We start from the raw sequence: 144,179 nt of genomic DNA on the forward strand, positions 1-144,179 counted from the left end.
GATGTAATTCCAACACCTGGGAGACTGAGTCAAAAGATCACAAAATCTAGGTAAGCCAGAGGTGTACAATGAGTTATAGGATAACAGAGTCTACATAGTGAGTCCTCTGTCTCAAGAAACCAGAGATCAACAAACAAAGAAGCCAAGGCCAACTAGACTGTTGGGCTCAAAACAGTAGAAAGTGATTAAACAAACAAAAAAACCTTAAAAGATAGACATTTACTAGTTATAAATTACTGGAACAGATGTAATAATGTTTAAAAGTAGATAGAGGAGACTATAAGTTTGAACATTATAAAAATATCAATTTATTTCACTTTTATTTCATGTATATGAGTACTTGGCTTGCATATAGGTATAATATCATTTGCATGTCTTACTTCTGTCTAAGTTAAGGTTTCATTGCTATGAAAACACACTATGACCAATTCAACTCTTCAAAAGAACATTTAATTTGGGCTGGCTTACAGGCTCGGCGGTTCAGTCCATTATCGTCATGGAAGGAAGTATGGCAGCCTGAAGGCAGACATGATACTGGAGTAGCCAAGAGTTCTTCATCTTGATCTGAAGGCATCCCGGAGGAGACTGTGCATATGTCTCAAAGGTGTAGCCTGAGCATCTAAGACCTCAAAGCCAGCCTTCATGGTGACTCACTTTTCTTTTCTTTTTTTTCTTTTTCTTTTTTTTTTTTTCCGGAGCTGGGGACTGAACCCAGGGCCTTGCACTTGCTAGGTAAGCGCTCTACCACTGAGCTAAATCCCCAACCGGTGACTCACTTTTCTAATAAGGGTACACTTCCTCCAATCAGGCAACACCTCCTAAGAGTGCTACTCCCTATGGCCAAGCACTCAAGCACTTGAATCTATGGGGGCCAAAACTATTCAAACAACCACAAGTGCCAATAGCAAAAGGCAACAAATCCCTGGGAACTAGAATTCCAGATGACTCAAAGCTGCCACAGGGGTGCTGAAACCAAGCCAGAGTCCTCTTCAAGATAAGCAACTCCTCTTAACTACTGAGCCATCACTTCAGCCCCAGGTATAAGCACTTGAACAAAGAGATCAAAATTCACTACCACTAAGTACACTAACCATATGTATATAAAGGGATCACGTCCCTAAAAGCAGTTGACAAAAAAATATTTGAAATTCCTTAAAGTTGAAAAGGTGGTATGCTTTCAGTGGCTTCACACAAGAGGATTAACTCTTAAGGTTGCCTCTCTCTCTCTCTCTCTCTCTCTCTCTCTCTCTCTCTCTCTCTCTCTCTCTCTCTCTCTCTCTCTTTCCTCTTTGAACCCACAGCTTTATTTAGGTACAATTTCAAGCCATATAAAGATTTTAAGAATGCAGACACTTTATTATAGTTAACGGAGACACACTCCTGCCCTAGAGATAGTCCCAAATTTTCCTTGCCGAGTCCCAGGCATCTGCATCTTTGCTGTCCTTGTGCATTTTGGCAGCTCTGCATGGGATCCGATGACCAGGAGTCTGACAGTGCTAAATTTGCAGATAGAGCACAACACATTTTTCTCTTCAAGTTTTGTGTTACATGCTCAATCCCCAATTCTCCACCCTGCTACCACGTGCAGTAGGAGAGGTTGATAATTAATCTGTGGCTCTCTAGATACATGCTGCCTGAGAAACCCCAAGAAGACAGCATGTGCATTTTACAAAGATGAGCTACTATCCTGGGTGGCCTTAGAAGGAAATGGCAGATGAAGGGCTGACTTCAAACACCACAGGGAGCACAGTCTCAAGTTCTCCAAAGATGGTGCTTGAAAGGCAAAGACTGAATATGATCAGTGTGGCAGAACCAGTCTGAATGGACTACAGGTGTTTCTACTTAAGGGAGGGAGAAGGAATGAAAGGGCAGAACTTGCTAAATTGACATCCTTATGGTAAGTGTTTAGTCTCCTGTGGCTAAAAGCCTGGAAATAAATGTGACTATTAATGCCTAATCTTTAAGCAAGATTAGTAAATGGATAGCTGCATTAAGGCTAAATCATATCATAAAAAATATCTTTGAACACAAATGAAATAAAATTGAAAGGCAACTGAAATGACCAGTCATCCAGTATATGAAAACAATTATGCAAAAGCTCTTACAGATATAGCAAAAACAAAAACTTCAAAATCAAATTACGTGAGCCATTTGGAACCTACAGAGATTTATTCATGGTTAAAGGAGTACAAGCAGTTTATATAGCTATAGAAAAACATGACAAATATTACTCGAAAGTATTAGTAGCTATTCTGATAGAAGGCAGTGGCTATGATGCAAAATACTAGTTTTTAATGGCCAACGAAATGAAGAAAATCACTCCTGGAGATTATACCTGGACTGCCTGTTGATGCAATTTGGTCAACCTACAACAATGTCTGTTTCATCAGCTTACCACAATTACGACGATGTTAAAAACTAAAGTGTAGCTGTTTAATAATATGATTATTTGATACTTTTAACTTAAGTATAGTATTGGAGTTAATCATAAATGCATCATTTAGCATAAAGCATGCTACAATATTAGATGTGACAGATATTATAAAGACATATTAATTTTTATTTATTATTTTTAGACTTAGTACTGTTGCTATAGCAATTAGATAAAAGAAACATGTAAAATGGATGATGTAAAGGGAAAAAGCTAAACTATGCCTGCCTGCTGATGACAAGACACTTTCCTTAAGAGACCCTCATCAGTCTACAAGACTATTTGAAACCTAAATACAAACCTACAGTAAATTTTAAGAATACAAAATTAATATTTTATAGCAGTGGCCTTCATTTTATACAGTCTACTCTTAAAGAAAGAAATTAGAAAAATGTTCTATTAAAAATAAATTCCCTCCAAAATTAAGTATTTAACAATGTGTCTATCCAAAGAAGTAAAGGACCTGTATCACAAAATGTTTAAATATTGAAAAATAAAAGATGATACTAGATGATGAAAAATATTCAATGTTCCTGGATAGGCAGAATTTATAATGTGAAATATCTATAGTCCAAAAATTTTTTTACAGAATTAATGTGATATTTATCAAAATCCCCATTTCATATTCCAAAGATTAAAGAAAAAACAATAATTCACATGAAACCACAAAATAGAACAAATATTCAAAGCAATCCTAAGGAGTATGTATGACCCTGGAGATATGCGATTCACAGCCACAAATTACCCTAAAGATCTCCAGTGGTGAAGAGAGGCTGGAGCTGCAAAAACAGACTTCAGACAGAGGCCAAGACAGAGGCTAAAATACCTAGGTTTCTATCTTTAGCAAGACAAAATCAGGCTCATATCTTTTACCTTATACAAAAGTCACTCCAAATGTATTGAAGATCCTAACTTTCATAATGTAATAATTTAAGTAAATAGTTATTTAAGGGTCTTAGGTTTTAATTTGTACATTGAAAACTCAAAAAAATGATTATTTATGTTAAAACATGGCCTGAGGAATAGAAGACAAATTCTTTTTCCCAGAAACAGTCCGTGACTGCTTAAATGAGTGGGGACTGTAATCTCTATGCCATTTCTATACTCTAGATTGGTTGTTATCTGGTGATTTGAGAGAACTTATGACTTGGGCCTGTGCAACTGAAGTTCTCACTGGACTTTTGAGAGAGATGATGATTGGATAGTCTTTTAACATATGTCAGTCACAAAACTGAAGCCATTCATTAACTCACTTAAGTATCTCCTATTCTTACCCACATTTGAAACTATGATGATAAAATTCAAAGTTGTACAACTGAAATGACTTTAAATCTCCATTCTATTTTGCTTTTCTAATTTGAAAAAACTACATGTAAATATAATATGAATTGAAATATCAAATTATTTCATCATTTTACATGTATCTATTTACTTGCAGGGATGCTAGGGATGTCCTCTAGGAACTGCGTTTCTTCTCCTACCCTATGAGTTAGAGCTCAGGTCATCAAGTTTAATAGTGAGAGCCTTTACCTGCTCAGCAATGTTGCAGACCCTGGAATTAAACTTGAAAACTTGGATTTAACTGCAACTTAAACAGAAATAAGGTCGCTTAGTCCCTGTGGATACTAACACTGTTTCCACAGCAAATTTTGGTTTGGGGGATTTGTGCTGTGAAAATAATAGTTTCTGTAATTCCCATACAGATTCGTATTATGCCAAATGGTATACCAAATTGCTACATGTAGAACTGTGCATACGACTATGGACTGATTTTTCAACTTGCTAAGCCTCGGCTAGGAAATTTCAAATGCCTTCACCTAGTTAAAAATTATCCTTAACTACAACTGTAAGATCACCGTAATGTAGATGTGCAAAGATATGTTGATGGTCTAAGAATGAACGGGGAAAAAGAACACAATCTGTGTGGAACAGTGTGGGAAGGGGACAGAAATGGGGTTGGGGACCAAAAGACTCACACACTGATGCTTCCTCAGCCAAAGAAATTCATAAGTTACTGAGAGTGACTGAAGTGTGACCAGATGAATGGAAGGGAAGGTATGGCCTACAAAATAAGCCAGTTAGGAAATTAGGCTCTCAAGCTTGCCCAGTGTTGCAAAGCAGTTTGTGAAAAAGTCTTACCGAGAGGGATGTATTCATTTAGTTTGACTTTTCACCATTTCTAGGCAGCGAGAATTTTAAAAGCAGTAGAAGAATATTTGCAAACTCTTTTTCTAATGGATCAAAGCAAGATAATCTAATTTTTGAAGTATTTGGCATGGAATATTCTATATACTACCATACAGCCATCGTATTTCTCTCATAAAAGATTAAAATATGTTACGGGAATTGTAATGATGCATAATACATATTTAAGTGCTTAATAATTTACATTTTGTTAATTATTTTGACTGATTTGGGGTAAAGATTGTTACAACACATAAGCAGACCATCTGTTGCTGTTCAAATTATTAATAAATACTCCCTGAACTAAATATTTTAATTAAAAATAAAATGCTGCATGCATTAAGGCCCATCTTAAGTGGCATGCTCCGAAAGGAATTGACAGACACACAGCTGCCAATCTCTAAATAGTTTGAAAATATTACAAACTTTTATTCATGAGAAATTGCCTAGATCTGGATGATTAGGGAGCAATCTGCTGACTGTTCCAGGGCCTTCTGCTGTTGGGTATCCAAGACTATAAAAATCAATAAAAATTGCATTCCCTGTTCTCTTTTATTTCACAAGATTACCATGAGGTTAAAGCAGCACGAAATTATCATCTCCTGAACTGACTCCATCTACCCCTTATCTATGTAAGAAGTGGGTGTACACAAATCATCTGATATTTCTGTCACCATGAGGAATACCAATTCATGAGAGTGAAAAGGGGTGGGCAACTCAGTTTTGATCACTATGTCCTTATTTTCTAACAGTGTGGCTCTGAAAGTCCTCTGTGCTTCAGTAAGTTAGGGATGACAGCCGAGTTCTTTCATTGGGGTTTTCTGCGAATGACCACTTAAGGTCTAAAGGAGCTGGTAGATACTGCAGAGATGGGTTAATGCTTAATCTAAGCTCTTAGAATTGTTGCTTACCGTGGAGCCAGTACTCAAAGCACTTTCTCAGCTTTTTGAAGATTGCCTTTGAAAAAATGAGGCACAGTCCTGTGCATTTTCTTGGGAATGTTACTACTTCAGTATTTGAAGTTTGAACTCATTTCTTTCCCCCTTTGAAATATAACGTCAATTGGGGAAAAGAGAATGAGGAAAGAAAACAAATGGGGAACAGAGTTTAAGTCAAAACAGAAAACATAAATGGTACATCTTCTAAACTTTAAAAAATGCTACATGGAAGCAGGAGTTTCGGTCTTCCTGTGGGTGTTAGTTTGAATGAGAGCAGTATCAGTAGGCCCACATATCTCAGTGCTTAGTCATCATTTGGCAGACTACCAGGGAAGGACTTGGAGATGCGAAAGAAAGGGTGTCACTGGGAGTGGGCTCTCAGCTACTGCTTCATTGCCATTGTGTCTGCTTCCTGCCTTGATAATAGACTTACTTTCTAAAACTGTAAGGAAGTTTCCCCTTTCCTTCCAGTTAAATGCTTTCTTTTATAAGACTTACCTAGGTCATGGTAGCTTTTCTCAGTAAAGGAATAATAAAAAAGTCAGTGTTGATTTGCTTTCTACTATGATAGACCCATGAACAGAAGTCAGTTGGGGAGGAAGGGGTTAACTTCAATTGATAGTGTATGTTCCATCACCAAAGAAAGTATGTGCAGGAACTGAAAACAAGAGCCTAGAAGCATCAACAGAAGGAGAGATCATGAAGGACATCATTCGAAGTCACCTTCCTTTCTTACATAAGCTAGTGACACCTCCTACAATGGATAGGGATTGTCATTAATCATGAAAATAACCTCCTGAACCAGTTTTGCTTGCAAACCACTGTGATACATCTTTCACAACTGAGTTCCCTCTTCATTCGATGATGCTAATTTATGTCACCCTGACAAAAATAAATAAATTCATGAATAAAGTAAATATATAACCATAACAAGTCCACTATTCAGGACCCCTTTTCTCTTTATTATTGATTATTTCTTTATTTATATTTCATGTTATCCCCTTTCCCCTATCCAACCAGCTACCCGTTCCCACATCCCTGCCCTGACATTCCCCTACACTGGTGGATCCAGCTTTGGCTGGTGCCCAGCAAGGCCATCCTCTGCTACATATGTAGCTTCAGCCATAGGTCTGTCCATGTGTACTTTTTGGATGGTGGTTTAGTCGCTGGGAGCTCTGGTTGTTTGGTATTTTTGTTCTTATGGGGTTGCAAACCCCCCCTCAGTTCCTTCGATCCTTTCTCTAACTTCTTCAATGGGGACTCATTCTCAGTTCAATGATTGGCTGTAGGCATTCTCCTCTGTATTTGTCATACTCTGACAAAGACTCTCAGGAGACAGCTTTATCAAGCTCCTCTCAACATGCACTTCTTGGCATCAGCAATATTGTCTTGGTTTGGTGGCTGTATTTATATGGGTTGGATCCCCAGGTGGAGCAGGCTTTTAATGGCCATTCCTTCAGTCTCTGCTGCAAACTTTGTCTCCATATCTCCTCCTATGAATATTTTCCTTCCCCCTTCTAGGAAGGACTGAAGCATCTGCACTTTAGTCGTCCTTCTTCTTGAGCTTCATGTGGTCAGGACCCCTTTTCAAGCACACATTTAGCAAATACAGTGAGGACCAGCTAGTAAGACAAAACAGATATAAAGTAAATGTGGAAACGTGAGACTGTAGTGGGCTAGAGAAGGGAAGGGAGTTGAGAAAACAGAGAAACAAAAGAAAACCACTTAAAAATGTACGTTATGTGTAGCCCAGACTAGCCTCGAGATCCTCCTGCCTCTGCCTCCTTCAGGAAATCCTACCGGCGTGTGCCACCACAACCGGTAGCAATGAATAGCCTAGTAAGAGCACCAGTGGAAGGGGAAACCCTTGGTCCTGCCAAGACTGGAGCCCCAGTGGGATTGTTGGGGGGAGGGCGGTAATGGGGGGAGGATGGGTAGGGGAACACCTATAGATAAGGGGAGGTGGAGGGGTTAGGGGGATGTTTGCTTGGAAACCAGGAAAGGTAATAACAATTGAAAAGTAAATGAGAAATAACCAATTTAATAAAGATGGGAAAAAGAAAAAAATCAACAAAAAAATGTACGTTATGTGAAAAAGAAGTCTAAAATTCTGAAGAGACCCCAGGGAGTTTAGCAGTCTGGTGGGATGGGTGGGGTGGGGACATCCTCATGGAGATAGGGAGGAGGATGGTAAGGGGGTATGGGATGTGGAACAGTCGGAAGGTGGACCTGGAGGCAAATAAAATCTGGAGCGTAAAAGTAAATAAATAAATTCTAAGTAATTAAAAATATTTTTAAAAAAGAGAGAAGTCTTTTGCTCTCTGTTTAAAAAAAAGTTAGGCCTGTTAAACCAGGGGCTTGGGCTGTTCCCGATGCCTGACAATATGACAGCTATGTGCTAGTTCCAGACTTTTACATAGGCCAGCAATTTCCTCCACATGATCAACATGTCAGGAGTAGGAGATGGTGCTCATCCTCCACTTAGGGCATTCATGTACCAAGAAAACATCGGGGTCTAGTGACCTTGAACATTCATCTTTATTTACACGCCTGAAACGCTCAGGTCTAAGTGAACTCAGGTCTAGTGAACTTGAACATTCAAACACCAACTTGAGGCAAGAAGGCTTCTACAGATTTTCCTGAGGCCAGTGATGAGAGCCCAGGAGATCCTTTCCGGTGGGAGGTTTTCTTTCCTTATGAAATCTGTCCATCCTTAAAACCATACAAGTCTCACTTACTACATGACTGATTACATCTCCTACAAGGGCCTTTGTTATCCCACTTTCGTGAACTACAAAACTGAGCAAAATTAACTCATATGGATCTCTTTGGCTCACAGAGCCAGACAGGGTCACAGTTACAAACAACACAGTATTCTAAACTAGCAGTTTCCCCTGTCAGCTCCATTGGTGCTTCCCACCATAAGAGATAGTACTTCTGTGTTTTTGTGAAGACTAAAAGAATAACAGACAGTTAAAAAGAAAAATAGCACAAATATGTGCCATTACCTACATAGCTTTGTACTTGACTGGACTGAAAAATGAAGGATAATGAAGAAAATTATAGGCAGATATACTGAAGAGCTGGTTGCGATGGTCCTTGCACTCTGAGCAGCCAGGAAACCGAGCAAATTCATACACACAGCAACTGGAGAAGGCAGAATAGCTAACCTGAGTAAGAGATCTCTATAGGGAAGCAATCTCCATTTGCAGTCATCCAAAAGGAGAAGGCTGGACTTTATACTTTCTGTACACACTAGTCTTAGCCAAAGGTCAACCATGTGCAAACATCAGTACTCAGGTCAGGGAAGGCGATGTCATTCCCATGAGTCTGAGGCACTGGTGTCCTTGACATAACTGTGCTCATGTCAAAAATACACATTCACTCAGGACTTCATCTGTTCCCCATAGACGCACTAACAGGAAAGGGAAAGCTCACACAGAACCAAATAATCATCCCTGAAATAATATACATTCAAGGAACATTATACAGAAGGAGTGAGTATACTGCATTTATATATTTCTATCAAGAACTAAAGGCAATGAGATCATGAATCTTGGGGGTGGGGTACATGGTAGCCGTTAGAGTGAGGAAAGAAAGGGAGGAAATGATGTAATTATATTTTAATTTTAGAAAATTAAAAAAAGAATAATTGTTAGAAATGTATCCATCCACCACCCCTTCCGCTTTATGTTCTTTCCTCCTGCCTCCACACTCAACTCGGAGCAGAACTACACAAGAAATCGGTTTCAGCAAAACCATCTTACGGTTATGTTTGTACCAAAGAAATTACTAAGACAGTAGTAGATAAGTAACATCTACCTGATTCTTTCCTATTTTCTGCTGTACACGATAGATTCCACTGAAGCCTGTCTGCACTCCCTGCGTTCTGTGATGTGAACTGACCTGATTGTGCTACACAAAAATCACCACCTTGGGGAGTTTAGTATAGATGCCACTGCTCAAGCCTGACCAGTAGACTGTTAACTGGGTCTGAGAGACGATCCAGTGCCTGCATGCAAATCTGCAAACTGCCTGTCACATCCAATTAGAAAACAAGATGAAAACAAAAATTAGCTGAACCAAAACTTTCCAGGTTTTCCATTCAGTCTAGCTGCTTTCAGCATAGAGCCTTATGTTGGTGCTTTATGGTTTGTCTAGGATACTTGGTTGTTCTAAATACTACAGAACTTCCCTCTGACAATTGGCATTCAGATCCACACCAGAAGATGCTCCAACATATAATGAAGACACATACTCCACTCCGTTCATAGCAGCGTTATTTACGATAGCCAGAAGCTGGAAAGAACCTTCTGTCTTTTTAATATCCAAGATTATTTGTCTCCCTTCTCTACCATGACTGGCAGCATCAAAAGTCTCATCCTATTACAGAATTCCTAAACCGAGAGAAATCTTCTCTACCCATACATGAATACATACAAATATATTCAAAGAGGTTGGAGTGATGCCCTGGTGTATAGGGTGTATATATAAAGCATGGGTTTTTAAAAGGGACAGGCTTTGTCTCCAAAGAATGTAGTGTGTGCTCAGATAAAGGATAATGGATGTTTGGCAGGCATTGAAAAGATATCCATGGTATCCAGGCTAAGCATGTGCCACCGCTTCGCGCTGATCTTCAACCATTTACTCAACAGACTTCTACTCAGAGTTGTAGCTTGGAAGCTAGAGAGATGTCAATTATTCAAGCCCCCCCAAAAATTACTCTCACTAACACCTTATCCACACCCACCTTCACAACTAAGCATAAATCTTATCACATCTACCTCTGTACTTTAAATAACCAGTCTGCATCCAATTCTAATTATTACCACCTTTTCCTCTCTCATTTAGAGTATTACTACTAAGCCTTATAACTTTCCAATACTAAGAATCAAATTCATGAATATGGACAGTACTGAGCAAGTACATTACTACACGCTACATCCCAAGCTGTAAATTCTTTCTTTTTAGTTCTTTTTTTTTTTTTTTTCGGAGCTGGGGACCGAACACAGGGCCTTGCGCTTCCTAGGCAAGCGCTCTATCACTGAGCTAAATCCCCAACCCCTCCAAGCTGTAAATTCTTATCATTTATTATTCTAGTTTCTTTTTACTATTACCAAATTTTCCTTCATTCCTTCCATACATTCTTCAAATTCAGATAGATAGATAAATAGACATACTTCAAATTTATTTATATTTATATATAAATTCTTCAAACTAATATATATTCTTCAAATTTATATATACTTCAAATTTTTATATATTGTCTCAATTATATATTTGTTATGTACATATACACACATGTACACATGTTGTATATGTTATATATGTATATATGTTATATACATATAGATATATAGATATACAATATAGTAAAATCTTCCAGGAAAATTCCTGTATTCTTCTATACTATATACAATTCTCTATACTTTGACTGGCTAAGAAGACAACCAATCTACCAACATTCAATTCCCGTGGGATTTCAGTATCAAAATATTTCAAGCTCGTCTGGTTCCACATGCATTTTGAACACCTTTATGGCTAAAAACAAAAAGGCAGAAGGCCGTCTTATTTACTATTTCTATTATTGTTATTTATAGGCTTAATTATTGTAAATAAATTAAATTGTTGCTGTAGTGCACTATTATTCTTCCTTCAGGCAGTGGAATACATATGCCATATTTCTACCCAAAAGCTCTAAAAGTATTTTTATCACATTGCCTTGTGCTTTGAACAGGACACATCTCCTATAGACTTTTGTTTGTGAACACTTGGCTGTCAACTCAAATCACATCTGAACTTTCTGGTTAATGCATACACATGGTGCACATACATATTTGCAGGCAAAACTTATACACATAGGTAAGATTTAAAAAAGAAGATAGTGTATTTAATGCTTGTGTTGTGTATACCATCTTTGAAATGAGACAATAGGAAAAAATGCAAACATATGTATCAGAGAGAACCCCACTAAAATAAAGAGGTAAGAGTCAGAAATAATAAATTCCTCTAAACTGAAGCTGAATGTATATATGAGAAAACAACAAAAGAATAAAGTATGTTAAACTACATCCTAGATATATTCTACTCTAAATAATCCTTCAACACCGTTTGAAATTATGGATAAAGTAACAAATAAAGCTTATTCTCAGTTTGTTCCAAGGACCTTGAACAAAAGAATAAACATATTTTTATAAATGTCTGTATCTTTTGTCTTTGTTTTTATCACAACAGAATGAACAGCCTGTAGTATACTTGGGGATGATTTTACAGTTCTTTCTTTTTATAATTATCTTTATCCACAGGGTTTTCTGGAATATTATTGGTGCTTATAAACAAAATTTGTATGTCAAAAACAGTATCTCCTTTTAGAAAGCATGTTTGCCTCCTAATTGAAAAATTATATTGCTTTTGGCATGAACTGAAAAGTCATCAAATAAGGTGTAGATAGTGTTAAATGACTAAGGATTATAAAAAGCTTTCATAACCTGGAATCCCAAGTTACACACTAGCTAGAATGAATTCAAAGAAATATGGTGCTCTGTCTGAAAGTGTGTGGAAATGGTACTGAATTAAAGCAATTTATTTTCATATTTTTTGTTCTGCAGTCATCTGTGAAAGATGCAAGACAATACACTACAGGTAGCAGATGGCTGTTAAATAAGTAGGAATGTCAAAGCTAAACTCTCCACTTATGCAAAATACCTTTAGGTAAAAGAAAAGGCCTATTGTCAGTGACAAAAATGTAAAAGTCATTAATATTTACCACAAGATTATGTTTTAATCTTTGAAAAATGTAGAAGCAATAACCTCTTATTTTCTAATATTCTTTTGCAAGAAAGAGTCCCTAAAAGTATGAAGATAAAATATGGAAACACATTTTTAACTAAGATGTATTATGAATACAAGGCCTTAGTATCTCAAGCTATTTCCCAGATTAACACTCTAGGATAATAATAATAGTTATTCCCCAAGAATTTTTTTTCAGAATAGACCCTCTACTAAGAAAGTAATATGAATTATTTCTGTTCATTTTGAGAAAACCTCAAGGTCATCCTGAGGATAGTCTCAAAAGAGCAGTCTTCAATTTCCTTTCCCTGAACGGATATGCCGCCCCCTACTTTAAGAGCTAGAATTGAGTGCCTATCTCAACCCATCAGAGAAGAGTGTATTTTCTGTAGATGGTGATTAACCAGAGACCCACACCTGAGTTCTGTACAGAGAATAAATGACAAATGCTCAGGGGTTATCTACATCACACTCACTCATCCCAAAGCTCAGGGAGGACTGCAGAAGAGGAAGCATAAAGAGTGTCAGAGCCAGAGGTGGTTGCCTGTGAGCAAAAGTGTCTAGTGGGCACAGTGGCGAAGCTACACATAGAAGCCCACAGCAGTGTGATTACCAGACCTATGCAAGTGCAAGCCAGAAAAATCCCAGCCAGGAGAGGGGTGTGGGCATGAATTGTCATCCCTACCTGAGATGCTTTCAGCAACTGATAGCTTCTGAGAGAGAAGGGGTTGGTTTGCATAAAGAGCATATTTCTGGTATGTCATCCTCTCTAGTGGAAAGCAACACATTCAAGAATCTATAGGCAGCGCAAATAGAACTTGGTAGAATAGAGACGTGGGCAGAAAACAAAAAGACACAGAAATAGTACACAGTTTGGTAGGTAGGCAACTTTGGAAAGGTAGATCTGTAAGGAGTTTGAAAGAGTGAATAGGATCAAAATATATCGCATGGGAAATTCTACAAGAACTATTATAAAGAGAGAGAAGGGAGGGAGAAATGGCATCTAATTCTCTTTCCCTGTAACCTGCATGGCTTTCTGACACCTTTTTGATAAATCTAATTCTAGGTTTTAAGAAGGTTTTGCACATCTTCCAGGACCTTTCAACATATTTACTCTTGTGGTACATCTCAGAAGACAGAGAGTAACTCTGAGAGTTCCACGACCAAAATACAGTCTGAGACTTGTGCTGTTACTCTTCGGAAGTTCAAGACAAGAGATGATCCTTTCATTTCAGACTGTTCGGATCCTGTTAATGATGTAGCCAATTTTTCTCCATCAGAGAGAGGAGGAAAACTCAGGATCTTACCTTACCAACAAATCTTGTAAGTGAGCTACCAGGGAAACTCAGTCACTTGAGTGGTTAGTTGACAGAAATCCCTGTCAATATCTGACAACATATCTAAGAGAGACTGTATGAAAATTGACTAAGTGATCTTGAAAATTACCCATAGCAAAAAGAAAGAACACTATGTTTGCCCCGGTAGAATTGACACGTTTCTTAACCAACATCAGGTGACTATCATAAGTATTTTCGTTAACGCATTTTTCGCTCAATGTAGTTATGAAGTAATATGTAGTCTTATTACATGTTCTATAATCTGCTGTAGAATTATCCCCCCACATTTTGTGAACATAATTAAAAGATAGAAGGCAGTGAGTCTAATTTTGATGGTAACTGAAAATACAAATCTATATGTGCCTATAATTGTAGATATTGCATAATGGAGTATGAAGACTATGAGTTCAAACCACCTTGGGAAAATCAGGAGGTTATAGAGAAAGAGAGAGAAACACAATGAATAGACTATGCGTTAGATTCTTATTCTTTACTATGTGTGTTCAGCATACCAAATTATGTTAGTTTTTCTTTGAAGTATATTTTCTATTTGTTTCCTTAGAGATCTTTTTTTCTAGGTTTTCACTTTGCAGATTTTATTTATATGCAATTTCAAGTTAGGACTGAAGATTGTATCTTCTTGTACCTCCGCTATTCCCCAAGAAGCTTCTAAACATTAGTAAATTTAGATATCCCCCATTTCAAGGATAGCCAATGATGCTAACAGTAGTGAACCATTCTTTTTCGTTGATGGATGCTCAACTTTTATGACTATGTACTCCTCTGTCCCCTTGCAAAGTCATCATTAGTTCCTAATTGCTCCAAATGATTTTCCCACATATACACACCCACGAGGCCCGGGTGAGGGGAATTCATTTCTCAAAAGGGAATTTAAGACCAAGTCTCAGATGTAAAAAACTGATGAACCAGGTAGTTGACCTGAATCAGCTAATTAAGCGATAGGGAGCCACCAGGGAAAGAGAAAACATGTCATTAGGTTCACTTTGCTGCAAAGTAAAAATCTGAGGGTTTCTGAGAAAACAGATCCAGACCTGAAAAAGAACTTTTTGAATCCATCTCCTCTTTGGCTCTGATTCAGCTTTTCCGCTTTCAATGTAAGCCTAAAGCACTTGAGTGAGACACCTAATAAACTGATTCTTTATTGAAACTGTTAATTAACTGTAGCTCTGAAAATGAATTCTGAATTGTTCTTTTGTTTGGGTTTAATTGTTTTAAATTCACTTGAATTGATATTAAGGAGGAGAAAAAAAGTTAAAATATAATTTGACTTTTTTACCAAACTTTTTTGGACGATTTAATTTGTGCTTGAAATTTATTTAAATTAAAATACACAATAAAATTTATGTCTGACCATAGAACAATAAAAAAAACTATAATAGTAACACTTTGTTTATCTTGTTTTGTCAAGAAAGTCTCACCCAAACCTGTCTGAAAGTTTCAATGTAACCAAAGGACCTTGAATGCCTAATCCTCTTGCCTCTCTTTCCTTAATGCTAATATTACAGGCATTCACCGTGATGCTTAATTTGTATATGTTGCTGGGTATTGAACCATGTTGTCATGCACGCTAAGCAAACACAGCTGAGCTACATCCAAGACCCTATTATACCTACATCTATTTAAAAGTGAAAACGGTGTCTGATATCATGGTTACTATGAGAAAGAAAAGTAAACATAGAAGGGACATAGGCAGAATGTACATCAGGATGCATACTTGCTCGTGATTAGATGATGGCAGAAAGAATGTAGCCTTGTGGGTTTTGCCTTTGTAATGACGGCATTAATGTAACTCATGTCCATTCTCTGGGAGTGCCAAGTATGGACCTGGTCAATGTCTACCATCTTGGCCAGTACTTAATAAAACTTACTTCAAATTTGGCTCATTAATAAAGAAAAAAATCAGCTTCTATCATAGCAATATATAATTTTTATGTAGGAGGTAAATATGAATTATTTAGCCATAAGGCAAAATATTTCTTGTAAAACACATTATCTGACTGAGGATGAGCTCAGTGGTAGAGAACTTGCCAGGTGTGATTGAGACCATGGTTTCAGTCGTCCTTTACAAAGACACATTACAGAATAATCCACTAGGGATTCTTTTATCCAACTATCCTTTTACAAAAATTAAAATACCCCATCAAATCTTCTAGTTCACATTCTGTTTCCCTTGAATAAACATGTACACAAAAATAAAAAGATGAGATAGTAACTTCTTTCTCATGTTATGTTATTAAGTGCTGAAAGTTTTTAATTCATTTTTTGATGCTTTAGAGCTACTAAGTCAATGTGTTAATCAAAGGTCTGTAAACTAGAGGATGATGACAGGCTGAAGACTTTTGCAGTGATAAAGGAACTCTGGGTATTTTGGCACTTGTTTTATTCAACACAAGAACACCCTGAAGTGTTTGCAGTTATGTAGATGATCCATGAGAAAGTACATGTTGAGTGGGTGAGCTAATGACCCCATAGATTACAAATTACAATCAGAGCTACCGCTCCCCTTAATTTCACAGGCACACAAAGGAAGTTGCAGCTGTTACTTCTTTAAGCAACAGGGAGAAATGAACACTTAGAGAAAAGGACCTTTTAGAGACATCTTAGAGATAGCCCAGAGCAATTTTATATTGTAAAAGTATAACGTAAAATTATGTAAGTGACTTAAGGTGTGAGAACTATGTTCTGGTGACCCCAATAGTCTCACTTAGGATAACACTAGACTGGAGTTAACTTTTTTTTAAATGGCTTGTGACCATTCAGTTTCATAATCTGGTAGTAACAGTTTAATCATAAGCTATACGCTAATTGTCATTTGTACCATTTCCTCTCTCATTTTTATTCAAACACCTTTATATTGGAACATACAAAATGAAGTGATAGAATTTTTTTTCTTGGAATCATTTGAGTCTAAAGTCATTTCCCTTGAAAGCCCTGTGCTACATTGTCTGTTTTGAGGCTTGGAATGAAATAGAGTCAACCAGAGTTCATTCGTGAACTTTATTGATAGGAACAGAAAGTCCAGTGTTAGGAAAGGAAGAAAAATAAATGAAACCCAGAGGAAATCCCAAATTATTAGGGTTGAGTTGAGAAAGCCTAACACAGGGGGAAACTGGAGGATGCGGGCAGAATTGAGTAGTTTCAGAACTTTTATTGCATAGATCAGATTTTCTAGGAACCGAAAGAACTCAGGTTCATTTATCATAGTGAACCAAACCAAGAATACCCACTGAGAGGTGGGGTCCAGACCCATCCTTTCCTACAGTATTTATAGGCTGTACACTGTTATCCTTTTATCTTTTCTGTTAAAGGTGGCTCCGTATTTACCCCACACATCTGAGATCAATGAATGAGAGTGCTTCCATGGTGATACTCAGAAAAGTAGAGCCCATAAGGTTAGAATGGCCATTTTTCAAGTTTCTGTTCCGCAAGATAATGAAAACAGTTTTCTTTTTCTTTTTTCTGTTATTTAAAACCAGCTATTCTTCATTAGAAGTGAACCAATCACTGATGGACAGTTTTCTTGGTATACGAATTTTACATTGAGTGTTACATCCTTTCTCTCAACAGAGATTAATAATTCAGAAATAAATGGAAATAGTATTACCTTTAAAAAGTTTTTTCTAAGAACATAAAATTCAAAATTTAGCATAAGCTCTACAGTTAATCTCTTTATTACAATGTTCACATAGCAAGGAAACTGAAGTACAGTTCTTTTTTTAATAGTTGATGATGGTTTTTATTTTCAAAACTATAATTAAATGTTATAAAACTATGTGAATAAAGTTTCTGAAATATCTTTTTTTGTGTGCTCCCCTACCCCCCCACCTACTTCTGCCTCCCTGCCCTGACATTCCCCTAACCTGGGACATTGAGCCTTCAGAGGACCAAGGCCCTCTCCTCCCATTTATGCTCCCAACTCAGCAATATGCTGAGCCTTCTGTCTGGACTCAAGAAGTCATAGTGATATCTGAAGACTTAAACATTTCATTGATAATGTTGACTGGCCCATGTTAATAGGAACTAGTTGGACTTAGAAAAGTGGTAAAGAGTAACATTCATGCCATATTTCTACTAAGTTATTCTACTGTATTCACAGCATTTTTTTTACAATAAGTAAATATTGCCTTAGGGAACTAGTGTCAAAAAGCTTCTAGCCTTTTATAAATTATATTAGATGTAAAATGTGAAATTCCTATCTATCAGTTTTAGAGGAAAAATATTCCTTGATAGGACTTTATGTCGTGCATGGGGATGGCTTGGAAACTTAGAAATTATTTTTGGTGACAGTTTCCTGTTCATTTATAATGTGACCAGGGGTAGGCCTATGCAATGATGGAACAGAAGGGAACATTACTAACTTCTCAAAATTCTTATAAACATACAGAGTGATAAGTTATAAAGTGCCTCAAATAGCAGATAAGTATTAAATTTTTGTTACTATCTGGGTTTTGCTTTTTATTTGTTACCATTATGCAACACTATTTTTCTGATGGTACCAAATCAGTTTGCTGGCAGCCAATATTTACAATGATAGCAAAGAAACTGCTAGAAGTTATGAGAACTGCATATTTTACCTATAACTCTGTTTTTGGAAGAACAAGCTCACTAGCTCCTCTTCATCCATCTCATATCCAATTCTTTAAATGAAATTTTTTAGATATTTTCACAATCTTTCTTCAAAGAATCCTCAGCATGAGTTTTAATAACTTGAATTAACTTCTCAGTTTGTATGCATTCTGCTGATTACATATCTGCCACGTCCTACTTTCTCATTTTAGTTATTTTGTGAACTAACACTGGATTCTTATCTCATAAAACTGTCATTAATATTTTCATTTTTAACTTTTTTCCCTCATCCCTCATATAAAAAATAAAATCAGCAAAGCGTGAAAGTAATGTATAGCAAAAACAAAATCCCGCTCATTTGGTTCATTTCAACTCTCAGTGCTTGCTACTTCCATTTCTGAAATTATTTCTCAATAACTCTGTTGCTCATTATTTGAATTCCTCAATAAATATCAAAAGCACAATCCCTTCTCCTCTTGTTCTATAAACCTCCCAAATTAAAAAGTGAGTCATTTTTCTAATTCATTATTAAACGTGTTAAATATGATCACTAATTTGTTTTTCCAATTCCCCATCAGTGTTTGCCTCCTACGATTTTCATCAACAGAGCTGGATGCCAATGTTCGACTAGCACTGTGTTATTTGTGAGTGAAAGGATAGGAGGGAATGACCTGTTCGTCCTCTGCTAAAAAGTTACACACATGCTTCTCATGACCAAGTAACTCATAAGGTTAATTCTGTGAGAACAGAAATTGTGTTGGGAACCTCCCAGAACTACTGCAGACCTAATACTTTTTCTACCCAAGAGTTTGATAGAAACTATTTTGAATTTTTGAGAAATTGACACTTGAAAATCCTACAGGCACATGCTGTTTTGGTTTGTATTTGATGACCAGATCACAGATCAAGTTCCTTGATAGAAGACAATTAGCTCTTCAAGTTTCACCAGTTCATTAGCTTTCTCAGACAAATCTGTTTGGAAAGGCTTCAGAGTTTAGGCATTTTTTTAACCAATATAGAGAATAGATTATTAATTTAATCAATATAGAGAATAGATTATTAATTTTGTGTAATTTTGCCTAAAGGCAATGGCACCTATTTTAGTAAAATTCAGCTTCATTAAAGAATTTTAGAACTATCAACTTAAATAATTACTTAAATGATCCTAGTAGTTGAATGATATGCCCTCCCCCCAATTTTGAAATCTTAAAACCATTCACTCAAGGGAGTCCTTGTTAAAAATATGGTCTTTGAAGCTGGAATCAGGGACAGTCCTTAATATCTTAGATCATTATTGCATGCAATGGGTGTCCTTATATAAAGAGAAAACTTGGGGTCAGGGTAAATGACTCTGAAACTAGTAGCTTGCTTTGCAAGTGTGAAGACTTGACTTTAAATCCTGAGCACCCACAAAAATCTGAGCCTGGTTCTATATGTTTGCAATCCCAGTTCTACTGTGACAAGACAGGAGACAGACAGGAGGAGTCCTAGAAGCTCGTTAGCCAGCTAGCCTGATACATTTAGGGTAATGGCAAGCAAACAAACAACAGTAAGAGCTGCCTCTAGGCAGCTGACTTTCCTTTAGTTCCACAAGCACAACTCCCCAGAGACACATGCACACACATATACGTGCGAACGTCTCTCTGTCTCTCTGTCTCTCTCTGTGTCTCTCCCTGTCTCTCTCTCGTATGTCTCTGTCTCTCTCACACACACACACACAAACACACACAAACACACACACACGTGTGCACACGCACACACTAGCATACACAGAAAAGAAGATGATAACTTGGCCACAGACATAGAAAAATACTATATAGCAAGCCATAAGGAGAAAGGTGGATGGATGTTGCAGTAAAAATAAAAAGGAATGGAACCAGTTCCGCACATACCCTGGTAGTAGCAGGCAATCGACAGTTAGTGCTCTAAGCGGCCATTGGAAATAGCATTAATTTATCTCAGCGGCTCCACACTGCCCCCAATGCACTCTCTAACCCTAGTGGGTCTCTGCCATGTCAGTTTCATACAGACCACCCATCTTTAGACTCTCTTATTGTGGACTCTGCTTACATTCCCAGTTTCTACGCTCTGGTCCCCGTGGTTACCCTCTCATAACTTTCTGCCACTGCTCTGTTTACATTTCCAACATCCTCACTCTAATAATTATGGTATAAACTCCCAAAAACTGTTAAAATCAAAACTCAGCAAACTACAACCCAGCAATCAGATTTATATGTTAAATTCTCAATCCACAATACACCCACGTAATAAACTCACAACCAACTGTGAGGATGTAAACCGCTCACCTAGATAAGATAAATTTGCCTACAGAAATCCGTCCCAACTACCGTGGCAACTCAAGACCACCCTGATCTGGGTCATCTTTCTCCGTCTCCATCTTGATTCTCCTCCTTCCTCTTGTCTCCCATCTTACAAAAGCTTTGTCCCCGCCTTATTTTTTTACTGTCCAATCACGGCCTTGACCTAACTAGTGGCAGCCCTCACCTGCGTATCACCCTGTAGTTGGTTACTGGACTCAGGCTGCCATGCGCAAAGAGCCATCTAATGAAACCAAAAGGAGCAATGTAGCTTTCTCTTTTCTCAGCGAGAAGGAATTCCAGCTTACAAAAATGTGAGAAGCCACGTAACTGTTTCTAAGTCATCCAGTTTTAAGTCCTTTATCGTGGAAACCCTAGAAAAAGGAAGATAAGTGAAAAGCCAACAATCACTTTACTTGCCTGTGAGTATAACAAAAACTCTGGCGATGCAAAGTAGCTTTATAGGTCTACTTTAACTGAATCAGTCCTTTACCATCACAAATCTTATTATTTCGGTAATATAGTCAGTGAACATTGATTGGACATTTCTATGTATTTACCACATTCATCACTATTAATATTAAAATTAAAATATTGCTACCTTTATTTGTCTTAATTAATTTTATTTACATGATTATACTTTGAAATTATATTCCCTATTTTTAAGCACAAATAAAAGGAACTTATCAATGAAGTCATTAATTCAAAGACTACTTGAAGTGACCATGTTTCTCTATGAGTACATATTGGGAGGCATTAGTTCTGTTTGTTTCTGTGAAACTAGGTCATATACTGCAGCTCAAACTGTCTTGAAATTCTCAGTGGTCCTCCTGACTCAGCTGCTCAAAGCTTGGCATAAGAGCCGAGAGCCTCCATACCCAACTTAATTATGACTTGGATGCTCCACCACAGGCCCATGTCTCACTCTCTGATATTCCACAAGACTATGGTCTTTGACTACATATCTTACTACTGAATATTGTTCAGCGTGTCAACTTTCCAAGTCCAAAGCCAGAATCAAGGCGTTCCACCTGTCTAGTAACTTGTGCAACAACCTTCTATGAACAATAGACCTATCACCATTAGACAGGATGTTTGAAGGTCCCTGTAATCTGTTTCGATGTCTTTAGATAGTTGAAAGAAAGAAATCATATTAGTAAGGTTAGAGAACAGTAGGAAAGTAGAAATACCATAACTTACTTTTTTGATTTTGTCTCCTTCCTCTTCATAAATGGTCCTTCATGTAGATTCATATCAGATATTCAGCTATATAAATTTAATATCTGTATGTTAACAAAAAGTTGAGATATTTGTCTTTCTGAAACATCACAATCTTGATCTAGATAATGCTTATTTGTCTGATTTTGTTTGTTCTTCCTCTTCCTTTTCCTTTCGTGTAGATTTTTTATGTTTTGTTTGTTGGTTTTGTGTCAGGATATCTATCATATTATAGATGAGGCTACCTTGAAACTCACTGTATACTAGCTCCTAGTCTCCAATTCATGGCAATCTCTTTGTCTCTGCTTCCTGAGTTCTGGAATTCTAGGCTTGAAACTCTGTTCCTGAACTTATCTCTTTTCGGGCCACTCATTTCTTTTTTTTTTTTTTTTTTTATTAACTTGAGTATTTCTTATATACATTTTGAGTGTTAGTCCCTTTCCCGGTTTCCGGGCAAACATCCCCCTCCCCCCTCCCCTTCTTTATGGGTGTTCCCCTCCCCATCCTCCCCCCCCTGCTGCCCTCCCCCCAACAATCTAGTTCACTGGAGGTTCAGTCTTAGCAGGACCCAGGGCTTCCCCTTCCACTGGTGCTCTTACTAGGATATTCATTGCTACCTATGAGGTCAGAGTCCAGGGTCAGTCCATGTATAGTCTTTAGGTAGTGGCTTAGTCCCTGGAAGCTCTGGTTGCTTGGCATTGTTGTACATATGGGGTCTCGAGCCCCTTCAAGCTCTTCCAGTTCTTTCTCTGATTCCTTCAACAGAGGTCCTATTCTCAATTCAGTGGTTTGCTGCTGGCATATGGCTCTGTGTTTGCTGTATTCTGGCTGTGTCTGTCGGGAGAGACCTACATCCGGTTCCTGTCGGCCTGCACTTCTTTGCTTCATCAATCTTGTCTAATTGGATGGCTGTATATGCATGGGCCACATGTGGGGCAGGCTCTGAATGGGTGTTCCTTCTGTGTCTGTTTTAATCTTTGCCTCTCTATTCCCTGCCAAGAGTATTCTTATTCCCCTTTTAAGGAAAGAGTGAAGCATTCACATTTTGATCATCCGTCTTGAGTTTCATTTGTTCTAGGCATCTAGGGTAATTCAAGCATTTGGGCTAATAGCCACTTATCAATGAGTGCATACCATGTGTGTTTTTCTGTGATTGGGTTACCTCACTCAGGATGATATTTTCCAGTTCCAACCATTTGCCTACGAATTTCATAAAGTCATTGTTTTTGATAGCTGAGTAATATTCCATTGGGTAGATGTACCACATTTTCTGTATCCATTCCTCTATGGAAGGGCATCTGGGTTCTTTCCAGCTTCTGGCTATTATAAATAAGGCTGCTATGAACATAGTGGAGCACGTGTCTTTTTTATATGTTGGAGCATCTTTTGGGTATATGCCCAAGACAGGTATAGCTGGATCCTCAGGCAGTTCAGTGTCCAATTTTCTGAGGAACCTCCAGACTGATTTCCAGAATGGTTGTACCAGTCTGCAATCCCACCAACAATGGAGGAGTGTTCCTCTTTCTCTGCATCCTCGCCAGCATCTGCTGTCCCCTGAGTTTTTGATCTTAGCCATTCTCACTGGTGTGAGGTGAAATCTCAGGGTTGTTTTGATTTGCATTTCCCTTATGACTAAAGATGTTAAACATTTCTTTAGGTGTTTCTCAGCCATTCGGCATTCCTCAGCTGTGAATTCTTTGTTTAGCTCTGAACCCCATTTTTAATAGGGTTATTTGTCTCCTTGTGGTCTAACTTCTTGAGTTCTTTGTATATTTTGGATATAAGGCCTCTATCTGTTGTAGGATTGGTAAAGATCTTTTCCCAATCTGTTGGTTGCCGTTTTGTCCTAACCACAGTGTCCTTTGCCTTACAGAAGCTTTGCAGTTTTATGAGATCCCATTTGTCGATTCTTGATCTTAGAGCATAAGCCATTGGTGTTTTGTTCAGGAAATTTTTTCCAGTGCCCATGTGTTCCAGATGCTTCCCTAGTTTTTCTTCTATTAGTTTGAGTGTGTCTGCTTTGATGTGGAGGTCCTTGATCCACTTGGACTTAAGCTTTCTACAGGGTGATAAGCATGGATCGATCTGCATTCTTCTACATGTTGACCTCCAGTTGAACCAGCACCATTTGCTGAAAATGCTATCTTTTTTCCATTTGGTGGTTTTGGCTCCTTTGTCAAAAATCAAATGCCCATAGGTGTGTGGGTTCATTTCTGGCTCTTCAATTCTATTCCATTGGTCTATCTGTCTGTCTCTGTACCAATACCATGCAGTTTTTATCACTATTGCTCTGTAATACTGCTTGAGTTCAGGGATAGTAATTCCCCCTGAAGTCCTTTTATTGTTGAGGATAGTTTTAGCTATCCTGGGTTTTTTGTTATTCCAGATGAATTTGCAAATTGTTCTGTCTAACTCTTTGAAGAATTGGATTTGTATTTTGATGGGGATTGCATTGAATCTGTAGATCGCTTTTGGTAAAATGGCCATTTTTATTAAATTAATCCTGCCAATCCATGAGCATGCGAGATCTTTCTATCTTCTGAGGACTTCTTCAATTTCCTTCTTCAGTGTCTTGAAGTTCTTATTGTACAGATTTTTACTTGCTTGGTTAAAGTCACACCGAGGTACTTTATATTATTTGGGTCTATTATGAAGGGTGTCATTTCCCTAATTTCTTTCTCGGCTTGTTTCTCTTTTGTGTAGAGGAAGGCTACTGATTTATTTGAGTTAATTTTATACCCAGACACTTTGCTGAAGTTGTTTATCAGCTTTAGTAGTTCTGGTGGAACTTTTGGGATCACTTAAATATGCTATCATATCATCTGCAAATAGTGATATTTTGACTTCTTCTTTACCAATCTGTATCCCCTTGACCTCCTTTTGTTGTCTGATTGCTCTGGCTAGAACTTCAAGTACTATATTGAATAAGTAGGGAGAGAGTGGGCAGCCTTGTCTAGTCCCTGATTTTAGTGGGATTGCTTCAAGTTTCGCTCCATTTAGTTTAATGTTAGCAACTGGTTTGCTGCATATGGCTTTTACTATGTTTAGGTATGGGCCTTGAATTCTTATTCTTTCCAGGACTTTTATCATGTAGGGCTGTTGAATTTTTTCAAATGCTTTCTCAGCATCTAATGAAATCATCATGCGGTTTTCTTCTTTCAGTTTGTTTATATAATGGATCACATTGATGGTTTTCCGTATATTAAACCATCCCTGCATGCCTGGGATGAAGCCTACTTGATCATGGTGGATGATTGTTTTGATGTGCTCCTGGATTTGGTTTGCCAGAATTTTATTGAGTATTTTTACATTGATATTCATAAGGGAAATTGGTCTGAAGTTCTCTATCTTTGTTGGGTCTTTGTGTGGTTTAGGTATAAGAGCAATTGTGGCTTCATAGAAGGAATTCGGTAGTGCTCCATCTGTTACAATTTTGTGGAATAGTTTGGATAATATTGGTACGAGGTCTTCTATGAAGGTCTGATAGAGTTCTGCACTAAAGCCGTCTGGACCTGGGCTCTTTTTGGTTGGGAGAACTTTAATGACTGCTTCTATTTCCTTAGGAGTTATGGGGTTGTTTAAGCGGTTTATCTGTTCCTGATTTAACTTCGGTACCTGGTATCTGTCTAGGAAATTGTCCATTTCCTGCAGATTTTCAAGTTTTGTTGAATACAGGATTTTATAGTAAGATCTGATGATTTTTTGAATTTCCTCTGAATCTGTAGTTATGTCTCCCTTTTCATTTCTGATTTTTGTTAATTTGGATACACTCTCTGTGTCCTCTCGTTAGTCTGGCTAAGGGTTTATCTATCATGTTGATTTTCTCAAAGAACCAACTTTTGGTTCTGTTGCTTCTTTCTATGGTCCTTTTTGTTTCTACTTGGTTGATTTCAGCTCTGAGTTTGATTATTTCCTGCCTTCTACTCCTCCTGGGTGTATTTGCTTCTTTTTGTTCTAGAGATTTTAGGTGTGCTGTCAAGCTGCTGACATATGCTCTTTCCTGTTTCTTTCTGCAGGCACTCAGAGCTATGAGTTTTCCTTTTAGCACAGCTTTCATTGTGTCCCATAAGCTTGGGTATGTTGTACCTTCATTTTCATTAAATTCTAAAAAGTCTCTAATTTCTTTCTTTATTGCTTCCTTGACCAGGTTATCATTGAGTAGAGCACTGTTCAATTTCCACGTATATGTGGGTGTTCTTCCCTTATTGATATTGAAGACCAGTTTTAGGCCATGGTGTTCCGATAGCACGCATGGGATTATTTCTATCTTTCTTTACCTGTTGAGGCCCGTTTTTTGACCAATTATATGGTCAATTTTGGAGAAAGTACCTAGAGGAGCTGAGAAGAAGGTATATCCTTTTGCTTTAGGGTAGAATGTTCTATAAATATCTGTTAAGTCCATTTGGCTCATGACTTCTCTTAGTCTGTCTACGTCTCTGTTTAATTTCTGTTTCCATGATCTGTCCATTGATGAGACTGTGGTGTTGAAATCTCCTACTATTATTGTGTGAGGTGCAATGTGTGTTTTGAGCTTTAGCAAGGTTTCCTTTACGTATGTAGGTGCCCTTGTATTTGGGGCATAGATATTTAGGATTGAGAGTTCATCTTGGTGGATTTTTCCTTTGATGAATATGAAGTGTCCTTCCTTATCTTTATTGATGAATTTTAGTTGAAAATTGATTTTATTTGATATTAGAATGGCTACTCCAGCTTGCTTCTTCTGACCATTTGCTTGGAAAGTTGTTTTCCAGCCTTTCACTCTGAGGTAGTGTCTGTCTTTGTCTCTGATGTGTGTTTCCTGTAGGCAGCAGAATGCAGGGTCCTCATTGCGTATCCAGTTTGTTAATCTATGTCTTTTTATTGGGGAGTTGAGGCCATTGATATTGAGAGATATTAAGGAATAGTGATTATTGTTTCCCTTTATATTCATATTTGGATGTGAGGTTATGTTTGTGTGCTTTCATTCTCTATGTTTTGTTGCCAAGACGATTAGTTTCTTGCTTCTTCTAGGGTATAGCTTGCCTCCTTATGTTGGGCTTTACCATTTATTATCCTTTGTAGTGCTGGACTTGTAGAAAGATATTGTGTAAATTTGGTTTTGTCATGGAATATCTTGTTTTCTCCATCTATGTTAATTGAGAGATTTGCAGGATACAGTAAACTGGGCTGGCATTTGTGTTCTCTTAGGGTCTGTATGACATGTGTCCAGGATCTTCTGGCTTTCATAGTCTCTGGCGAAGAGTCTGGTGTGATTCTGATAGGTCTGCCTTCATATGTTACTTGATCTTTTTCCCTTACTCCTTTTAATATTCTTTCTTTATTTTGTGCGTGTGTGTCTTGACTATTATGTGACGGGAGGTGTTTCTTTTCTCGTCCAATCTATTTGGAGTTCTATAGGCTTCTTGTATGCCTATGGGTATCTCTTTTTTTAGGTTAGGGATGTTTTCTTCTATGATTTTGTTGAAGATATTTACTGGTCCTTTGAGCTGGGAGTCTTCACTCTCTTCTATACCTAATATCCTTAGGTTTGATCTTCTCATTGAGTCCTGGATTTCCTGTATGTTTTGGACCAGTAGCTTTTTCTGCTTTACATTATCTTTGACAGTTGAATCAATGATTTCTATGGAATCTTCTGCTCCTGAGATTCTCTCTTCCATCTCTTGTATTCTGTTGGTGAAGCTTGTATCTACAGCTCCTTGTCTCTTCTTTTGGTTTTCTATATCCAGGGTTGTTCCCATGTGTTTTTTCTTGATTGCTTCTATTTCCATTTTTAATTCCTTCAACTGTTTGATTGTGTTTTCCTGGAATTCTTTCAGGGATTTTTGTGACTCCTCTCTATGGGCTTCTACTTGTTTATTTATGATTTCCTGGAATTCTTTCAGGGATTTTTGCGATTCCTCTCTGTAGGCTTCTACTTGTTCTCTAAAGGGAGTTCTTCACGTCTTTCTTGAAGTCCTCCAGCATCCTCATCAAATATGATTTTGAAACTAGATCTTCCTTTTCTGGTGTGTTTGGATATTCCGTGTTTGCTTTGGTGGGAGAATTGGGCTCCGATGATGCCATGTAGTCTTGGTTTCTGTTGCTTGGGTTCCTGCGCTTGCCTCTCACCATCAGATTATCTCTAGTGTTACTTTGTTCTGCTATTTCTGACAGTGGCTAGACTGTCCTATAAGCCTGTGTGTCAGGAGTGCTGTAGACCTGTTTTCCTGTTTTCTTTCAGCCAGTTATGGGGACAGAGAGTTCTGCTTTCGGGCGTGTAGTTTTTCCTATCTACATGCCTTCAGCTGTTCCTGTGGGCCTGTGTCTGGTGTTCACCAGGCAGGTCACTTGCAGCAGAAAAGTTGGTCTTACCTGTGGTCCCGACGCTCAAGTTTGCTCGTGGGGTGCTGCCTAAGAGCTCTCTGCGGGGGCAGCAACCATGAAGATCTGCGCTGCCCTTTCCGGGAGCCTCTGTGTACCAGGGTTCCAGATGGCGTTTGGTGTTTTCTTCTGGCGTCAGAGATGTGTGCAGAGCGCTGTCTCTTCCGGTTTCCCAGGCGTGTCTGCCTCTCTGTATGTTTAGCTCTCCCTCCCACGGGATTTGGGTGCAGAGAACTGTTTATCTGGTCTGTCCCTTCAGGTTCCGGATGTGTCTCAGGCACAGGGGTCCTGCTCCTCCTGGGCCCTCCCCCACGGGAACCCAGAGGCCATATACAGTTTCCTCTTGGGCCAGGGATGTGGGCAGGTGTGGGCAGTGTTGGTGGTCTCTTCCGCTTTGCAGCCTCAGGAGTGCCCACCTGACCAGGCGGTGAGGTCTCTCTCCCATGGGGTTTGGGAGCAGAGAACTGCTGCGAGCAGGGATCCAAGGGTTTGGGACTCCCGGTAAACACAGGAAGTGTCCGGTCCTAGAGGAATTTTGCCTCTGTGTGTCCTGAGTTCACCAGGCAGGTCTCTTGCAGCAGAAAAGTTGGTCTTTCCTGTGGTCCCGAGGCTCAAGTTTGCTTGTGGGGTGCTGCCTAGGAGCTCTCCGCGGCGGCAGCAACCAGGAAGCGGGCCACACATTTCTAGAAGTGAACAATGAACATGTTCTCTGCCATTAGCCCTCACTTCCTTTCTCTGCAGTGTCTTTTCTCTCCATGGCATCATCACCTTTCTCTCCCACATCTACCCAGCAGCCACTGCATACCAACCTTTGCCACTACTTGAACAATAAATCCTGTCAGAGTCTCCCCATTCAGTCTTTTTTTCTCTGGATCTTGTAAGCCTTTCCTGACTTTTCCTCCTTACCCAGTCAGTCAAAAACATGTGCCTGCCTCTTCTCTATGTTCTGTTGTTTGTTTAAATTTTAAGGTTTGCATCAGCTTTTTATGTACAATGGCATTGCATGAATTTTGATTCTATTCCATTGAGATGTGAACCACATCATATCGGTTGTTGGCTTGCGTAGTGACAGGAATGAAGCACGAACTTAGTCTGAATCTAATGAAAGAATGAATGCATGAATTACTGAATAGATGGATGAATGAGTTGACAAGTACTGAAGACCTACAATTACTACATGAAATGCAGGCTGAGAAAAATATCCAACCTGTGAAAGTGTCCTAAACTCACTATCTCTGCTTTGGGAAAATGAACAATATCACAGTCAGCTCCAGAATGTAGGGAGAATGTCATATTGCTGTAATAGAGTAGACAACACAACCTTGCCAAAGAGATCTTTACTCAAGCCAACTAATTGGAAAAAAACACAAAGTGTGGAAAGGGTGTTAAAGATCAGCTGATTTTACAAGGTAATTTCCCTTTCCTTTTTTCTCTCAAAATCTTTCTATATACACACACCCTGCTATTTTTTGAATCCATGGTTCTTTGTGTGTATGTGTGTGTGTGTGTGTGTGTGTGTGTGTGTGTGTGTGTACGAGCTTGTGTGCTTGTGTGTGTGTGCTGGTAAATACACAAAATCAACCTGACCAATCTGTATAATGCTACTAGTATGCATCTTTTTATGGATGATTATTTGGTAGTGGATAACAAATTGGTAGGCTCTTCTCCAGGGGAGACTATTTATCTGGCTTTCAGTGTTTCTTAGTTTCCTGTAGTTCTTTGTGTAGAGCTAAAGCCCTGTGTGTTTTCCATGATCTACATTAGCATGTCTATTCTTGTAAAGTTGGAAATAATTATATTATAATTTCAAAAAGTAAAAAAGAATGCAAAGGGAATTTTGCAAGCAGATGAATTATGAATAAAAATCGCTACATCAAAAATTATATGTGCCTTTACTTACACAAGTATTCATGAGCAAGGATCCCCAGTCACAGCAATAAATTAAATACATATAAAAAAGTAGATAACAGCAGGCATTTTATAGTGATGATTCCATTAACCATTTTATTTTTTATCTCAAAATGTGTAAGGATCCTATTAAAGGAAAGAACAATGTCTGTATCAGTAGCTGGGACCACAAACTCCATGGGGCTGACCTGTGTCTGACTCACTCACTCACTGATGGAGCCACCATTGAACCCTTTATCCACAGAGTACAACCCGTACCAACTTCTCTTCACCATTTCCCTTTTCATTATACCATTGATCCTCTTACCCAAGCAAGAAATTATGAATTGCAGTCCTACCCCCCTCCCTCCAGCACTCTCCCAGCATGGTCATTAATAAACAACTCTGCTGAATGTACTTCTAGAATTCAATTTTGTGAACTGATGTACTTTCCCCTGTTATCACAATGCTTGTTCAGGTCAGAGTCATTATTCATTTGCACTGCGGCAAATTATTCCCTCTGCTTCTCACTATTCTCCTGGAATAAATTCTTCAAATTAGAACCACACAAATAAGTGTGCTTTGAATTATATCCCTCAAAAAATTATCATTTGTTTCTAACTCTTACTATTCATGAATATGAACTTACTTAAACACAATTAAGGTTATTAAAAAGCCACACCAGTTAAGAGCCAGGCCTAACCTTCGGATTTGCATCCCTCTGTGTAATTAGAAATTTACAGATAGAGACAAATATAAGAATGAAATGTATTGAAGGTAGAGTCAGGCTGCATCTACAGAATATGGAAAAAATTGTTTATAATATCAGACTCAGACTCTAGAAAGGCTCTCATACAGAGCCCTCGCAACAACCTATACCTGCCTACCAGCAGGGTGTGTTAAATCTTGACTCCCAGAAGTGTCATGTTGTAAAGGCTTGTTCCAATTCAGACATAGGTATCTTGTAGAACATCTTCCAGTAAATGGTGATGTACCCTTGAGGAAGGTAATAGGAAATCACACTCCCTTTTTGCTTTACTGCCAGTCATAGGGTAATGATTTTGCTCTGTCAATTGCTCAAGTCATCCTTGGCCCCCACACGCCCAAAGCAACTTTCCACCTGTTATGAGGTACAATTTCTAAAACCGTGAAAACAAAGCAAATCTTTTATTTTTATAAATACTTAGCTCAGGAATTTATTTCCAACCTTCCAAAGCTAACAATCGCACCTTGATTTTATATTTCTACCCTCAAAATAGCCAGGATATATTTCCACTGTGTTAGGCCTCTGAGCTTGAAGTTGCTTGTTGAAGAATCCCCAGGAATGTGATGTAATTAGCAAAACAAAATTGCATTGAACATCCTTAAAGGCTGCTCCACATCTTTCTCTTATGATCTTCATAGAACCGAGCTCACTCTTTTTGTTCAAGAAGCCTGAAGAAGCTTGTGAACTGAGTACTGACTAACTTGGAATTAATCTCTTGCAAACTTCACTTGAAGTGTTTGCCACACTCCAGAGATTGAAATCGTTTATTTTCCCCTGTTTACTTTTGCCTCTGGGCTCTCATTCATGCATACCTTTGGTATGAGCATTTCCTTTGCTCTTCTCTTTCACTCCAACATGTCTACATATATTTTCTTATATTCTCACTCTGCCATGGAAGCCCTCTAAAAATATTTATCTCATTTAGGCTTCCATGCTGTAATAATAAACCAAAATTTTATTCTCAATATTAAGTTAATTTTCCTGGATTTTTTTTTTTTGTTTCTTTGCTGATAGATTGCAGATTTCCAAAAAGGGAATAGTATCTTTTCTGTGTTTTTCCATTGTTCCTTCTCATATTCATCAAATCTTATGATTTGCAGTGAACACTATAATGATTTCTCTATATATACTACCAAATTATCATTACTAATAATACAGACCTAATAACTGTTGAGGACATATTTATAAAAGGAAGTCTTTAAATATTTTTAAATATGGTACATCATTTAATCTTCTTATCTGGAGGTACCTAGAGAAGAATCAGAATCACCACTAATTGTGGGGAAGCTGTGAGTAAAGTGAATTTTAGAGTGATTAAAATACCAACACAAGGTTAAATTGTTCTGAGCTAATAGGAATGAGAGCTTCTTCTGTTTCCTTCAGAATTCAAAAGGCCATATTCTTAATGATTTGCTCTTTAAATATTTGTTGATATACAAACAGAGAGCAACACAAATAAAGGTCAGGTGTTGAAATTAACACAACTGTGTTTGAGCAGAGAAGAGTTAGAGATTTAACTTTTAGTGATAAAATGAAAAGGGAAGGTCTGTTTTACGTGAAATGCAGATGAAACAAGAAATTTGAAGAAGATTGCTGAGGTCCTATGATCGGAAGAAAATAAGCAGAGAAAAAGTTGTATTCATTAGAGGGTCAAATAAAACTTTATTCCTACTGATGATGTCAGTTTAAAAAACAAACAAGCAAACGGAACCTATTGAATTATAGAATGCTGGTGATTGCCCCTCTCAAATACGCAGCAATTTATTGATATTTTCTCCAAATTCTAAATTTCTTTGGAGAGACAGGAAAGAACTACAGTGAGTGTGTGTGTGTGTGTGTGTGTGTGTGTGTGTGTGTGTGTAGTAATAGAACAGCTTAAATTTGATGGTCATTCTTGAATAAATTTCTAAAATTAAATAACATAAATGAACCAGTTACAAAGAATCATTTTATACTCTACGTTTTAAATCTTTTAGCATGGTATCCATGAGAAATAAATATCAACTTTAACAATGAAGAAAATGTGTGTAACATGATACCACATATAGGCAACACTAAATGGACTCATTTGTTGGATTTGTGTATACATATGTATACACATGTAACAATTCTAATCGATAAAAATGAGGACATGAATTTAGAGGGAGTAAGAAAAGGGGGGTAAAAAAGATTAAATGTAGTAGTGACTCAGGAAATTCTTAAGAATATAATAAAATTGATTTTTAAAAGGAAAGACTATAAAAAACACACATGAAACCTTTGATTATCAAATTTTATAGGATTTATAGAAAAGTTTGTTCCATGAGGAAGTGAAGCAATAAAGATACACAATAGAAAATTGATTCTGGGAGAGCTCGTAGGCAGCACCCCACGAGCAAACTTGAGCCTCGGGACCACAGGTAAGACAAACCTTCCTGCTCAAAGCGACCTGCCTGGTGAACTCAGGACACACAGAGACAAAATTCCTCTAGGACCGGACACTTCTGGTTTTAAGCAGCAGTCCCAAACCCTTGGATCCCTGCCCGCAGCAGCTCTCTGCTCCCAAACCCATTGGGAGAGAGCCCTCACCGCCTGAACAGGTGGGCACTCCTGAGACTGCAGAGCGGAAGAGACCACCAACACTGCCCACCCCTGCCCACATCCCTGGCCCAAGAGGAAACTGTATACGGCCTCTGTGTTCCCTTGGATAAGGGCACAGCAGCAGCGGGTCCCCTGCATCTGAGACACCACGAGAACCTGAAGGGACCGACCTGATAAACAGTTCTCTGCACCCAAATCCCGTGGGAGGGAGAGCTAAACTTTCAGAGAGGCAGACACGCCTGGGAAATCAGAAGAGACTACACTCTGCCCACATTACTGATTACAGAGGAAAACACCAAACGCCATCTGGAACCCTGGTGCACGGAACCTCCTGGAAAGGGCGGCATACATCTTCCTGGTTGCTGCTGCCGCAGAGAGCTCCTAAGCAACACCCCACGAGCAAACTTGAGCCTCGGGACCACAGGTAAGACCAACTTTTCTGCTGCAAGTGACCTGCCTGGTGAACTCAAGACACAGGCCCACAGGAACAGCTGAAGGCCAGCAGATAGGAAAAACTACACGCCCAAAAGCAGAACACTCTGTTCCCATAACTGGCTGAGAGAAAACAGGAAAACAGGTCTACAGCACCCCTGACACATAGGCTTATAGGACAGTCTAGCCACTGTCAGAAATAGAAGAACAAAATAACACTAGAGATAATCTGACAGCGAGAGGCAAACGCAGGAATCCAAGCAACAGAAACAAAGACTACATGGCATCATCGGAGCACAATTCTCTCAACAAAGCAAACATGGGATATCCAAACACACCAGAAAAGCAAGATCTAGGTTCAAAATCATATTTGATCATGATGCTGGAGGACTTCAAGAAAGACGTGAAGAACTCCCTTAGAGAAACACAGGAAAACAATAATAAACAAGGCTACAGAGAGGAATCACAAAAATCCCTGAAAAAATTCCAGGAAAACATAAATAAACAAGTAGAAGCCCATAAGGAAGAGTCACAAAAATCCCTGAAAGAATTCCAGGAAAACACAATCAAACAATTGAAGGAATAGAAAATGGAAATAGAAGCAATCAAGAAGAGAACACATAGAAACAACCCTGGATATAGAAAACCAAAAGAAGAGACAAGGAGCTGTAGATACGAGCTTCACCAACAAAATACAAGAGATGGAAGAGAGATCTCAGGAGCAGAAGATTCCATAGAAATCATCGACACAACTGTCAAAGATAATATAAAGCAGAAAAAGCTACTAGTCCAAAACATACAGGAAATCCAGGACTCAATGAGAAGATCAAACCTAAGGATAATAGGTATAGAAGAGAGTGAAGACTCCCAGCTCAAAGGACCAGTAAATATCTTCAACAAATCATAGAAGAAAATTTCCCTAACCTAAAGAAAGAGATAGCCATAAGCATACAAGAAGCCTACAGAACTCCAAATAGATTGGACGAGAAAAGAAACTCCTCCCATCACATAATAGTCAAAACACCAAACACACAAAATAAAGAAAGAATAATAAAAGCAGTAAGGGAAAAAGGTGAAGTAACATATAAAGGCAGACCTATCAGAATCACACCAGACTTTTCGCCAGAGACTATGAAAGCCAGAAGATCCTGGCCACAGGTCATACAGACCCTAAGAGAACACAAATGCCAAGCCAGGTTACTGTATCCTGCAAAACTCTCAATTAACATAGATGGAGAAACCAAGATATTCCATGACAAAACCAAATTTACACAATATCTTTCTACAAATCCAGCACTACAAAGGATAATAAATGGTAAAGCCCAACATAAGGAGGCAAGCTATACCCTAGAAGAAGCAAGAAACTAATCGTCTTGGCAACAAAACAAAGAGAAGAAAAGCACACAAACATAACCTCACATCCAAATACGAATATAACAGGAAGCAATAATCACTATTCCTTAATATCTCTCAACATCAATGGCCTCAACTCCCCAATAAAAAGACATAGATTAACAAACTGGATACGCAACGAGGACCCTACATTCTGCTGCCTACAGGAAACACACCTCAGAGACAAAGACAGACACTACCTCAGAGTGAAAGGCTGGAAAACAACTTTCCAAGCAAATGGTCAGAAGAAGCAAGCTGGAGTAGCCATTCTAATATCAAATAAAATCAATTTTCAACTAAAAGTCATCAAAAAAGATAAGGAAGGACACTTCATATTCATCAAAGGAAAAATCCACCAAGATGAACTCTCAATCCTAAATATCTATTCCCCAAATAAAAGGGCACATACATATGTAAAAGAAACCTTACTAAAGCTCAAAACACACAATGCACCTCACACAATAATAGTAGGAGATTTCAACACCACAGTCTCATCAATGGACAGATAATGGAAACAGAAATTAAACAAAGACATAGACAGACTAAGAGAAGTCATGAGCCAAATGGACTTAACAGATATTTATAGAACATTCTATCCTAAAGCAAAAGGATATACCTTCTTCTCAGCTCCTCATGGTACTTTCTCCAAAATTGACCATATAATTGGTCAAAAAACAGGCCTCAACAGGTACAGAAAGTTAGAAATAATCCCATGCGTGCTATCGGACCACCATGGCCTAAAGCTGGTCTTCAATAACAATAAGGGAAGAATGCCCACATATACGTGGAAATTAACAATGCTCTACTCAATGATAACCTGGTCAAGGAAGAAATAAAGAAAGAAATTAAAGACTTTTTAGAATTTAATGAAAATGAAGGTACAACATACCCAAACTTATGGGACACAATGAAAGCTGTGCTAAGAGGAAAACTCATAGCTCTGAGTGCCTGCAGAAAGAAACAGGAAAGAGCATCTGTCACCAGCTTGACAGCACACCTAAAAGCTCTAGAACAAAAAGAAGCAAATACACCCAGGAGGAGTAGAAGGCAGGAAATAATCAAACTCAGAGCTGAAATCAACCAAGTAGAAACAAAAAGGACCATAGAAAAAAGCAACAGAACCAAAAGTTGGTTCTTTGAGAAAATCAACAGGATAGATAAACCCTTAGCCAGACTAACGAGAGGACACAGAGAGTGTTTCCAAATTAACAAAATCAGAAATGAAAAGGGAGACATAACTACTGATTCAGAGGAAATTCAAAAAATCATCAGATATTACCATAAAAGCCTATATTCAACAAAACTTGAAAATCTACAGGAAATGGACAATTTCCTAGACAGATACCAGGTACCGAAGTTAACTCAGGAACAGATAAACCAGTTAGACAACCCATAACTCCTAAGGAAATAGAAGCAGTCATTGAAGGTCTCCGAACCACAAAGAGACCAGGTCCAGACAGGTTTAGTGCAGAACTCTATCAGACCTTCGTAGAAGACCTCGTACCAATATTACCCAAACTATTCCACAAAATTGAAACAGATGGAGCACTACCGAATTCCTTCTATTACTCTTATACCTAAACCACACAAAGACCCAACTAAAAAAGAGAACTTCAGACCATTTTCCCTTATGAATATCGACACAAAAATACTCAATAAAATTCTGGCAAACCGAATACAAGGGCATATCAAAACAATCATCCACCATGATCAAGTAGGCTTCATCCCAGGCATGCAGGGATGGTTTAATATACAGAAAACCATAAATGTGATCCATTATATAAACAAACTGAAAGAACAAAACCACATGATCATTTCATTAGATGCTGAGATAGCACTTGACAAAATTCAACAGCCCTACATGATAAAAGTCCTGGAAAGAATAGGAATTCAAGGCCCATACCTAAACGTAGTAAAAGCCATATACAGCAAACCAGTTGCTAACATTAAACTAAATGGAGCGAAACTTGAAGCAATCCCACTAAAATCAGGGACTAGACAAGGCTGCCCACACTCTCCCTACTTATTCAATATAGTTCTTGAAGTTCTAGCCAGAGCAATCAGACAACAAAAGGAGGTCAAGGGGATACAGATTGGTAAAGAAGAAGTCAAAATATCACTATTTGCAGATGATATGATAGTAAATTTAAGTGATCCCAAAAGTTCCACCAGAGAACTACTAAAGCTGATAAACAACTTCAGCCAAGTGACTGGATAAAAAATTAACTCAAAAATAAATGCCTAGCCTTCCTCTACACAAAAGAGAAAGAAGCCGAGAAAGAAATTAGGGAAACGACACCCTTCATAATAGACCCAAATAATATTAAGAACCTCAGTGTGACTTTAACCAAGCAAGTAAAATATCTGTACAATAAGAACTTCAAGACTCTGAAGAAAGAAATTGAAGAAGACCTCAGAAGATGGAAAGATCTCCCATGCTCATGGATTGGCAGGATTAATATAGTACAAATGGCCATTTTACCAAAAGCGATCTACACATTCAATGCAATCCCCATCAAAATACCAATCCATTTCTTGAAAGAGTTAGACAGAACAATTTGCAAATTCATCTGGAATAACAACAAACCCAGGATAGCTAAAACTATCCTCAACAATAAAAGGACTTCAGGGAGAATCACTATCCCTGAACTCAAGCAGTATTACAGAGCAATAGTGATAAAAACTGCATGGTATTGGTACGGAGACAGACAGATAGACCAATGGAATAGAATTGAAGACCCAGAAATGAACCCACACACCTACTGTCACTTGATTTTTGACAAAGGAGCCAAAACCATCAAATGGAAAAAAGATAGCATTTTCAGCAAATGGTGCTGGTTCAACCGGAGGTCAACATGTAGAAGAATGCAGATCGATCCATGCTTATCACCCTGTACAAAGCTTAAGTCCAAGTGGATTACGGACCTCCACATCAAACCAGATACGACCAAATTAATAGAAGAAAAACTAGGGCAGCATCTGGAACACATGGGCACTGGAAAAAATTTCCTGAACAAAACACCAATGGCTTACGCTCTAAGATCAAGAATCGACAAATGCGATCTCATAAAACTGCAAAGCTTCTGTAAGGCAAAGGACACTGTGGTTAGGACAAAACGGCAACCAACAGATTGGGAAAAGATCTTTACCAATCCTACAACAGATAGAGGCCTTATATCCAAAATATAGAAAGAACTCAAGATGTTAGACGGCAGGGAGACAAATAACCCTATTAAAAAATGGGGTTCAGAGCTAAACAAAGAATTCAGAGCTGAGGAATGCCGAATGGCTGAGAAACACCTAAAAAATGTTCAACATCTTTAGTCATAAGGGAAATGCAAATCAAAACAACCTTGAGATTTCACCTCACACCAGTGAGAATGGCTAAGATCAAAAACTCAGGGGACAGCAGATGCTGGTGAGGATGCAGAGAAAGAGGAACACTCCTCCATTGTTGGTGGGATTGCAGACTGGTACAACCATTCTGGAAATCAGTCTGGAGGTTCCTCAGAAAATTGGACACTGAACTGCCTGAGGATACAGCTATACCTGTCTTGGGCATATACCCAAAAGATGCCCCAACTTATAACAAAGACAAATGCTCCACTATGTTCATAGCAGCCTTATTTATAATAGCTAGAAGCTGGAAAGAACCCAGATGCCCTTCAACAGAGGAATGGATACAGAAAATATGGTACATCTACCCCATGGAATATTACTCAGCTATCAAAAACAATGACTTTATGAAATTCGTAGGCAAATAGTCGGAACTGGAAAATATCATCCTGAGTGAGGTAACCCAATCACAGAAAAACACACATGGTATGCACTCATTGATAAGTGGCTATTAGCCCAAATGCTTGAATTACCCTAGATGCCTAGATCAAATGAAACTCAAGATAGATGATCAAAATGTGAATGCTTCACTCCTTCTTTAAAAGGGGAACAAGAATACCCTTGGCAGGGAAGAGAGAGGCAAAGATTAAAACAGAGACTGAAGGAACACCCATTCAGAACCTGCCCCACAGGTGGCCCATACATATACAGCCATCCAATTAGACAAGATGGATGAAGCAAAGTAGTGCAGCCCGACAGGAGCCGGATGTAGATCTCTCCCGACAGACACAGCCAGAATACAGCAAATACAGAGGCGAATGCCAGCAGCAAACCACTGAACTGAGAATAGGACCCCCGTTGAAGGAATCAGAGAAAGAACTGGAAGAGCTCGAAGGGGCTCAAGACCCCTTATGAACAACAATGCCAAGCAACAAGAGCTTCCAGGGACTAAGCCACTACCTAAAGACTATACATGGAGTGACCCTGGACTCTGACCTCATAGGAGGCAATGAATATCCTAGTAAGAGCACCAGTGGAAAGGGAAGTCCTGGGTCCTGCTAAGACTGAACCTCCAGTGAACTAGATTGTTAGGGGGAGGGTGGCAATGGGGGGAGGATGGGAGGGAAACACCCATAAAGAAGGGCAGGGGAGGGATTAGGGGGATGTTAGCCTGGAAACTGGAAAAGGGAATCACTCTCGAAATGTAAATAAGAAATACTCAAGTTAATAAAAAAAATTGATTGTATTTTATATGCCCGCAGAATATACTATGATGACGGTAGGAAGAATAGCAACCTAGGAATTTCCAAATGAAGAGCAGAGAATAAAACAGGTGATCAAAGGTCTAAGGATGTATTGATTACATAAAATAAATAATGAAAAGAAACTAAGAAACTAAGGTGAAGATCAGCAACCAGGTATCAGAATTCATGTCTCATTCATTAGTGCTATGGGATACAGCAGATTTGAGACAGCAGCAACAGCTGAAACTATCAGGTATTTGAGTAAATCGGAAATGATGAAGATGAAACAGGGGAACATTAAGATGAGATATTGTGAATCTGAAGTATAAACATTGCACCTTCTAGATGAATAAAGAAAGCTATTTCGATTCATGCTTCTCCAGAGCATTCTACATATACTCTGGATCAACAATACCAGGGCCACACGCTAGATGAGAAAAAAGTGAGATACAGTGTTTGAAGAAAATATCATCTTCTGGATCAGACACTTGTAAAAGTGGTAGGAACTCTGGTCCAGGAGTAAAGAAATAAGTTAAAGACTAAATTAATATTGACCTCAAAACATATTCTATCCTGTAAATATTTGCATTTCTTATTTGTCAACTGCAAGTAAACAAACTGTCGAAGAACTGAGATAAATGTAAACACGTGTGAAGCAAAATGGACATGTGATGAGTTTGGCAACAATTTACATGCCAATTTACTAGACCTTATGACAAAAGTAGATCTGAGTTGAGGCTGGAGAGGTAGTTAGGAGGTAGAGACGAATGAGGAAGGAGTAATCCTGAAGGTGGTAAAGGTAAAATGTTAAAAAAAATTAAGACATACAAAAGATTTGATAATGAGATGCCATTACAGTTAACAAGGGGGACAAAACTAATAGTAGACACTTAGGAAAAATTAATAGCATGTGCTAAACATAAATGGAATTGTTACAAGAAAATATGATGGACAGGTGAAGTAAAGGGTTTGTAACGTTGGAGATGTTTCAGCTTTCATTAATCTGAGACCTGTGATATGAAAAAGAAATGTAAAACAGAGGTCTGGGGACAAACTTCAGTGAGCAAAGTCCTCGGCTACAGCTGTGTGGACGTGACTTCAATCCCCACACCCATGTCAAAAAGGAAAGCCAGTACATAAGAACCGGGAAGGCAGAAACATGGGGATACAGAGCTATTTCATTAATACCTGTCCCATGAGAAAGCCTGTCTCCAAACCTGTTGTGTTGCACTTGAGAAATAACACCCAGGTAGTCCTCTGAGCTTTACATTCATACATGTGTGAATACCAGCTACATACATGTTCACTCAAACACAAACACTAGAGCACTCACACCCTGCCCACACACACACACAAACAGTTTTGAGGGCACTCTAGATAATAATATTCTAGGTAATAGAGTCAGTCTCTTTTCTATAAAACCAAACAACAACAAAACCGTTTTACAAGATGGAAGTTAATTCTAACCAGAGAGATAACTAAGTTTAATTTATAGTTTATGAAGGTAATTTATTATGGGATGATGTCACAGGTGAGGCAGGTACAAGATACAAGGAGGCCTGTCATTGGACAAGAAGGAAGGATGGGCAGGAGAAAAGTCTGAAGGAAGAGGTGGAGACTGGACCGGAAAGGAGGAAGAGACAGGAGGGACAGGGAGAGAAGCTGTGGCAGGACAATATGGCAGGTGACGTTAAGATTCCGCTCTGTGTATTTACAGGTTGTTATTAATGTGTTTAAGGGATGGGTAGTACTGGACTTTGTATGTTTAGGTGGGCAATTATATCTTATCAATTGGATCTAAAGTTATTGTGTTGTGTGTTCTTTCATGTGCAGATTTAAGTGGGACAGCTGGTCTGGGCCACCTCGGAGTTGGGATGTGTGTTTCTGGCATGGAAACCTGCCTTGGGAACTAGATAGGTAGAGAGATGACTGCCAGGCTCAGAGAGAGGCCTTCAGCAGTGTGATAGAGGGTGGAGCAAAGCAAGTGAGAGGCTTTGCTGACTGAGAATTAAGATATCCAGCAGATATCTTGGGACACCGCAGTGCCGGATCTAGAGTGGGTAAAAGACAGCTTTTTTATTTTTTATATTTTTACAACAACAATTCATTATGTGTACAAAAGTATATCTGAGCAATATTTCTCCATTTCTATTATCCCCATAAGAAGAAACTGACTTGGAATAAAGTAAAAACTTACTTTGAATGAAACACTTCTTGGATTAAAATTATTACAGGCTATAGTTTTCAACAAGAGCCTTCTGTGACTGACTCTACATACTTGTTTCATTTTGTTTTGATTAATAATGATATTTTCTTTTTTAAAATCTATCATCCTTACTATTTTCAGCATGTCACTTTACCAATGGTGAAAATATGGCCATTGTGGTTTCTTCCAATTTGATGATAGAAATATTTAATAAGGATGTATTGCTCTTTGAGTAGGCTGTGCAAGAGTCATTAACTGTGACTAATACGCTACTCTCAAGACGTGCTAGAACAGCCTCATTAATCACATCAAATTGGTGCTAAAGACACTGTGTGCACAGAGTGTGTGTGTGTGTGTGTGTGTGTGTGTGTGTGTGTGTGTGGTCACTTATGAAATACCTTTGGAGTTAAAGGACAGAGACAATGACTTAATTAAACTCTGCCCATTGTTGACTTTTTTCCCCTGAAATATCAAACACCAGTGCAGTATCGAGACAGCTGTTCTCCCAAGCCTGCATTTGTAAATGCTAAGGGGCATGAAGCCATTCAAGCAAACAGAGGGTGAACTCCACCTGGTTCTCTCTTCCTGCTACAGTGAGAGAGAAGCAGTTTGGTCTCTGCAGTCCTCCCATGCTGTGACAAGTCATAAAAAAAAAAAAGTACTGGCTAAAGTGACTACAGATGTTATGTGAAATAGCCAGTATGTTTTCCACCTGTCTGTATTTGCGTAAGGGGTCAGGGACAATCAAATTAAAGCAATATGCAAGATGTGACAGATGTTTGTCCTATTGAGATAAATCTGAGCCAGTTGCAGAAAGGTAGAGTAGATGTAACACAGAAAACAATACACGGACACCACGTTACTCGGCATCCAGAGAGTAATGCCATTTCTAAATAAAGGCCCATTGTTTTATGCCCTTCATTTCTAATTAGACCTATAATTGGACACTTTATAGTTCCTCGTGGAAGCATAATTAGTCATTCTTTTTATAGCAGAGTAATTTGTTGGGAGTTAGGATGTTGAAGCAGAAGAAGGGTCATTTTGGAGACATTTCATCTCCTTCTAAAGCAACAGGAAATGACAGGGTTTGTGGTCTACTTTCTTGGTAGAACTTTGGTGACTGTTTCCCCATCAAATTAATGTCCTTGGATCTATCTCATGTTTCTCTCTCAACAGAGGGAATGCTTCTGCCCCTTTTGAGACTGGTGCCAGGTGATGAAATGGCCTTTCAATAACTTATTGACTACAACATCACGAGCATGTCAAGATCAGGGAAAAAGAAGTTAGATGTGACATTAGGATTATATAAGTCTTGAAACAGAGCACTCACCGGGACATTTTCCCTCCCTGTCACACTAGCTTGATTTTTCTTGTCAAACACACAATAACTAAATGGTTTTTGGTGAAGTTTTCTTCTGATTTTTATCTTTCTGTTCATATCTGAGAAAACTTTATGTTTTGAAGTATCAGCCACTGCCCCTAAAAATTATTAGACTTTAAAAATTTGAGGTGGCCAGCAAAACCATAAAATCAATCAACTAAAGGCATTAACTCTTTAGAAGGCTGTAAAATTTTACAGGATATGATGAAATAGCATTTTTTCTGCATTCTGTTCTAAGGAAGATCTGTGCCAATTCTTATCATTTATAAATACTTTCAGGGTCATAACAGAAGGTTATGTATTTTTTTTTTACTTCATGGCAAGGACCTATTATGATTTCTTGGCTATATTGTTGGTTAATTTAATTGCTATAGTGTGACACATGGGACTGAATTCCAACAGTCCGTTGCTGGTCTAAGTTACTGCCAACCACAGGATGATTTAGACGGCAGTCTATGTGGCTATTGTAAGGACAATGGAGATTACATGAACAATTTTTCTTTCTCTACTAAGGCTTCCAAACTCTCAATCACAAGGCAAGTCAGGCACACAAGCTTAATGGAGATTTGGAAGCCTGCTGCTTGCTGCAGCCTCGCTTCTTGCACATTTAGGAGCATGTGTATAAACTCTGGTCCTGTATGGGAATCATCTTAAGAGGTCATTTTTAAATATTGTCAGTATTTAAGAAATCTAACGCTTAGGATTCTTAAGTATATCAGTTCTTTAAAACTTGTCCTGATTGATCTGCAATTTCTTACCATATTTCTTAATTACCCGTTAGCTGTCGGGCCCTGTATTATGCTTGAAAATACCTCATCAACGTCTGCATTTTGCAGGGACTGAAAAGCTGGAATTACCATACTAATGATGATTTGGTACCCCTCCCCCAAAAGCACTCTGCTTCTCTCGTTCAATCCTGGTGTATAAATCATTACTGACCTCCTTGACTGTGCATGGAAGATTCCAAACTTTTCCTGGCACTATTAGTGAACATGAAGAAATTTAGGGGCATTGGGAAAGAAATGCCCCTCCGCTTCCCCCCCAAAAAAACAGTATGGAGTGGAAAGATGGAGATGCCTCAGACTAAAGAGAATGCTAGGAGCACTAACAGATCCTTGTTGTGCCAAACAAGTCTGTCAGTCACACAGCGTACAGGATGATGTGCCTGCCAACGCCAATGAAATGGATGGTCTCATTTAACAAGCACTAATCAGCTAACTGAGGTGGAAATTTCAGTTAGATTGTGCTGATGGGTATACATTGACAATAGGTTAATTTCTAGGGCAGTTCAAGCATTAGGAAATTCCTCGGCTAATAATGTGGCTGATTTGTGTGTTGTGTGTGTTCTTCACGTTAGAGAGAACACTGCAGCCTCAAAACACAGTGTGAAAAGATTGGAAACTATTTGTCCCCCTCCTTTTAGAGTGAAGAAAGAACATATGAAACGAAAACCCACTAAGATTTCTGGAATCAATTCATTCATTTTAAACTATTTGACTAATCATTTAAATCAAAACATATTTTTGTAATTCCACTTTAATGTATAAAAATGAATTTATTCTTTACTGTGTAAATGGTTGTTTACTTTTGTCATTGCTTATGCTTACATATATGATGCATGTTTATATTATTGAAATCTTAAGATTCTGTTCAGACATATTATATACTTAGATTTGGTTGTTGTATGAAAGTTACAGCTAGAAGTCAGTCTGTGTAAATATCATATATACATGGTTCATATGAGTGTGTGTGTGTCTTGAGATTATGAAATTTTATTTCTTAAAACCATCAGTATCTTGCTTTCATGACCTTGGTGGCAGCACTCTCGCCTGTCTCAGGTGGAGAGGAGTCAGTAGGGAGGGCATTTCTCCCTTGCTCACACCACCCAACAGAGAGGAGGGGCTTTCTCAAGTGTAGTGGCCAGAAGGGGGTAGGGCTAGAGCTGGAGAAACAAAAGGCTATCCTGTGTGACACTCTGTGACTCACTTCAGCTTCCACAAGATTTATTTTTACTCTATCTTATTTTATTTTATTTATTTTGTGGGAGGAAATTACAAGGGTGTAGGAGGGCAGATGTAGAGGGACAGGGAAATGAGACTGGGGTTCATGGTGTCAAATTAAGAAAGAATCAATAAAAATAATTTTAAAATAAATATAATTGCCAAAACTATTACCTATTTAATAGCAAAAAACTATGGAATGAGGGGATGCAAACATAATGAGCTGAAGAAATAAGATATCTATAGTATTATATGAATGGAATAATAAAGTGTACATGTAAGTTGGCTATGTTTACAAACTCCAGAGTTGTTTACATACAGGATTTTACTCCCACAATGGAAAGATTAAAGAAAATCAACAGTGTGGTCACTCCAAAGTTTAACTACTAAAAGTAACTACTAACTTGGATTTTCTGGAATAATAATGTGTGTGTGTGTGTGTGTGTGTGTGTGTGTGTGTGTGTGTGTGTGTGTGAAATTATATTTTGAATAAACTAAATTATGCCTAAAATTAATGGTTGTTTCTAAAAAAAAATACAAGCTTGGTAAAGCTATACATTATTCACAGTTTTATCATTTTGTTTTAAAAATGTTAATGTATTTAACCATAAAAAGTAAACTTTCAGTGTTTTTTTTTCTCAATTCAGAAACAAAATCTTTCAAGATATTGCCCATGAAGTGAATGGACACAGAGAGCTAGCTTTCAAACAAACCCGGAATATTGCCCAGATATTTATAATCTAAACATGCAGTGTTATTGTCCATGTGCCCACCAATTGTGGTGATAAAAGTCTCGCTGTTTGCTACTACTAGACAGTTGGAAAATATACCCATGCACATAGGAACAGCAATTAAAAATATGTAATACTGTTAGCCTCACAGACAAAGCTGGCAGAGAAAAGAATCATGGGCGGTAACAGAACATAAAAGCATAATTGACAATCCATATTTTAGTTGTCAGTGATCCTGTGAACCTTTTGAATACAAAGGATGCATATACATAGCAAAGTCACAAGGGCCAACAAAGTTTAAAGCATAAGACCTGAGTCAAGAGATATCAGTAACTCTACTCATGAGAAATAGCTATACACTGACTTGCTCTCTTTAATATTTAAGATTTAAGACATTTCAAATTTTTAAATTTTTGAACCTAAATGTTATATATATTTAGAATTGTAGAATAATAATTTGGGAAATTATTTTTAATTTCTTAGTAATCCCTATGTAAAAATAATAAATTTGTATGTTTTTCAGTTATGTGGAAAATAAATATATCATTAACACTCCAGAATAAAATGTTTATGAGTAAGTTTCATGATTTATTTCTGTTTTTATAATCCAAAAGAAGAGAAAGTTGATGTAACATTGTCTTTTCAGATTGGGCATTGTGAACAAGCTAAATACATAATTGATTATTTCAAACGACTTTATTACTAGTCTGACACTACAGCGTTTCCATTTTGTTGAGCGATTTGTTTGGAAAGGGAAAAGTTATTTAGACTAAAATTTAGGTCAGATTTTAAGAACAAATTTGGGGTTTAATTATTCATGTTACAGCACTGGGATAATCAGTTAAACCTTTTTAACATCTCTTTCTCAATTCCTAACTGCAAAGCCTATGAGGCTATAAATAAACTCTACAGTACACGTTTTAGTCACTGTTCTTTTGACTTTGAAATCTATGTAGATGACTGATTGTTCTCTTTTCCTTAAATGTTTTCTATTTATTTCTGGAAAAAAGGAATTGAGGATGAGAAGTATAGCAGCCTTGTTGTAACATAAGGTGGTAGAGGTGTCTGTTAAGACCTGATAAAGATTCTGATGTCTGTTGACATAATTGATAGTCTGTGCTAGCCTTAGATTGGAAATATGTACACATGTCATAAGGCTAATTGCTATGTTTTATGCTTTTATTTGTACAGTTCATATTATTTTCTGCTTAAGTCATGCCTAAATTATCAGGGTCATATATCACCTTGCTATCTATCATTAAATAAGATTTACCATTAGGTTTGGAATGCCACAAAACAGAGGCACACATGTGCATCGTCAGAGAAAATATAAGGCATTGTATTTCTGTTGTAACACTAGTTAATGTCATTACAGGATAGCGAATGGAGAAGAGAAGGATACTACACCATGCAGAAGGAGAGTTGTGCCACAAGAACTAACTCCACTGGAGAACTTTTGCCCATGTTTAGACATAGAAAGAGAGGGTTTGCTCATCATTTATTATCTACCACTATTCTTTTGAGTTGTATATTCAAGGTGGTTACTCATAAGCCATCATTGCTTCCTGGAAAGTAGTAGTAGTAGTAGTAGTAGTAGTAGTAGTAGTAGTAGTAGTAGTGGTAGTGGTAGTAGTAGTAGTAATAGTGGTGGTGGTCGTGGTGGTCGTGGTGTCGTGGTGGTAGTAATAGTACTAGAAGTAGCAGTACTAGTACCAGAAATAGTAGCAGTAGTGGTAGGAGTAGTAATATATCTCAAGGAGAAATAACAAGAAATCATAACAGCAATCAGCATTCAGATGAAGATGTCTCTAACAAGTACCTAGGAAAAGACAGAAAAACATTTGCTAGGGCTGAAGAGAGCTTCATGGTTGCCAAGGAACAGCCTCATCTTGGAAAGAAGTTCCATAGGGAAGGGATATTTGAGAATAGTTAAAAGAATGACTCAAAGTCAGTGTACAAACTGACAGTCTATGTTCTGCTGGAGACAGCTTTCTCTGAAGATCTCCAGGCAACTGAACTATATAGCTCAGCTCACACACACACACACACACACACACACACACACACACACACACACACTTACCACTCATCAAGGCTATTAAAACTAAGAAAAGCATGAAAAACCAGCAGGGAAAGGGAAACCTACATGTTTGTACACTAAACAAAATGCTCTAATTTGCTATAATCAAGTAACAGAAAGGGAATACTGAGTAAAAACCAAGAAAATACAGATAAGGTATAGAATTGTGCTCCCGAATGCATAAGTAATTCTTTCATCAACATACTGTACCTGTATGTCCTATCAGTGTAAACGAGAGACAATATGGGACACTAAGTAGGAGCTATAGGTAAACAGCATTATTTGACTTCCTTGGAAATCCAAAACTATTGTAAAGTATAGGGTTGGTGTTTTTTTGTTTGTTTGTTTGTTTGTTTGTTTGTTTGTTTGTTTTTTTAAGCAAAACATATGCAAAATTCACCATTTATAATGAACTATTCCTGTCTCAAATTAATTAACTACAATCTTGGCTCTGGTTTCAGTCCTTGAGGATGACATGACTCCAATGAAAGGTGAACCGAGCTGGAGGTTTTGTTTACTGTTGTTGGTTACTGCATCGACTCTCAGCCCTTTGAGTTTGCCATATCCACAGGGCAAGCTTGATCCTACAAGTAAGTTAAAGCCTCAAGTACTGACTCACAGTTTCTCACAGTAAGCTGCATTCAGAAAGTGTGTTCGTGTGTCTGTGTGTGTGTGTGTGTGTGTGTGTTCGTGTGTGTGTGTGTGTGTGTGTGTGTGTGTTTACCAAAGCAACACTGCCTTTGTCTCCTCCAACAAAGAGCATCTTCCCTTTTATTTGAGAAGGTTATACATAAGTCAGATAATAAAATCAACTTTTTGGTGTCTGCCTTGTCAAAAAGAGAAATTATATATATATATATATATATATATATATATATATATATATATATATATATATATTTTAAAGGGGGTGTTAAAGAATGGCATCTTCAAAATACATCATGTCAAATCCTCCATTCTGTTACCTAAAATTTCTCTTCTATTTCATTATATTTTTTGTTTTTATATTATACATTTGACCTAAACTACTGGCAGTATCTTTTTCCAAAGTTATTTTTAACCTAGAAACAAAACAACGATAGATAGATGATAAATAGATAAATGAAGAGATAATAATTTCCAATAAAAATATAATGTATAAAATATGAAAATGTTAAAGGTGTATTTTTATATCACAAAATTCACAGGACATCATTTAATGTTTAACATTTGAAGAACTTCCTAGTTCTATAAATGAAAAAAAAAAGTAGGTGTTACCTTCAACTCCCAATTAGTCTCTTATTCTTCCTAACTGGCTGCACTATTAATTCCAATCTGGCTGGCTGCAACTGTGTGTGTGTGTGTGTGTGTGTGTGTGTTTTAAAATACTGTTCAATTTAATGCTTCAATGGTGGCCCTCACCTCTCGGGTCCTTTTCTCTCACATTACAGATACCTAGTTCCAGAATCAAGTCCTAGTTCTAGACTCAAGTCCTAGTTCCAGACTCAAGTCCTAGTTCCACACTCAAGTAAAGTGCTATTGTATGAGTAAAAATATAACTCAGTATTTTGATAAGTTAATTTTTGTCTTTATTTAGAATTTAAAAAATAAAACCAAATCTCTCTTGCCTGTAATAGGTTTTTGTTTTTCTCTAGTTTATATGGTGTTTAGTGTTGATTTTTTACTGAATCATTCTAGTAGAATAGTTCTGAACTTGCCTTTTCTCTTTGAAGGCTGTCTACCTAAAAGGGCCCCAGCAGGGAAAAGAAAAGGGAGGCATGCAGTGTTCAGCATGGGGCAGCTCTGCCCTAGGGTGCAGGGAGAGATACCTCTATATGGGGCATTTGCTACTTTTGAGGTTGCCTGTATCATTCAAAGTTCCTGTCAGAAACAGATGGTACACTCAAATTAGGATAATTTGAAAAGGATTTAATTAAAGGGCGATTTACAAAAATGAGGGTAGTGCATACAGAAACCGCAAGGGATAGTACAGCCTCTCATGTCATTACCCCTACCCATAGGCTTGAAGGAGGTGGGTAGGGAATAGTTATAGTGTCCCAGTGTCCCAGAGAGCGATAGAAAAGAACCGCCTACAGGAACTAACACTTCAATCAAGGGATGGGGGTCCAGCTCAAATAGTAGGGATACTGCAGGGAGGAAGGCAGGAACTATTCAAAATTGGAGAGAGAGAGAGAGAGAGAGAGAGAGAGAGAGAGAGAAAACGAACTAGCTCTTTCATGGAGTTATATTTTTGATATCATTGCTATCATCAAGAAATAAGAGGCAGGACTGATGTACTGCTTAACTTGGAAATTCAGGTTATCATGCACAATGGAAAACGTAGTGGTGTAGATCTGCAAAATTACTGTAATAGTTACACCCATTGCCTTTCACTTGGGGGAATTCTCGATGTTTGATAACATTTAGATGTCATCTTCTAAAACCAAATAGCTTTGCCTCATCTGTCATGTATTCGTGGATGGAAAGTGGAATGATTTCAGAATTCTGACTTTATTGATGGTCCCAGCAGCACGCTGTGCAGAACAGGGTCAACAGAGCAAGTAGCAGAACCGGGTATCCAGTGGTAAGGACCACAGCACTCTATGCAGCAATATTCCTTAGCTGACCTTGCCTCTGTTTCTAGACAGCTAAATATCTAGTTTCCCTGATATACCTGTCATGTGCCCCTGCCCATGCCCTTGTGTGTATGTATGTGTGTGTTCATGCGCGTGATGTGTGTGGTGTGTGTGTGTCTGAGTGTGTGTATATGTGTGCATGTATGCATGTGCATGATGTGGTGTGTGTGTGTGTGTGTGTGTGTGTGTGTGTGTGTGTGGGGTAATTTATCTGGCAATTTAAATTCACCTGAGGCTACTTGTGATTTATACTGTAGAGAATTCTTATTAGCTGGAAAGAAAGCACATGCATACAGTAAGTGGATCACAGAGGTGATACTGGAGGCTCCCTAAGCATCCAGGCTATACCCCAACTCATCCACCTTAAAAGAATTTTGACAAATAAGAAGGAATCTAGAATTGCTCCTATTACTTAATTAGGACAGAAAACAACTGAAAAATCCACCTCAGATTTTAGTATTCTAGGAGGAGAATCTTAAAGGCTAATACCAAGCCCCTTCCTATTTGATTCAGAATTAACATAGCATAATCGGGAACAAAGGGTCCCTTGAAGGCACTGAAAACCTGAGCCACTCTCTTACCTAAACCAGGATGCCCAGAATGGGATATTCAAGAGCTGGAGGGTGAACAGACACTTCTAATGATGGGGCAATGAGCAGAGCCCAAATGCCTACATTCTTGCCTGAAGCTGTACAAGAAAACGCTGGATACTAACAGTTAAGTTTCACTGGTGTAGCTGTGATTTGTGGGAAAGGAACACTGGTGATTACAGTTATAATACGTATTCAAATGTATTTGTTTCCATCCCACAGTACACACACATACACACACACACACACACACACACACACACACACACACACACACACAAAACACCCTTTACATGCCTTCTACCCTGCCCTTACCAGCTACACAGAAGTATGAGAAGGGCAGACTTCCAGGTTTTGAGTACAATGAGAATGTGCTTTATACCCTCTGAAACTCACACTGATATTTGATTTACAGAGTAAGGAGGTTAAGGCACAACGGAGCTATGAAGAACTAGTACAGTCAGGAGGGATTAATACCCTTTTCTAGGAACTGTTTATCTGATCATACGATCAGTTATCCTGAAAGCAAATTTCAGGAAGGAGTAGAAAATGGAAGGATGGAGCAGTCTGTGTGGCAGACCTGAGTTCAGAACCCAGCTCCCATGTAAAAACTGGAAATGGTATCACTTCTATAACCCCAGTGCTGGACATAGAGGCAAGAGGATCCCTGTGGCTTGCTGGCCAGTCATCTGAGATAAGTCAATGAGCTCCAAGGTCTATGGAGACCCTGTCTCAAAAGCTAAGGTAGGAAGTACTTGAAGAACCCATCAACAGCCACTGCAGCATCTGAAGCCAGCCCTGGAAGCAACCTAAGGTTGTCAGGACAATAGTAAGAAGACGAGACAACCGGGAGTTCATGAGACCTACCAACGTGCAGGTCTCCAGAAACAAACTGCCTTTAAAAGCAGCCCTCTTCTTTCAACTGGGCTGTAGTCCCAAATGCGACCTTGGGGACTGGACAGCTGCAGCTTAAATAAAATTCAGCTAATTAAAACTCAATAGACTTTGGGTGGTCCCTCAGTGCTTTTGAACTAACACCTCCCCTGAAGGTACACGAATATGCACACAGGCCTTCGCTGCAGATACACTCATTCTGGAACATACATCAAAATAAAATATCAAAGTAGATAATGAGAGAGAGAGAGAGAGAGAGAGAGAGAGAGACACTGTCACTTTAGGTTATTGCTGGGAGAAATGGCTCAGCAACTACTCTAAGAGTCACACACGGATAGTGCCTTTTTCCTTTTTAGCAAAGATGTAGTGAGAGCTAAAAGAGTCATTTGAATCTACCTAGGGAATTATTATTATACATAAGCAAGGGGTTGCTTAAAAGGAAATTTAAAGAAAGAAAAATTGGAGGAAATAATAAATTACCTCACCAGTAAATGTTTGTCTCTCTGGATTTATTTAAATAACATGGTGTGCTTCTAAGCTTTTATAATGGCTTCTATGGACAAGAAGTTTATACACATTTTTTATTTACCAATTCTCTGTGGATCAAAGTTATATTTTATTATTTAATACCTCTGTGCTCTTAGTTATAGCTTTTTAAAACTTAATGTAGTCTGTGATTCAGTCTTTTATGGATTCCTTCTTTTCTGAGATTTTTATTTAAATTAAGGAGGAATTTTATAGGATTACAAAAAAGAAAAAGTCCATAGATAAATTCCATTGTAGCCAACTGTCAAGAAATAATCACAGATGGTTTAATCACTGAATTTATTGTGACAGACTATTATGATGTGTATAAGAAAACTATCTCTAAAATCAGCACGAGCACAATTTAAATGTAAATGTTTTGCTTTCATGTGTCTTCTTTGAATCCAGTAAACAAAGAGAAGCGAGGGTCAGTTCTGAAAGGAAATGTGGCAATTGAATAGCCATTATTAATTTTAAATGTGTAGTGGATTTCAACTATCAGGAATATCAGTCAATAAAATTTATATGTTCAGAAACGGAACTTTTTTTCAACTCAGTCCGGCTTCGGTGTTCATGCTTGCCCCATCTCATACATTGTTATTCTGTCCATTTGAGCTTAACTATGCCTTCCCCATCTCTCCTGCTGGGTTATTAAAAGCCATCATCATATTAAAAGCACATCTTAGCCCTTAACTGTCTCATTTAGGTCCTAAGAGCTCACGATTGTTGTGGATCTTCTGACCAGGGACAGGGCATAACTTCATCTCTGTCTTGAGCTTTTCCTGCCAGGAGACTCTTCAGCATGACATTGAGAACTGCAGGTGACCCCTGGATTCGCTGCTCCCCATGATCTCAGGTGGCTTTTGACACCCTCCTCACGGCCCCTTTCATGAATTCTCTATTGGAGCTGCGCTTAATTACTAACAAGCACCCAACCCTCAGTCACCACCTTAACGGACTGTAGGTGTTTTATATATAGAATCACTGCTGTTCTCCTGAAGAGAAAGTAGCAATGGAAATCTGGGATACCCTTTCATCTCCAAATCTTTTTGCCTTGTTGCTGTGATCCCTACCTCTGCGTGGATGTATCAGTGAGCTAAAGCACCTTTTGGAATTGCTAATATCAGACTTGGCTTAGAAAGAAAAACTAAAAGTTTGTTTGTAATTAACATGAGAAATGTCAAGTACTTAACATAAAAGGGAGGTAGTAAAAAATATTGTCTAACTGACTTTTAAGAATTATATAATGAGAGGCTGGCGGGTGCTGGGCCCAGCCAGGAGCTGCAGCCCGGCCCTCAGGCAATCACCAGGCTGGTACTAGTGCGGCCTTCTGAGGCTGCACGGAAGTAGGAGGTCGCGGGGCTGCTGGCCCAGGTCCGTGACTTCGCTTCACACTGTCCTCCTCCGCCTCTTAGGCAGAATTTGATGCTGTGGTTGGATGTTTAAAAGACATTATGGATGACGAGTTCCAGGTATTGCAGAGAAACTTCTTGGACAAGTACTACCAGGAATTGGAAGACACGGAAGAGAATAAACTCACCTATACTCCCATTTTTAATGAATATATTTCCCTGGTAGAGAAGTGCATTGAAGAGCAGTTGCTGGAACATATTCCAGGCTTCAACATGGCGACCTTCACAACCATACTGTAACACCGTAAAGATGAAGTGGCTGGCGACATCTTTGACATGATTCTCACATTCACGATTTTCTGGCTTTTAAGGAGATATTCCTGGACTACAGAGCAGAAAAGGAAGGCCGAGGCTTGGATTTAAGCAGCAGCTTGATCGTGACTTCTCTGTGTAAGTCATCTTCTATGCCAGCTTCCCAGAACAACCTGCGGCACCAGGTCCCACCGTCATACAACTGGTGTGACCTATATGAAGTCACCAGCCCAGCAGGCTCAGAGAAATATGGGCTAATGATGACAGATGCATCCTGCAAAGACCCACTTTGTAACAGCCCTTCGTTCATATGAAGTTTTGATGAGTCCTGGAAAACATGACTGACCCTCCTGTCTCTTTCTTGTTCAGAAACTCCTTCCTGCAGTCAGTAGCCCTCAGGTCCCGCTCCAGTCCCCATACAGATGCCTCTCCCAGGTGCTTCTGAGTGGCTTCTCTGAAGCAGGCTGGGTGTTGGCCTTCTCGCCTGGGGGCTCTTTCCCAGCAACATGGTAATGTAGTGTGTCAACAGTGTGGAAACCACACCATTGTGTGAGCCCTTCATCCCACAGGCTTTAATGAGTCTTTTTTCTCCAACTGTTTTCACCTGGGTCCATTTCAGGCCTCAGCCTCAATGGGGCTTTGAGACCAAGCTGCCTGTCCTGGTTTCTGAATCTCCTAGGATTACAGCTAGACTGGCCGTTGGGATCCACTGAGAGGGCTGTCCTCTACCCACAAGTGAAAATGAACTCCAGAACTTACATTAGCAGTCCTTTCACCACCGCATCCTACTGGTCTTGATGTAGCCCCACTGTTCTCTACTATCTAAGCATTGTTTTCAAGAAACATATTTTTTTAGATGAAAACTCAGCTAACCCAGTATGATCTTGGAATGCCCATGGTCAACCACTTAAAGATCAAAGTATTGTTATATGCTGTGTGTTTTTTAGCTGTGAGTCTTGAGAGTGCAAATCTGCTTTCTGATTGGTGCCCCCTTGCTGGGTTCCAGTACAAACAGGCTCTGTGCTAGAAATGGGCCACAGCTCTGTCAGGACAGCATGCTAGGTGTGTCTGCTGTGCTGTCACCACAGTGTGCTGGCTCTGCTCACACATGTTTGTCTGAGTCCTTCTGTAGGCCAGTGAGCTGGGTTTTTTACTGGGGGCTGGTACTCTGCTGTTTGTTTTCGTACAATCTCTCCTGCTAAGTTAATGCTACCCTGATCCAGCTAAACCTGGTGGGGGGGTTGGAGGAGACACAGCTTTTCTGGTCATCTGTCATTTTTGGTGGACTGCCACCAACCAGAAAGCATGTGTGTCACATCTCTAGAAAGAAGAAAACAGTTCAAATCCTACTGTGTACTTTTGACTTTAACTTTTATAGTAAACAAAAGAATCCATGATGACTTTCCATGTGACCATTCTGACTTTAAAGGATATAGGCTAAGCTCTGTGGGTTTTTTTTTTTCTGTAGCTGTGTGTCATCTAGTTTTTTTGTAAAATGAGTAAAATTTGAGGTGTTTGACAAGAAAAAAAAAGAATTATATAATGAAACCAAGAATAGAGCAAGCAATTAAAAATCACATGAAGTTATTTAAGGTTGCACATTAACATCCATTAGTAGAGATGGAAAAATTCTTAGATTTTATGAAATGAATGTTCTGTGCTATACTATTAACTGAGTAAATGGGTAGATAAAAAATAAAATAGAAATAACTTTAAAATAAATTGTGGTAAAACAAACATAATTATATGTGTGTATAATATACATATATATAACATATATAATAAAGTTAGATTCAATATTTTCCCTCTTTAAATGAGAATCACAACAGTTACTTAAAGGTTACATAAAAGATATTTGACATATACGAGCAAATACGTAAAGGTGGTGTAAAAGAAAATTATAGCAAGGGCTCTGAATGACCAGTCTGTCATGGGACAGACTCAGCTATACGTGAACTAACTCATGAAGCATGAGTCCTGTGGTATGTGGCCAAAAAGCTCCACAAATTATGTTAATACTCATCTGAGTTATTCTTCATGATTAATCATTTATCATGATTAATATACAGCAAATGTAAAGAGTAGAGCTTGATATATTCTAAGTGTGATATATGTTTACCTTTACTATGACAACAGTATATTGTTTAATGTTCCCTCCTGTGCCCTTAAGAATGTTTAGTTTACCAATTATCTTATGTAGCTATGTCTCGGCGTTACACTTCTAATGTCCTCTGCTTAAGAGCTATCTTCTATAATGTTGTTCTATGCAATTCTGTTCATCTTTTCCAGACCCCTTCTTCTCTTATCAGCATCATGTCCCATTTAAATCTTATGAGTGCCTCTGATTTTCTACAGATACACATTGTCTTACTCCAAACACTCTACACAAGCAAATATTCCTTCAAATATTAGAAGCTAATAAACCACCTGAGTCAGATCCATCAGCCTTCTACAGTCCTGTTCTAACATTACTCTTTCCACTTGTTGCAACCTCAGACTTGTCACCGTTGACCCTTGTCAGAGGCCACTATATTCCACTCATTAAATTGTGAGCTCCCAGAATTTCCTTTTTTGCTTTTCCCCATGCATTCTCACCTAAAATTAAAAGGACAGCGTGTGACTGGAGCATACAAAAACAGCTACAACAAAGACAAAAAACAAAACAAACAATAAACAAAGGAAACACTGCTTTTCTTCTGACCTCGCTGAACAAAAATAATACTAATATTGTCTAGTGAGCAGAACCTGGAGAGACTTTAAGACTCTAAAGATTGAAAGAAGTGTCTTAGCTTTCAGAAGCCACACAGAAGTAATCCGAATCTTCAGTGTGTCACTACTGATGGCATGTGTCAGTTTTCATTCTGAAGCTTTTGCTCCATCTCAAGGATGCCATTGCTCTATGAAATCACAGGACCTGTTATACCTGCCTTAATCCACACTACAATTAAAGGCTAATCCTACTTGACAGAATTGATCAAACAGACCCAAACCAATCTTCTCTATTTGGTAAAAATTCAAAACAAAAACTCATCAGTAAGTGCATTATACACTGGAATGACTCATCCAAAGAGAGATAAGGAAGATTTTGAAGAAATTGAAAAGAAAACCATTAAAAATGGACCAGTGTAAAGAAAAGAATACATAGAGTTGCAGAGCCTAGACCTTTCAAATGGTAGCCATTCCACGGCTTCAATGCAGAGCTGAAATGATTCTTTGCTTTTACATTTTTGTCAATAAGATTAAGATATCAATGGCGAGCTACCATAGCAGACCAGATCAGCACTTCAAGCTGTAAAAGATAAGGTCTTTGATTTGTCTGTACAAATTCAATAATAGCTCATTAGATGTAACTATGACTTATGACTTGTTTCTTAGAAGATAATTCCTCAATATTTCACCTTGTTAAATAAGGTAAACGATTTCATGTAATCTCAGATTTGAAAAGTTCCCTAAACATCATTAGGAAAAGTGCCTATGTGGTTAAAGTCTTTGAGAGTTTGAGGACAAAGTCAAAGAAAGGGTAACCTCTAGATCTGAAACTTAAAAGCACACTAACTTTTGAATAGCAGATTTACTTAAGTATACTGAGTGCATGCTATTAGGTAGCTCTTAGATATTAGCAAGTTTGGAGGACATTGGAGGCACACATGTCCTTCATAATCAATTACTGTGAAGATGAACCCTTGGCCCAGCAGGATGTTAGTTATGGGAGAGAAGAAAGAATACTCAGTCACTTGTCCAGTTACGGCAAGAGATCGTCAGGATGTCCTGGGCTGCTGGTGTGGCCATTGGCGTGCAGCTGTCTAAATATGGCTCTAGACTTTTTCATATGTGAGGTAACACAAGAGGCTTTCTGGGAAAGAGCAAAGGCATACAGTCTGTGCTGGGCACCACTCAGCTTGCTCCTAAAATTGTTACTCCAAACAGGCCTGTCCTTCACCTGGGCAGGACCAAAGCTGTTTGTCCTCGAAAACTTAGAAACGGTGCGGCCTGTGTAAATGTGGATTAGTATGACTGTCATACTGCTAGGTAGTCTCAAACCGCCAGCAGCCTAAATAATGACATGGAGACATTTTAATAATTATGAAAGCTTAGCCTTAGTTTGGGTAATTCTCACCTTGCTCATCAAAATAACCTGGACCATCTAGCTCTGTCCCACCACAGCACGTGACTCATTACCTTTCTTCAGTAGCAGCAACCGTTTCTTCTCCGTATCTGTCTAGCAAATCTCCAGCCTCTGACTCTTTCACAGAGTTCCTATCTCTGCTTGAAAGTCCCACCTCTATTCTCCTGCCTTGCTAGAAGCCATTCAGCTCTTTACTAAACCAACCAAAAGGGAATAAAGAAGAAGTTTACAAAATAGACAGCTGATGCTTAGAAGGAGAAACTTTCCACAGTGTACAAGAGATTATCCCAACACTCTCCTCACAGCTTGCCTTGCCTTGCCCCCAGAAAGTGTATGCTCCTTGGTTCTACACTGAAATGCACTCTGCCTATATTCTATAGTATGCTTTTAGTGTGTTTATTCTTTCAATAAAAATTACCTTATCAGTGGGAGTAAGAGGATGAATGCAGACTGAGAGCCCCGTGATAACATCCTGTCATATACATAATATCTCCATTGATTCTCTCACTAATGAATTTTATTATTTAGTGATATGTGTACCATATAAGCAGTATAAAGAAAACAAGAAGAGAAGAAGGAGGAAAAGGAGGAGGATCAGGAAAAGGAGGAGGAAGAAAAGGAGGACCAGTAGAAGGAGGAGAAGGAGGAAAATAAGAAGAATTTTATAGACTTTAAAAGAGAAGCCTTTTAGAATTTAGAATATGTAAATGTAATTTTTTAAAATATTAATTTACGGGGGTTGAGGATTTAGCTCAGTGGTAGAGCGCTTGCCTAGGAAGTGCAAGGTCCTGGGTTCGGTCCCCAGCTCCGAAAAAAAGAACCAAAAAAAAGTTAATTTACTTTGTTTACATGAGTACACTGTAGCTATCTTCAGCACACTAGAAGAGGGCCCAGATCCCATTATACATGGTTATGAGTCACCATGTGGTTGCTGGGATTTGAACTCAGGACCTCTAGAAGATCAGTCAATGCTCTTAACCCCTGAGTGATCTCTCCAGCCCAGAAAGTATCTAAAATGAAAAAAAAAAAAAACATATCAAACACACTCCAGGACAGGCCCAAAATCCATGGACTATTAGTCAATAGAAAATAGACTGTGTTTTTATGTCTTTGTATTAAAGTTTCTGGATTGGTTTGCTTTGCTTTGCTTTTTTTGCTGCTTTTTCTTTTAATGTTATTTGGGGTTTTGTTTGACAGAGAGGGAGAAAGTATGAAGTTGGTTGGGTCTGAGGGTGGGAAAGATTTGAAAATTGTTGGGGCAAGGAAAAATGCATTGTATGAAAAAAATAAAATAATAAAAATCATCTAAAATATCATGTCTTTCACTATTGTTCTATTGTTTTCTATATTGAATATTATGGCCATTTCACAAAATCCAGTTATCATATTAAATGCTTCACACCCTAACGAGGAAATTATTATGCAACTACCAATTCCAAAATCCCCTAAACAGAATCTAGCTGATGTTGTCTTCTAATCCAATCAAAATCACCATCCAAGACCTAGGCGTACACAACACTATGCAGTATTGCATGGTCATTATGAATTGTTTCTGGAAAACAGAAGCAGTGACATAATGAATTTTAAAATAACCCAAAACTATCTCTTGGAGGCCTGTTTTCTCTGAAAAGCAAATGACCTGAGAGCAGATATGGGGAGAAGGAAGGGGCGGGGAGGAACTGGAAGAACTAGAGGGAGGGAAAACTGTGTTTGGAATGTATTATATGAGAGAAGAATCTATTTTCAATAAAAATATCAAAAATAACCCTAAGAAGAGACGTATATAAACCATTCCAATTAATGAGACCAAACACATTTATGATTCCTAGAAAATTGTAAGCTGCTGAAGTTTTATTAGCGCCTGACTTACTTAAATTTCTTATTTGGAATTAGAAATTCTGTGGCCTTACATGAAGCATTAAAAATGTCATAATTAGGGGCTGGGGATTTAGCTCAGTGGTAGAGCGCTTACCTAGGAAGCACAAGGCCCTGGGTTCGGTCCCCAGCTCCGAAAAAAAGAACCAGAAAAAAAATGTCATAATTAGTAAAACCTTAAAAAATGGTTCAATGCTAAACATCACTAGAAATAAGAACTATGTTACATAGTATAATATATACTTGGGGTAATTCTCCTGCATTTTGCCCAACCTACATGAAAGATATCAAGTGATATTGTTGTTAAGAATGAATGCTCTGTATTCACACGACTACCTACTTCACTTTCTGTTGCAACATTACATAAGAAAAATAATAAATAGATTTCTCGCTACTAATAAAGAACAAAAACACGTAACACTGTTCAAGGAGGCTTAAATGTGTTCTCATTAATTGGAATAGTTTGAATTTCTTTTTTGTTTGAGTTACTTTTAAGTTCTCTAATTCTGTCTAATTTGCTAGTGAGTTATATATTATTTAGGTATCATGAGTTGATATTTTAAAACAGATCACTCCTTAGTTGTCCAATCCACCAAAGAGTGATTTTTTCCATGTAAAATTGTATGTTCAGTACTAAAGAAAAGTTCAGAAAATTGCTCACTATATAATCATGAGTTCCTATGTTATTCAATTCCCAGAACACATATAAAAAGCCAAATGAAGCAGTGTTTGTCTGAAACAACATAAGGAGAGAGACAAGTGGACTCTTAAAGACTATTGGACAACCATCCTTGATAAATTAGTAAGTTCCAGGTTTAGTTAGAAACTGTGTCTCAAAAATTAAGGTAGAAAACAATTAAGGAAAATGCTTAACACCCACTATATATATATATATATATATATATATATATATATATGCAAATATATATGGAAATAATATAGATATAGATATATAGTCACAAAAAGGAGAAGACATTCTCAAGACCGAAGGAATGCTTCTTATCTTGCTAATCTGAATAGATCACAATAATTTAATATTTCCTTGATTAGAAAAATTACTCTTTTACCATTAAAGTCTCTCAAATGTACTTTAATGGCATATTTAAGATATATTTCACCAGGTGACCAAACCTAACAATTTTTGGTGGAATAGGTGGAAAAATTATAACGAGAGGGCATAGACAAGTAAGGCACCATTTATATATTAAAATAAAATCTATGAGATTTAAAATACCTAAATCAAAATTATTCTAAGCTACTTAAAGTGTTAATGAATTGCCGTTGAAAAAGTTACTGATTTCCACAAGTAGCATACATTGCATGGAACATGCTTTTCAGATGCCGAAGACTAGAGGACCAACCTGTGTTTGAAATAGTAGCTCAATTTTAATTCCTTTGGTAATGTCAAAACTTGACTATAAACAGATGATCAGATTTAAAAACTAAATGGTCATCGGGTGAGAATTTTCCATTGAGAAGCTTGAAAATTCTTTAAAGATGTTGTTTCAAACTATCTTTTAATTGCAAACCGTTTTTACAAAAAAATAAGAAAGAAATATGTCAAGATTCAATACTAAAACTTCTATGACCAAATCACATGGTAGTTAACAAATTTAAGGAAAAGAGAACTATCCATGGAACCATTCTATGCATATAAATCTGTCCTGAGGATATAGTTGGTCAGTTGCTAAAATACATAATAAAAGCAATGTTTCTAAGAGTTTTCACAAATGCTTTGAAAAACAACACCCTCTGAGTAGTTGCAGAAGTCGTTTTCTAATGTCTGTAGTGCTCTGTTTCTAAACTGCTGCTTGATTTATGGGGACTCAGGCTCCTTCACTGGGCAGTTTATACACATGTCATGTCGCTCTACATAGGTTGAGGAAAATAATGGCTATTTGTCAAAATATCTGTTGTTTCCTTTCTTACAACATTTTCTCACCTTTGCGTTCAGTAATTTAAAAACTTATAACCTGAACACACACACACACACACACACACACACACACACACACACACACACACAAACAAGACATGGGTGTCTAGAGCGGTTATATTTTAATTACTCAAACTTGTAGGCTAACAATATATATTTTGTTAGGTGATTAGGTAAATAAATATAAATTACCCAGACATAATTCTACAAAAAATCTTTTCCTTCAGTTTTCTTTAGTTCTGAGACCTAACTATCATGACATTTGCCCAAGCAGCATTACAGGTTTACTCTATCTTATTTTCTGGTTAAAAGATAATATTACTAAGTAATATGGTAAACTATATTTTGTTATTATTGCATATTTACCTAAAATCCTACTTAAAATGCATAAGTATCATCTAAAAAGAGGAGAAAGGGAGGAAGAGGGTGTACTTTAAAGAGCATTAAATCTTCTTCAGAGATGTATTACAGAGCTAGAAGGCAAATAAGCCATAAATTTGGAGAGTATTTATGAGAGATTCAGCTGATTAATGATTTCCAATTGACTATATAAATAATTATTACACACCAATGGTAAGACTGTGAACAGCTCAATTTAAAGTTGTGCAAAATATCTAAAGAGACATATTTCACTAAAGGAGACCCAGATGGCCAGTAAGAAGATAATATATCATGCCATTTTTATTGTCATTCATTGTATTAGGAAATACAATTGAAACATGAGCTACTACTGTATACCTATCATAATATATAAAATCCAAAACCTAAGCAGCATAAATTATAGATGAGAATGTGAAATAAAACTCTTCTTTATTGAAAAATGTGAAAAACGGCACATCCATTTTGAAAGACGATTTGGTAGTTTCTTAGAAAAATAAATACACCTTTTGCTCAATACCTCAAAAATTTTACTTTGTGGTATTTACACAAAATGAATTGAAAATTTATATTTACACAAAAACGTGTCCATGACTGTTTATAGCAGCTTTATTCTTAATTCAAACTGCAAACAAGAATATGTCCTTCACTAGGGAAATAAATAGAATACAGCCTTTTCACATAATAGAATATAATTCAGTGTAAAGAAAATAAGTTAACCTTAGGAAAGACCTGGAGGGGATTTAACTATGTATTACTATGTGCCAGTATGGCTAAATTAAAGGCTACCTGGGTAGCTACCAAAACAGTTCTTGTAGATATGGGAACAGCAGATTTCTGGAAGTCAATTGCATTTGAATTGGTGGATTAACTGAACAATACTCCTCAATGAGGGCAGCAGGCAGCATTCAACATCTTGAGGTAGTAGAGAAATGTTGGCTTCTGTTGTTTTCAGATTGTATGAACTGGGACATAGACTTCATTGACTATGCTTCCCCTCTCTTCATTTTCCACTTTAAATATATTGAATCTCATGCTCTAATCTCTCATGACTAGAGCATCAAATGGTTGCTCCTATGTGTTCACGAGTTTAAACTAATCCCTTGCTGAGCTCTTTTCATTTTTCTAATTCTTTCATTTATCAACTCTTTCATTCTTTAAACTTTGTCTTACCAGCTATTTGCATTCTCTTCCATGCAAGTCTATCCAGGGTGGATTTGTCCTGCTTTTGACAGGCATCCGTAGAACATTGATGACTCCCAGCCCCATGCTCATGGTTGGAATTATCCGTTTACTCATGTTCTCTCACTAACTGGAAGCAACCAGAGAAAAGGAGAGGCTGCTTGGCTCCCTGTCATGTTTAAAAGAGTTAGCAATGCAGTATCTATTTGTCAAAAGATAGATACATTAATGACATCACTATTCCAAATAAAATGATTTGTTTTCGTTATCTGATAGGTGAAAAACTTCTCCAAGAATTTATATAGACTCTTAATTAGAAAGCTTGATATTAGAAAATGCATCACTGGTTAATGCCTTCGCCCAGAGCTGAACTATATCTGTTCACATTCCTGGCCCAGTGGGAACCTGCCTAGTGCCCTCTGGATACACAAACCCAGGAGCAGTCTGGGATAGGACCCTTCTGGTTTCTGCCTACACTCGGAACTGACCCAGTCCCATAGCTCTCTGTACCCAGATCCAGCTGAAAGAAAACAGGTCTACAGGAATACTAACACACAGCCTTCAGGAGGGTCAAGCCACTTTGGAGACAGAAAGACAAGCTAGCACTAGAGACAACCTGATGGCAAGAGGCAAGCGCAGAAACCAAGACTACGTGGCATCATCAGAGCCCAGTTCTCCCACCAAAGCAAATATTGGATATGCAAACACACCAGAAAAGCAAGATTTGGATTTAAAATCACATTTTATGAGGACGATGGAGGACTTTAAGAAGGACATAAACAGCCATCCAGGATTTAAAACTGGAAATAGAAACAATAAAGAAATCACAAAAGGAGACAACCCTGGAGATAGAAAGCCTAGGAAAGAGATCAGGAGTCATAGATTCAAGCATTACCAACAGAATACAAGAGATAGAAGAGAGAATCTCAAGGGCATAAGATACCATAGGAAACATTGAAACAACTGTCAAAGATAATGTAAAATGCAAAACTCTCCTTACCTAGTCAGTGCTCATAACCACTGAGCCATCTCTCCAGCACCCCCATTAATGTTTGTTACATGTATATATGTAAGTGTATCTGTGTACGATGTATATGTATATAGATACCTATTTCTAAGCATAATCTGCTAAGTCTGTGTAATGTTACATGTATTTATGTTTTTAGGTTTAAGTATTTGGCATTGGATAACTAATGCCTATGCTCCTCCATAGATAAAGAAATCTTATATACACTTAGATCAACAGAATTTAATAGTAACAACAACCACAGTAACAACAACAACAATAACAACAATAGTTTTCTAAAAAGAAGAGCAAAAGAACCAAAGAGCATGAAGTGGTGAATACCTTCCTTCATAAAATATAAATTTTATTCTTACAAGAAATTTGTCCCAGAGGAGGGATAGAGATATCAATCAAACCACAAAACTCAACTCAAAAATTATTGTGTCTGCAAGAAATACAAGCACAGGAGATAGTGCAGAGACTGAAGGAAAAGCCAATCAGTCAGTTGTCCAACTGGAGACCCATATCAGGGGCAAACATCAATCTCTGACTCTATTAATGATACCCTTATGCTTACAGACATCAGCCTAGCACAACTGTTCTCTGAGAAGCTTCACCAAGCGACTGACTCAGACAGATACAGACACTCATTACCAAATGGCTGATAGAACTTGGGGACTCTTAGAGAAGAAGAGGAAGAAGGATTGCAGCCCCAAGGGGAATAGGAATTCCAAAGGAAAACCACCAGAATCAACTAACCTGGATCCTTGGTGCTCTCAAAAACTGAACCACCAACAAAAGAGCATACATGGGCTGGACCTATGCCTCCCTACACACATGTACACAAGCAGATAAGCAGCTTGGTCTTCATGTGGGTCTCAAAGAATTGGAGAGGTAGAGATCTCAAATGCTGCTGCCTGCATATGGGTATTTTCTACTATCTGGGCTGCCTTCTCTGGCTTCAGTGGGTAAGGAAGTACCTAACCTCTCAGAGAATTCAATGTTTAGATCACCCACTCAGAGGAGGAGAATGAAGGGAGGGGAAGAACTGTGGGAGGGGCAATTAGGAGCAGGGCAGTGAGTAGTTTGTAAAGTGAATAAGTAAAATTTTAAATTAAATATGCATAATTTCAAGGAACTATAAAACATGCATGTTTAAATCATACATTAAGTAAAAGATTGACTCATTCTTACTTTTTTACTCACCATTGTCTTTAATATTCTCACTAGTACTGAATAATAACGCCAGTATCATACCTTTAAAAAAAAAGAAAAGAAAATTTCAAGTTGGAGTCAGGACAAAGGAGAGAGGCAGGTAAGGGCAGATATGAAATAATAAGACAGGCAAACATGCTTGCATTTTATTTTCCCCAATAACTTCATAAAATAATGGCTTTGTGGTTAAGGCTCTTGACAGTTCTCTTAATTGCCAACTAGAGCTAGTTGATGAGACCCAACTGATGAGATACCACAAACTTAGTTACAAAGTGCAGAAAACTCAAGGCAGAAATGAGCTAGAAACTTCCCCAGAGATGTTTAAATTTTATGATGAAGGAAGGTGTTATACAGACTGCTAGAAAGGCATCAATGGTCTTATATAATACTGAACCCTCTGAACTACAAATCAACCTGTCAGGCAATCTGTGTGTGCATTGGTACAACACTGGCAAATCTATTGTGGGGGTAACCGTTGGGCCCTGCCTTGGGGTCTTTCCCTTCCCCCTCACTGAGCCTTTTATCCTGCTATGGCAAGAAGTTGTTTATACCCTTGGTAGCTGCTCTCTGCCCCTGATTTGGGCCCGGGACTTTCCATGGCACCCTTCTCCCTTGACGATCCTTTCAGCTTGTTGTTATTAAGCCATTGTTTATGCCCGTGTTTTGGGGCTGGGACTTTCCACAACACTGATTTTTCCTGTTCTCCTGTTTTCCTGGTTGGGGATTTTCACCTGCTTTCTTGTTTTTGGCTTTTGTCTCTAGTATATAAGGAGATCTCAGTAAAGCCTGGATGGCATTCTTTTAACACAAATGACCTGAGTATGTGTTTCTTCTTAAATCTCACAGGCCTATGCCTGGTTCTCAGTGTCGTGACAATGCAGGAGTCATCAGGTAACTAAACCCACTCTTGTGGATTTGAGTTCTACTCTCCAATGAAGAATTCATGCTTGGTACTGCAAATCTGGTCAAAAAATTCATGACCTTATGTCTTAGGGTTGAATTTATGTCAGCAAAAGTTTCATTACAATAAGCTGTCTTCTAAACATCATGGTAACGTCTACAGATAAATGCTAACTCCCAATCTCAATCACAGAAGCCTTCTTGTAATAAATGATAAAGCAAAGACACGTGGCTGATCAAACTGCTGAGAATAAGTGACAATTGGGTGTTTGGCACTAACAGGACATGTATGCCATCCCCTCTAGGACTCAAGAATTATCATGGAAGTGAAGTGGAAAGAATATAAGATCTAGAAAACAGAGAGAATGGTTGTGAAAAGCTGTCCTCTGGACTTGGCACGTCAAATAATATTACACCAATAATGACTGCCACAAGGCTGATCCTAGCAACAGTCAATCATAGATTAAGCCTCCTAATGTGATATTGGTTGATTTTAACTGTCAGCCTCATACAACCTGGAATCCCATGGGAAGAGAATCTAATGAAAAATTGTCTACATGCGGCAGGAATAAGGGTGAGTACCTTACATTGATTGTTGATAGATATGAGATGATACAGTTCACTATAGGTAGTGCCATTCCCAAAGCACAGCGCCTGAATTTGTATAAAAATAAATAAAGCTAGATGAGTGTTAAAAGCAAGCCAACACTCAAGGATGAATAGATTCTGCCTTTACTCTTGATTGTGGATACAATATGACTAGTTGCTTGAATTTCTCTCTTGACTTCTTCAAGATGAAGGGCTATCACATAGAAATATAACTTTTCCACATTATGTTACTATTGGCCAGGATATTTTATTTCACAAACAGACATGAAACTAAAAATTCTTCCTGCTAACTTATTATTGTCATCATTTGTACCCACTGAGAAACCCATCAGGTTTTGATGTGTAATTTAAATTCCCTATTTACACAGATGATCCAGGTTAAGATTAATGGATCCCAAAACAACTCCTTCCAATTAAAAATCAAAAACAAAATCAACAAAATTCAATAATATGTAAAAAATGAACTTGTAGGTAGGCAGGATGGGCAATAGATTGAGAAAGTAAGTAAACAATGTTACAGGAGTAAAAATTGAAATGTATTTTATATATGTATGAAGCTGTCAAAGAAAAAATTCAATATAATTAGTATTTTAAATATATCAATGTGTCATTTAAATCTATAAAAAGTATGATTTTCATTTCATTAATTTTTAAAATTTTGAGTAGTTGAGTATTCATAAGTTTGGGGAGTCTTCTTTATATCACAGATTGAAGATTCACCATGTATTTATCAGATCTTTACTTACTTGAATTTTCCTTCTCACCTTTGCATTTCATTTTTGAAAGACAAAAATTCAGAGTGATAATAAAGTACTCTTTCCCCTCCAGCAATAAAGGAGGTTGAAGTACCTGAGGTTTTATTTCGACAATATTTACCGATTTTGTTTACATATCCAGTAGAGCAACAGCCAGGCTTACTCATGATTGCTGCTTTAATGAATTATTTTGATTGCTTATTTCAGAAAGGCTCGCTGTTTTACATTAAATCCTCCTCAATTATTGAAATGCTGATTTAAATTCTCTATTGTGGACTGGTGAATTTTCTTTAAATCATTCTCAGTGTTTTCTAACAAAACACATTTATCTAACAGAGGAATACCTGCCTGTCTCCATGTAATTATTTAAATCACTTGAGTAAATTTAAAATTACGCTCTTCTAGTTAAATTACACATTATAAATTTTAACTGAAAACCAGCTGTGATAACTCTACCTATCCTTTCTATTCCTTAAAAACAAAATAGTAATTCCTTGTTTTTCAAAAAGTTGTTTAAAAGTCATTGTCACTAATAGAAATATAATTAATCCAGCTTCTCAAAATATGGGAACAACCATAATAAATATTAAAATGGCATTATTAGTTCAACAAGCATTTGTTAAATATAGAACTATACAAACGAAAAAATGTCATCTTTCTTAAAATCACTCAGATAAAAGGCTTCCTAATGGTAGGAGTTTATTTTAGGAAAAGTAAGAGCCACTCAAATACACATGGTTAATCTATAAAATCACCACACATGACATCATTTTTAAGACTTAAATATCCATGTCCCTGATCTACAATGTTTGTATATTTATATGCATATATCCATATATACTAGAATTATTCTAAATAGGTAGAGAAATATATTTGTATGTAATAGAGAGAGAGATTAAAGGGAATATATAAACATATTCAGCCTGAGACTGAGTGAATATTAATCCTTTCACTCACAAAGGAACAATATTACCAATCTCCAACAGGTACCAGGAATGATCTTTTAACTTTTACACATCAATGTACTATGCTATTAGTTAGCCACGATCTGCCTAGTAGACAACAACAAAAGTGGATGTCTTCAAAATAAAAGTGTCTGTGATCTGGATTGCATAGCAACTGTTGAGAAAGTAGAAAGGCATTCTTAAACATCCTTTCATTCTTCAATCTCCTTCATGGCTTTTCCATTCTTATATGTCTTGAGACAACAAGTACTAGACCCATGACAGTTCTTTACTATATTTATGTTTGAGACCAATGAAGATGCTCTGAGTATCATTTTGATGTGAAGCATCTTTCCAGCTCATAAGTTTATAAAGCCTTTTTGCCAGCCTGTGCTACATTTGCAAGGTGATAGAACCTTAAGAAGAGACCTAGCAGAAAGATAATAAGTCAATTCTTGACTCTCCTAGACATTCTCCACATTTCTAAAAATGCTTCACACACTTCCTCAGTTTTTCTTGTTTTAATGATAAAAATAAAATGAGTATGTTATACTCACCTTCATGACTATGAGAACACAATTGTGCCAATCAATTTCGGTGAAACACTTTGTCTTGACCTTTGTATCCAACGTTTCAGGACTTTGTACTCTCACTGTATTTCTCTTAAGCCTGAGTAAAAGAGGAAACACCAACATAGAAAGTTGTAGGTTGATGTCCCCTTATGCAGGAGAAGGCAGGTACCCAATAGAACAAGGCCTATGATTGGACAAGAAGGGAGGATGGGCAGGAGAAAAGTTTTAGAGAGGAAGAGACCAGAGAGAGAGGAGGGAGAGCAGCTGAGAAATCGTGACAGCAGATGTTAAGATTTCTCTCTGCATATTTACAGGTTCTAATGACTAGTCATAAGGGATGAATGTGGACAGGATTTTGTGCTGTTTAGTGGGCAATTATCTTATCAATTGGATCAGAGGTTATTGTGTGGTGTGTTCTTTCATGTGGCAACTTAATTGAGTTCAAGAGAATGTGTGATGACAGGAAAACTGGGCATGCCACAGAATTGTATTTGTATACCTGGCATGGTGGCAACCTGCCTTGGGAACTAGATGGGTAGAGAGATGGCTCTGGGGCTCAGAAGTAGCCATAGGCAGTGTGATATGGAATGGAGCTTAGCAGGTGAGACACTTTGTTGACTGAGATGAAAATATCTCACATATGCCATGTGGCCCTACAGTGTCAGCACTAGTGCAGGATAAAAGAAACCATTTTTTTAATTATACTGCAACAGAAAGGTGTAGCAAAAAATCTGCTCAGCTCATAGCTTATTGAGGAAGCAGAGAGTATAAAAAGGAGAAGAAAGATCGAGAAGCAAAGGCACATTATCAATGTTCTACTTCGTCCATTTAGGCTGTACCGTTCACGTCCTCATCCAGTGTTGACTTACCCACCCTCATGACCTTATTTTCCCAATGGTGTCATCAGCCAGAGCAAAAAAGGTTTCAACACCACATTAGCTATAGGAATGGGAGACATGCATCGCATCCAAATGATAGCAGCCCAGAGTGCATCATTTCCAAGGGGACAATCCTTTTCAATGCTTTCTCTTTGCTTTCTCTCCTGTGATGGCTATAGAATATTGATGATTTGAGCCTTCCCCATCGCAGGTAGACTAGATAGACTGTGCTTTGGTACCTGAGGGCAACATCTGAAAACACTTCTTCTGAAAATATGTTTCCACTAATCTGGACTATCCCATGTTCTAAAATACACATTGAATATTTCATCTTGAAAACAAAGTAGAACTGGTTGTTTTCTGCAGCCATTGCTTCAGTTATCTCCCCTTCATGGGAAAATATCTTACAAAAATGTGTATGTTTTGTTTATTCTCTACCATTCCCTGTTTCTTTCCTTCTTTCTTTCTTCCTTTCTTTTCTTTTTTTAGATACTTTTTTATCTATTTACATTTCAAGTGTTATCCCTTTTACCTGTTTCCTGCCATAAACCACCTACCACATCCTCCCCTCCCCCATCTTCTATGAAGCTATTCCCTCACACCCATCTCTTCCCACCTACCCGCTCTGATATTCCCCTACACTGAGGGTCCAGCCTTGGCAGGACCAAGAACTTCTCCTCCCATTGATGCCCAACAAGGCCATCCTCTGCTACATATGAAGAGAGAGCTATGAGTTTGTCCACATGTACTCTTTGGATGGTGGTTTAGTCCCTGGCAGCTCTGGTTCATTGGCATTGTTATTTTGATGTGGTTGCAAGCCCCATCAGCTCTTTCAATCCTTTCTCTAACTCCTCCAATGAGGACCTGGCTTTTAGTTCAATGGTTAGCTGCAAGCATTCCCCTCTGTATTTATCATGCTCTGACAGAGCCTTTCAAAGGCGATAGCTAAATCAGTCTCCTGTCAGCATGCATTTCTTGGCATCAACAATATTGTCTGGGTTTGGCGGCTGCATGTGTATGGGCTGGATCCCCAGGTGGAGCGGTCTCTGGATGGCCTTTTCTTCAGTCTCTGCTTCAAATTTGTCTCTGTATTTCTGCCTATGGATATTTTTGTTCCTATTTCTAAGAAGGACTGAAGCATCCACACTTTGGTCATCCTTCTTCTTGAGCTTCATGTGGTCTGCGGATCTTATCTTGGGTAATCTGAGGTTTTGGCCTCATAATAAATTATCAGTGAGTGTATACCATGTATGTCCTTTTGTGATTGGGTTAGCTGACTCAAGATGATAGTTTCTAGCTCCATCTGTTTGCCTATGAATTTCATAAAGTCATTGTTTGTATTAGTCGAGTAGTACTCCATGGTGTAGATGTACCACATTTTCTGTATCCATTCCTCTGCTGAAGGACAGCTGGCTTCTTTCTAGCTTCTGGCTATTACAAATATGGCCAAATACACATAGTGGAGCATGTGTCCTTGTTATACGTTGGAGCATCTTTTGGGTATTTGCCCAGGAGCGGTTTGGCTGGGTCCTCAGGTAGTACTATGTCCAATATTCTGAGAAACATCCAGATTGATTTCTAGAGTGGTTATACCAGTTTGCAATTCTACCAAAAATGGAGAAGTGTTCCTCTTTCTCCAGATCCTTACCAGCATCTGTTGTCACCTGAGTTTTTTAAGTTTTTCAGCCATTCTGACTGGTGTAAGGTGGAATCTCAGGGTTGTTTTGATTTGCATTTCTCTGATGACTAAGGATGTTGAACATTTCTTTAGGTGTTTCTCAGCCATTTGATATTCTTCAGATGAGGATTCTTTGTTTAGCTCTGTACCCCGTTTTTAATAGTGTTATTTGATTCTCTGGAGTCTTCCTTTCCAATTTTACCCCTTTGAACTCCTTTTGTTGTGTGATTGCTCTGGCTAGGACTTTGAGAACTATATTGAATAAGTAGGGAGAGAGCGGACAGCTTTGTCTAATCTTTGATTTTAGTGGGATTGCTTCAAGTTTCTCTCCATTTAGTTTGATGTTAGCTACTGGTTTGCTGTATATTGCTTTTACTACGTTTCAGTGTAAATTGTGAATTCCTGATCTTTGCAATACTTTTAACATGAAGAGGTATTGAATTTTGTCAAATGATTTTTCAGCATCTAATGAGATGATCATGTGTTTTTTTTTCCTTTGAGTTTGTTTATATAGTGGATTACATTGATGTATTTCCATATATTGAACCATCCCTGAACCCCTATGATGAGAAGATCAAACCAAAAGATAATAGGTATAGAGAGAGGGACAATTCCCAACTTAAGGGCCAGTAAATATCTTCAAAAGAATTATAGAAGAAAACTTCTCTGACCTAAAAGAAGAGATGCCCATACATACATACAGGAAGGCTTCAGAACTCCAAAGAGACTGAACCAGAAAAGTAATCCCTCCTGGCACATAATAGTCAAATCAACAAATGCACAAAAAATGAAAGAATATTAAATATAGTAATGGAAAAACATCAAGTAACATATAAAGGCACACCTATCAGAGGTATACCAGACTTCTCACCACAGACTATGAAAGTCCTAAGATCCTAGGCAGATGTCGTACAGACACTAAGAGAACATAAATGCCAGGTTACAGTTTTCAGCAAAACGATTACCATAGATTGAGAAACCAAGATATTCCATGATGAAACCAAATTTTCACAATATCTTTCCACAAGTCCAATCCTACAAAGAATAATAGATGTAAAACTCCAACACAAGGAGGGAAACTACACCCTAGAAAAGGCAAGAAAGTAATCTTCTTGTAACAACCAACCCCCCTAAAAAAAGATAGTCCCACAAACATAATTCCACCTCTAACAACAAAAATAACAGGAAACAATCATTATTTCTTTATATCTCTTAACACCAATGGAATCTATTCCCCAGTAAAATTAGCAGACTGGATACATAAACAGGACCCAGCATTTTGCTGCATACAGGAAATGTACCTTAATGACAATGACAGACACTACGTCAGAATAAAAGTTTGGAAAAAAACTACTGAGCAAATGGTACCAAGAAACAAGCTGGAATAGCCATTGTAATATCTAATAAAATCGATTTTCAATCAAAAGTTATCACAAAAGATAAGGAAGAACACTTCATACACATCAAAAGAAAAAATCTACCAAGATGAACTCTCAATTCTGAACATTTATACTCCAAATACAAGGACACCCACATTCAGAAAAGGAACTTTCCCATAGCTGAAAGCATACATAGAACCACACATAATATGACCAAAATGTGGATCCTTCAGTCCTTCTTAAAATGGAGAACAAAATACTCTTGGGAGGAAATACTGGGACAAAGAATGGAGCAGAAACTAAAGGAAAGGTCTTCCAGAAACTGCCCCAACTAAGGATCCACCCCATATATCGCCACCCAAACTAGTCACTATTGCTGATGCCAACAAGTACTTGTTGACAGAAGCCTGATATTGGTGTCTCCTGAAATATTCTGCTAGAACCTTACTGATACAGATGAGGGGGCTTGCTAGCCATTGGAGTATAAACAGGGACCCCAATGGCTGAGCTAGAAATAACTGAAATAGCTGAAGTAGTTTGAAACCCCATAGGAAGAACAGTATCAACCATCCAAATCCTTCTGCTTCCCAGGATCTAAAACACCAACGAATGAGTACACATGGAGGGACCCATGGCTCCAGCCATATATGTAGCAGAGAATGGCAATGTTTGGCATCAATAGGAGAAGAAGCCCTTGTTCCTGTAAAGGCTGGTTTCTGCAATGTAGGGAAATACCAGGGCAATGAGGTGGGAGTGGTTGGATGGGAGTGGGAGCATCCTCATAGAAGCAGGGGGAGGGGAAGGGGTCTGGGAGAGGGAGGATAACATTTGAAATGTAAATACATAAAATATCCAATAAAATATATTTTGCAAAAACAGTAAAATAAAATAAAATAAAACAAAACAAAAAATTATTTTGTCCCTCAGATGCATTGTATCTGTAGTTGACATGAAGTCAGTGAATCTTAGATTGCAAAGCCATGGCTATGTCCTTAGGTGACACTTACATAGACAACCATTAGCAGCACAGTGGACCATCAACTTCTCTTTATTATTCACTTTATTTCTCCAACTCTCCCTGTTTCTTTCAACTTCTTACAGCTCACCCTTCTTTACTGGTCCCTTTTCACATTTCTAAAACAGGTTTCAATGAATTTCCTAGGGTTTATCGCTCTTCGTGATCCACTGTAGATTACTGTTTTAATCTCTCATACATACAATGATCTTACAACCTACACATTTTCCTCTGAATTCTCAACCAATTGTCTAGTTTCAACTCTGTGTTTAGCAAGGATGTCTAACATTGTGAAATTATGGTCCAGAAGAATGTATATATTATATATATATATATATATATATGTGTGTGTGTGTGTGTGTGTGTGTGTGTGTGTAGAATATGTGTGTATATATGTTGAAGAATGAGTATATGTAGAATATGTAAATATATATATTGAAGAATTTAGAAGAATGTAGAACCTCACTCCTCTATTTGACACTGAGTCACCAGTGTATGCCCACATGAAATCTAAACTGTACTTTGGTTTCTTTCACCCTTGAGTATGGATAATATTCCTATCTACATCACAGGATTTCCAGTAAAATGACCCACTAGATATTTACTGTTGCTTATTATTTCAGGAGAAATATGGCTCAATGGTATGACCAGGAAATATCCTTGTGTCTGTCTGCATAGTAAGGTGTTTTGGCCAACTTGTAGTTAGTCTTTATGAAATTCGTTTGTAAGACCCACTGGATGGCCCGTAAGGGTTTTCTGGTTGGAAGTACAATGTGGGTTCATATGAATAGATTTCCTAATAATGTGATTAACCTTGGATAGCCTTTATTATACAATATGATTTTTCAAATTTGAATTTATTTGCTTGGCATTAGAATACATTTATTCACATTGTGTTGGTTACTCTTCAATTTCTATTTCTGAATCTTGTCAGAGTTTGGGTAAGGAGGATTATGCTGGCTTCAGCAAGTGAAACAGCAAGCGCTGCCTTTCCCTCCAAGTCACAGTCAGATCATACATTGAGAGCATTATATTCCTTAGTCGGTTGTTGGAGTGTTCTCATTAAACTCCTGATGACCAATAGCATTGAAATACCCCTGCTATGACCTCTTTGAGAACTCAGATTACAAACTGAGTTACCTGTAATATACTTCTATTCTTTGGAACTCAGGCAATAAACAAGTCCTTTGAGAAATTTAATTTGGAAAACCAATTTTGTAGAAAATTTTCATTTTCATAGTCACTCTATAACATAATCATCTTAAATCCTTTGCTGAGCCATTTCATATACACCATTATTTGAATTATTTCCTAATTTGTGTGTAACTCCATGACTGAGCTTTTAGTTCTTCAAGGATAGCTCTCATTTTACCTCAAAGCAGCAGCAATTTTGCATACCAGGTTAACTGCTAAGGTCTCATATAAAACTTCTCACAATGGATAAAACTCCATAAACCAGAAGGTAAAAATTTACTACAATTTGAAAAGTATGTTTATAGCAAAAGTTAGCTAGCACTAGAGCAATTGAAATAAAGTATGCCAAGCTTTCCCATGGCATTTTCTTCTTATTTATGTATACAAATAATTCTAGCTTTCAAATTTCACAAATCCTTGAAAGAGTTTAGTAAGTAGCATATTTATCATGGCGCCTTTCCTGAAATACTGTTCTGCTCTGTAGATATTTATTCCCATACATTCAATTCTTATCATGAGTAAGTTTCTTTCTTTCCTGAAACTCCCACATTGATGAATTAGCAAGAGTGTAGTTATTCTGTCTTAGGAATCCCCACAATTATCTACATATATGGTGATTCACAGTAGGGGTCCTAAGACCATAGCATATAGCCACATGCATCATAGTACTAATATCGAGTATTTACTATGAAGATATATGTATCATACACATACATATTTGTAGCAAAAAGACCAAATAATACCAAGTAAGGAAATAACCCATGGACTCTTCCTATGCACTAACTCACAAGCTCCCTCTACCTCTAGAAAAGAGAAAGTGCAGAAACATGGTTGCAACATTTTTAATATGCAGAAGCCATTTACAGCTCAGCACTTAAGAGTTTTATTCAGAATTGGGCACATGGCATTTTTGGCTAGTGACTACCATATTCCAGACTCGCAGAAGGAAAGCAGATGTTAATAAAAATTACATTATGTGAACGAGCAATTGAGATCTTTAAAAATTACCTCAACAGTTAGGGAGTGTTTCCGAAGCCAAGTTCCCAGACACCAACCAGTGTTCGAAGTTACAGGACTTCTGGAGATCTGTCTCTGGACTGTTTTATGAACATGGGGCCAAAAGTTCCCAAACATGCAATATTCATATGGGTTTGAGATTTTAAATTTTATGATACAAATTCATTTTAAATAAGCTTGTGATTCAGCTAGCAAACCCAAATTACAAGAATCATTTATCTTCTCCAATAAAAACGTTGTTCATTTCTACATTGACATATTAAGAAATTGAACTTGTAGTTTCCAAATTCTATATTTGCCATAGCTATAATTTTTAATAAATATTTCAGTTTTTTTAACAATCTCATGTAGCACAAGGTAGATTTAAACTCACTATATAATAAAGAATGGTATTTAATATCTGATCCTCCTGCCTCCAAATTCCAAGAGCTGGAATTAGACACTTACATCACCACACTAGCTTTATTCAGTGTTGGGATCAAAGTTAAAACACTTTTTTTTGCGTGCTATTTAAGCATTCTACCAACTGAGCTGTATCCCAGAACCCATTTCACTAGTTTTAATCAAGTTTTTACCTTGAGTGACCCAGTCAATTTTAAATTAGTTGATGTAAGTTACATGAAGAAAATTGTATCATGAGAGATTTATTAACAAATGAAATGAATCTATAATCCATGGTAGAATACCTTCCGAAATATTTCTAAAACTTGATATTCAAAAACATAAGTGTGGCTTAATGGCATCTCTTTATTCACCAGCTGTTTGTCTACACACGTTGTGGTAAAGGAATAATTATCTATTCAGAATGTAGTAGAGCTCTGGAAGCTCCTTGCCAGGGAGAACAAAAATTGGTCTCATATGACCTTGGATAAATCATTATAGAGTAGACATAATGACACACAGACTCTCGGCAACAGGACTGATGGCATTTAAAGATCCCTCATAGAAACTGAGGACAAGCAGAGACAGATAATTTCAATCTGAATTAATTTCATTATAATTAAGTCTGTTGTAAAGTTTATTGAATGCGAAGAGAATCAAGGTCATCTGAGGTGAGGCATTTTTTTGCAGCAGACAGGAAGCAAGTCTGCTGGATCTCTCCTCACACATATACACGCATTCTGCTTTGGCTGTGTGATAATTCATGAAAGGAGAAAACAAGGACGGAATTTTAGAGTCAAAAAAGATTTTCTTTGAATTGAGAAATTATAATTGGCAATCTCTAGCAGCTGCCTCTTAGAATTTGTGTTTTCCAAATCTTAATAGACCCCGGGTTAGTAATAAATGGGAACACTGAATGGAAATTTTTTGTTTTGTTTTTGTTTTGTTTCATCGGATCATAGAAATCCTTTCTTTTGTGGTACATTCTTGTCCTCTGCCAAACTAATAAATAATTTTATACAGTAAGTTGGGAATATTCTGTTATCCAATCTTTAAAAATGGCTGTTACAGATTATTTAAAATATCCAAAGCAGAAACGATTTGGGGACTGGAGAGACGGCTCAGTGGTTAAGAGCACAGACTGTTCTGGAGCACCTATGGTCAATTGCCAGCACTTGCATAGCAGTTCACAACTGTCTGTAACTCCAGTTCCAGGGAATGTGGCACCCTCACACAGACATATCTACATGCAGAACACCAATGCACATAATATAAAAATAAATCATTAAAAAATATTTACAAAAATCTCCAAAGGCAGTTCTTATAAAACATGAGGGCTTATGGGATGATATGTTCATTTAAAGCATATCTTTCCTACATTTCATTTAATCTAAAGTTCATTGTCTAGGCACATGTATGTATGTAGAAAGATGTATGATAGGTGATATTAAAAGATTGGTAACTAGACATTACAATGATAAAGATATACAGATAGATAACTGATAATGTTAGAGACGAAGTGGAGATAGATGATACATACAGTAAATATGAGTCAAAACTATTCAGAATCTTTGGCAGAAAGAGAGCTACTATGTTACTATATATTTTAAATGTAGAGGTTATTCTCCAAGTTGGAAACTACATGTATTTTTTTCCTAAGGTTTCCTGCAATATTCGCTAAATTACAATCATAAAATATTACTTCAACCATAACAAGGTTCTCCAGAAAAATTCTTACTTGTTACAATAAAAGCTTTCATTTGTAAAAGCCCCAAGATGTAAATGAATTTACTGCTAAGTATATGTTTACTGAAGGAAGTTAAAAGAAAACTTTGTAAGGGACATCCCACATCCTTAAAAGGATCATGACATTGCATTTATGAACTGAATGGAAGCATAATATAGAAATTAAATTAGGTTTTCTCTTTGAATTGACATTCTAATTTCTGCTGAGAGTGGGTAACTAAATTTGGCACTGTGGACACTTTCTTCACAATTCAGAATTTTCGGTGGCATTTAAAACAAATTACAAGCACCTCCTCTGGATCAACACTCTAATTTATCAATAGAAATCACAACACAACCAAAATAGAAACTTTACACCGCTGCCAAGGGGAGAAAGTTCAAAGTAAAAGGTACAATTAAAAATATGACTAAGAAGACATAGTCACAAAAAAGAGACTTCTCACAGGGCAGAAAGGGAAGAGTAGAAAACCGAAGCCAGCTACCCCCCACCCCCTAGTTGTTATATTTCCATCGCTGACTAAATCATTTGAGTTTGAGAATCTCAGCTTTCTGGTATAGGGCCCAGTTGCTATAGAAACTTACAACTGGGAGCCAAATAAAGTAATTTCTATGCTAGTGTTGGTGTCTATAACTTCAGCACCTGATGCTAACCAAATTGTGCTCAATAAACAAATTTAAACTTTAAAAGCCTGCAATGCGGTCACAATGCTTTCTATACAACTGATTAATCTCAATTGATCTTGGCTCAGAGCACAAGAACATGAGAAATCTCAGAAACAGAAAAAGACTACTTAAGGCCAATAGACCTGCATCCTTTGTTACTCCTATCTGATTTCCTGCTTTATCCCCCTACTTCTATCCTGTCTTAGTTTTGAAATAAAAAGTCAGCTCCCTCACTCCCCAGCTCATCGATACCCCTGCCTTCGTGATCCCTTTTAGACAATTTATTCTGTATTAAAGCACTCCCTCTTGGCCTCCAACTTTTCATTTATCCTATGCTAAACCTGAAGAAGAAAGAAGTCAGACAGCCCAATAGGTACTTAGTTTTTAATCCTCCCAGCTCGGCCTGTTATTGCTGCACATTTGATTATAAGATTACTCGGTATTTGACAAGAAAACAAAAATCACAAGCTGCCGTTTGATGCCCCTGTTTATGTGGGCATCCCTTACCATTATGTCATAAGGCAATTTTTTATATGAAGCAAGCGCTCTCTCTCTCTCTCTCTCTCTCTCTCTCTCTCTCTCTCTCTCTCTCTCTCTCGGTGTTTGAGACAGGGATTCTTTATGATGACATGGCTATACTCGAATTTACTTTGTAGATCAGGCTGGTGTCAAACCCAGCCTGCATTTATGCATATGCATGGGTGTGTTTCTCTTTCCTCACCATCTGATTAGATATGAAAAATTGTGTATGTTCTGTGTTCTCCAGGGGAAGACCATTCCAGGTCACTGTCACTGCAAGGATTTAGTTTAGGAAAAAGTTCATCAGAATATATTATGTCATTAAAGTACAAGGATGAGGTTCCTACAAGTACCACCTATGTATTTATGAATGTTTCTTCTTATGAAACATGCTTCATGATATGTATTTTGGCAGGACTTTTATGTGTTAGAATGTTGTGTTTATTTCACAATTTGAAAGAGTTTTGGCCCCAGTCCCAATGCACTTTAGTGTCTTACATGACTCTGACCTGAGGCAAACCAAGATCAGTCCAGGACAGAATATTTGACTCCAACATAAAAGATCTTTTGATTAATTATGGTGGGGGTGGGAGAGATAGGATAAAATGACACAATCAATTTTCTTATCATTTATTGTCTAATTCTTTTCTTTCAAACAGCCATTGTATTATGTGCAGAAAAAAAGAGATTTCCTCTAAATGATAAATATAAAGAAAAGAAGGAAAGAAGATGGGAGTAGGAGGGAGAAGGAGAAAGAGAAGCAAGAACAGAGGGAGGAAGTGTATCGTGCATCCAAGCTCTATAAACTAAAGTATTATTTTTTTAAGTTTTACTTTGAAATGAAGATGAAGTTTTTTAGAAAGACAATATTTTCTTTTAATTATCAAGATGCTCTCAAACACCAGGGGAGATTTTGAAACACCAAAATAGGAACTGATAATATGAGCTCACCATGCGTTCATAAATCTCTCCTTCTGGGTCCCTCTGGATTCTAACTGCTTCCTTGGCTTTGGCCCAATGAGCTTTTTAAAAAGCAGAAAAGGAAGTGCTAGGGGTTAAATCTAAGGTCTGACCTGCCACTGCCACTCGGTGTTTGACCAAAAATCTCATTAAGAAACAACATAGAGTAGTTTTGCTGCAGAAAAAAATGAGGGAACCCAAGAGAATTATAGAAATATATTAGGTTAACTGTCAGATACATGAAGCTGCCTATATACCAAGACAAAAAAATTCTGAGAGGGATGAGCTATGTCAGAAACAAAGCCAGCCAACAGTTGCCAGCTGGGAGTTTTGAATAGCATTTTGAATACCCAGCAGCACTTGTGGAGCAGGTGACTTGTAAGAGAACAAAGGAAATAAAATTCTCTTAGCAATGGAAACAGAGAGGGTAGAATTTATTCTCTCCCTCTCTCCTCTCTCTCTCTCTCTCTCTCTCTCTCTCTCTCTCTCTCTCTCTCTCTCTCTGTGTGTGTGTGTGCGCGTGCGTGTGTGCGTGTGTGCATGTGTGTGTCTGTCTCTGTCTCTCTGTCTCTGCATGTGTGTAAATGTTGTAGGTGTCTATTTCTTTTTCTATCTTATATACATCACCTTGATTTTCACCTATGTGCCAAGATATGAATAATTGACATATCCATATAGAATTCATAGCACTTGATACTCAATTTATGAATATTTCATACATATAGCTGGAAAAGAAAGAAGAAAATAAGGAAAAAGAGAAAGAAGAATGTAAAATCATCAACCCAAGGTTCCACTGAGAAAAATAACTGCAAGTGGTGGTAAGGTCAGATATCAGAATGCTTATGCTTTAGCCTTGATCTGTAAGTGGCAGCTTGCAGCAAGCTCCAACTAGCTGGTCAGTCACCACTGGCTAGTAGGTTGCATTCAGGAGATGCAGCTGCAAAGCAGAAGCAGCCTACTTGCCTATGTGAGAAGAGCTTCCAGCTCCAGGCTGTCAGCCAATCACACTGGGAGACACTTGAGGACACCTCCTTGTGCCCATAATGAAAAGCATGGAGCATGTCTGTGGCAGAGCGCTCCTCACCAGAAGGACTGTGATCCAGGCTATCAACAAATCACCCTGGTCAAAGATAAAGCTGGGTCAATTCAAAGTGTGATATGCTCTGAGGAAACACCTGAGTGTGAGCCAGAGTGGGGCCTTAAAACCAAGCTCCTATCCCGAGTTTTCACAAGAAATCGCACATGCATACGCGCGCGTGCGCTCACACACACACACACACACACACACACACACACACACACACACACACACTTACAAGGACAGAGACAAAGGGACATAGAGAGAGACAGAGATAAACACACAGACAAGCAGATATAAATCCTAAGGCCAAATAGTGACTATGAGATACAGTAGATTCTAAAGCACAGGTTTAATAGTCCCTGGTCCGAAGCTCTTCTAGAACTGGATCAAGGCAAATAATTTCCATTTTTATCACCATTGCTTTGCTCAATAGCAACATTCAAAGCTTACTCAAAGGTGTTCTAAAGTTATTGAAATCAACTCTAATTTCACTTTCATTAAAAATTTTCCAGAGTGCCTTTTAAAAATAATCTGGGAAAAATAGAAACGAATGTAAACAATTTTATCACTTTAACATCCAAGGATACTTACTGTGTTACCGTGTGCCAGGTACAACTCCAGAAGAATTACGAGGTCTTTATTCTTACCCTCTATACGTTTTTGTAATTGCAAAAATTTCCTAAATTAAGACGGCAATGCAATAATATTCCAGAAATTTGAACCCTAAAATTTTATTGTCCTCCAAATTTGTTTCCAGGCTTACCTCTGCATTATAACCCTGGAAAGCTTTGGTGACAGATTCTCAGTATTTATAAATAATTCATTTAATTTCTCATTTGATTATGTTTGAACAGCATTATTTAATACATTGCGGTCATAAGAGAATAATGAAGCTAAATTAGTGGTCAGATCAAGGAAAGCTGTAGAACCAAAGTTAAAAATAAAATCTAAACTTCTTAAATGCACCCCTGTATGGCATGTTCTCATATTCTGTCATATACACACACGTGTGTGTGTGTGTGTGTGTGTGTCCAAGTCACCGCAAATATCACTGCTATTTTGAGAAAATAAACATCAATTTGAACATTATTTATGCATGAAGCATTATTATGAAACAGGATGCTAAGTTTAGGGCACCAGCAACCGCACACTGTGAGCTTTGTCTTATTTCTTACCTGTTTTTGTATCACACACTAAGCAAAACATAGATAATAGGTAGATAGATAGATGATGGATGTATACATAGATAGATAGATAGATAGATAGATAGATAGATAGATAGATAGATAGAGAGAGAGAGATAGAGAGATAGAGAGATAGAGAGATGATAGTAAGATAATTTTGCAGCTTAAAACAGCATCGTTTAGTACCTCTGTACACATAACTTAAGAAATAAAATATCATCAAGTCTCCTTAAGATAATTTTTTTCTTTATAATTTCTACAAATTTTGTATCCCTAAATATCATATTGTTTTATTTTGCCTATTTCAAACACAATATGAACACTTTTTTCTCTGTTTTTAGGACTTTTCTATCATTGCCATACTTTGATGGTTTATCTAATACTTCTACAATAGCTATATTTAATTTGTGATGGTTATTTATAGTGTTCCCTTAATTATATGTGTCCCACGATTATCACCTATTCTCATGTTTGGTTGCTATGGAACACTATTTCCTCTGTTTTATCTGTATGTATGAGCATAGCTTTTCATACATATCATGGATTCATGACTATCTTCATGACTCAACTTAGGAAAACAATAGCTATTGTTTTCTTATCTATCTATCTATCTATCTATCTATCTATCTATCTATCTATCTATCTATCTACTTACATCCAAAATGCTGATGCTCTCTCCGACCCCCTCACACAGAATCCACCCTCCATATTCCTCCCCTTGTACTGTGAGAGGGTGACCCCCTGATCCTCTGACTGGGTGCCGTCCCCAGGTATGCCCCATTCTGGTGCCCCTAGAATCTACAACATTAGGAGCATCCTCTCCCACTGAGACCAGACAAGGCAGCCCTGCTGGGAAAAGGATTTCACAGTCAGACTATAGTTTAGGCACAGACCCTGCTCCAGTTGTTGGGGAACCCACATGGAATCTGAGTGCATATGTGCCAGGGACCTTGGTCAAGCCCATGTATGCTCTTTGGTTTGTAGCTTAGTCTCCTTCCCCCAACTTTCCATAAGAGTCCCAGACTCGTCCAACATTTGGCTGTAGGTTTCTGCATCGACATCAGTCTGGTGCTGGATAGAGCATCTCAAAGGACAGTTGTGCTTGACTTCTGTCTGGAGGCATAACAGAGTATCATGAATAGTGTTACAGGCTGCTGCTTGCCTTTGGGATGGGTCTCAAGTTGGACCAGTGGTTAATTGGCCATTCCTTCACTTTCGGCACCAATTTTGCCCCTGCATTTCTTTTAGATAGGACAAATTTTCGATCAAAAGTTTTGTGAGTTGGTGTCCTTATCCATCCTCAGAGGGTCCTGCTTAGCTACAGGAGGTGACTTCTTCAGGATCCATGTCCCCACTATTAGGTGTCTCAGGTAAGGTCACCAGCATTGACTCCAGGGAGCCTCCCTCAAACCAGGTCTCTGGGGACTTCCTGGAGATTCCTCCTGTCACCCAACCCTGACAGCTGAAAATTTGCATTTATTCTCCTGGCCCTCTAGCCTTCTCTCCTGTCTCTCCCCACACCTACTCCTGCCATAGTTTGCTTCTGCCTCCTGTCTCCCACTCAGTTCCCTCTGTCTCCTATGGTTAGTTTGTTAACCTTTAAAAGTGAAATTCAAGCATTGTCTCTTGGCCTTTCCTTCTTGTTTAACTTCTTTGGGTCTGTGGGATGCATCATGAGTATCCTGAACTTTATGGCTAATATCCCCTTATCAATGAGGATATACTATGCACGTTCTTTGAGTCTGGATTAGCTCACTCAGTGTAATATTTTCTAATTCCATCCATTTTCTACAAAATTCATGATGCCCTTGTTTTTAATAGCTGAATAGTGTCTCATTGTTTAAATGAACCACATTTTCTGTATTCATTCTTCTGTTGAGGAACATCTGGTTTGTTTCCAGTTTCTGGCTGTTACCTATAAGGTTATTATGAACAAAATGTAGCATATGTCCTTGTGGTGTGGTGGAGAATCTTTTGATTATGTTCAGGATCTGTATAGCTGGGCCTTCAAGTAGAACTATTTCAAACTTTCTGAGAGAACCCCAGTATTATTTCCAAAGTCGTTGTCCCAGCTTGTAATCCCACCATCAATGGAGAAATGTTCCTCTCTCTGCACATCCTTACCAGCATCTGCTGTCACTTGAGTGTTTCATCTTTGCCATTCTGATTGTTGTAAGGTGAAATCAGAGGGTAATTTTTATTAACATTCCCCTGATGAGTAAGGCTATTGAACATTTCCTTAAGTGCTTACTGACATTCACGATTCCTTTGAGAAGTCTCTCTTTAGTTCTGTACTACATTTTTAAATTGGATTATTTAGGTTTGTTTTGGAGTCTAACTTCTTGAGTTCTTTATTAACTTCTTGAATTCTTTATACGTTTTGGATATTAGCACTCTGTCAGATCTAGGGTTAGCGAAGATCTTTTCCCAATCTGTAAGCTGCCATTTTGTCCTATTGACAGTGTCGTTTGCTTTACAGAAGCTTCTCGGTTTTATGAGATTCTATTTATGAATTTTTGGTATTAGAGCCTGAGTCATTGGTGTTCCATTTAGGAAACTGTCTCCTGTATCAATGCATTCAAGGCTATTTCCCACATTCTCTTCTGTGAGATTTAGTGTGTCTAGTTTTATGACCCACTCGTACTTGAGTTTTGTTCAGGGTGATAAATATGAATCTGTTTGCATTCTTCAACATGCAGACTCCAGCTAAACCAGCACCTTTTGTTCAAAGATGCTGTCTATTTGCCATTGTACAGTCTTAGCTTCTTTGTCAAAAATCAAGCGTCCATAGTTGTATGGGTTTATTTCTGTGTCTTCAACTCCATTCCATTGATCAACCTGTCTGTTTCTGTACCAATACCATGCAGTATTTATCATTATTTCTCTACATATCATACATACTTAAGGTCAGGGAGGATGATTAATCCAGAAGTGCTTTTCTTGTTTAGGATTGTTTTAGTTATCCTGGTTTTTGTTTGTTTGTTTGTTTTTAGTTTGTTTTTCATATGAAATTGAGAATTGCTCTTTCAAGGTCTATAAAAACTATTGAAATTTTGTTGGGATTTGCAATGAATCTCTGAATTGCTTTTGGTAAGATGGCCATTTTCATTATGTTAATACTACTGACCCAAGAGACTAGGAGATCTTTCCATCTTCTGATAGCTTTTTTAACTTCTTTCTTCCAGAACTTGAAATTCTTTTCACACAGATCTTTCATGTGCTTAGTTCGAGTGACACCAGGATATTTTATGTTATTTGTGGCTATTGTGAAGCATGTTGCCCACTCATTTCTTTCTCAGCCCATTTATCAATTGTACAAATGAGAGCTACTGATTTCTTTGAGTTAATTTTACATTCAACCACTTTGCTGAAGTTGTTTGTCAGCTGAGGGAATTCTCTGGTAGAATCTTAATGTATACTATCATATTGCTCATGAGTAGTGATATCTTGACTTCTTTCTTTGAAGTTTGTATCTCTGTGATCTCCTTTCATTGTCTCATTGCTCTAGCTAGAACTTAAAGTATTATAGTGAATAGAAAGGGAGAGAGTGGGCAGTCTTGACAGATTGCTTCAAGTTTCTCTGTATTTAATTTGACCTTGCCTATTAACTTGCTGGATGTTTCTTCTATTATGTTCAGGTAGATGCCTTGAATTCATCACCTCTCCAAGAACTTTAACATGAAGAGGTGTTGGATTTTTGTCAAAAGTTTTTTCATCATCTAATGAGATGATCATGTGATTTTTTTCAGTTTGTTTATATGGTAGATTACATTAATAAATTTGCATATATTGAAGCATCCCTGTATCCCTGAAATAAAGCCTACTTAACTGTGGTGAATGATGATTTGAACGTGTTTTTGGACTTCTGCTTCGGACAACTTTATTCACTACTTTTCCATCAATGTTCAAAAGCAAAATTTGTCTGAAGTTCTTTTTCTTTGTTGAGTCTTTGTATTCTTTAGATATCAGAGTAACTGTGGCATCATAGAATGAATTAGGAAGTTTCCTTTTTGTGTCTATTTTGTGGAGTAATTGGAGAAGTATTGGTATTAGGATTACTGTGCTAATGCAATTTGGCCCTGAGCTTCTTTTGCTTGTGAGACTTTTAACGACTGCTTCTACTTCCTTAGGGGTAATGAGACCGTTTAGATAGTTTCTCTCATCTGAATTTAACTTGGGTAATTGTCATCTGTATAGAAAACCATCCATTTCATTTAGATTTTGCAATGTCATGGAATACAGGCTTTTGAAGAACGATCTGATGATTTTTTAATTTCCCGAGTACTTGTTGTTATGTCCTTCTTATTTCTGATTTTATCCATTCAGGTACTGCCATTCTGCCTATTGGTTAATTTGGCTAAGGGTTGGTCTATCTTGTTTGTATTCTCAAAGAGTCAGCATTTTGTGTTATTCTCTTTGTTTCTAATTGATTGATTTCATCACTGAGTTTGACTATTTTCTGCCATCTATTCCTCTTGAGTGTGATGCTTATTTTTGTTCTAGACCTTTCAGGTGTGTTGTTAAGCTGCTGGTATGAAATCTCTCCAGTTTCTCCATGAAGGCATGTAGCACTATGAATTTTCTCTTAACACTTCTTTCATAGTGTCCCATAAGTTTAGATATGTTTTGCCTTCATTTCCATTGAATTCTAGAAAATCTTTAATTTATTTCTTTATTTCCTCTTGACCAAGTTATCATTGAGTACAGAGTTGCTCATTTTCCATGAGTATGTGGGTTTTTGAGTTTTTTGTTGTTGTTGTTGGAAAAGTTCAGCCTTAATCCATGGAGATCTGACAAAATGAAAGGGGTTATTTCAATCTTATCTTTTGAGGCTTGCTTTCTGTTCTGTTACATGGTCAATGTAGAAGAAGCTTTCATGAGGTGCTAGGAAGGTATATTCTTCAGTTTTGTGGTGAGAGGTTCTCTTAGTATCTGTTAGATCCATTTGATTCATAATATCTGTTAGTTTCATTGTTTTCTCTGTTTAGTTTCTGTTTCAATGATGGTGATATTGGGGAGTTGAATTCTCCCACTATTTTGTGTAAAATTAGAATGGCTGCTCCAGCTTGTTTCTTGTGTTCACTTGCTTGGAAAACTTTTTCTCAACTCAAAAAATACAAGAAGATTGAAATAACCCCTTGTATTTTTGTCAGATCGACATAGATTAAGACTGTGATTAAGACAACAAGAAGAACAGAAAGCCCACATACTCATGGAAAATGAACAACTCTGAACTATACTGTACATTGGTGTAGTGTCTATCTTTGATTCTGAGGTTTGTTTCTTATATGCTACAAAAAAATGATCCTGTTATAGACTGGATAGTCTGTTAACCCTTCTTAGGGGAAAATAAACCCATGTTAAAGGCACATAATTGTTATTTCCTGTTATTTTTGCTGTTAGAGGTGGTATTATGTGTGTATAATCGTCTTCTTTTGGGTTTGTTGTAAGCTGATTAATTTCTTGTGATTTCTTGAGTGTAGTGTTGGAGTTTTCCTTCTAGTATCCTCTGTAGGGCTGGATTAATGGAAAGATATTGTTTAAATTTGGTTTTGTCATGTAATATCTTGATGTCTCTAACTAGAGTAATTGAGAGTTTTGCTGGGTATAGTACCCTGTGTTGGCATTTGTGTTCTCTTGGGGTCTGTATGACATCTGTCCAGGATCTTCTAGCTTTTAGAGTCTCTGTTGAAAAGTCAGGTATAATTCTAATAAGTCTGCCTTTATATATTATTTTACATTTTTCCCTTGCAACTTTTAGTACATTTTCTTTGTTCTGTACATTTAGTGTTTTGATTAGGATGTGGTGGAAGAACTTTCTTTTCTGGTCCAATCTATTTGGTGTTTTGTAAGATTCTTGTATGGTTGCAGCCATTTCTTTCTTTAGGTTAAGGAAGTTTTTTTCTATGAGTTTATTGAAGATATTTTCTGTCCCTTTGAACGGGGAATCTTCACCCTTTTCTATTCCTATTATTCTTAGGTTTGATCTTTACATTGTATCCCAAATTTCTGGGATGTTTGAGTTAGGAACATTTTACGTTTGTAATTTTCTTTGACTGATGTGTCAACTTCGTCTATGGTATTGTCTATGCATGAGATTCTCTCATCCATCTCTTATACTTTGTTGCTGAAATTTTTTCTGTAGTTCCTGTTTTTTCAATCGGTTTTCCATCTCCAGAGTTGATTGATTTGTGTTTTCATTATTGCTTCTATTTCCATTTTTAGGTCTTGGATCATTTTGCTCATTTCCTTTACCCATTTAATTGTATTTCTGATATTCCTTTAGGGATTTGTTTCCTCTTTAAGATCTTCTACCTATTTGATTGTGTTTCCCTGTATTTCTTTACGGGACTTATTTATATCTTCTTTGAAGGCCTTCATCATCTTCGTGAGATGAAATTTAAGGTTGCATTCTTGCTCTTCAGGTGTGTTAGGATATCCAGGGCTTGCTGTAAGTGAACTGGGTTCTGATGGTGCCATATTGCACTAACTTCTGTTAATTTTTATCTTACCCTGCCTTTCACCATCTAGTTGTTTCTAGTGTTGATTGGCCTGGCAATACCCGGGAGTAGTAGGCCTCTGGGAATGATTGTATCTAATACCTGCAAGCCTCCTAAAAGCTCTATGGGCTGCCTGAGGTACAGATCTGAGACTGTGGGTAGAGATGTGGATGAAAAGGAAGATGGAGCTCTGATAGGTAGGGCAGAGTTCATAGCTGCTCTTCCTGCTGCGGTCCCATCAGGCAAGCGCAATTGGTGTGTGGGACCTGTGTGTCCTGGGTTGAAACAGGCCTTCTGGGAGGGAGGCAGAGCTTTGGGGTACTGAATAGTGTACCAATCAGTGATTGCAGGTGGAGGTCAACTATAGCTGTCTTATAGGACATTGCTGCTTCTCCTCTTCCTCACACTCTCCCTCTCCCCTTTACCCTCCCCCTCCCCTTCCTTTCCCTGTTGCTTCCCCTTCTTCATCCCCCTCCCCCTCTCCCTTCTCTTTCTCATTTTCTGCTTCCACTTTCTCTTCTCCTTCCCTGTCTTCCCTTCCCTTACCCTTCTCCCTTGCCTTCTTCCTTCCTTCTCTTTCTTCTTCATCTTCTTTTGATTTTTTTTTAAGGCAAGGCTTACTGTGTGGCCCTGCCTATCCTGAAACTTGCTTAGTAGACCTCAATAGACCTTAAACTCACCTGCCTCTGCTTCCTGGGTGTTGGAATTAAAAGTGCATATTTCCACAGGTGGGCTAAGGTCTCTTTTCTTACTGGCAAAATTGAAAGATATTATTATTGATGATGTTCTAATATAAATTTAAACAAGGTGGAAATAGGGGGAGGTTGGGCTTGAGAAAAGGGAAATAATTATGAACCACCCTCGGTATCCTTTAACTGATGAAGGGGTGAAGAAGATAAGATATCATATCATGCCATATCACATATTAACAAAGATGCTTTGTCCAGTCATAAAGAAAAATAAAACTATAGTGTTTTCAGGAAAATGAATGTACCTGAAGCTCATTATATTTATTGTATAAAGTGATGTAGAATTAAAAGTCAAACACTGTATGTTTCCTTTTAAATGGGGAAGAAAGGAGCAAGAAAAGAATGTGTAGAATCAAAATAATCAAAGAACATTAAACACTTGAACATAAATGTCTTTATGTGACACATCACTACATTCAATGAATGTATAGTGAACAAACACACACAAACACATGTACATACTACAGAGGAATAACTAACTTCTTGAAAGTATTGTCCATTGTTGTTCTTTTTAAACATATTTTCATTTATTTTTTGACAATTCTATAGTTGAATACAATTAATTTTCAGCAAATCTGCCCCCTACCCTCTCTCTCCAACTTCTCCAAGACCTCCCATTTCAGGTTGTTCTTAAAAGGTATAAGCATCCTGTTTTTTGCACAAAATATTCACTATTTTAAAATAGTAATTATGTACATAAGATAGGACTTTTATTCTCCTTCTATTATCTTATGAAATCTGTTTTGTGCAGTATTGGTATAGAAAATCCTAAATCAATATTCAAGGCTGTTCTTTACCCTCTACCAAATGAAAACATTTATGATTTCATTGCTATTCCATGTCAAAGAGACAAAGAAACTTTTAGGAGAAATATGTCCTATAGTGTAGAGTAGGGAGAACCTGCTTCAGGCTGTCCCAGGATCAGTCAGCACCATCTTTCTGGAAATTGAGCAGCCAATTTAAATGATGTAAGATAAAGACAATGTACATTCTCTTGACCCAGATAAGGCCTCCAATTATAGAAATCTGTGACCCTGTCTTTGGATTATCTTGAATTCATGTTCAGATTGTTTGACCCTGATGCTCTTACAGCCTATTGTACATGGTATCACCCTATATTGATGCTGTATACTCTAAGATCTTTACTCTATGAAACAGATGTGGTTAGCTAAGTGGAGACAGTACACCTTCTCAATAGTTTGATAAGCAATCAGATCAACTAATTCCTGGGTTTACATTTTAAAATCTGTCTTCAATATAACTTTGCATGGGGTAAATTTTCTAGTCCTTATAATTTCATTCTCACATGTTTTCTTTGCGATTTTCTTAGACCTTTACTAAAACAGCATCAAGAATCTTATGAATTTATACTCAGCTATCAGCCTCATCAAACTCAGCAAAGAAAAGGTATCTTCTCCATGAAATGACTCAAATAAATAGTTCAAGATTTTTAATTTACATTTTCTGGTTACAATAATTATATATATATATATATATTCCGATGTTTCTTCACATTTTGTTAATATTCAAGCATACACAGAAAAATGTTTGAATGTCAGTCTTTATTAAGATGACAAAAGAAAGACAAGAAGGGGGAATTACAGGCCAAAATATGTGCATTTGATAATCAGTTTCATTTAAAAAAAATAGAAAACATTTCTTTTTTAGGATTTCTATGATGTGTTTTATGCATACTGAAAGTAAAAGCAAGAAGAGTGGACATTGACACAGATCAGACTGGAAAGCTGAGCCTTTGAGGGAAAATTGCTTAAGATATACAAAACATTATTATGCACGTAGCAAGTTTAGTAGGGAAAATAGCAGGAAGAGTAAATGTGTTTGTGTGCAAGCATTCAGATCGGTACTGAACACTAGCATTTGATGGGCAGCACTGCTTCAGTGAAAACTCTAGATAATTCTACATCTGAAATATAAAAAGAGGCTGGAACACAAAGGCAAGATCACCTCAGGCTGGCTAGACCCTAGAAAAGATGCCAGGTTTTATGAAGCTACATGGGGAATGGCCAAACAAGTTATATATTTTGCTTCTGAGCCATTTTCTCAGCCCTAATTGCAGCAACTATTACACAGATTACACAGTATTGTGTCATACATTAATGGTGATTGGCAGAATGCTGTGAGGAAAGGAGGCACCAGGGAACCAGACCGGAACTGGCTGAGGTGACCCCTTACTTAAAAGTAATAGACTAAATGCAGGAGCCTGGTGTCAGCCCAAGTGGGAGGGAACTTAGTCAAGTCAGAAGCAGACAGTGAGAACCCAAGTGAGTGTCTAACTAACATTGACACTTCTCAGTCTCATGAAGTGACTGAGGAGGATGAGGATGTAACATTGTTCCCTAAGGATAGAAATGAGCCAAACAATGACAACATGTGGGAGGGAGACCATTTAAAGAGTTCAGAAAGCATGACAATTAGATTTCAGTGCCTGATGTGAGGAATTAACCACTCATCATGGCTGAGTCAATATGCCTCCAACATGTACTAGGTGTAAATGGTGTAAAATGGATGCCTAGTTGGAGTACAGAAGGAAAGAAATCTCCCGTAACAATACTTAAGGCAGCCATTTCTATGGCAAAGATAAACTGGGGACAGGAATAAAAAAAAGAAGCAAGTGAAAGTTTTGCTGTAGGGTGACTCACACCTAAAATTAGCACCATATCATCGGTGAACAGCCTTCCAACAGAAATCAATTTATCCAGCAGAGAAAATGTCATGTGTCAATTGCTTAAAGAATTACAGGAAGATGAAATCACAAGAAGGGAATGATGGAGTAACTCACATACAATAACCACATAATATGAGAAACAACTAAAAACTTAGAAACTATCAGAACTCTAAAGTAGTAGTTTTCCGATCATGGGTCGTGACCATTTTAGAGTTGTATATCAAATATCCCGCATATCAGATATTTACATTACAATTCACAACAATATGAAAATTAGAGTTTTGATGCAGCAACAAAACAGTTTTATGTTTTGGGGTCACCACAAAAAAAGGAACTGTGTTAGAGTCACAGCATTAGGAAAGTTGAGAACCACAGCTCTAAGGATAAACAATGGGCGAAGCTGCAATTGAGATATCTTAGTAAGAGCCCCTGACTACTATTGGTGTAAAAGATCTCAAAGGAAGTACCTCGTTAGGCTAAAAGAGAGGATGCTACCAGACTATCAGTGGTTTGTCCAACGATATGCGGTGTGACTGATTCTACAAATGAAGAGGAAAGCAAGAAATTGAAGTAGTCACTGCTGGAGTGGTCACGATCCATGGCTAAAACCAAGCTGACAGTGTAGAAAACATCTGAAGTGCCTTCACTTTCCAACTACCTTTCACTCTCATTTGATAATTATTAAGGTGATGCAGAATTCACAAAGGGACAGCTGGAAATGGGAAATGTGGTTTCAAGTCGCATTCAGCGTCACAGAACTGTAGAGCACTAAAGTGGTTGACAACTGTCACCACAGTGAACATAAATCAGAATACCCATTATTAGAAAACACTGTGAAAATCCCCCAAGAAATAGAAATAGAGCTCTCATATAATCCAGAGTTACCAGTTTTGGATATGTGTAACCAAAGGAAATGAAGTATCTATCTCATAGAAATGAGAAATTCACCACAGCATTGTTTAAACAGTCAAGACATTGGGTTAGTCTATGAGCCCATTGGCTAACAAAAAGGTAAAGAAAAATCACACACACACACACACACACACACACACACACACACACACACATGATTGAATACTTGACAAACTTAACAATGCTGTGATAAATGAAATAAAGTAGGTACAGAAAAACAGACATTGCCTAAAGTCATTTAGACATAGACTCTAAACATGAAATGTATAGAAAAAGAAGCATTGAGGGTGTTAGAAATTTCAGCCAAAGGATATAAGATTTCAATTAGGAAAACTAAGTTTCAGAAATCTATTATATATTTGCATGTCTGCAATTAACACTACTGCATTAAGTTGTTGAAAATCCCAAAGACAGTAAGTTTTAAATAATCTCTCCATTAAAAAAAATGATAAGCATGAAGGGTGAATCAGAAGTTAATAATTTGAATAGCTATTCCAGAAGGTTTATAATACCAAAACTCTGCCTGAGATATGCAATTTTTCCCTGTTACTTAAAAAATAAGTACATGGGGATATAATATGGACGGGTGAGACAAGACGACCTGGACTCAAACTCTAGAACCAACAAGATGGAAAGATATAATGCGGTCCTGAATTCATCATCTGACTTTCCACCTGCAGTACAGCATGGGTGGGACCACAAATGAACACAAATTGAATGAAATAGCGACTTTTATCTAGAAACGTATTTTCAAATCTGAGGTCCAGAATCAAGTCATGAGTCAATGTGGGTGTTTGAAGGTTTTGTTTCTATCATTTCAATTTGGAGTCTCATGAAGCTCTGGCATGTTTATGTCCTTATATATTTATGCAATTAAAAGAGCATACTATCTGAATCTTTTCTTGGGTTTTTTTTTCTTATTAAATAAAATGCAAGAGATTCGGCCATTTGTTGTAATGAGGTAAGAATGCATCTCCAGGTTTTAGTTAATTCAAAAGTTTCATCGTTTCCAAAAGTCTCAATTAGTTTGCTCAGCATACCTTTTACCGGAGGCATAAATGAGAAGCAAAGTGGGCCACTAATGGACTGAAAAATAGTCAAATACAGAGAGGAGAGCAAACAAAAACAGTGTGAGTAGTCTAGAACAGGATAATTGGACTCTGAATAATTAAATCAATTCTGTGAAAGCATCTTTCTTGGGAATCTCTATTTTAATGGCATCACAATGAGATGACAATTAACTTATACAAGAAATGAGACACAAAACAAATATAATTGCTATAGTGGCTATAAAATTGTCTACTGTAAATGTCTGACAGTGAAGAACAGAACTAACAGGGAAACAACTTAAGATAGATGACCTTTATTACAATTTCTGTTTTTATTAATTGAAATATTTATAAATTATAATACTAATATGTCAATAGTTAGATTAAATGCATGATAAAATCTATCCAGATATGACTATTAAATATTAAATGAAATATTGTAGCACACATAAAGACCTCCTGTTTTGAAGTTGGGTAGGAACTTTGGATTTTGTGTTTAGCTGTTACTATGAGATGTTCACCAAAGGAAGAGTTAGATGCTTTTTTCCCCATTTCTCCTACAAATTGTAAAACAAGCTAGCATAAGTCAGGATCGAAACACATTTGATTGCTCTGAGCTGTACAGATTAACTGATCCTGGTGAGTAGAGAGCCTGCTCAGCACTTGACTTGGCTCCCCCAGTGGCTGCCAAGATTCACAACGCCACTGGAATGGCTATCATCTACACGCCCTCTGGCCCGGGTTCATTAGCCTGCCACATGAGCTATTCTTCGTTAGTGGCAATCTAGATATGCCAAAGGTAAAGAAAACTACACAGAGTTTTCTCCCCAGCTTCACTGCTGTGTATGTGACAAGCATTGCCATGTTGGTATTACCATATACATTCCAAGTACTACATTGTATGTTCTGATCTATTTCATACATCAAGAAATGATTATACCGTCAAAGGGTTTAAAAATATTTACTACTTCACATAGTTTCTATTTTGTTTTAATGTAGGAGAACATTTAAGATCTATTCTTTTTGAAAGTTTTAAGCACACCATGTGATAGAAACTATAGGCACATGATATATTTCTATGCTTATTCCTCTACTGTATCTGAAGAATGACAAAGAGGCAACACTTTACTTCCATCCTTTATGAATTAAACTATGATTAAATAGCTTCTTACATTCCTTTCATCCACAACCCCTTACATTTCTTTCCCATCCACCCTACTCCTCAAATTCATGGGCTCTTTTTTGAATCATTGTTTTTATAAATATATGTGTATATATGTGCATGTATGTATGAACGCATATGTGTGTGCACATGCATAAATATATAAATACATCTCGCTAAGTCCATTTACATTAATTTATATAAGTATATGATTTCTATTGACTTGTATTGGACAACCAATTAGGTTATCCTAACCACTTGGAAAGACCATTTCCCTTCATCATTGTTCAGTTGCCTAAGGTTCTTTGTTTAGGGTGAAGCCTTTGAATTTCCTACTTCACGTTAACTTGTCTATTATTGTCTCACTTTTCTGTATCTTGTCTAGGCAGCCGTATTGTTAGATATTATGAGTGAACCTCCCCTGTCATCTCTAGGATCTCTGAATGAATGCTGTTCCTTTGAGTGTATGAATCTGTGCATAAAGTGTCACCTACTTACTTGGCAAACACTTGAATAAATTCCACATTCTACCTATAGCTCACAAGGCCAGAAAAAGCACAGATTACCAAGTTTTTCTCTAAAGAACTGATTAATCCACTAAAGATTTATGTAAAATCAGAAATGTGATTGTTGAATTACATGGTGAGTCTATTTTTTGTTTATCCTGTTTTATATAATGACTACTATAATTTACAGTCCCACTAACAAAACAGAAGAGGTCCCTTTTTCTTTTACATATTTCCAATACCCTCTTCTGCGTCCCTCTGCTTCTATCAGGTTACTTCCACTCCCACCCATCCACTCCATCCTCAACACCCTGGCATTACTCTACATTGGGGAAACAAACCTTCACACGACCAAGGGCTTTTCCACCTATTGATGCAGGACAATGCTGTCCTCTGCTACACATGTGGCTGGAGTCATGGGTCCCTCCATATGTACACTTTGGTTGGTGGTTTAGTCTCTGTGAGCTCAGGTAGGGTTTGGTTGGTTGATATTGTTGTTCTTCCTATGGGGTTGCAAGCCCCTTCAACTCCTTCAGTCTTTTCTCTAACTCCCCCATTGGGGTCCCATTGTTCAGTGCAATGGTTATCTGTAAGCATCCTCATCTGTATCTGTAGGGCTCTGACAGAGCCTCTCAGGAGAAACCCATATCTGGCTCCTTTCAGCAAGCACCTCTTGGCATCAGCAATAGGGATTGGGTTTGATAGCAACATATGGGATGGATCTGGATGACCTTTTCCTCATTCTCTGTTCCACTCTTTGTTCCTGTAGTTCCTCCCTTAAGTATTTAGTTCTAAGAAGGAATGAAGCATCCACATTTCAGTCTTTCTTCTTCTTGAGCTTTATATGATCTGTGAATTTTTTCTTTGGTATTTCAAGCTTTTGGGCTAATATTCATCTACCAGTGAGCGCATACCATGTGTGTCCTTTTGTGACTGGTTTACCTCACTCAGCACAATGTTTTCTAGTTCCATCCATTTGCCTAAGAAATTCCTGTGATCATTTTTTTTAATAGCTGAGTAGTATTCCATTGTGAAAATGTGCCACATTTTCTGTATCCATTCCTCTGTGTAGGGACATCTGGGTTCTTTCCAGCTTCTGGCTATTAAAAATAAGGCCACTATGAACATAGTAGAGCATGTGTTCTTGTTATATGCTGGAGCATCTTTTGGGTGTATGCCCAGGAGTGGTATAGCTGGGTCCTCAGGTAGTACTATGTCCAATTTTCTGAGGAACTGCCAGACTTATTTCCAGAGTGGTTGTACCAGCTTGCAATCTCACCAACAATAAAGGAGTGCCCCTACTTCTCTACATTCTCGTTAGCATCTACTGTCACCTGAGTTTTTTATCTTAGCCATTCTGACTGGTGTGAGGTGGAATCTCAGGATTGTTTTGATTTTCATTTCCCTATCGACTAAGGATGTTGAAATTTTCTTTAGGTGCTTCTCACCCCTTAGATATTCCTCAGTTGAGAATTCTTTACTTAGCTCTGTACCCCATTTTTAATGGGATTATTTGATTTCTGGAGTCTAGCTTCCTGAGTTCTTTGTATATATTAAAAATTAGCCCTCTATCAGAAGTAGGATTGGTAAAGATCTTTTCCCAATCCGTTAATTATCATTTTGTCCTATTGACAGTGTCCTTTGCCTTACAGAAGTTTACATCCCAATTGCAACAACCCCCTCCTCTTCTCCCAGTCTCAACATTAAAAATATATTCCCCCTTCATCCCCTTTCTCCTCAGAAAAGGTGAACACCCCCTTGAATGTCATCCCGCCCTGAGACATCTAGTGCTAGAAGGACTAAGCACTTCCTCTCTCACTGAGGCCCAACCAGACAATCCAGTTAAGGCAAAGGAATCCAATGGCAGGCTACAATGTCCAAGACAGCCCCAACACCAATTGTTAAGGGACCCACATGAAGATCAAGCTGTACATCTGCTACAAATTTATAAGGTTTCCATGTCCAATCCCTCCATGCTCTTTGGTTGATGGTTCAGTCTCTGTAAGCATCCATAGGCACCCAGTTAGTTGACACCGTAGATCTTCTTATACTGTCCTAGATTCCTCTGGCCTGCATACTTCTATGCCCCACTATTTCACAAGACTCCCCAAACTCTGCCTGATGTTTGCCTGGGGTCTTTGCATCTGTTTCCATCAGCTGGATGCAGCCTTTCAGGAGACAGACAAGCTAGGTTCCTGTCTACAAGCATAACATAGTATCATTAATAGTGTCAGGCTTGAGCACTCACACACAGGATGGGTCTCAAGTTGAGTCAGTCACTGGTTCTCCTTTTCCCCAGTCTCTGTTCCAACTTTATCCTGCGCATAAGGGATACAAGACAATTTTTGAGTTGAAGGTTTTGTGGGAGGATTGATGCTCCCCTCACTCCGCTGATAGTCCCACTGGGCTATGGGAGGTGGTCACTTCAGTCTCCATGTCCCCAGATGCTAGGAGTCTCAGCTAGCTGAGATTCCTGATACATTTCTTGTTCTTAGGTCTCAGGCTAGTCCAAGAGATGCCTTCTGCCAATTTCCATTCTTACTCCCAGCCCTTTCCTGCCCCCTCTTCCCACATCTGATCCCCATCTTGGTTCACTTCCTCACTCTCAGCTCCCACTGTTCCCTCCCTTCATCCATCTCTGATGACTATTTTATTTCCCTTCCAAGTGATATTTAACCATCCTCACTTGGGCCTTCCTTATTACTCAGTATCTTTGGGTCTATGGATTGTGTCATGGTTGCCCCGCACTTACTGTCCACTTATAAATGAATATATACCATATATGTCTTTCTAGGTCTGGATTACCTCACTCAGGATGTTGTTCTCCTATCCATTTGCCTACAAAATTCATGATGTCATTGTTTCTAAAAGCTGAATAGTATTCCACTGTGTATATGTTCCACGCTTTCTTTATCCATTCTTCAGTTGAGGGACATTTATTATGAATAAATTTGCTATGAAGATAGTTTGAGCAAATGTCTTTGGGGTGTTGTAGAGTATCTTCTGGTCATATGCGCAGTAGTGGTATAGCTAAGTATTGAGGTAGAACTATTCTAACTTTTCTAAGGAACTACCAAATTGATATCCAAAGTGGTTGTACAAGTTTGCTCTCCCACCAGCAATGCAGGAGTTTTTCCCTTTGTTCCACATCATCACCAGCATTTTCTCTCACTTTAGTTTTTATCTTTGCTATTCTAATGGGTGTAAGATAGACTCTCAGAGATGTTTTGATTTGCATTTGCCTAATAACTAAATATATTGAGTGTTTCTTTAAGTGCTTATAGGCCATTCAAATTCCTCTGTTGAGAATACTGTTTAATTCTGTACCCCAGTTTTTAATTGGACTATTTTGTTTGTTTGTGTCAAATTTCTTGATTTCTTCAGGTATTTTGGATATTAGACCTCTGTAGGATTGATGAAGATATTTACCTATTCCTTACGCTACCATTCAGTACAATTGATGGTGTCCTTAGCATTGCAAAAGCTTTTCAGTTTCATGGGGTTCCATTTATTAATTGTTGATCTTAAAGCCTGAGACATTGGTATTCTGTTCAGGAAATTGTTTTTGGGCCAATATGTTTAAGGTTATTACCAAAATTTCTGTTCTATTAGTTGTTGTAGAAATTATTTAATCCCGACCCAGTGTTTCTACCCCACCTTTGACCATTCAGTTCCCCTGCTAAAAGATATACATTACCTTTATATTCACAATAAGCCTTAAATAGCACAAGGACTGAGCAGATGTCTACCCTCTATGCTATTAGAATCTTCTCTCAAATCAATGTTCCCAAGTTCTTACTATACTTCATCTGGGCTGCTTTTAACTCCAATTGACCAACCCTTAAGGGTATGCTTTCTTGACTCCTAACTCATGGCTGCTTCTCCTTCCTCCTCCACATTTTTCCCTCTCCCGATCCTCCTCTGACCCTAAGCCCTAAAACCCACCTATGTCACTTCTGCCCAGCTTTTGGCTGTTGGCAACTTTAATTACCAGTCAGAAATAATTTGAAGGTAGGGTCACTTTGATCTACATGCAGACTTCAGGTCTTGGGACCTGCACTTAGTATTGCAATAGACAGCAAGAACAAACCTTACCAATTAGATTTAGTGTATGTAGTTTTATGTTTAAGTCTTTGATTGACTTGAACTAAAGTGTTGTTCAGGGTGGTAGATATGGGTCCACTTGCATATTCTACAAGCAGACATCCAGTTAGACTAACACTACTTGTTGACAATGCTTTCTTTTCCATTGTATGGTTTGGGGTCTTTACGAAATATTAAGTGTCTATAGGTCTTCGGGTTTATTTTGGAGCCTTCCATTTTATTTCATTGATCAACCTGTTTGTTTTTATGCCAATACCATGAGGGTTTTATTACTATTAGTTTGTGGTACAGCTTGAAATTAGGGATTTTGATACCTCCAGATATTCTTTTATTATACAGGGTTGTTGTAGCTATCTTGGGTTTTGTTTTACCATATCCATAAGAAATTGAGAAACACTCTTTCAAGGTCTGTAGAGATTTTGTTGGAATTTTTATGGGAATTGCATTGATGCTGTAAATTGCTTTCAGTAAAATAACCATTTTCACTATGTTAATCCTACATATCCAAGAGCACGGAATATCTTTCTATCTTTTGATATCACCCTCAATTTCTTTCAATACAGACTTGAAGGTCTTGCCATAAATGTCTTTCATTTGCTTGGTGAGAGTCCACCAAGATAATTTTTATTATTTGTGACGGTTTTGAAGGTGTTGCTGCCCTAACTTCCTTCTCAGCCCATTTAACATTTGTATAAAGGAAGGCTACTTTTTTTTTTAGTTACTCTTGTACCCAGTCACTTGCATAAAGGTATTTATCATCTGTAGGCATTCTCTGGTAGAATTTTTGGGGTCACTTATTGGTACTATCTGCACTTATGTGTGTCGTCTGCAAATAGCAATACTTTCATGTCTTCCTTTCCAATTTATAGTCCCTGATCATCTTTAGTTGGACTATTGCTCTGGCTTGACCTTCAAATACTATGTTGTATACTATGTACAGATATGAAGGGAATAGGCTACCTTTGCTTTTCCCTGATTTTAGTGAAATTACTTAAAGATTCTCTCCATCTAATTTAATGCTAGCTATTGCCTTGATGGATTTTGTTTTTATGATGTTTAAGTATATGCCTTGGATCTATATGATCTCTCTAAGACTTTCAACATAAGGGGGTGTCAGATTTTTTCCAAAGGTTTTCTCAGCATCTAATAAGATAATCATGTAATTTTTTTCCAGTTTGTTTACATGGTAGATTATTTTGATGTAGTTTTGTACATTGAACCATTCCTACATTCCTGTAATGAAGCATACCTGGTCATGGAGGATGATGTCTTTGATGTGCACTTGGACTTAATTTGAAAATATTTTATTTGTACATCAATGTTCATAAGAGAAAACAGTCTCAAATTCTCATTCTTTATTGAGTCTTTGTGTGGTTTAGGTATCAAGGTAACCATGACCTCATCCGTTAGAAAATCATCCATTTATATTTTTCAATTTTGTGGAATAAAAGCTTTGGCAGTGAGACCTAATGGTTCTTTGAATATCCTCATTGTCTGTTGTAATGTCTCTCCCTTTTAATTTCTGATTTTGCTATTTTATAATGTTTCTCTACCTTACTTAGCTAAAGGTTTGTCTATCTTGTTGATTTTCTCAAAGAACAAGATCTTGGTTTTGTTGAATTTTGTATTGTTCCCGTTGTTTCTAACTGATTAAGTTCAGTTCTCAGTTTGATTATTTCAGCTACTCCTTTTCGATGAGTTTGCTTCTTTTTTTTAAAGCTTTCAGGTTAACTTTTGATTCATTATTATAAAAACTCTCCAAATTTTTTAATGCAGACACTTAGTGCTATGAACTTTATTCTTAAGAATGTTTTCATTGTGCCCTATAAGTTTGAGTATGTTGTACCTTCATTTTCATTGAACTCTAGAGATGTCTTTATTTCTTTATTTCTTCCCTGACCCAGTGATCATTAAGTAGAGACTTGTTCATTTTCCAAGAGTCTGTAGGCCTTCCGATGGTTCTGTTGTTGTTGAAGTCTAGCATTAACCCATGGTGGTCTGATAAGATACAGGGCGTTGATTCCATTTTCCTGCATTATTCTTTGCCCAAATACATGGTCAACTTTGGAGAAGGTTCATGTGGTGCTGAGAAGAAGGTGTATAGTCTTTTGTGTGTAGACGAAATGTTCTACAGATATCTGTTAGGTCCATTCGATTCAAATCACTTTTCCTTTCATTATTTCTCTTTTTAATGTCTGTCGCAATGACCTATCTGTTGGTGAGAGTAGGCGTGTTGAAGTCTCCCACTATTAATATGTGGTGTTTGATATGTGGTTTTAAACTTTAGTAATGTTTTTTATGAATGTGGGTGCTCTTGCATTTGGGACATGGATGTTCATAATTTAGATACCATCTTGTTGGACTTTTCCTTCGATGAGTATGAAGTATCCTTTCCTATCTCTTTTGATTAATGTTAGTTGGAAGTTTATTTCATTAGATATTAGAATGGGTTGCAACTCCAGCTTGCTTCTTGGGTCTGTTTGCTTAAAATGCCTTTTTTTCTAGCCCTTTACTCTAAAGTAGCATCTGCTCTGTATGTGGTGTGTTTCTTGTGTGCTGCAGAATGATGGATCCACTCTGTTAGCTTTTGTCTCTTTATTAGAGAAATGAGGCCATTGAGGTGCAGAGATATTAATGATCAACAATTAGTAATTTCTGTGATTTTGATTTTAGTGTGTCTGTGTGTGCTCTCCTTATTTTATTTTTTCTGGTGTGGAACTATTTCCTGTGTTTTCTTGGGTGTGGTCAAACTCCTTGAGTTGTAGTTTTTCTTACAGTATTTTCTGTAGGGTAGATTTGTGAATAGATATTTAAATTTGCTTTGTCATTGGATACTGTTTTTTGTATTCCATCTACTGTGTATACATATTTTGCTGAATATAGAAGTCTAGGTTGGTATCAATGGTTTCTTGGAGGATCAGGCCCTTATAGTTTTTAAGGTCTTTGTTGAGAAATCAGGTTTAATTCTGATAGGTCTACTTTTGTATGTTACTTGACCATTTCCCCTTTTAGCTTTTAATATTCTTTCTTTGTTCTGTAGACTCATTGTATTCATTATTATGTGTCACGAAGATTTTCTTTTCTGGTCCAATCTATTTGGGGCTCTGTAAGCTTCTTTATAGGTATCTTTTTCTTTAGTTTGGGAAATTTTTCTTCTATGATGTTGTTTAAAATATTTTCTGGGCCTTGGAGCTGGGATTCTTCACCTTCTTCTATTCCTATTACTCTTAAGTTAGGTCTTTTCATAGTGTCCAAGATTTCCTACATGTTTTGAGTCAGGATCTTTGAGATTTAACATTTTCTTTGAAAGATGTATAAATTTCTTTTATTATATCTTATATGCCTGAGAGCTCTCTTTTTCTTGTGTATTCTGTTGAAGATACTTGCATCTATTCTTCCTGTTCTCTTCCTTAGGTTTGCAGTCTTCAGGATTCCCTTATTTTGTGCTTGGTTAATTGCTTCTATTTCCATTTTCAGGTCTCAGTTTTATTCATTTCCCTCATTCCTTTAATTGTAATTTCCTGTATGTCTTTAGGAAATATATCTGTTCCCCTTTAAAGGCCTCTACCTGTTAGACTGTATTTTCTTGTATTTATTTAAGGTATTTATTCATTTTCTCTTGAAAGCCCTCTATCATCATTATAAGAATGGATTTAAGGTCATTTTCTACTGCTTTGTTTATATTAGAATATCTTGCTGTACTAGAGTAACTGTGCTCTGAAGGTAATATAGTGCACTGGCTTTTGTTGATTGTGTTCTTACCCTGGCCTTTAGCAATCTAGTTATCCCTTGATGTTGCTGGTGTAGCAGGTATCAGCAAAGTGAAACTAACCTCTATGTTCCTGGTGTAGCAGGTCTCTTGGTGTGAGAGTAGCAGTGCATGTCTCAGAGCCTCAAGGGATAGGATAAGCAGGAGATTGGTATTAGGGGAAGGTTCTATCCTGGATGTGTCTGGTATAGCAGGTCTTGGGAAGGCAGGCAAAGAGGTGCCCTGACAATCCTTACCACTATTTTAATTGAGTTGATGTAGTTTTGCTTCTGATTTGGTTTTGGATTTTAGATATTGGCATCTTTTCAGGAACGCCAACAAATATTTTCTTCCGATCCATAAAATGAACTCTCAGTTTTCTTTGTTTTCTTTGCTGAACAAAAGTATTTTTGTGTAATGAAAACACAGTTGCCCTATTTTTATTGCTGTTGATATCTTCACTTTGGAATCGTACCAAAAAGATCATACCAAGACCAGCAGACCTTATGTTTTATCATAATTGTTTGCAGATTTACTTGTATGTTTTAGTCCTTAAAGTATTAATGTGAATTTTTATACTTTATGAGATCATTTTAAATAAGAAAATGTCTACTTTTCTCAATACCATCTTTAAAGTAGTTATCTCTATCCTTTCTTGTTGAAGAACATTGTTGACATTACATGCTATCATTTATTGATAAACTTTCTTTAATGTACTTTTAAATATCAGAATTAGGTGAGGTGGAAACATGGCATAGAAACTGAGCTACATTAAACCTGTGGGTCACCTTGAGATGTTCCAACATTTAAACAAATTAATTCTTCTATCCTGTGAATAAAGGGTATCTGAGAATTTGTTTATACCTTCAGTCTGTTTCATTTATGCTTTACAGTTTCAATCCTAAATAACTTTTATTTCCTTGGTGAAATTATTCAATGTAAATATGTTACTAATTTTTCTACATTTTTTAATCTTGTAATCTTACTGTTATTTATCCTTTGAAACAATTTTGGGATCAATGGATTTTTTTAATATTTATTTTAATTTTAAAAGTTCGATTTTATTTTTTTCCTTTTTTTTCTTTATTAACATGAATATTTCTTATTTACATTTCGAATGTTATTCCCTTTCCCGGTTTCCGGGCCAACATCCTCCTAACCCCTCCTCCTCCCCTTCTATATGGGTGTTCCCCTTCCCATCCTCCCCCCATTACCGCCCTCCCCCCAACAGTCACGTTCACTGGAGGTTCAATCTTAGCAGGACCAAGGGCTTCCCCATCCACTGGTGCTCTTACTAGGATATTCATTGCTACTTATGAGGTTAGAGTCCAGGGTCAGTCCATGTATAGTCTTTGGTTAGTGGCTTAATCCCTGGAAGCTCTGGTTGGTTGGCATTGTTGTTCAGATGGGGTCTCGAGATCCTTCAAGCTCTTCCAGTCCTTTCTCTGATTCTTTCAACGGGGGTCCCGTTCTCAGTTCAGTGGTTTGCTGCTGGCATTCGCCTCTGTATTTGCTGTATTCTGGCTGTGTCTCTCAGGAGAGATCTACATCCGGCTCCTGTCGGCCTGCACTTCTTTGCTTCATCCATTTTGTCTAATTGGATGGCTGTATATGTATGGGCCACATGTGGGGCAGGCTCTGAATGGGTGTTCCTTCTGTGTCTGTTTTAATCTTTGCCTCCCTATTCCCTGCCAAGGGTATTCTTGTTCCCCTTTTAAAGAAGGAGTGAAGCATTCACATTTTGATCATCTGTCTGGAGTTTCATGTGTTCTAGGCATCTAGGGTAATTCAAGCATTTAGGCTAATAGCCACTTATCAATGAGTGCATACCATGTGTTTTTCTCTGTGATAGGATTAACTCACACAGGAGGATATTTTCCAGTTCCCTCCATTTGCCTATGAATTTCATAAAGTCATTGGTTTTGATAGCTGAGTAATATTCCATTGTGAAGATGTAACACATTTTCTGTATCCATTCCTCCGTTGAAGGGCATCTGGGTTCTTTCCAGCTTCTGGCTATTATAAATAAGGCTGCTATGAACATAGTGGAGCATTTGTCTTTGTTATAAGTTGGGGCATCTTTTGGGTATATGCCCAAGAGAGGTATAGCTGGATTCTCAGGCAGTTCAATGTCCAATTTTCTGAGGACCTCCAGACTGATTTCCAGAAAGGTTGTACCAGTCTGCAATCCCACCAACAATGGAGGAGTGTTCCTCTTTCTCCACATCCTCGCCAGCATTTGCTGTCACCTGAGTTTTGATCTTAGCCATTCTCACTGGTGTGAGGTGAAATCTCAGGGTTGTTCTGATTTGCATTTCCCCTATGACTAAAGATGTTGAACATTTCTTTAGGTGTTTCTCAGCCATTCGGCATTCCTCAGCTGTGAATTCTTTGTTTAGCTCTGAACCCCATTTTTTTTTGGTTCTTTTTTTTCGGAGCTGGGGACCGAACCCAGGGCCTTGCGCTTCCTAGGTAAGCGCTCTACCACTGAGCTAAATCCCCAGCCCCTGAACCCCATTTTTTAATAGGGTTATTTGTCTCCCTGCGGTCTAACTTGAGTTCTTTGTATATTTTGGATATAAGCTCTCTATCTGTTTAGGATTGGTAAAGATCTTTTCCCAATCTGTTGGTTTCAATGGATTTTTCTATGCATATGTAAATGTCATCTTAAAAAAGCATAACTTTTATATCTTTCTTTCAATTTATTTATTAATTTTTATTTATTTTAATGTATATTTTATGTATTTCCATCTCAAATGTTATCCCCTTTCTTCTCTCTCCCATTCCACTCCCCCTCCTCCTGCTTCTATATAGGTACTCCTCCTACCACCCACCCATTCCCACCTCAACCCTCTGGAATTCCCCTACTCTACAGAAACGAGCCTTCACAGAACCAAGAGCTTCTCCTCCTATTGATGCCAAACAATGCCATCCTCTGCTATATATGTGCCTGAAGCCATGGGTCCCTCTATGTGTATACTTTGTTTGATGGTATAGTCCCCAAGAACTCTGGGGTTCTGGTTGAATGATATTGCTGTTTTTCCTATGGGATTGCAAAATCCTTTAGCTCCTTCAGTCCTTCCTCTAACTCCTCCACTGGAATCCCTGTGCTCAGTTTGATAGTTGATTGAAAGCATCCTCATTTGTATTAGTAAGGCTCTGGCAGAACATATCAGAAGACATCCATATCAGGCTCCTGTCAGCAAGTACTTCTTGGCATCAACAATAGGGACTGGATTTGGTGACTTCTTATGAGATGGATCCCCAAGACCGGGCAGTCTCTGATGACACTTTCCTAAGTCTTTGCTCCATTCTTCATCCCTGTTTTTCCTCTGTTAGTATTTTGTTCCCCCTTCTAAGAAGTACTGAAGCATCCATACTTTTGACTTTCTTCTTTTGAGCTTCATATGGTCTGTGAGTTGTGCCATGAATAGTCCTTACTTTTTGCCAATTAATATCCAATTATGAGTATATACCATGTGTGGATTTTTCTATTTGTGACTGGATTGCCTCACTCAGGATAATATTTTCTAGTTCCATCCATTTGCCTAAAAATTTCATGAAGTCATTGTTTTTAGTAGTTAGGTAGTATTCCACTGTGTAAATGTACCACATTTTTTGGCTTCATTCCTTTGTTGAAGGACATCTGGGCTCTTTCCAGCTTCTGGATATAGTAAATAAAGCTGCTAGGAACATAGTGGAGTATGCCTCCTTGTTATATATTGGAACATCATTTAGGGGTATGCCCAGGAGTGGTACAGCTGGATCCTCAGGTAGTACTATATCCAAAATTCTGAGGAACCACCAGACTAATTTCTAGAGTGGTTGTACCAGAAATCCAGCCCTACAAAGGATAATAGATGGAAAACTCCAACACGAGGAGGGAAACTACACTCTAGAAAGAAGAAAAAGTAATCTTTGAACATTTCTTTACATGCTTCTCTGCCATTAGATATTCCTCAGTAGAGAATTCTTTATTTAGCTCAGTATTCCATTTTTTCTGAGGATTATTTGGTTCTCTGGAGTCTACTTCTTGAGTTCTTTGTATATATTAGATATTAGCCCTCTATTGGGTGTAAGATTGGTAAAGACTGGGGCTGGAGAGATGGCTCAGCGGTTAAGAGCACTGACTGCTCTTCCAGAGGTCCTGAGTTCAAATCCCAGCAACCACATGGTGGCTCGCAACCATCTGTAATGCGATCTGATGCCCTCTTCTGGTTTCTGAAGACAGTTACAATGTACTTATATATAATAAATAAATAAATCTTTAAAAAAAATTTGTAAAGACCTTCGCCCAATCTGTTGGTTGCCATTTTGTCCTATTGACAATGTCCTTTGCTGTACAGAAGCTTTGCAATTTTATGAGGTTCCATTTGTTAATTCTTGATCCTACAGCATAAGCCATTGTGTCCTATTCAGGGAAATTTTCCCTTTGCCTATGTGTTCAAGGCTCTTCCCCACTTTCTCTTCTATAAGTTTCAGTTTATCTGTTTTTATGTGAAAGTCTTTGATCCACTTGGACTTGAGCTTAGTCCAAGGAGATAAGAATGGATAATTTCCATTCTTCTACATGCTGACCTCCAGTTGAACCAGCATCATTTGTTGAAAATGCTGTGTTTTATCTCTTAGATAGTTTTAGGTCCTTTGTCAAAGGTCAAGTGATTATAGGTTTGATGGTTCATTTCAGGGTTTTTAATTCTATTCCACTGATCAACCTTCCCCTCTCTGTACCAATACCATGCACTTTTTATCACAATTGCTCTGAAATCCAGCTTGAGGTCAGGGATGGTAATTCCCCCAGAAGTTCTTTTATTGTTGAGAATATTTTTTGCTATCCTGGATTTTTGTTTTTGTTATTTCAAATTAATTTGCAAATTGCTCTTTCTAACTCTATGGAGAATTGAGTTGGCATTGGGATGTTGATTGCATTGAATCTGTCAGCAAGGTAGACATTTTTACTCTATTAATCCTGCCAATCCATGGTCATGGGAGATTTTTCCATCTTCTGAGATCTTCTTCAATTTCTTTCTTCAGAGACTTAAAGTTCTTGTAATACAGATCTTTCACTTGCTTGGTTAGAGTCACAACAAGGAATATTTTATTATTTGTGACTTCTGTGAAGTATGTCATTTTCCTGATTTCTTTCCCAGCCTGTTTCCTTTGAGTAGAGGAAGGCTGCTGAATTGTTTGAGTTAATTTTATATCCAGCCACTTTGCTGAAGTTGGTTATTAGCTGTAGGAGTTCTTTCATGGAACTTTTGGGGTCAGTTAAGTATACTATCCTATCATCTGCAAATAGTGATGTTTTGAATTCTTTTCCAATTTGTATCCTTTGACCTCTTTTGTTATGTAAATGCTCTAGCTAGCACTTCAAGTACTGTATTAAATAAAGTGAGCAGCCTTGTCTAGTGCCTAATTTTAGTAGGATTGCTTCAAGTTTCTTTTCATTTACTTTGATGATGTCTATTGGTTTGCTGTATATTGGTTTTATTATGTTTAGGCATGGGCTTTGAATTCCTGATCTTTGCAAGACTTTTAACACGAAGGGATGTTGAATTTTGTCAAATGGTTTTCAGAATTTAATGAGATGATCATGTGGTTTTTTTTTCCTTTGATTTTCTTTATATAGTGGATTATGTTGATAGATTTATATATATTGAACCATCCCTGGAATGAAGCCTACTTGGCCATGGTGAATGATTGTTTTGATGTGTTTTTTGGATTCAGTTTGTGAGAATTTTATTAAGTATTTTTGCATCAATATTCATGAAGGAAATTGGTCTGAAGTTCTGATTCTCTGTAGGGTCTTTGTGTGGTTTAAGTATAAGTGTAATTTGTTTAAAGAATGAATTGGGTAGTGTTGCTTCTGCTTCTATTTTGTGGAATAGTTTGAAGAGAATTGGTAATATGTCTTCTTTTAAAGTCTGATAGAATTCTGGTCCTGGGCTTTTAGGTTGGACAAGATTAGACTTTTAATGACTGCTTCTATTTCTTTAGGGATTATGGGACTGTTTGGATGGTTTATTCATTAATTTATCTATTTTTTGAAAATGGTTTCTTCTCTCATACAGTACATTCTACCTACAGTTTCCCCTCTCTCCACTCCTCACAGCTCCGCCTTCACCTCCCCGCTCACTGAGAACCATTCCCCATCAGTTCCTCTTTTCAAAAGGGCAAGCCTCCAAGAGATAACAGCAAAACTGGACAAGACATACTGAACAAGGAAAAAGTCTTGATATCAAGACTGGACAAGGCATCCAGTAAGAGGACAAGAGTCCCAAAGGTAGTCAAAAGCATGAAAGACTTGCTAAGCACTCACCTGTGCCCACTTTTAGGAATCCCACATAAACGCCAAGCTAACAGCTATAGCATATATGCAGAAGACCTAGAGCAGATCTGTGAAAACTCATGTGCATCTTTCCAGTCTCTGTGCTCAAGTGAGCACCACTTGGTTGATTCAGTGGGCCATGTTCTTCATGTCCTCCATCTCCTCTGACTCATGCAATATTTTCTCTACCTCCTCTAAAGGGTTCCTTAAGGTCTAGGAGGAAGAACTCATAGAAACCTCCAACTCAGATTCTCTCTATGCATAATGTCTAGCTTAGGGAGTCTGTACCCACTCTCATCTTCTCTGATGACTGCTGGACATCGCACCTATCTATGAGTATAGCATTGTGTCAGTAGGAATTTTTTTCCCTAGTGTTTCAAAGGTATTGCCCCAGGTCCATGGGCTATCCAGTCTCTGGTTCTTACCATCCTTTTTCTTTTTATTGACTCATTGCTTTGGCTACCACTGTCAGTGTTTGAACAGCAGCAGCAGAAGTGGGTGCTAGAAGGCTTGAATGTGGGTTTTCTCATATTTTCATGTGCTAGCATAATAACTTTTAGGGTAAATTGAAAGATTATGGGACAATTAAAGACTGTCATTACAGGTAATGGTAGACCTAAAAAGTTGGTTAGATCTGACACTGTAAGTGGGTTGTTATCAAGTTTGGCTTCCCCCAGTCATTCTCTTGCTTCTTCATGCAACATATAACATAAATCTTGTACACGTTCCTTCCCTGGCTAAATCCCATATACCATGAAGTTCTTCCCAGAAACTGATGCTCTGGTATCTCCACAGTAATAGATACATTTCTTTCCTCATAATTCTCTGTCATGGGTATTTACTTAAAGTAAGACAAACATACTGACTTTGTCTTGTTCTTAATCTCACAGAAATTACCTTATCTTTTCACGTTGAGTGTGATATTAGCTTGTCAGACAGGCTTTTTATGTTGAAGTAATCTCTCAGTCTCATTTGTTGAATTTTGTATTTTATTAAATTTTGTCAAGTGCTTCTACATATATTTGGCTATGTGTATAATTTTGTCTTTAGTTCTGTCTTTATAAAACCCAATTTTACCCCCAAGAGTGTGCCACTGACTGAAGCAAGTAGTAGTTAAAGCTTCCAGTCATATAGCAAATGAGTTTTCCTATGAGGAAGCTATAGTGAAAGTAAGGTGGATGGGAGGACTGAAGAGTTAAGAACAAACATCCAATCTGAAACACATTTGATTTCTGTCTCAGAAAAAAAAAAAAAGCCCTTAGTCCCAGAATGCAAAGGGAGCAAGACTGACCCATTCCCTCTGGCAGATAATCTTCACCAAGATATGATAATTGACTAAGTCTTCCTCCAAGACCCAAAGTAAAATTTTAAATAGAGACTAGTTAGCAAACTGCTATAAAAGAAAGATGCTAAGTCTAGGGCAAATCATCAGGGTTCATATGAAAATCTTTTCTTGTTTGGAAAGAGCATCAGTCCTGACTCGGGTTCAGAATAAATGTACAAATTCAAAGGCTTTATTTCCCCAACAGTGTTCCTTTCAGTTGAAAGGTTTTCCCTCTAGAAGACAAGCATATCAGGGTTTGAGATTTGGCAACTGAAATGTGAACTGCCTTTTAGCTTTCCCCTGTTCTCAGCTGACTGATTTTTAGAAAAAAATTAACTTTGGATAAAGAACAGAGAACAAAGAGTGGGTGACCTTAATATTTTACTAAAATTTTTAATGTGCCCCATTGGGTAACTGTTTATTTTTTAATTCAGATTAAGTTGCCTTAGTAATTTTTTTCCTCTGCCTGCCATTCTTTCATAAGTCTGAGTGAATTGGTACTGTGTTGAATGGGTTCCTAGCTCCTGAGGTACAATGGGGACAAAGCAGACTGACACCCTATGCTCAGATTTTACAACATAACAAGAGACACAATGAGCAGATAGATGAGTGTACTGCATTAAGTCTTCAAGAAGAAGTATAAAATAATGAAAATTTAAAAGAAAAACAAAACAAAGAGAACCAAAGTGTTGACACAGTGAGTAACCATTTCAAATACTCTCGGAAATAACAAATTTGGGAATGATTTTTTTTCTAATGTCTTGTAGGGGTTCTTAATTTTTAATGTGTATAAGAAGATCTTCCTATTACTATTATGCTAGTTATAATATACTTTCCAAACTGATATTCCATGAATGACATTGTGCAGAGGGACAGGAACTCTTCTGACTATGGATCCTAATTGACTGTATGTGGCTCTTCTTATCATTTCTATAATACTAGGACATTTGATTCAGAAGAAAAAATCTGCTGAAGTCTAAGTAAGAGCAAATCAAAGCTTATGTTTTACACACACACACACATACACACACACACACACAGAGTAGATGTGATTAAAATAAGTGCATGTGAGCAAATTTTGAATAAGGGGTTATTGCAATACCTACATCTATAAAATATGGTTCTAAACATTTTTTGCCTTGTTTTGAAAATTAGGTTTTTAAATTCACTGAGCTGAACTTAAGATAATTTTATTTATAACATTTTGTGATAACTTAATAAATAGGTTTTACATTTACAAAAGCTTTCCTTTGGCTATGAGTTAATCTACAAAGCATTTGAAATGGGTGAATATACAAGCTGGAAAATTAGCATATCTGTTTTCTAAACAGTGACCAATGCATTTGTCTTGATCTGTTATTTGCAAGTGCTATATTTTAAAATAGTTTCTGCCTATGGTTTTCTAGTTAAATGGAGGATTTTTAAAGCAACAACATCAAAAGAAAATCTTAATTTTTGTATTTCTACCAGACAAGAAAACCTTAGTGAGCAAGATGGTTCATGATCTGCAAGCTGGAAGAGTTACTTCTTGGTGGTGGTCATGGTGGTGGTGGTGGTGGTGGTGGTGGTGGTGGTGGTGGTGGTGGTGGTGGTTGCTATTTTATCTCAGAAAATTCTAATTTCCTCTATTGATTCAAAGGTACTATGAATGTGTTACTCTAGATATATGTAGAATATCAACGTGACAGTAAATTTTAAAAGAATGCTATTTGGTATGTACATAAGTTTGGAACTATGGGATTATAGCATTGCTATCCTTCACCTTAGCTGATACTACCAGTGCATGCACCAAAAAAATATTCCACCCTAATCCTCTTTGATTGCTAGAACTTGTTTGATAAATGAATTCTGAGAAGTGTAATACGTGTCTCACCTTAAATACCTTGGTTTAGCTTATGTGCTAATGCAAAGGCTGGCCTCAATATATGATGGACATGGAATGGACTACATCTCCACTGAGTTAATTCTTCCCTTCCTATGTTGGATTTCTAGCAGCTTTCTGGAGCACCGAGGAACACATCAATAAAAAGTTTGGATATAAAAACTTTTGATAGAATATTTCCTAATCTTGAATTTTAATATCTGTATGTGCAAGCACTAAACCTCCTCCCTGGTGTGTAATATAAGTTCAGTAAATGCTCGCTGCATGGTTCCCTTCCTGTTTATATATAAAAACTCATATACTTTTTCTATAAATGATTACTGGTTTCCCTGTATGTATCATATAAATAGAAGCTGATACATAATTTTGGTTTTAGATTTTCATAGAAATCCAGATACATCTTATTTTAGGCTTGCAGTACATACAGTTTCTGTCAACAGAACTCTGCTATCATATCCCCAAAGCAACACGTAAACATATCCAGCACAGTTCCGAATAAATGCTCTGCTCTGCTCCTGTTCCTGCTCCTGCCAGCTATGGTAGCTCGAGTTTATTCAGTATACTATAGTTGACTCATGACAGAGACAATTTTAATTGACCATGTAAGTTGAAATAAAAAACTAGCTCCAAGGTATGAGTTAACACAGTGAATTTAGTTGTATATATCATTTAAATGCACAGCAGTATAGTTTGTGAATATTTATGAGATATTTTTGCCTCATATAAAGAAAAGCATTGCTCAAGCTGTCATATATTCCAAAATAAGTAAGTGACATAGTATTTAAAACATTAAAATGTCCATTCCATTGTCCAGATAGTGCAAAAACATGAATACAATTAGGTATAGACATGAGTTTCTTGAAAGGAAAAAAAAAGTTCACAAATGGAAATTAAAACTGTGTCATTTCAACATGTGACATATTAACGCATTCTATTAACTTATTAAGTGGTATTAATTTGTAAAATGGGAAAGATGTGAACTTTATTACATTACCTTGGAAAATGGGAAGAATACTTCCTAAAAAATAAAAAACAGATAATGGTATGAAAATTTCCTTATCATCATTTTAGGTCTCTCAGGATGGGAGGCTATGTCTAATTTCTTTATTGTGACCTTTCAGTCTTTCGATGTCTCTCTCTAAAAGGCAGGTTGATGTCAGCAAAATCCTCCAATATATTAAAGCAAAAATATTCAGTCTAAATGTCAGAGAGAACCATATCATAGAATTGACACTGCTGGTGAAGGCCTGCAAAAACCAAATAAAACTCATTAGAAAACATTTTATAACCAAAATGCTATCAATATATCCAAAACTATTTCTCCTAATGGTTTACCTCTTGTAGACATACTCCTCAACCATTTGATTACTTGTGTGGATCATTCATTCATTTTGGCTCATCTTAGTCCCATATATGTCATTCAGAGGCAAGCAGCCATTTACTATCTGCAACAAAGAAGAGAAATCTTCCTAAGTTCTGGATTTCAAAGAACAGATTGCAGTCTTGGTTAGAAGTATCTATGTGAGACTATCAGAGTCTTGCCCATTAACTGTTTGAGTGAATGTTTTCTTCTATAACATGAGCTGTGAAGACAACTAAACCTCAGAACATGGCTACTGACCACTTGAAATAATGTCGTCCTAACTAGTTATCCTAGCTAGCTCCCAGTTACAGAATCTTTGAATTGCTAATTTATGACTTATTGATTCTACCTCCATGTTTTAGTGCCTCTGGTTAAAGAACAAGCCTTTCTTTGAGATTGTGAAAATGAAAAATGGATTTGCAAGAGTAAGGTACACTTGGGAGTGCAAAGCAAAGTCAGATCATGGAAGAATCTCTTTGATCCTAATTCCCTGAATCACACACAGGTGTCAGGCTTTCTTAAATGCTACAGATATTAACTGGGTGAGACAAGAAGTGACTTGTATGACCACTATCTGCTGTTGGAGCCTTTTTCCTACCATGGCTCTTCAACCTGTCACATGTTAGAAAAAGCTCTCCCCAAGAGCAATAGCATAGGCATGCTTTGTGCTTTATGCACAACACAGACAACTAGAAATGATTAGTTTACCTTGCAAATTTAATTTGAGGTTTTTACATTGCGTGCACTCATCCTTTCCTAAAGTCAAGAACAAAGTATTTCATTTCTTTCAGGCCCAACTAATTACAGTTTCTGCTGCAGAACAGTTGAAAAATATAGCTAAGTCAGAATCAAGCATATTAGAAGGAATGCCAGCACTGAGTTCATCACATATGAAATAATTTCAACTTTTCCTGAGTTATGTGAGTGAATGAATATTAATCCAGCTACTGGGGTATTCTTTGGGACACTTTTTCTCAAAACAAAAATGATGTTACTGAAGTGTAAACTAATAAAGAATACGTGTTTGTATAATTATTATGAGCATTTTATTTTGTATTTAAAAGTAAAGTTTAATTTTTTCAACTTTACTAGGTTTATGACTTTTAAAAGACACTTAATTATAAGCCTTGATTTCCACATTTATAACATGACACACATCTTCCTACTTCACACAGTCATCATGGAAATTAGACAGAATGCTGAAAATGTTGTTGGTCCAGAACCGTGTGAACATTAGATACTGATTTCTGAGAGCTTCTTTAATTAGTATGAAGAGAAATGAATTTATGAAGTATTATCCATAGACTGTTCATATGAACTAATCAAACTTATCTGTGAGATATGCAAAGCGTGTATTATATAGGAGAGAAAGGATTTCTATCCATTTAAAGTAGGACCAACAAGTAAGAAATCACAAGCAGGGCACACGTCATTCTGATGTATTATTACTGTAACCCCATATAAGATCCAATAGGACAGGGCAATAATCATTACTAGATCAACACTGGGATTGTTGCTTAATAGGGAAAATGTTCGTAAAATTCTTAACCAAAGCATAGAAATACATTTCATTTAAAAAAAAGTTTCTTATGAAACAAAGAGCATATTTTTGAAATGGATTTATCTCCCTTATTTGAACCAATGATAATTTTTCCTTTAAGGTTCTTATTGGCCATGTCAAAGTTGGTCAGTCTTTATGAAGTTAAATAGATAAATGTGTCAGTTTGATAAGTACTTATTCACTTAGGAACCTTGGTGAAAGCCTAAACAATCTCTAGAGTTCTTTTTTCTAGGATTTATTTATTATATACGAGTACACTGTAGCTGTCTTCAGACACACCAGAAAAGAGCATCATTATAGACAGTTGTGAGCCACAATGTGGTTGCTGGAATTTGAACTCAGCACCTCTAGAAGAGCAGTCAGTGCTCTTAACCACTGAGCCATCCCTCCAGCTCCTAAAAATTCTCAGTTGATGATAAGCACAATGAGGTAAAAGTGCAATATACTTCTTATATATAATAATAATAATAATAATAATAATAATAATAACATATTTCTTATCCATCAAAACTTTTTGTTTTCGTTACCAATATTCATTTTATCTAGAAAGTAGCATACATTGATCATTGCTTATACTATTTTCCATTGAATTTCCAGAAATTAATTACAGACCAAGCTGACTGCTATAAAAGAAGTCCAAATGTCATCATAAGTTATTTTTAAACCACTTAGGATATCTAAATAACTATCTTATATATCCACATTCTCCAGCCCTGTAATTTTTCTAATTCCTTCGTATAAGAGAACCATAGATTTATTATTGCTAAATGGACAAATCACAATCAACAATGATGGAAACATGGTAACAATAAAGACAAATAACTTTGAGAATCTATACATTAGCTTAGGGAAATTGACTCTTCTCACATAACTTAGAGACAGTTTTGGAAATGTTCTCTTTCATCAACGTTTGAGTCTTCCTTCAATTATAACTTCTTTTTTTTTATTTTTTTTATTTTTTTATTATTTTTTTTCTTTTTTTTTTATTTTTTTTCTTAACTTGAGTATTTCTTATATACATTTCAAGTGTTATTCCCTTTCCCGGTTTCCGGGCAAACATCCCCCTCCCCCCTCCCCTTCCTTATGGGTGTCCCCCTCCCAACCCTCCCCCCATTGCCGCCCTCCCGCCATAGTCTAGTTCACTGGGGGTTCAGTCTTAGCAGGACCCAGGGCTTCCCCTTCCACTGGTGCTCTTACTAGGATATTCATTGCTACCTATGGGGTCAGAGTCGAGGGTGGGTCCATGTATAGTATTTAGGTAGTGGCTTAGTCCCTGGAAGCTCTGGTTGCTTGACATTGTTGTACTTTTGGGGTCTCGAGCCCCTTCAAGCTCTTCCAGTTCTTTCTCTGATTCCTTCAACGGGGGACCTATTCTCAGTTCAGTGGTTTGCTGCTGGCATTCGCCTCTGTATTTGCTGTATTCTGGCTGTGTCTCTCAGGAGCGATCTACATCCGGCTCCTGTCAGTCTGCACTTCTTTGCTTCATCCATCTTGTCCAATTGGGTGGCTGTATATGTATGGGCCACCTGTGGGGCAGGCTCTGAATGGGTGTTCCTTCAGTCTCTGTTTTAATCTTTTCCTCTCCCTTCCCAGCCAAGGGTATTCTTTTTCCTCATTTAAAGAAGGAGTGAAGCATTCACATTTTGATCATCCATCTTGAGTTTCGTTTGTTCTAGGGATCTAGGGTAAATCAAGCATGTGGGCTAATAGCCACTTATCAATGAGTGCATATCATGTATGTCTTTCTGTGATTAGGTTAGCTCACTCAGGATGATATTTTCCAGTTCCAACCATTTGCCTACGAATTTCATAAAGTCATTGTTTTTGATAGCTGAGTAATATTCCATTGTGTAGATGTACCACATTTTCTGTATCCATTCCTCTGTTGAAGGGCATCTGGGTTCTTTCCATTTTCTGGCTATTATAAATAAGGCTGCGATGAACATAGTGGATCACGTGTCCCTTTTATACGTTGAGGCATCTTTTGGGTATATGACCAAGAGAGGTATAGCTGGATCCTCAGGCAGTTCAATGTCCAATTTTCTGAGGAACCTCCAGACTGATTTCCAGAATGGTTTTACCAGTCTGCAATCCCACCAACAATGGAGGAGTGTTCCTCTTTCTCCACATCCTCGCCAGCATCTGCTGTCACCTGAGTTTTTGATCTTAGCCATTCTCACTGGTGTGAGGTGAAATCTCAGGGTTGTTTTGATTTGCATTTCCCTTATGACTAAAGATGTTGAACATTTCTTTAGGTGTTTCTCAGCCATTCGGCATTCCTCAGCTGTGAATTCTTTGTTTAGCTCTGAACCCCATTTTTTAATAGGGTTATTTGTTTCCCTGCCGTCTAACTTCTAGAGTTCATTGTATATTTTGGATATAAGGCCTCTATCTGTTGTAGGATTGGTAAAGATCTTTTCCCAATCTGTTGGTTGCCGTTTTGTCCTAACCACAGTGTCCTTTGCCTTACAGAAGCTTTGCAGTTTTATGAGATCCCATTTGTCGATTCTTGATCTTAGAGCATAAGCCATTGGTGTTTTCTTCAGGAAATTTTTTCCAGTGCCCATGTCTTCCAGATGCTTCCCTAGTTTTTCTTCTATTAGTTTGAGTGTGTCTGGTTTGATGTGGAGGTCCTTGATCCACTTGGACTTAAGCTTTGTACAGGGTGATAAGCATGGATCGATCTGCATTCTTCTACATGTTGCCCTCCAGTTGAACCAGCACCATTTGCTGAAAATGCTATCTTTTTTCCATTGGATGGTTTTGGCTCCTTTGTCAAAAATCAAGTGACCATAGGTGTGTGGGTTCATTTCTGGGTCTTCAATTCTATTCCATTGGTCTATCTGTCTGTCTCTGTACCAATACCATGCAGTTTTTATCACTATTGCTCTGTAATACTGCTTGAGTTCAGGGATAGGGATTCCCCCTGAAGTCCTTTTATTGTTGAGGATAGCTTTAGCTATCCTGGGTTTTTTGTTATTCCAGATGAATTTGCAAATTGTTCTGTCTAACTCTTTGAAGAATTGGATTGGTATTTTGATGGGGATTGCATTGAATCTGTAGATTGCTTTTGGTAAAATGGCCATTTTTACTAAATTAATCCTGCCAATCCATGAGCATGGGAGATCTTTCCATCTTCTGAGGTCTTCTTCAATTTCTTTCCTCAGTGTCTTGAAGTTCTTATTGTACAGATCTTATACTTGCTTGGTTAAAGTCACACCGAGGTACTTTATATTATTTGGGTCTATTATGAAGGGTGTCGTTTCCCTAATTTCTTTCTCGGCTTGTTTCTCTTTTGAATAGAGGAAGGAACTGATTTATTTGAGTTAATTTTATACCCAGCCACTTTGCTGAAGTTGTTTATCAGCTTTAGTAGTTCTCTGGTGGAACTTTTGGGATCACTTAAATATACTATCATGTCATCTGCAAATAGTGATATTTTGACTTCTTCTTTTCCGATCTGTATCCACTTGATCTCCTTTTGTTGTCTGATTGCTCTGGCTAGAACTTCAAGAACTATATTGAATAAGTAGGGAGAGAGTGGGCAGCCTTGTCTAGACCCTGATTTTAGTGGGATTGCTTCAAGTTTCTCTCCATTTAGTTTAATGTTAGCAACTGGTTTGCTGTATATGGCTTTTACTATGTTTAGGTATGGGCCTTGAATTCCTATTCTTTCCAGGACTTTTATCATGAAGGGGTGTTGAATTTTGTCAAATGCTTTCTCAGCATCTAATGAAATGATCATGTGGTTCTGTTCTTTCAGTTTGTTTATATAATGGATCACGTTGATGGTTTTCCGTATATTAAACCATCCCTGCATGCCTGGGATGAAGCCTACTTGATCATGGTGGATGATTGTTTTGATGTGCTCTTGAATTCGGTTTGACAGAATTTTATTGAGTATTTTTGCATCGATATTCATAAGGGAAATTGGTCTGAAGTTCTCTTTCTTTGTTGTGTCTTTGTGTGGTTTAGGTATAAGAGTAATTGTGGCTTCATAGAAGGAATTCGGTAGTGCTCCATCTTTTTCTATTTTGTGGAATAGTTTGGATAATATTGGTATGAGGTCTTCTATGAAGGTTTGATAGAATTCTGCACTAAACCCGTCTGGACCTGGGCTCTTTTTGGTTGGGAGACCTTTAATGACTGCTTCTATTTCCTTAGGAGTTATGGGGTTGTTTAACTGGTTTATCTGTTCCTGATTTAACTTCGATACCTGGTATCTGTCTAGGAAATTGTCCATTTCCTGAAGATTTTCAAGTTTTGTTGAATATAGGCTTTTATAGTAAGATCTGATGATTTTTTGAATTTCCTCTGAATCTGTAGTTATGTCTCCCTTTTCATTTCTGATTTTGTTAATTTGGACGCGCTCTCTGTGTCCTCTCCTTAGTCTGGCTAAGGGTTTATCTATCTTGTTGATTTTCTCAAAGAACCAACTTTTGGTTCTGTTGATTCTTTCTATGGTCCTTTTTGTTTCTACTTGGTTGATTTCAGCTCTGAGTTTGATTATTTCCTGCCTTCTACTCCTCCTGGGTGTATTTGCTTCTTTTTGTTCTAGAGCTTTTAGGTGTGCTGTCAAGCTGCTGACATATGCTCTTTCCTGTTTCTTTCTGCAGGCACTCAGCGCTATAAGTTTTCTTCTTAGCACAGCTTTCATTGTGTCCCATAAGTTTGGGTATGTTGTATCTTCATTTTCATTAAATTCTAAAAAGTTTTTAATTTCTTTCTTTATTTCTTCCTTGACCAAGTTATCATTGAGTAGAGCATTGTTCAATTTCCACGTATATGTGAGCATTCTTCCCTTATTGTTATTGAAGACCAGTTTTAGGCCGTGGTGGTCCGATAGCACGCATGGGATTATTTCTATCTTTCTGTACCTGTTGAGGCCCGTTTTTTGACCAAGTATATGGTCAATTTTGGAGAAAGTACCATGAGGAGCTGAGAAGAAGGTATATCCTTTTGCTTTAGGATAGAATGTTCTATAAATATCCGTTAAGTCCATTTGGCTCATGACTTCTCTTAGTCTGTCGACATCACTGTTTAATTTCTGTTTCCATGATCTGTCCATTGATGAGAGTGGTGTGTTGAAATCTCCCACTATTATTGTGTGAGGTGCAATGTGTGCTTTGAGCTTTAGTAAGGTTTCTTTTACGTATGTAGGTGCCCTTGTATTTGGGGCATAGATATTTAGGATTGAGAGTTCATCTTGGTGGATTTTTCCTTTGATGAATATGAAGTGTCCTTCCTTATCTTTTTTGATGACTTTTAGTTGGAAATTGATTTTATTTGATATTAGAATGGCTACTCCAGCTTGCTTCTTTTGACCATTTGCTTGGAAAGTTGTTTTCCAGCCTTTCACTCTGAGGTAGTGTCTGTCTTTGTCTCTGAGGTGTGTTTCCTGTAGGCAGCAGAATGCAGGGTCCTCGTTGTGTATCCAGTTTGTTAATCTATGTCTTTTTATTGGGGAATTGAGGCCATTGATATTGAGAGATATTAAGGAATAGTGATTATTGCTTCCCTTTATATTCATATTTGGATGTGAGGTTATGTTTGTGTGCTTTCATTCTCTTTGTTTTGTTGCCAAGACGATTAGTTTCTTGCTTCTTCTAGGGTATAGCTTTCCTCCTTATGTTGGGCTTTACCATTTATTATCCTTTGTAGTGCTGGATTTGTGGAAAGATATTGTGTAAATTTGGTTTTGTCATGGAATGTCTTGGTTTCTCCATCAATGTTAATTGAAAGTTTTGCTGGATACAGTAACCTGGGCTGGCATTTGTGTTCTCTTAGGGTCTGTATAACATCAGTCCAGGATCTTCTGGCCTTCATAGTTTCTGGCGAGAAGTCTGGTGTGATTCTGATAGGTCTCCCTTTACTTGACCTTTTTCCCTTACTGCTTTTAATATTCTTTCTTTATTTTGTGTGTTTGGTGTTTTGACAATTATGTGATGGGAGGTGTTTCTTTTCTGGTCCAATCTATTTGGAGTTCTGTAGGCTTCTTGTATGTCTATGGGTATCTCTTTTTTTAGGTTAGGGAAGTTTTCTTCTATGATTTTGTTGAAGATATTTACTGGTCCTTTGAGCTGGGAGTCTTCACTCTCTTCTATACCTATTATCCTTAGGTTTGATCTTCTCATTGAGTCCTGGATTTCCTGTATGTTTTGGACCAGTAGCTTTTTCCGCTTTACATTATCTTTGACAGTTGAGTCAATGATTTCTATGGAATCTTCTGCTCCTGAGATTCTCTCTTCCATCTCTTGTATTCTGTTGGTGAAGCTTGTATCTACAGCTCCTTGTCTCTTCTTTTGGTTTTCTATATCCAGGGTTGTTTCCATGTGTTCTTTCTTGATTGCTTCTATTTCCATTTTTAATTCCTTCAACTGTTTGATTGTGTTTTCCTGGAATTCTTTCAGGGATTTTTGTGTCTCCTCTCTATGGGCTTCTACTTGTTTATTTCTGTTTTCCTGGAATTCTTTCAGGGATTTTTGCGATTCTTTCAGGCATTTTTGCGATTCCTCTCTGTAGGCTTCTACTTGTTCTCTAAGGGAGTTCTTCACGTCTTTCTTGAAGTCCTCCAGCATCATGATCAAAAATGATTTTGGAACTAGATCTTGCTTTTCTGGTGTGTTTGGATATTCCATGTTTGTTTTGATGGGAGAATTGGGCTCCGATGGTGCCATGTAGTCTTGGTTTCTGTTGCTTGGGTTCCTGTGCTTGCCTCTCGCCATCAGATTATCTCTAGTGTTACTTTGTTCTGCTATTTCTGACAGTGGCTAGACTGTCCTATAAGCCTGTGTGTCAGGAGTGCTGTAGACCTGTTTTCCTCTCTTTCAGTCAGTTATGGGGACAGAGTGTTCTGCTTTCCGGCGTGTGGTTTTTCCTCTCTACAGGTCTTCAGCTGTTCCTGTGGGCCTGTGTCTTGAGTTCACCAGGCAGCTTTCTTGCAGCAGAAAAGTTGGTCTTACCTGTGGTCCCGAGGCTCAAGTTCGCTCGTGGGGTGCTACCCACGGGCTCTCTGCAGCGGCAGCAACCAGGAAAACCTGTGCCGCCGTTTCCGGGTGCTTCAGTGCACCAGGGTTCCAGATGGTCTTTGGCTTTTTCCTCTGGCGTCCGAGATGTGTGTGCAGAGAGCAGTCTCTTCTGGTTTCCCAGGCTTGTCTGCCTCTCTGAAGGTTCAGCTCTCCTTCCCACGGGATTTGGGTGCAGAGAACTGTTTATCCGGTCTGTTTCCTTCTGGTTCTGGTGGTGTCTCAGGCACAGGGGTCCTGCCGCTCCTGGGCCCTCCCCCATGGGAGCCCAGAGGCCTTATACAGTTTCCTCTTGGGCCAGGGATGTGGGCAGGGGTGAGCAGTGTTGGTGGTCTCTTCCGCTCTGCAGCCTCAGGAGTGCCCACCTGACCAGGTGGTTGGGTGTCTCTCTTACAGGGTCTGGGGGCAGAGAGCTGCTGCGGGTCGGGATCCGCGGGTGTGGGACTTCCGGTAAACACAGAACGTGCCCGGTTCTACAGGAATTCTGCTTCCGTGTGTCCCAAGCTCACCAGGCAGCTTTCTTGCAGCAGAAAAGTTGGTCTTACCTGTGGTCCCGAGGCTCAAGTTCGCTCGTGGGGTGCTGCTCACGGGCTCTCTGCAGTGGCAGCAACCAGGAAGACCTGTGCCGCAGTTTCCGGGAGCTTCAGTGCACCAGGGTTCCAGATGGTCTTTGGCTTTTTCCTCTGGCGTCCGAGATGTGTGTGCAGAGAGCAGTCTCTTCTGGTTTCCCAGGCTTGTCTGCCTCTCTGAAGTTTCAGCTCTCCCTCCCACGGGATTTGGGTGCAGAGAACTGTTTATCCAGTCTGTTTCCTTCTGGTTCTGGTGGTGTCTCAGGCACAGGGGTCCTGCCGCTCCTGGGCTCTCCCCCACGGGAGCCCAGAGGCCTTATACAGTTTCCTCTTGGGCCAGGGATGTGGGCAGGGGTGAGCAGTGTTGGTGGTCTCTTCCGCTCTGCAGCCTCAGGAGTGCCCACCTGACCAGGCGGTTGGGTCTCTCTCTCACAGGGTCTGGGGGCAGAGAGCTGCTGCGGGCCGGGATCCGCGGGTGTGGGACTTCCGGTAAACACAGAACGTGCCCGGTCCTCCAGGAATTCTGCTTCCGTGTGTCCCAAGCTCACCAGGCAGCTTTCTTGCAGCAGAAAAGTTGGTCTTACCTGTGGTCCCGGGGCTCAAGTTCGCTCGTGGGGTGCTGCTCACGGGCTCTCTGCAGCGGCAGCAACCAGGAAGACCTCAATTATAACTTCTAAGATGCTATTCAATATATTCTTTCTTTTAAAATTGAATATTTTATTTATTTGCATTTCCAGTGTTATCCCATTTCCAGGTTTTGCCTCTGCAAACACCAATCCCATCCTGCCTACCCCTGCTTCTATGAGGGTGCACCCCTACCCACCCACCAACTCCAACCTCACAACCCTGATATTCCCCTACACTGGGGCAGTGAGCCTTCACAGGACGAAAGGCCTCTCTTCCCATTGATGCCAGATTAGTTCATCCTCTGCTACATATGCAACTGAAGCCATGGGTCCCTCCACGAGTACTCTTTGGTTGGTGGTTTAGCACATGGGAGCTATGAGCTGTATGGTTGGCTGATATTGCTATTATACCTAAGGGATTGCAAACCCCTTCAGGTCCTTTAGTCCTTTCCTGAACTCCTCCATTGAGGTCACCATGCTCAGTCCAATGATCAGCTGTGAGCATCTGACACTGTATTTGCCAGCCTCTGGCACAGCCTCTCATGTGACAGCTATATCAGGCTTCTCTCAGCATGTACTTCTTGGCATCTGCAATAGTGTATGGGTTTGGTGACTGTATGTGGGATGGATCCTCAGGTGGGTCATTCTCTGGATGGTCTTTCCTTCAGTTTCTCTTCCACACTTGAGTATTTTGTTCCCCTTCTAAGGACTGAAGCATCCATGCTCTGGTCTCACTTCTTCTTGACTTCATATGATCTGTGAGCTGTGTCATGGATATTCCAAGCTTTTTGTCCAATACCCACTTATGAGTACATAACATGCGTGGTTTGTTTGTGACTGGGTTACCTCACTCAGGATGATATTTTCTAGTTCCATCCATTTGCCTAAGAATTTCATGAAGTCATTGTTTTTAATACCTGAGTAGTACTCCATAGTGTAAATGTACCACATTTTCTGTATCCATTCCTCTGTTGAGGGACATCTGGGTTGTTTTCAGCTTCTGGCTATTATGAATAAGCCTGCTATGAACATAATGGAGCACGTATCTTTGTTATATGTTGAAGCATCTTTTGGGTGTATGCCCAGGGGTGGTATAACTGGGTAGTCAGGTAGTATTATGATCAACTTTCTGAGGAATCGACAATCCTTCACGTTAAAAGTCTTGGAAAAACAAGGTAATCCAAGACCCATACCTAAGCATAGTAAAAGCAATGTATAGCAAACCAATAGCCAACATCAAACTAAACGAAGAGAAACTTGAAGCAATCCCACTAAAATCCGGGACTAGATAAAGCTACCCTGCTTATTCAGTATAGTACTCGAAGTCCTAGTCAGAGCAATCAGACATCAAAAGGAGGTCAAGGGGATACAGATTGGAAAAGAAGAATTCAAAATATCACTATTTGCAGATGATATGATAGTATACTTATGTGACCTCAAAGTTCCACCAGAGAATTCCTACAGCTGATAAACAACTTCAGTAGCATTCGTCGACTCAAGGATAAACAGGCTGAAAAAGAAATTAGGAAAACAATACCCTTAATAATAGTCCCAAATAATATAAAATACCTTGGTGTGACTCTAACAAGCAAGTGGAAGATCTGTATGACAAGAACTTCAAGTCTCTGAAGAAAGAAATTGAAGAAGATCTCAGAAGGTGGAAAGATCTCCCATGCTCATGGATTGGCAGGATTAATAGAGTAAAAATGGCTACCTTGCTGAAAGAATCTACAGATTCAATGCAATCACCATCAAAATTACAACTCAATTCTTCCTAGAGTTAGAAAGAGGAATTTGCAAATTCATTTGGAATAACAAAAAAACAGGATAGCAAAAACTATCCTCAACAATAAAAGAACTTCTGGGGGAATCGCCTTCCCTGACCTCAAGCTGTATTACAGAGCAATAGTGATAAAAACTGCATGGTATTGGTACAGAGACAGGCAGGTAGATCGATGGAATGGAATTAAAGACCTAGAAATGAACCTGCATACCTATTGTTACTTGATCTTAGACAAAGACACTAAAAAATCCAGTGGAAAAAAAGACAGCATTTTCAACAAATGGCAATTTTTCATCTGGAGGTCAGCAAATAGAAGAATGCAAATAAATGTCTTCAACAGTTCTTAAGGTGGAATTTCAGAAAGCAATAATACCATGAATCACATGGTCCATATTTTATTCTTTGGTATTGCAGTTCAGTTGATCTGGAACACTGCCTTTGCCAAGCTAATTACACTGTGAATTCAAGATTCAACTTAGATGTTTCTTTTCCTGGAAAAAAAATACATTAAGCTTTTCAAGTTTCATATTGCATTCTATGGAAGCCTGAACCAGAACATCTATGAACATTTTATTACGATCTGGGACTTAGCTAGTTTCCCTGAAAAAAAATAAGAAATCTTCAAAATCAGAACACACCATATATATACTATATATATACCTGAAACATATATACTTGAAACATAATACCTGGCTCATAGAAAACACATAATCCAAGTTCAAGAACAGCATAATTAATGGATAAATTAAGAATCTTTGGTCGAAAAGATGTTCCAACATAAAACAAAGACACATGCTCCACTATGTTCATAGCAGCTGGAAAGAACCCAGATGCCTTCAACGGAGGAATGGATACAGAAAATGTGGGACATCTACACAAGGGAGTACTACTCAGCTATCAAAAAACAATGGCTTTATGAAATTCATAGGCAAATGGATGGAGCTGGAAAATATCATCCTGACTGAGATAACTCATGATGGAAAAACACACTTGGTATACACTCAGTGATAAGTGGATAATAGCACAAAAGCTCAAATTACCCAAGATACAATCCACAAACCACATGAAGCTCAAGAAGGACAATGACCAAAATGCAGGTGCTTCAGTCCTTCTTAAAAAGGGGAACAAAAATATTCATAGGAGGGGATATGGAGACAAAATTTGGAGCAGAGACTAAAGGACTATCCATCCAGAGCCTGCCCCTACATGGGTATACAGCTCATATATTTGTATATACAGCCATCAAAACTAGATAAGATTGATGAAGCCAGGAAGTGCATGCTAACAGGAGCCTGATATAGCTGTCTTCTGAGAGGCACAGTCAGAGAATGTCAAATACAGAAGTGAATGCTAGCAGCAAACCATTGAACTGAGAACGAGACCCCCATTAGAGGAATTAAAGAAAGGATTGAAGGAGCTGAAGGGATTTGCAACCCCATAAGAACAACAATACTAACCAACCAGAGCTCCCAGGGACTAAATCACTACCCAAAGACTACACATGGACAGACCCATGGCTCCAGCTGCATATGTCGCAGTGAATGGCCTTGTTGGGCACGAGTGGAAGAAGAAACCCTTGGTCCTGCCAAAGCTGGACTCCCCCTCCCCCAGTGTAGGGGAATGTCGAGGGCAGGTGGGAAGTGGGGTTGGTTGGGGAGGAGGAATATCCATATAGAAAAAGGGGAGGAGGTAGGATAGGGGGCTTATGGATGGGAAACCAGGAAAGGGAATAATAACATTTGAAATGTAAATTAAAAGTATCCAATAAAAAAAAGAAAAGAAAAGAAGCTTTGGTAGAAATTGGAAACCAATATTGTATAAATGAGTGTCATAGAAACAGGCACCTGAGGACAGTACTACTTTTTTAAAGCAACATTTAATCTTTCTACAATTTTATTTTAAATTGGAGTCCTAGGGCAGAAACTGTGAGCATTTATCAACTCTCTGACAACTATAAAATCAATAAACAATATTTTTAGGGCACTGTTTAAAAATGTGGTTATCAAAAGAGAAAAAAATGAAGGCTAGTCAAAAGACTACAATGAGGAAAATGAGCTTTACTCAGCTTGAGTTAATGGTACTATGTATCTTCAGATGGTCTCCCTTTACTCTCAGCCAAGTCTTTCCTTATGTTCCTGAAGTTACCGAGATCATGATGATCTATCTGCAAGCTAACTGATCATCCTGATCCAGTTCACACGTGGGCATCATTAGCCCAAGACTGAGGAAACAGTTAGCGTGGGGCTCCTAAGAATACTTCTAAAACCTCTCCTATATCATATTTATTTTCAATGTTACAGGACTCAGTAACTCCTACTGAACAAATTCACTATGTTTCAAGGTGGATACTAAGTCTCCATTACAAATAGTAATGTTAAAGGTAAGAAACTGTAACACTGGAAAATATGACACCTTTCAGTGGCCTGACTTCTACAACACAAGATACTTTAAATGGGAGAGAAAACATAACACATTTATGTAAACCATTTCACGTAGTCTGGAAACCTTGAGAAGAACGACTCAAAGATTCAAGGATATCTGTGCACTTTATTCATAGAATTGATGAAGAATAAACACCCATGTAGCACTATGGCTGAACAAAAGATTATAATGATACCAGAAGAAAAGGACGCCATAAGCCCATCTATTAGGGTTCTGCATGGTCTCTCTTTGTATTTTCTGCCTCCTGCCTATGAAACAGAACTCATTCTGGACTGAGAGTCTTCTGATGTATTATCAGTCAAGTAAGGTCAGAGAAGTTCTTTATGGCTAGCTCTTACATAGAAAGAAGGGGAAGGTGAGAGCGATATTTATAAATGATATGGCTGTCTTTGGTGGGGAGAAGTGATTCCAGTTTCTAAAGCTCACCAAGAAAAGAACAGGTTCTTATTTCTATGATTTGCCTTGGGGTAGAAAGGGAAATGGGAAATAGGGCAGGAAGTCAAAATTAGCTGCTCCAAGGCCCTTCCTCTGTCTTTCGGCTCAAAGTGCTTGGCATGACAGTGCATTAGACCTCATGAGGCCACTCTCTGAGCTCCAACAAAGCACTGAGCTTGAGACTCCATAGGCTCCTCATTCTTAATAAAGTGAATTTTCAAAAATTTAATCCAATACCTCGTTTCTAAAGAATGCTCTATGCATCTGTATGAATGTAGCTCCATGGGTGCTCCAAAAGAAAGCAGTGAGCGCATCCCTGTCTACCTCACGGAGTTTACATTCTTATTTCATCATGCTCCTCTGTGTTGTAAAATTATAAAATTCCTGCTGTTCAGGGCCAGTGCAGATTTTCTTCCAACTAGCATTATATTCAACATAAAAATGCATGAAACATAGACGATCCTTTACTTTTATAAAATAGCCACTTATTTTTTTTCTCCTTGTTCGGCTGTTTCATCCGATGACTCTCAGTCCACCTTGCAATTTATGTGACAATGATGGCTGCTTGACCGGAGCCTCTGCCTTTCAAGTGCTTCACCGTGTGTCCCAATCCTGTGTGAAACAGTGATAAATTCCATCTGAAATACAAGGAACAATAGGTAATTTTAAAATATATATTTTCCTGAATTCTCACTTTCTCCTGAGAAGTCTTTCATTGTATTTCTGAGTTCAGTTGATTGATTCGGAACTAGATTAAACTCAGGGTCTAGAGCAGCAAGCTGAGAAAGAAACGATAAAGATACATTTTAAAAGTGCCTTGGTTTTATCTTCTGATTCATTCAATAGAAAAGCTCTTTCATGGATAAAAGTTTCTTTTAGCAAGCGTTGGGTGGCTCAGTCACTACTAGAGTAAAGCATTCCACAGAAGAAACTGCAAAATGCTGACAACCGAATATCCACATGCACAGGGTAAGGGACTCTGAAAAGCTGGACTTTAAGTTTTGTTTCTGATTTTTCTGCCATGCCACCTCTTCTCTGTGCAGCTATGTGACTCTCTGTGTCTCTGTGTCTCTGTCTCAGTCTGTGTGTGTTTCTGTCTCTCTGTCTCTGTCTGTGTGACTCTGTCTCTATCTGTCTCTGTCTGTCTCTCTCTCTCTCTCTGTTTCTCTCTCTGTTTCTCTCTCTCTCTCTCTCTCTCTCTCTCCTTCCCTCCCTCCTCCTCCCTTTGTCTCTAGGAATGTGTGTGTGTGTGTGTGTGTATGTGTGTGTGTGTGTGTGTTGCTTTATTACTTCAATAATTGAAGTAAAAAGTTTTAACTGGGAATAGTAAGAACGTAACAAATGAGTATTAGATACATACTAAAATTTGACCTTGAATAAAGTTCACGGAAATGTAAAAGTTTTTTCCCTCATCCCTGCAATTAAGGGATTTTACACTACTTCCAAATGAAATTACTAGCTGCTAAAATATTAAGAACCTCCTCAAAACTCTCCCTTATCTGCCGATTCCTTGAAACCCCATTAAATTTTTTCCTGCTTTTAGCTTTAATCCTCATATGAAAAGGAACCTCACCTGGGAAGAGGAAAATGAAGCATTTCCAAGTCAGACTCACGTTTCAGAAGTGCTTAGGCCATGCAATGCCTTGGGGAACTTTCCTTACAGCAACAGGGACTACATTGGCATGATAAAGATTTTCAATCCATCCCAGTACCCTTGAGTCGCGGTGTATTATGTTAGCTAGAGAACATGTGACAGGTAATTACAATAGTCACTGGGCTCTTCGCACACCATAATTTGTAGGCTGAAGTGATTAAAAATATCCTTTTTCTAAAGTACATTTTCTGCAATAAAGGACTAACGCTCTGAGGTCTACTCATTCAACACAATGGAAGATGCCTTGATTTGTATCTGTAGCAAATATTCCTTTCTTCTACATTTCCCTTCTGATGACCAACCACATTCTTCTCAGATGACAGTGAATAAAGGTGAGCAGCACAATAACTGCTTCTTATTGCCCTAGTACAGGATTTTAAGTTTAATTACAAGTCTTTTGAGGGACCTGGTGGGTCACATGGATTTGTATAATATGGAAAGATGCTTGTAGATGCCAGGACAAACTCTGAATGTCGCCCTCTCTTAGTATGTGCCACATTTTCCTAAAACAGGGTTCATCACTAATCCTAAACTTTATCATTAGATTGATTGACAAGCTAGCTCACAGGACTGACCATGTGTAACTCCCATTTCTGGGTTTATAAGCATACACGGCTATATCTAGCTTCTTCAGGAGTGTTGGGAATTCACACTCAGGTGCTTGTGCAGCAGGCACTCTCAGTTACCCAGTCATCACCCTAGTCCTATAATTACCACATAATGATACATTACACTTGATAGTTCACACATCTCTGCTCAACGGAACACCCACCTTAGCTATTCTGTTCTTGTGAGACTGATCTCTTGCATTTAAAGAAATTGATTTTAAAATCCAAATACAATTACATCATTTCCTTTTTCCTTCCCCATACCTCCTTATTCACCCTACCTCATTGTTCTTTCTCGCAAATTTTGGCCCATGTTTCTTCAATTATTTTAAATATGTATCCTGAAATAAATAAGATCCCTTTATTGTACAGTGTCACCTGTATGTATATGACTTCAGGAAAGGCCACTTGCCAATGGATAGACAATATGGAGCATATTCCCTAGAGAAGACTCCCCCGCTTTCAGTGATCCTTAATGGCCTGTGGTTCTTTGCCTTTGGTTACGGCCCCATGATATTTACTCACTTCACAGTAGCATGTTTTCATCCCTATTTAGGGATCATAGCAGAAGAGAGGGTAGAAAGTAGCAATCTGAAGAAATGGAAATTTACTGTGAGATTTTGTCATCTAGAAATAACAGAGAAGCTATACCATAAATTCTCATCAACATGGCAATTTCTCAATGCTTAAATAGAACCCATAGCAACGGTTTCTGAACACTAATTCTTGGCAATTGTAGAGTACATAGATTTAGATTCATTTGCCAAATAATATTATATATATAATATATATCCAAATATATAATATATATAATACGTATCCAAATATATAATATAATATATAATTGAATATATTAAGGATTGTTGAAATATTACTGCAAGGAGACACCATGCTAAAACAACATATAAAATAAAGCAGTTAATTAGTGATTGGTTACAGGTTTAGAGGTTTAGTCCATGATGGTAAGCTTATAGGCAGGCGTGTAACTGGAGCAATAGCTGAAAGTTTACATCTGAACCTCATGATGGAGGCAGAGAGAGAGCTAGAGAGGATCTACTATGGGTTCAAAACCTCAAAGCCCATGCCAACTGACCAAAGTCCACACCTCTTAATCCTTCCTAAAGTCCAAAACCTGGGAACCAAACAATCAAGTACATGAGTCAATAGGGACCGGTCTTATTCAAACCACCACAGATACAATACATTCTTTCCACCTACCTGGAATCTTACGCATAATCAGCCCCTGTTACCTCACAGTTTTCTTTGCTTTTCTTTTTTCTTCCTAAGAAAAGACTCACCAAATAGGGCATCTGCATGACAAATAGGGTTGTATCATTCACCACAGTCTATTGGGCCTAAGGGAGGGCAGAGAACCAGTAGCAGATGTTTGCTATTATTGAAGGAAATGGAAAAATCTTTTGAGATTCTTGTTGGCAGACTTTAAATTTGTTGTTCTGTTGAGATGCAATTATTTCATTGATATTCAATAAATAATCCATTGCCCTTAATCTAGGCTATTTAATAGCTAATGGTTAAAAAGGTGAAATTTTCCTTATTATCAAATCCTAAAGCATGTTTATATGTTTATGCTAAAAAATAGGATCTCATGATAAATGACATTTCCTAAGGCTGCAGGGTTTTTCAGCAAGTAACATTAAAAATATAAAGGCACACAGAGGGTTTTAAATCATTTACAATGGGAAAGGTGCACACAGGAATTCTTAATGAATGAATGACTACAGGGCTGTGCCAACCACCACTCTAGCAGCAATGATTGAGACGCTCCACAGTGCTCAAAGATTATCCCTCAGCCCTGTTCTTAGAAACGGTCCACAGTGTACAACAAGAAAACAGGGACCCCAGTAGCCAGAGGGAAGGAGATGTTCTCAAGGAAAAGGAGATAATATATGCATGGTGAATATCATCTGCATAACTGGGTAGGATGCAGCAAATGTTTCATACAGCTTATTTTGATTGCTATTGTCAGTCGAGTTCACTCTTGAGTTTTCTTTTTCTTTGTCAAGGAACTAAAGATATAAAACAAAAGATATTTCTGTTTAAACCTGGCTGTAAATCTCAGGATTGTTCTTAGAGATAGTATTCTTTTTTTCTAAACAAGAAAGCACAAAGGAATCCATATACTAAACTATGTAGTCAGGGTCTGATTACTGAGCAGTAGATCACATAAAATTCCTCCTTCATTTCTGGCTTCCTTTCCTTCTGCCCAAACCAATGGCTTAGGAGAGAGAAGAGTGAAATGCAGTAGACATTGAAGGAAGGTGGTGGTTAAGTTAGGCATTGAATCAGATGAGCTTAAGACACAGGATGAGTAGGTGATTTCTAAAATGTGAAACTTTAGAAAAGTACAATGATAACAAAACTTTTATTGTGCTTAATATAAATAAATTGAAATATGTCAGTTCTTTTATTTGTAATCCAGTGATGCAGCAACACGTGACATACAGAAACACTGAAGTGGGCGTTGGAATGCTGAATCCTAGCACTGTATGACTTTTCCAACCATTTCATCCAGTCGGGTCTTATCAACTGGTTTTTTTAAAGGCAGAGAAGGTATGTCTTTTCTTAGAGTACTCTAAAAATACACTCCAAGGGAAAAATGTGACATCTTGGATATTTTAAGTATTATTCACTTTGATAATATAATCGGATGGTCCAGGAAAAAAATTTTAATGCCTAGTATATGGCAAAGGTGATAACTGTAATAATTAAAGAAATAACTTGTGTGTGTGTGTTATAACTTTAAGTTAAGAAAAATTAAACCACAGTTTAACAGTTTAACACTCCTTCATATATTAGGGACTATATACATATTATTTCTTTTTATGTCCTTTTCCCACTGTAAGAAGGGTTAAAGTTTACTTACGTTTTGACATCAGACTATGTTGAGACAACCAGGCCATGAATAGGTTAATAAGAAAAGAAGAAAATGAATCCAATGCTGTGCATATACACACAAGAGCCATGACCGACATGAAACTCAATGTTTTCAGAAGACTGGTGGTTAAATGTTCTTTTTGGAAAAGGGGGGACTAAGAAGTAGTAGAAATTTTGTGAAACATCATCAATGGCTCGTAGAAAGATTTATGGGAAGAGAGCAATGCAAAGTCATTCCTTAAGGCTGAGTTTACTCCGTCAGCCTTATCCCTTCATCTTAGCATGCCGATGTGTCCAAGCACCCCACTTCGCAGTGTGATTTCAGAACCCCATCACGACCATAATGAAAGCCTGCTGTCTGTTGATAACAGGAATGAGGAAGGATACAGAAAGAATCAAAGTGAGCCAACACTAGACACTGCTGATATAAGACCGATAAATGTCAACCTGCTTGAGTTTAATAGTAATCTCAAACACTGATTCCTGGTGAGGAACTGAAGGTTTAACCCTGCTCTTATCCAATGTTCTACAGAGCTGGCATTTAGTACTACTCTTGTTGTATACAGCCTTGTCTTCCTAAGTAATCCATAAACTTCTTCACATGGCTGATCTAAGCAAATGAATAAAATTCTTTCTTTCTTTCATGATTTTTAGTTCCCTCACCATCCAAGCTTAAACTAGCATCATGATTCCTCTCTAGATTCTGACTATGGTCTTGTACCTGGGATTCTCCACCTGCAAAAATGTCACTTAGCATGTTTCCAGCATTTCTCACAATCCCATAAGAAAGTCCTGTCATAAAACCCTCTCTGACTTTCTAGATAGATAATTTCTTTGCTTTGTTACATCAGCAGATACCTAATCTGGCAGTCCCCTTGACTTCCTTCTCCTGGTGATCTTTGCCATAAGAACTCAGTGATACACAGAGTACAATATAGAAGACAGAGATTATTTTAGAGTAAGCTGCATTCTAAATGGTAAGATGGGATGAAAGTGATCACTCTCTTGATCTATGTTTGACATCTGCTTTGTACTTTATCTGACATCCATAGAACAAGCAACATTTCTTAGCTAGACTTGCCTACCCAGGTGATGAACATACTCATTTAAGTTGGTTATTATACAGGAGAAAGTGGCACAATATGTTTCAGAAAGTGATTATCCTAGTTAGTATTAATTGTCAATTTCACAGCTCTAGAATCACCTGAAAAATGAATTACCTGAAGAATTCTTTCAGAGTAATTGTCTTTAACAAGTTTGTCTGTGGGCATATCAGTGAACGGCTGTCTTAATTGTTAATAGGCATAGATTTCCCCAACCCACTGTGGGCAAAGTCGTTCCCTAGGCATGTGGTCCTAAGCTGTATAAAAGAAGCTGAATAAAAACCCAAGCGAGCCAAGGAGTTTACCAAAGTGAGAATGCGAATAAAAAGCAAATTTCTCAATGATTTATGCCTTTGAGCTTTTGATGTCACCATCATCAATGAAGGGCTGTAAAGTTAAAGATGAAATAAACCTATTCCCACTAAGTTGCTCTGGTAGTGGTATGTGTGGTATATGTAACAATATACCTTTCTACTAAGTAGCCCTCTTCTACAGTCATGGAGCCACTTTTGGTTGCCCAGAAATAACTTTTTGGTCAGTTTGTAATGTTACTTTGCTCTCAAAAGTGAGCCAGGTCCTAGTCCTTTAACCAGGAATTAAAGCACTGTTGCTTCATTTCTTGCTTTTAAAGGCTGTTGCTAATGTAAAAGGGATATTACCTTCAAATTCCACCTCAATATGTTCTAAACTTGATAAGTCTAACTAGCTACATAACAATCATAAATGATTCTACTCAAGAATATTTGAAACATGGCAGCTTTACTAAATATCACTCCAAGGTCTTCTGTATTTTTAAAGTGATTCTGGAGAGTAATTCATTCACACCTTTAATAGGTAGTTGCGACTTACAAAAACTGACTAAGGGTATTGAAATGTTAAAACAATATATGGTCTGGTCTGTGCTTTCAAAAAGGTTAGATCTAGTCTACTAGAAGACATGATAGTAAGTCACTAAAAACAGCGTGATACAGAACAAAACTTCTCTAAATGTTGAGTCCTAGCTGGTGGCAGCAGCATTATCTGAAAACACCACAATGCAAAATTTCTCCCTTTTAACTGGAGTGATATTAAGCGTGTACATGCTTGATTAGGAATTTGGGGGCTGGGTTTAAGCCAAAGGTTAACAATCTGAATGAGTCAAATGCAGTCCAAGTTTACAAACCAGTATATAAAACATAAGGTAAAGTTGGTCAGTCCAGTTCAAATCATGTTGAACCATGTATCAGCTGAATCTGTAATTCTAAACAAGAACCTTACATGGGTCAACTCAAAAAGCACACCTCAATTCTTAAAGGCAGCAGGAGATAGTTTATTCTGGAGCCATTTTTTGAGTGAAAATGTCCTGAGAACACTTTCTCAAATTCCATATTACAATGTGAAAGCAATTTCATGATGTTTTATAAAATAAAGAAATTCATAAATCCAGGCAAGTTTAAAATACCTTGGTGGGCATTCCAAAGAGGTGGTTACAGAAAGGTGGAAGAAGCTAATCTATGAGCCAAAGATGCTAGGGTAATTCTTGGATTTTGGTTTGCTGGAAGTTAGTGGTCTACTATCTTAATATAAAGGGTCTGCTAAGTTAATATATTCTAACAACCTTCTATGCATGAGTCAAAAGAATCTAGTTCTGACACAGAAGTGTGTAAGAATGACTACTCCAGAATACTACAAGTAGTCCATGATAACATACCTAGCCTCCAGTAGCCCTTGATAACATACCTAGCCTCTGGGTTGGCAGCATTCCAATCTCTTCACAGTATTGCAGTTCAAATTAGTCTATCAATGCCTGCGGCCACCATGTCTTCTTCAGCAGTTTGCATTCATATATGTATATTTTCTTCTTCATAAAGTGAGGGTAGTTATGAAGGTAGAACATATCTGATACAATTAATTCATTAGGCATAAAAGTACCTGACACATATGGACACACAATAAACATGCTTTTGATTTATTTTAAGGTGCTGAAGTTTCAAAACAGTGATTGTTAAATAGAAATAGCTCTTGAAAATATGCAAATACCACTGCACGGCCTAAACTTGGTTAATAATTTGAGATTTACTCAGAAGGCTGTTCTACTTGTAAGGAATAGGCGACGGCGTATAACAACTAAGAACATGAGTGAGGAAGCTAGAAATGTCTGTGTTGTAAATGGCGTGAGTCTTTTCATTAAAAGAATTTAATAGAAGCTTATTATCTATGTGCATGTTGTTGTGTATATTGGCATGCATTAAAAAGAACCAACGTGACCAGAAATTAACTCTTCCTCTAGGTGTGGTATTCACATTTGATTAATAGTATTTTAGTGTTGCTTTAACCATAAAAACAATAAGTTCTTGGGAGAAACATCTGGTCTTGCAGTACAATTTCTGCATGTGAGACTCTACAACTTGAGGAGGTAAGTTTTTGTCCTCTGTCTTCATTTTCATCCAATATTTTGCTAAAAGAAGTAGAAGACATTAAAATAAACAAGAAAGAAGAACCCTAACCATAAAATGGACCTTTTAGATTCTATTGGATATAATGTTCTGGTTTCCAGGAATTGGGGTAACAGAAGCATCTCTCAGTGCTCCCTGCTTCTCATAGTCTGCCAAGCAATTAGCATCTCTTAGCATTTCCAAGCAGCTGCCTAATGAAATGCTTGTTTCTCCAGAAAATCGTTTTGCATATAAAACTGTCTGGTTCTCTGCAACTAACAAAGGTGTTTCCAGTCCAGAAGATGCTCTCTCATTGCCAAAACAAATGTTCCAATATTAAAATTTTCCTTCCAAAAATGTTATTAGGCCTATCTACAGAACATCAATTACGGCACGGTGATCACTTTAAAAAGAACTTAGCTCAGTGGGTAGACATAAACCCAGTGCCCTGAATGCTAGGCTAAGAGCCACAAGGTAGAAAGAGAGATTTGATTTTTCATCTGACCTCTACTCTAAGCATGTTTTCTCTCTCTCTCTTTCTCTCTCTCTCTCTCTCTCTGTCTCTGTCTCTCTCTTTCTTTCTCTCTCTCTCACACACACACACAGACACCCCCCCCCCCACACACACACACAGAGAGAGAGAGAGAGAGAGAGAGAGAGAGAGAGAGAGAGAGAGAGGGGGGTAAATAAAAAGGTAATAAAAAAACTTTAAGGAGTGTTGAGTGTTGACAATTTTTTTTCCTTGTAAAAATATCTTTCTCTTTAGTACTGTGAGCCTGTTTTGAAATCTCAGGTATATTTCTTCATTGCTTTCAAAAGTGGATCCTTGGAGGGAAATGATCCAAAGGAAGATGACACAAAGGAAGAGAGAAAAGTGCTAGGTCAACTTTTCCCACCTGCTCTCATCTCTATCTCTTCATAGCTGTAGACCTTAGCCTAATCCTTCAAGCTTATAAAATGAACAGATTTCTGCCCACCCTTTTGCAACGACTTAGGATTCTATTTTCAAGGCACATGTCTAATTTGCTCATCTTCTTATTTATGGCGGACAACCTAAAAACGTTTAGGGCTTAAGTAGTCAAAATAAATAAATAAAGTGACTGCAGAACCAAGATGCCACTTTCTGACACTTCTACCTTGACTGCATGCACAATTAAGCTAAAAGCTTTGGGCTTAACTTCTCATTAATTCACATGTAATTGCAAACCTTGGCAAAATGTGGCCACAAGGGCAATTTCTGAAGGATAGAACAGAGAAGGGAGCTGTCTAGTGATAGTTAGGATGTATTAAGGCCACAGAGAGCATACCTTGACAACTGATAATACACTAGACTTATTGTCAAGGTCCCAAACAAGGGATAATCTGATCTCTGGGGAAGAAGGTTAAAAACACAGAAGGATTCCTGCTGTCAGTCCAAGAGCAATAGGATGTTTCTAGGATCAGAGCAAGGAGATGTGTGTCATCAGTTATGTTATAATCACACTGCCACACTCACTCAGAGGGAATGGTTTCTCAATTCCCTGATCTGATACAGACGGTGTCATAAACACAAGGCCAAGTAAAGTGAGTTGCCCTGTGCCTTCTTACAGAGGCGTCTAAGACTGTTACGCCCTAAAGGTACAGAACGAGGGCAGAATTTAATATGAATCCTAATATCTCCAGTTGTATTAGAAATGATGCATATGGTTAAGCTAGATTGTACTGTGTTTTATTGACAAAAGAAAATGAATGGGTAAACTAGTTTTAACATACAAAACTTCAGCCTGGATACTGATCTCTTAATTCAAAGTACTCGTCAGAAAAACTTGATCCTTTAATTTTTTGTATTTATGTCTTGCAGTATAGAAATTTCTAAAGATAAAACTTCCCTCTCTAGCAATAGAGGAGTACATCAGATAGAGCACAATGCACATGCACACACATAGCTGATTGTCTTGATTTGGGCCTTTTTAAATGAAATGAAAACTTCAGAATTTGTCAAAAGGTCTTGGGACTTTTGTACTCCACACAAAAACTGACATACAATTTGCTCAAAATGTCTCAGCTGGAAATAAGCTCGGACTTTATTGGTTTGTGATGAATAGAATATTCCCAAGTGGTTGAAGTCTTTGCATTGGATCAACCTCGATTCTTAGCAAGCACATTGTAAGAACAGAGAAGGTTTTGTAGTGAGGTATTGTAGAGATAAAGGTACTATCTTCTTTAGCTAAAAATAATTATCAACTAGGAGTTAACCATTTTGGTTCTCTATTTCAGTACTATTAGCTTTAACTTTTAAAATACAGAAAGTGAAAGGAAAACAATTGTCCTTAATACCATCTCCATTTATATGAAATATTTTGAATGTGTACATAAAAAAAACACCTTCCCAACTACAGAACAACACATTACATGAAGGATAAAGTGGTTGATTTAAACAACTTGTGTGTCTCAACTGTTTTTATATCGATGTGGTTTTTTTAATAAACTATTTTATAGAATGCTAGCCAAAACAGACAATTTCTAGAGGTTTAGAAATCAGTTAAAACAGGAAGGTATTTCCATCATTTGTGTAATTTCAACAATTAGTACATCATAAGAAGTAATTATACCAAATCTATTATTACTATAGCTCTACCTAATATTTGTATATTATATAGTTATCCCTAACATCATACTACACATGGTATATTTAGTCGCAATCAGCATTTGATACACTGTATATTTAGCAACTAATACATGTCTGCATAGACAAAGCTACCAGTAGATTCGACTAAGCTAGGCCATTAAGTTGGCAGCCCTTTTGTGACACAAATGAGACCACAAGTAGGTACAGATGGATGAAGTCAGCTAAAATAAAACCTCACAAAAAAGGCAATGGAATTAGTAGAAAAGATAAAAATAGATAAAAGTGTACAGGATAAAATTAGAGTTCAAATATCTTATTATAGATTAGCTTTTTATGCAGGCTTTGAGAAAATGAATGTATGGTGAGCCAAAGCCTCATTTTCTAGTGTAATAGATTCTGCTATCATACGACATATCTCAACCACAATTTCCTTTCCCTCACTTCCCCTGCCTTCCCCAGATCCACCCTTGCTTCCATTCCCTTCAGAAAAAAGCTGAAGACAACAACCAAACATCAGAAAACAAGATAAAATAGGACAATGGAAGAGCCCTCACATCATAGTGAGACAGTGTCAGCAGCCATCTAGGATAGGCCAAGGTGAACAGATGGCCTTCCTGGCCTTCCATTTCTGCAGGGTCTACAAAGGGTGAGCAAGGACCAAAGAGAGTTCATCTTGGGACTATCTCTTAGCAGCTGATATGCCTGTCCTGTCACTAATAAATTAGTATAAAAATGCCTGGGCTTTAGCCTACCCTATGGATCAGATTTCTTGGAGATCAAAATAAAGATGAACCTTAAATGAATTAATGCGGTTTACATGAAATAATGATTATGTAGAATTCCTGATTTAATTCAAATAATTTAGGAAGAAAGTTTCAAGAGATAGTCTTAGTTACTTTACTAGAAAGATGTAATAAAGTTAGAATCAAGAATAGGAGGTGCCCACTCCTCACATAGTAAGTAAAGGCTGCATAATAAGAAAAACAATGAGCTTTTACAATTACTCAAAAAAGAAATAAGCTTAGGACAAATTTGTGTTCATGGAAAAGTATTTATTTCCAAGGATGAAGTCACATGTGTGCACTGTGATAAGATGAGGCCATGTAAAAGCTGTGGCTTTGAATTTATAATGAGCATGTTAGAATGTTTAAACTTAACAACATTCTTTGCTACCTCCTATTTTATGTAACATTTTATCTCTGAGGTAATTTTCTGTTGTTGTTGTTGTTATTCCTTTATTTATTTATGAATTTTCTTCCATGTTTTTTTAAATTGGGTATTTCTTTTGTACATTTCAAATGCTATTCCCCTTTCCCGGTTTTCTGTCCATCAGCCCCCAACCCCTCCTCCTCCACTTCTATAAGGCTGTTCCCCTCCCCATCCACCCCCACTTACTATTCCCCCACACACGACAATCCCATACACTGGGAGTCCAACCTTGGCAGGATCAAGGGCTTCTCCTTCCATTGGTGCCCAGCAAGACTATTCACTGCTACATAGGCAGTTGGAGCCCAGGGTCAATCAATGTATAGTCTTTGGGTAGTAGTTTCATCCCTGGAAGGAAGTCTTACTTGGTTGGCATTGTTGTTCTTATGGGGTTGCAAACCCCTTCAGATCTTTCAGTCCTTTATCTAGTTCCTCCAACAGAGGTCCCATTTTCAGTTCAGTGGTTTGCTGTTGGCATTCGCCTCTGTATTTGACATGTTCTGGCTGTGTCTCTCAGGAGAGATCTACATCTGGTTCCTGTCTGCCTGCACTTCTTAGTTTCATCCATCTTATCTAGTTTGGTGGCTGTATATGTATGGACCACATGTGGGGCAGTCTCTGAATTCCTTCAGTCTCTGCTCTAAACTTTGCCTCCCTATTCCCTCCTATGGATACTTTTGTTCCCCTTTTTAAGAAGGGGCGAAGCCTCTGCATTTTGGTCATTGTCCTTCCTGACTTTCATGTGGTTTGTGTCCATTCCTCTGCTGAAGGGCATCCGGGTTCTTTCCAGCTTCTGGCTATTATCAATAAGTCTGCTATGAACATAGTGGAGCACGTGTCTTTTTTATATGTTGAGGCATCTTTTGGGTATATGCCCAAGAGAGGTATAGCTGGGTCCTCAGGTAGGGCAATGTCCAGTTTTCTGAGGAATATCCAGACTGATTTCCAGAATGGTTGTACCAGTCTGCAATCCCACCAACAATGGAGGAGTGTTCCTCTTTCTCTACATCCTCGCCAGCATCTGCTGTCACCTGAGTTTTTGATCTTAGCCATTCTCACTGATGTGAGGTGAAATCTCAGGGTTGTTTTAATTTACATTTCCCTGATGACTAAAGATGTTGAACATTTCTTTAGGTGCTTCTCAGCCATTCGCTATTCCTCAGCTGTGAATTCTTTGTTTAGCTCTGAGCCTCATTTTTTAATAGGGTTATTTGTCTCCCTGCGGTCTAACTTCTTGAGTTCTTTATATATTTTGGATA

At 37.9% G+C, this 144,179-nt stretch overlaps 1 pseudogene; it reads left to right on the plus strand.

Annotated features, from left to right (window-relative positions):
• Positions 1 to 54,260: 54,260 nt before the first annotated feature.
• Positions 54,261 to 54,956, plus strand: Arl2-ps2 (ADP-ribosylation factor-like 2, pseudogene 2; annotated as a pseudogene).
• Positions 54,957 to 144,179: the final 89,223 nt, after the last annotated feature.

This window comes from Rattus norvegicus, chromosome 11 (assembly GCF_036323735.1).
Source record: "Rattus norvegicus strain BN/NHsdMcwi chromosome 11, GRCr8, whole genome shotgun sequence".
In the NCBI taxonomy this organism is placed as follows: Eukaryota; Metazoa; Chordata; class Mammalia; order Rodentia; family Muridae; genus Rattus; species Rattus norvegicus.